Source organism: Rhamphochromis sp. 'chilingali' (assembly GCF_963969265.1).
Source record: "Rhamphochromis sp. 'chilingali' genome assembly, chromosome: 5".
Lineage (NCBI taxonomy): Eukaryota > Metazoa > Chordata > Actinopteri > Cichliformes > Cichlidae > Rhamphochromis > Rhamphochromis sp. 'chilingali'.
This window is the reverse complement of record NC_137932.1, coordinates 21506820-21650998: the sequence shown is the minus strand read 5'-3', so window position 1 is coordinate 21650998 and position 144179 is coordinate 21506820. Positions and strand designations below refer to the sequence as shown.

Sequence of the window (144179 nt, the reverse complement as noted above, 5' to 3'; positions counted from 1 at the left end):
CTTTAAGCTGACTGTCCAGAGATAAGCTATCAAACCTGTGATCGATCAATATGCCAGATCTACAAGTTTTTTAACTGAAGGAAAAAAGTGTGTGACTGAGGAAAGTTAGTTTTGCAAAACACCCCAAAAACACATTTTCAAGAAAATGATAAAAGGAATCTTGAGTCTATGTAAACCTGTTTAGAGCAGATGGTTTACTTTATTTTTACAAACATATAAACTTCATAGAAAAAGTAAGGAAACTTATATTTGGACAATCAGTTCTTTGCTGTCGCACTTCTTGGCAAAAAATCTTATGCTACTGGAAAGTGTTGGGTCTGCGCTTCCACAGGCCCCGCTGCTTTAGAGACTTATTCCCGTTAATGAAACAAGACGAACAGCTCAACCGGTTTTTCACATGCTAGCAAGGGAAGGATCTCAGAGCAGCCCCTCTGCCCTCGGTGTCAGACCACTACGAAGAACCATCACGCCACAGCAGCCTTTTATTTCTGTGACACACAGTTTACACAAACACCCATTATAAAAAAAAACCTGTGGTTATAAAAGATAAGGCACTTTCATGTATACTTTCAGTTATCTCCTAAAAGCAGGAAAAGTTGATTTCAATCAATAAGAGACCCTCTGACTGAACTGTGCTTTATTTTAGGTCCCCTTCAGATATGCGATAACATGCTAAATGAAATATAACTCTCCAAATGATGCTATAATTGACTCTTGCACACAGGATGTAGGGAAGAAAAGTATTTAAACTTCAGTTTCACGTGGTTATTGCTTCAAGAACGTAAAATATGATTTTGTGAGTTTGAAAACACATAACATTGTGTGCTAAAATCCTTCAATTCAGAGCCTGGAGACATGCTTACAGCTGAGTTTTACTAAAGACATTGCCCATATTAGGAAAGAGACATGTGTTTGGCTTCACTGATTATGTAATTTTCTGGCCCTCTTTCAATGTGACAAATCAAATACAGTCCACTCCGGAGCTGCAGACATTTCACAACTCAGAAACCACAACCGAAAAAAAATCTGCTTAATTTATTTATGCACTTTGTAAAAGACATGATCCACTTTGTCTGACTTTCATTATCTGTATCATTATTATATTATATGTAAACAAGGAAAGCTTTCCCCTCATAGACATAGAAGTACTCCTGATAATTTTATCACAGCTGTGGTAATGTAAGCCACAGCTGGCCAAACAACATGCTAACATGTGAAAAGGAGAATCCACGTCTTCATACACTGAACAAAAATATAAACGCAACACTTTTGTTTTTGCTCCTATTCCCCATGGGATGGACGTAGAGACCTAAAATTCATTCCAGATACACAATATAACCATCCCTCCCAAACAGTGGTCACAAATCAGTCCAAATGTGTGGTAGTGGGCACATCTGCTATATTGAGATAATCCATCCCACCTCACAGGTGTGCCACATCAGGATGCTGATCTGACATCATGAGTAGTGCACAGGTGTACCTCAGACTGCCCACAACAAAAGGCCACCCTGGAATGTGCAGTTTTGTCTCACAGCAAAATGCCACAGATGCCACAAGCAATGAGGGAGTGTGCAATTGGCATGCTGACAGCAGGAATGTCAACCAGATCTGTCGCCCGTGCATTGAATGTTCATTTCTCAACCATAAGCCGTCTCCACAGGCGTTTCAGAGAATATGGCAGCACATCCAACCGGCCTCACAACCGCAGACCTCGTGTAACCACACCAGCCCAGGACCTCCACATCCAGCAGGTTCACCTCCAAGATCGTCTGAGACCAGCCACCCAGACAGCTGCTGGAACAATTGGTTTGCACAACCAAACAATTTCTGCACAAACTGTCAGAAACCGTCTCAGGGACGCTCAACTGCATGCCCGTCGTCCTCATCGGGGTCTTGACCTGACTCCAGCTCGTCGCCGTAGCAGACTTGTGTGGGCAAATGCTCACATTCGATGGCGTCTGGCACGTTGGAGAGGTGTGCGCTTCACGGATGAATCATGGTTCACATTGTTCAGGGCAGATGGCAGCTGAGAATGTCCCAGTTCTTGCATGGCCAGCATACTCACCGGACATGTCACCCATTGAGCATGTTCGGGATGTGCTTGACCGGCGTATACGACAGCGTGTACCAGTTCCCACGAATATCCAACAACCTCGCACAGCCATTGAAGTGGAGTGGACCAACATTCCACAGGCCACAATTGACAATCTGATAGACTCCATGCGACGATGTGTTGCACTGCATGAGGCAAATGGTGGTCACACCAGATACTGACCGGTTCTGGGTCCCCAGACCCCCAATAGCGCAAAAAACTGCACATTCCAGGGTGGCCTTTTGTTGTGGGCAGTCTGAGGTACACCTGTGCACTACTCATGATGTCAGATCAGCATCCTGATGTGGCACACCTGCGAGGTGGGGTGGATTATCTCAATATAGCAGATGTGCCCACTACCACACATTTGGACTGATTTGTGACCACTGTTTGGGAGGGATGGTTATATTGTGTATCTGGAATGAATTTTAGGTCTCTACGTCCATCCCATGGGGAATGGGAGCAGTAACAAAGGTGTTGCGTTTATATTTTTGTTGAGTGTATATAAATTAAAGTTGAAAATAAAATAACTGTACAACAAAATACACAATACACAATATAGAACTATATAAGAATGTATGAAGAAATCTAAATATAAATAAATATATACACAATAACAGCAGCTGTACAAGTATTAACCGGAAATGAAGAATATAGTGACCAGTGTTGTGCAAAACCAAAGTCCAGAAAGTCCAGTGTGTGTGTAAGAACCACATGTGTGGGTCAGTACTGTGTGGTGGTGTGATTGAGAGACCGTATCGCCTGCGGGAAGAAGCTCCTCCTCAGTCTCTCTGTGTTGGTCTTCAGGGAGCGGAATCGCTTTCCTGACCTCAACAGAGAGAACAGTCTGTTGTTGGGATGGCTGAGGTCCTTCACCATCTTCCTGGCCTTGGTCCAGCACCGCCTGCTGTAGATTGAGTGCAGGTCAGGGAGCTCGGAGCGGATGGTGCGCTCAGCTGACCGCACAACCCTCTGTAGAGCTCGTCTGTCCTGCATGGTGCTGTTCCCGAACCAGGTTAAGATGTTTCCCGCCAGGATGCTCTCTATGGTGCACGAGTAAAAGTTCCTGAGCACCTTGGAGGGCAGTTGGAAGTCTCTCAAGCGTCTGAGGTGGTAGAGACGCTGTCGGGCCTTTTTCACCACGGTGTTGATGTGACAGGACCATGACAGGTCCTGCGTGATGTGAACTCCGAGGTATTTGAAGCTGTCCACTCTCTCCACTGGGCACTCGTTGATGACGGGGGTCTGGTAGTTCCTCTCCTGCTTAGTGCTGAAGTCCACTATCAGCTCCTTTGTCTTACTGACGTTTAGAAGGAGGTTGTTCCTCTGGCACCAGTTCTCCAGATTCCTAATCTCCTTCAGGTAGGCCGTCTCGTTGTTATCAGAGATCAGGCCCACCACGACGGTGTCGTCAGCAAACTTGATGATGGTGGTGGAGCTGGTAGTGGCCACACAGTCATATGTGTACAAAGAGTACAGCAGGGGGCTCAGAACACACCCCTGGGGGGCTCCAGTGCTGAGAGTGGTGGAGGCTGAGACATGTCCGCCCATCCTTACTGCCTGTGGTCTGCCAGTTAGGAAGTTGGAGATCCACTGACACATAGATGAGCTGAGTCCCAGATGCTCCAGCTTGGTGGTGAGTGTGGAGGGAATTATGGTGTTAAATGCAGAGCTGTAGTCTATGAAGAGCATTTTAACATAATTCCCCCTTCTAGTGTCCAAGTGAGTGAGTGATGTGTGGAGGAGATGAGAGATGGCATCGTCTGTGGAACGATTTGGATGGTAAGCGAACTGTAGTGGGTCCAGTGTGTCTGGTAGTGAAGAAATGATGAAGTCTCTGACCAGGCGTTCAAAGCACTTCATCACTACTGAGGTGAGGGCTACAGGGCGATAGTCATTGAGAGAAGCAGGGTGGGGTTTCTTCGGGACAGGAACAATGATGGACTCTTTGAAGCATGTGGGGATCACCGACTGAGATAAAGAAATGTTGAATATCTCAGTGAATATCTAATTTGTGCTTTGGACTGTCACCAGATTTCTTCTAGAAGTTTCTTGCCAGTCAGCAACTATCTTGGCAACACCACTTGAGTTTGTGTGTTGCATGCTAACATCCTTATCATATGTGTAATAATACTAAAGCGTCATCTTATGCACACACAAAAAACAAATATGGCTCCTTCGTGCAGGGTTTTCTGGTATGTTCATTTATGCTTCCCAATTAAAAAAAAAAAAGAAAAAAAAAAAAAGACAAAGCAAAGTTCTTGCTTCTCAGCCACTGCGGCCACATCCTCACCGTTTTTTTAGGCAGTTATATAAACATACTGTGAGTGAGTCATAAGCTTAAATACAATAGTTGAAGGAACAAAAACGTAATGTTTAAAAATACCAGTCAAATCTGATTAAAGTAAATAAATAATAAGTATACAATGTAGTTTTAAGACTTCTCAATGTTTCGTAACATTAATGTTCTATGAACTCGTGAGTCCAGAAATCTGAATGTCATGAAAAGTATTTATTATTCGTGTATTATTATTTTACAATACAAGGTTGTTTTTTTCCTGATACTTCATGCAAACCACATTTCTCCAGGCCTGTCCTAATCAGCTTACTCAGTATCACTAGATCCAATGCTGCTCCTCCAGCAGAGCACACAAAAGTAGGAGAGACCAGAGATGCCATGGCTTAGTTAGGAGACTGTTTGCTTCAAGGCCACTAGAGGGTGCTGCCATAAAACTACAATAAATGAATTGACCTTTTGACCTGCTCACACTCTTTTATGCAAAACCCTGCTGATGACACACACACACACACACACAGATTCTAGGTCTGACCAACCGTCTCCACCGTGGGCAAAAAGATGACAGTCAATAAAATTCTAAAATTTTATTTATAAACACAATGAATAGTAGTTAAAAGTCCAGTGTCCCATTTAGGTACAAAGTAAAAACACACAGTCCAAGGCCAGAGCCAGCTATGCCACAAAGCCAGTTGCACTCCACACGTTGTTCACTTCAACAGGGGTAGCAATTGTCCTCTGAGACCCACCACCCTGTAAGTAGAAAGCCTGCACAGAGCGACAAAATAAGACAATTCACTATATAATTCACAGCCCATCCATCCCAAACATATCAGATCATTAGAGGTTTTGTCACATTACATACCTGCACTGAGAGACAAAATAACACAGCAGTGTTTGTAATGTGGGCTATAAGTAGACTAGCATATCAGTGCAATCAATTACACCTGCCTCCAATTAGTCCAGCCCTTTTACAGTCATTGACTGGGTGAGAAAACACGAGCAAATCAACCCAAGAGACAAGCAGGAAGACTCTCTGAAGGCTCCTGTGGCTGCACAGGCAGTCTTACAATTACGAGGTTGGAGAGTTGTTGTTTCAAAATGTTCACACTGATTTCACATGCTCATTAACTCACAACCAGCTGACCATATATATTTCTGCTGCTGAGCTGCTTTTTGATGGAGATTTTCTGAATTTATTTTGCTACCATAAGAGCAGACTCCATGCTGAAAGCATGTGCACTGTCACTTGCAATGAGTGGCACTAATGACGCTAAATTTAATTACAGGTCATGGACAGCCTTCATAAATGCTCATATTACTCACCCACACTGAATTCCAGCACAGGTTCATCTGGGTCCTGACTATTTCCTGCAAAGTAACACAAACGTCATCAGAACATTAAGTCAGAGAAACAACATTTGGAGCTTTTGTACATGATAAATTATACTGCAGTAGTAAAACAAAGTCAAGCAGCAGTACATTTATTAAAATCACCTTCAGCTGTAATATTTAAACTGATTTAGTGTCAATTTAGATTATGTTTAGATTAAAATGAAACTAGTACCCTTGTAATGTCTTTTTAAATTAGAGGTAAATATTTGTATATTTTTTACATAATATAATTATATTTACTGGATTTTCTCTCTATTGTAGTTTAGTATTATAGTTATTACTTGTTTTTTATTGACTTGTCTTGTTTTTACAATGATTTGCTCTGAATGCAGCCTTTAAAGAAAAGACTATCTGTTCAGTAACTATCCATCAGACTGGGTCCATGTTACCAGCCAAATGGGTAATAATTAAAGTAAGTTTTGAATTACGTATATTTGGGTGTTTAGGTGACACTTTTGCAAAAAAAAATATATAATTAGGTTTAAAAGAACTAAACATGTATGTATTTAAAAACAATAAGTGTGTTAGAGTTATTACATCAACAGGTTGTAGCTCACTGTACTATTTTTGAGCACAACTTTGGTGCTTTTGCCTCATTTTTAAATCAGTGATCCCAGTAGCACAGTCTAAGCAGAGACCTCAGTGCTTGGCAAACAATCAATAGAATCAATATAATTATTAAAAAGAAACAAAATAAATGCCAACCATATAAAAAAAAACATAAACTTAAGGAAAAAACTAAACTTGATTTTGTGTCTTTAGGCTATTGTTAACAGCAAGCATGAGGTTAGTGCATATGTATTATTATTGGAAAGATTACTGCAAAGAAAAAAAGGTTGAACCAGGAGGGGGCGATATTGCTCTTCTTACCATGAGTTACATGCAGGCTATTACTTACCATGTCACTCACATTTATTTCACAAAACAGCTGAACCCACTTAATTCGATTTAATTGTATTTATGCAGAGCTGAATCACAACAACAGTCTCCTCGAGGTGGTATAGATTGTAAGGTAGAAAGTCTACAATTAAAAAGAAAAAACCTCAATACAGTGGGAAGGAACAACTCACTTTTAACAGGAAGCACCCTCTGGCAGAACCACGGTCAGGGAGGGGCGGCCCGCTGCGACCCTTTGGGGATGAGGAGACGAAAAAGGGGACAAAAGACACACTGTGGACGAGAGCCAGAGATGAACAAGAACTAATTATTGAATGCAGAGAGGTGTATAAACACATGGTGGGAATCCCCCAGCAGGGTAGTCCCAGGGTAACTAAGGGAGGATTCATGGTCACCTGATTCAGCCCTAGCTATATGCGTTGGCAAAAAGGTAACTTTGAAACTTAATCTTAAAAGTAGAGATAGTGTCCGTCTCCTGCATTCAAACTGGGAGCTGGTTCCACAGAAGGATGATCCCCTTCTACTTCTAAATATCCTAAAAACCACAAGGAAGCCCACAGTCTGAGAGCAAACTATCAAACTACGAGGTCTTTAAAATAAGATGATTATTCAAGACCTCATGTGTGATGGGAAGGATTCTGAATTTGATGCTGGACCCACAAATCATAAAGAGAAACACTAACTCACACACACCAGAAAGTGCCAAGAATTATAATTATATGTAATTTAGTTTTGCGTTCCTTTATAATGCTTTCAACTATACAAATAAGACACTTCATGGGGGCGCCTGAGCCTTGTAGACACAACAAATACTGAACAAACCTCATGCGCCCTGTTGTTGACAAAACGATAAAAATGAATGTGTACTTCTGTCTTATTTAGGTCATTTTTGTAGTTTTTGTAGACAGACTACTGTAATTTCTCAATAAAATGTCGCTTATTATCGCTCACTCTCAAGAACAAAAACGTGAGTAATTTCCCAGTAGCTCACCATATTTGGGATCTTCTAACATCCACACTTCATGTTTAAACGGTGGTGCGGAGGCGGTGTACCGTCGCAGGCCGGATGTAGCATTCAGCGCGGTGTGCCTTTTTTTCAGTTGCTAAGCAACAGATTTGTCCCGCCCCTTTCGTTATGACGGGGCGGGCCAGTCCTTTGACTGGTGACGTTTCTTTGTAACGTCACCTGACGTTACAAAGAAACGTCAGGTGACGTTACAAAGAAACCTTAAACCGACCTTATATATAGACCTGGCTGTTCAGTTGAAACGCATTCACACAGCGGGACAGCAGCGCTTTAAACGTTCAAACACGGAGTTTAACACAAAACAACATTTTAGACATAAAAAACAAAAAAGTGAAATGGCAAGCTCGAACTGTAACACAATGACAAATGATGAAACAGTTCAGACCAATGGGGATAATTCTACAGTACATGCTTTGGTATCCCTCTTGAATAACTTGTTCAGTAGTTTTTCGATCAAGCAGTGGGGAGAGCTTATCTCAGGCTATCCGGATTGCTTCACCGCTAAGCGGCTTGTAGGTTTTGTAGAGGACGTAATGGACCTGTGTGAACAGTCACTAGCAGTATCACCACTGAGGTCTTCCCAGAACTCCCCTGTACATGAAAACTGTTCTGTCCACACCACTACTGGCAAAACGGTTTTGTCACGTGTGAAATTTTTGGACGATTCTGCTGAGCAGGAGTTTGATACAGCACAGAATATAGATGCTAACAGCCAAGAAACAGCTAACACAGAAGAAAGCTGTCAAAATGCTGACCAACACAGTGCTGCAAAAGCAGAAAACAATCCAATTCCAGATCCCCAGCAGCAGAAATCCTGTGTTGAACATGAAGCCAGCATCCCACCGTTAACAAACGTAAGTCAAACGGAGTCATATAAAAAGATACAGCATCACAGATCTTCTGTAGACTGTGAGCCACCTGAAAAAACCTTAGACTTTGAAAGATGGTTAGAGACATTAATTCAGGCTGTGCTTTCAAAGCTTGGTAAACTTTTAAAGTGCCCTCATTCTCACCAAAAACGTTTGTTGGATCTACTCTTGGACAAATTCAAGGGGATGGATTTGCATTTAGACCGAAAAGTGCAGAATTATTTTGACTGCATTGCTAATGCGATTTTCACTGATATTTGTGACAAATTACATAAATTGTCACTAATATCATTGGAAATGGGGAGGAGTGGGGAGGAGGATTCAATGAATTTAATGGAACAACCAATATTTAATATCATAACTACTTCAGTATTCCAAGAACACCTGTTGGCAGTAACAGTTACTGATAGACTGGAATCATATGAAAAGAAAGAAAGATGCAGATTTTCAGTGGAAATCTTTGTGGAAGGACTGATTTCCCAGGTTGCAAAAAAATCAGGCACAGTCTTCAGCATTGAAAGTGCTGAAGCTATCTCCAACCGGCTTACCATGAAAATCTGGACTGAAATCAGGGCCAGATACGACAAAATCCCACCAGAGAAGTTCAAGAAACTCAGCGAGAGGGTTTTCAAATCCCTCTGTAAAAGATGGAAGCATGCATCTTTGGTGACATTCTGGCAATTAAACTTCCAAAATCTTGATGAAGATATTGTTAAAACTTTCAAAAGAAAGATATTCACAGAACCAAGTTGCATATCTAAGTGCTTCTCATCGGTGCGGGCATTTTTTGGGAGGTGTAAGGGAAGAAACAAAGTTTCCACTTTATAGTGACATCGTGATATCAACAGCAAAATATTTTCTAAAACTCACTGGACACTTTAAATGAGCTAGTTTTACATTTAGATCAGATCAAGTCATTTTTGAAATCCCCAGGAATGGTCGCGGCAGATGGCCACCCCGCCCTGAGCCTGGTTCTGTCGAAGGTTTCTTCCTCTTAAAAGGGAGTTTTTCCTTCCCACTGTCGCCTCGTGCTTGCTCAGAGGGGTTTGTTCTTTTGGGGTTTTCTTTTTAATACTGTAAGTTGTTACCTTACAGTGTGAAGCACCTTGAAAACACCATTGTTTCCTTTGGTGCTATACAGATTGAAGTGACTTGCACTGATAACATAACTAAGCTGGGACTTTAATTTAACATCAATAAAATTATAAAAATATTACATCTTGATTTCTGCTTGTTTTCATTGTCTGTGACTTAATGAATACAAATGTGTAATTTAACAGATTCTTTCTTTATGTTAGTCTGACCGGTGATTCCACGTTGGCCTTAGGTGTTGGCGCAGATACGCTGCAGCCCCTGAGCCATTAATGGCCCAGCACACTACAGTAAAAACAAAACAACAGCCATCTGTCCAACTAGGAAAGGAAAATAATAAACTGCCTCCTTGGAGGCAACCTGACTCAAAACAGTTGCAGTCCAACTCAGACCGACTGCAATCACTCTCAGGCAGATTGATGAAGATCTGCAAATAACTGTTGTCTAATTTATAAACGCAGACAGATTGCCAACACGTCTGTTCACAATAGAGGACTGTACTTACATGGTTGCAAACTGGTTATCTTGCTTATATGAAAACATTACTTTGGAGCAATGAAACTCAAACACATTCATTTTTAAAATGCTTCAAAATGAAATTTTGAAGCATTTGGCTTTATGCTTTGAAAGTGCCGTTGTGAGTGGGAGTGTGAAATCCTTACTTGATGTGTTCCCTTTGCCTTTACTGTTTTCAGTTTTATCAGTTTTCAGTTTTATTTGTCATATGCAAGTTAGCACAGGGTCAACATTGCAATGAAATGTGTTTGACGAGCAGCAGTCACTCAGCAGCATGGTACAGTAGAAGAAAATATAATAAAATATAATAAAATAAAATAAAAAATAGAAAAATAGTAAAGAGCAAAATATTAGAGAGACGTGGTAAAAGAGAAAAGATGACTAAATATATATATATATGTATCTATAAATATATGTACACTAGTGATTAAATAAGAAAATCTTGAAAAGAAATATGACGGGAGGTCAGATGGGATATTGCACAGGAATGAGCAGCAGAAAATTACAGTATTACTCAGACTTTTAATAGTCATATTGTCAGTTTTGGCCGACGGTCATGGGTCACTTCCACTAAAATAGCACGAGACTGGAGTAAAATGTACTTTATTAATGAGAATACATGGTGATACAGCAAAGAATCCAACCCTTCTGAAAAGCAAATGGCTTCCTGTTATACTCTACCTGATTCAGGTGAGCATCTGGAATAGACCAAGTCTGGGGGTCAGCAAACCAAAGGGAAACAAAACCCTCCCCATAAGAAAACCACTACAATATAACCAACACGTTCTCACTCCCAAAGCGTAACATTTTACGCTAGGTGACAAATCGTCACCATATTACGTTTTCGGCTACCCACCACGTTCCTAAATGACGACCTCGCAAAAAAGAGGAAATATGAGAACTGTCTGGACTGAATCTACACATGTTTGCTCTTTTTCTTCAAATCGCTTAGAAACACGCTATTTAACATCATTAAAGTCCTGGTTAAGGTCAGGAATAAGGTTATGGTCAGGGCTAGGGATAAGGTTAGGTTTAGGGCTGGAATACAGGGCTGGAACGTCTATTACCGCGGGAGCGTCATTGCACTGGATTCCAGCCATAGCCCGCCGCGTACCATAAGAACGCCGAAGGTCTCCTTTCACGTTCCTCAGGAACGCCGCGGGACGTGACAAAACGTCGACATGTTACGCCTCGGGAGTGAGAACGGGCTGATATAACACATCATAGACATATGAAGATTTGTAACAAGTCCTATAAATAACTCCATAACATATAAACTTCAGTCTCTTCTATATACATTAAAACAGCGGTCCCCAACCTTTTTTGCGCCACGGACCGGTTTATGCCCGACAATATTTTCACGGACCGGCCTTTAAGGTGTCACAGATAAATACAACAAAATAAAACTAGTACCGATACCGGAAAAAAAGAAGATTTATTCATAACACACGTGAAAGACCCAGGAAAACAGAGTTAACGATAAAAACGATAACAAAATAACGATAAAAAACGATAAAAACTCTGAAAACCATACATTTCACACCCGAGCCTCATCTCTCGACCAAACGACGGTCCGTGGCCCGGCGGTTGGGGACCGCTGCATTAAAACACCTTAACCACAGTTAGGTTTCAGCCCTCGCTGACTCAGAACAAAGTAAGACAATCAGAGTTCGATTGGTTTTTACTTGTGCAGGGGAAGCCTGGTCGGATTCTCAGAGTTGCAAGCTCTACACCCAAACTCAGACAACTCCAACTCCAGCCTCCACTCGCAGCCTTTTATTGAATGAAAACAGTTACACAACCGCCCATTGTAAACCCCATATGTTGTGGGGTGTCTGTATACGTGACTTCCTGCTTACAAACGTTTTAACCGCATCTCTAGTCATAAAAGGGTCATCTCCCCTCAACCTCGTATATGGCTTAACCTCTCTAACAGTCCACCATTTACATGGTGAGCCCATAAAGGGCAGGAAGTGAACATTCCTTACCAAATAAGGAAACCAGAATCTTACATAGATTGTGCCTGCAGTTGAAAACTATAGCTAGTAACATCCCCAACATCCTACATGTGGGGGAGGAACAGAAAATATCTGAACATACAGTTCAAGACAAGGTCCAAGCACAATAATGACAACTTTTAACAAAATCACTCCAACACACACTCCCCTAGCCTGGCACATTGGTTTTCTCCAGGAGCTCATAAGCAGGTGATTGAGCTGCTTTTACTCTTTACAAAGTGAGTACTGTTAACACTTCTCTTTTTACATATACAACTAATTTAGGTTACAGACAAATGATTAAATGTGAACAGCTCTAACACAGGTTCTTTTCCTGACACAGGTAGGATGGCCAGTCCCCCTGTCTCTTCACCTTTAACGAGTCACTTAAATAACAACCCAAAAAGCCTAATAAAGAATCACAATCAACCAGTGTGTGTTTTTCTTCATTACGGTTTTTAAATACAAATCAGTCAGTCAATTAATAAAAATACAAGTAAGGGTAATGGAACCCCTGGTCTCCATTACACACATAAATACCATAAAGACACTAAGTCGTAGAGCTCTGAACTCCTTGCTTCTATGATATTTACACTTCTTCTTGGCCTTCTCCTTCACTCTGAGTCACTCCAGGATAAACGCATCAGCTCAGACATACAATAATTAAAATATGTGTAGGTGACCGTTTGGCAGAAGACGATGTCGAGGCGGTACTGCAGTGACACGTCCGTGGCTATCGTCGGGGCGGTGTCCTGCATCAGAAGGAAGTCAATAGACTTCTTGGCTTTGTTGCTCATCATGGCGCTGTAGTCCGTGGGCGTGGCCTGCAAAAAGTGTAAATAAACCATCAGAGACCAAACACAAATATGCCTTCCAACCACTAGTTTAGACAACATCTTGCAAAGAGTGTGTATTTCAGAGTGCAGTTGTTTTTAAATTTGACAGAAACAGAAATAAAGACGGAAGAGAAGGACAACAGGGAAAGCAGAAGCACCGACACACTGAAATCTTTTAGGGTCAAGCTCCAGAACTAGCCACAAATCCTGCTGGAAAGAACCTAAAAATACTTAAAAATACTTGCAGAGATCGAATGGAGCCGTTAACTCAAAAGCCTGGTGTCAGGCATGTTCTTTAATAAATAAGAAACGAGCTGATATGTTACAGACCCCAGTCTTTACGTAAAGAAAAAGCTGACATTTAGAGAGAGAGGTCTGGGCTTCTCTGCTTGGGCTGCTGCCCCCGCGACCCGGCTCCGGATAAAGTGGAAGAAAATGGATGGATGAATGAATCTTGAAAATGAACAAGTCTTCCAGTACAGAGTAAAATGTGAGAGTGAAAATATTGCGTGTACTTAAAACCCCTGGAGGGTCTTGGGTCGATTTGTGGCTATTTTCAAATTTTGATTACATGCCATTTGCACAGTGTTGAATGGACTATAGCCAAATTCTCCAAAAAAAAAGTTTGATATGATTTTATTTCAAAATTCAAGTCTGACTTCCTTCAATTAGCTTCAGTGGCTAAGCTACAGACAAACTTACACTATTGTGCTTAGTGGTCGATTTGTGCCCCATTGAAACCCATTATAAACGCTATTTTTCACTGCAAATTAATTACGGTCAAAGGGATCGTTGATGTTTAGCGTTCATTTTCATTTTGCAGGACGGGCCTTAGAGTTGTAATTTTTTTATTTGTCCACCGGGTGGCGCCCTTGCTCCACATTTGACCCCGGGCTGGAAAACAGCGGGCTGCTTAGATAGACCTGCGGGAAATGAAGCCTCATTTCCGGCGTGCAGCAGCGGCTTCGCCCGCTGATCGGGCGGGACAATTTTTTGGTCCCTAGGACCGTGAGAGGGTGCTTTTTTTTTTTTTTTAGTCAACAGGAAATGACGTATTTGTTGTCACGTGGAATCGGGCGTGTGTGCTGGAAAAACGGGTCCCCGGTGATCGTGCCCCGGTAACAATGGCGTGTCCAGCGGGGTGGCCTGGGGGGGCACAGGCCACCCCCCAAACCAGACTGGCCACCCCAGGTGCCACCCCAAAGGCAAAACAATAAAATTCAATCAAATATCAAATGTCCGATTATGTTTTCACGGTGACGCTCAGATATCCGAGTGTAAGTGAATGCAGCATCGCTTCTGCGCTATGCGCATCACGTTAGCAAAGGTAGGAGAGCCAAGCGCGAAAGATGGCACTGCAGGAAACAATTTTTCGGTGAAAGAAAATGAGGACAGAATAAATGTCCCGGTAAGTAATATCAAGTTTGTTGAGTTTAGTAAACTTCGGTGAAATTAGAATACCAAGGAAAAAAATAACACTTAAAGAATTATTGCAGCTGTGGAATATTTCAGACAGTATGCTACTGAGGGCAGCTAACATAAGAGTTATGCGTTATAAGATATAATCTAAGTCGTAACATTGCTGTATGGAGCTGCAGATTTGGTTGCAGGTTAACATAGCTGGACTGGCCATCGGGCATACCGGGCATATCCCCAGTGACTTATTTTTTATTTTTTTTGTAATGGCATGAACAATGAGAGGTGGTGGATTGGCCAGATGCAGGTCGATGTGTAGAAATAACTCCGTTGTTTGGTGGTGGCTATGACGGGGCTTCCACAGAGGCAACAGGTGGATGAGGGAAGGGGAGGCAGGAGGAGAGACCCGAAGCAGCCACCAGTCCGAGTGTCAGGTGAACTGAACTTCAGGTAAGAAGTTATGACCTGCAGTCTATCTGGGTCAGATATAAACCAAGTTTAGGTGGAGTTTATTTTCATGTTGCTGACTTTTTACTGTCAGTTGCAATAACTCATACTGCGTTCTAGCCAGTTTGACGGAGTTTTTATACAGCTGGGTGGGTGCTATGATGTTACTGATAGTGAACTTTATTTTATTCATAAGGTTAGTTAGTAGAGTTGCCAACGGCTCCTTAAAAAAAATGGAATGGTCCCTCATTCAGAGAAAATATTACACGTTTCGTATTGAGCTGAGAAGAGACGCAGTTTGTCCCGGACTTTAGCTAGAATGGAAAAAAGACACAAAGCTGGATTTATTCTGTCTTTATGCTGCACAGCTGCCTCTTCTCTCATTCTCTCCCCCTCCCTCTCCTGTTGCTACTTCAATCATGAAACTGATCAATGATCAGCTGATCGGCTTTTCTCTCTTGTTTATCGCCCACTTTGCGCCAGAAAGAGGAAACCAGCAGATGTTGCGCTAAACAACAGCAGCACGTTTAAGCTTGATCGGCTGTTGTTAGAATGTATTTAATATTAATTTCTAGTATCAGCTGATGTTTGCTGGAGCCACAGCTGTAAAGCTGCTGGTCATGATGTCTGTTTAGATATGTGGTGAGAGGGAAACATGAAGATGAAACCAGGAGATGTCCTTACTGAACCATCAGAGCTGAACAGGTGATGGAGAAACAGGTTTACCTTTTAGGTGACATGAATGAGTTGAAGGGAAGTTATGAACTGTTTCTGAGAGACAAATAACACCAGGATCCTTTTTTATGTAGCAGACAGCTGGTAACTGTGCAGGGGCGGGTCTAGCAAAGTTTTGCCAGGGGGCCAGGTAGGGCATTAACAGGGAAAGGTGGGCACAAAGAAATACTTTTCTTTCTTATTCTCATTTAAAATACCTAGTTTTTATTAAATAATTATCTAAATCTTACAACCAAAGTTTTTATCTGACGTAAAATGTATAGAAATCATACATATACCAACAAGACTGTACATCACTGTCACAACAGGGTTTGTTTTCAGTCAAAGTCTTTATGGCTTTACTACCTGGTGGGTCGGTCTGTAGTAAAAATGCCCAATTTTTTTGTCCCAGTCCAGCCCTGCAGGTTAATACTGGCAGTGTCACCATGCCAGCTGACTGTATTTTATCATCAGCCAGTGTTGTTCTTTATCAATATTACCAAAGTTTACGATAAGGCAGCATAGAAAGTATTTACTTGCTTTCAGGTTTCATTCAAATGTTAGTCTTTTCAGTTGTTTCCCCACTTTTTTCCTGTTTCAAAATCAAACACCAGTTTGTGAGAAGATTATCTTCTTTTTTTAACAGGCAGATAAAGTTTTGCATTGGCATTGGCTAATTTGTCAATTGTTTGTTACAAATGTTCGTATTTTAATTTTCAAAAATGTTTTTGCCCAAAACATATGTGCACTATATGTCAGTAAAAATACTATGCAAATATTGTTGTCCTTGACTGCTGAGTAAACACTGACAAAGCACTGATTGTATCTCTTGTACTTTATCAACGCAGTATCTAAAAACTTTGCACCGTAGTGGTTAAAATCTCATTCTAATAAGAGTTAAAAGTGCATTTGGTTATTAGGTTTATAGGATTATTGAATTATGGTTAAGGGTTGGTAGAATTTTTTTTTAAAACATTATCTGCCAATTAAATCTGCCACCCTTCTCCAAATCTGTGCCCCTACCTGGCCCCCCCAACAAAAATTTTCTAGACACGCCACTGTACACAGATGGTCTGAATTTGTGAAGCGAGTGGTATCGCATTTATCGAAGTCGGCTCCTCGTTGTTTTTTCTAAGCCACGATTAGGCTCATTGAGAGCAGGCATGTGCATGCAGACAGTGTTTGTTTTTACATCTGGTGGGTAACGTCCCTCCCTATATTTTTGGAACAGTACCTCTGAAGCTTGATTTAGATTTCTGCAGGAAATTTACGTTCTAACTTCAGATGTAACACCTCTTAACACTAAACCGGTCCATCATGCTGTTGTTTCCAGTTACAGCGTATATTTCCTGCTGAAGCATATTTCAGGCATAAGACAGAAACATTACAAAAATATACACCTGCAGGCCACTCTATTGTCTTTATTTGACTAAATGCACTAAATTGCTGCCACAAGCTTTTGAACACATGTACCTAATAAAGTGGCTGGTGAGTGTCCTCAGTCCCAGCTCGGATACAGATGTGTCGGTGTGTCTTTGTTCCCTGCAGTAGTGCCCTCTCCAGCTCAGTCATCATCCACATACCCCAGGACACTGTCCGAGCCAAAGAGATCATCGCCTACGTCAACACGCTGAAGACTCAGGTCAGCTATTACGCAGAGAGGCTGTCTCAAGCTGCCAAAGACCAATCGGCCAGCGGACTGGAGTGGACGCTCGCCAGTCTGGTTGACAAGGTACTAAAAGTGTTTGACGTTACGTGGGGACGCTTCATATTTCATTCATACCCTCTTCCTTTCAGACCCGTCAGCTGGTGGCAGTGTGCGGCTGCAAGCTGCTAGCTTCAGCTATTTAGGCCCTGAACGCAGTACGAGTACATCGCAACCAAAGCTTCTCCTTCCGCTGAGTCTGAACAAGTAGTGCTCCGCAATGACCAGGATACGCTGAGAGCAAAGTACAGCGGTCACAACAGCCAGTCGTCACTGCACGTGGACTGGCACGAAGAGGAGTGGGTGAGTTGATCAGCAGTTATTGGCTGTTTTCTGATTCCAGATTTTTTATTTCTTTAGCATGACAACAGACAAGCTTAGTTTCTTGGCACACATTGTGGATACAGCTTGATATCTTAACTACACTCTGAACTCTGTTTTTCTTTTCTTGTTGCTTCTTCTTCTTCTTGAGTCATCCCTCTCATGTTGATTTCCAGCTCAGGTCACTCCTTACTTTTAAGAAGTTGGAGGATTCGTGAGCAGATTTTTCCTTCACCATATCAGCCGACTTTATTCTATGAGAAAATACTCTTAAATGACTCGTCTTTAAAAAGTGTTCAGTGTTTTATGTCTGGTCTGTGTGTCATCTTTGTCTTTACAATGTTGCAGCAATACTTTAGTAATGATATGATATGATATGATATGATATACCTTTATTAGTCCCACAAGGGGAAATTTAAATGTTGGTTTAGTGTAAGCTCAGCTTTTTAACTAATGTAAGAAGTGTTATGACTGACTCGTTTTTAATACCTAAATCTGGCCTCAGTGCACAAACCTAAATGAATCGGTACATATGAAAGCGCCCAAGTCACGAGCTGTGTTCAAGGACATGGATAAAACAAAAAGGTTCAAATTTGTGCCCAAAAACCCCACAAATCAGTGTCACTGTTTTAAAATCTGCTGCGAGACCGCTCTAAATGTCAGCTTTTTCTTTACGTAAAGACTGGGGTCTGTAACATATCAGCTCGTTTCTTATTTATTAAAGAACATGCCTGACACCAGGCTTTTGAGTTAACGGCTCCATTCGATCTCTGCAAGTATTTTTAAGTATTTTTAGGTTCTTTCCAGCAGGATTTGTGGCTAGTTCTGGAGCTTGACCCTAAAAGATTTCAGTGTGTCGGTGCTTCTGCTTTCCCTGTTGTCCTTCTCTTCCGTCTTTATTTCTGTTTCTGTCAAATTTAAAAACAACTGCACTCTGAAATACACACTCTTTGCAAGATGTTGTCTAAACTAGTGGTTGGAAGGCATATTTGTGTTTGGTCTCTGATGGTTTATTTACACTTTTTGCAGGCCACGCCCACGGACTACAGCGCCATGATGAGCAACAAAGCCAAGAAGTCTATTGACTTCCTTCTGATGCAGGACACCGCCCCGACGATAGCCACGGACGTGTCACTGCAGTACCGCCTCGACATCGTCTTCTGCCAAACGGTCACCTACACATATTTTAATTATTGTATGTCTGAGCTGATGCGTTTATCCTGGAGTGACTCAGAGTGAAGGAGAAGGCCAAGAAGAAGTGTAAATATCATAGAAGCAAGGAGTTCAGAGCTCTACGACTTAGTGTCTTTATGGTATTTATGTGTGTAATGGAGACCAGGGGTTCCATTACCCTTACTTGTATTTTTATTAATTGACTGACTGATTTGTATTTAAAAACCGTAATGAAGAAAAACACACACTGGTTGATTGTGATTCTTTATTAGGCTTTTTGGGTTGTTATTTAAGTGACTCGTTAAAGGTGAAGAGACAGGGGGACTGGCCATCCTACCTGTGTCAGGAAAAGAACCTGTGTTAGAGCTGTTCACATTTAATCATTTGTCTGTAACCTAAATTAGTTGTATATGTAAAAAGAGAAGTGTTAACAGTACTCACTTTGTAAAGAGTAAAAGCAGCTCAATCACCTGCTTATGAGCTCCTGGAGAAAACCAATGTGCCAGGCTAGGGGAGTGTGTGTTGGAGTGATTTTGTTAAAAGTTGTCATTATTGTGCTTGGACCTTGTCTTGAACTGTATGTTCAGATATTTTCTGTTCCTCCCCCACATGTAGGATGTTGGGGATGTTACTAGCTATAGTTTTCAACTGCAGGCACAATCTATGTAAGATTCTGGTTTCCTTATTTGGTAAGGAATGTTCACTTCCTGCCCTTTATGGGCTCACCATGTAAATGGTGGACTGTTAGAGAGGTTAAGCCATATACGAGGTTGAGGGGAGATGACCCTTTTATGACTAGAGATGCGGTTAAAACGTTTGTAAGCAGGAAGTCACGTATACAGACACCCCACAACATATGGGGTTTACAATGGGCGGTTGTGTAACTGTTTTCATTCAATAAAAGGCTGCGAGTGGAGGCTGGAGTTGGAGTTGTCTGAGTTTGGGTGTAGAGCTTGCAACTCTGAGAATCCGACCAGGCTTCCCCTGCACAAGTAAAAACCAATCGAACTCTGATTGTCTTACTTTGTTCTGAGTCAGCGAGGGCTGAAACCTAACTGTGGTTAAGGTGTTTTAATGCAGCGGTCCCCAACCGCTGGGCCACGGACCGTCGTTTGGTCGAGAGATGAGGCTCGGGTGTGAAATGTATGGTTTTCAGAGTTTTTATCGTTTTTTATCGTTATTTTGTTATCGTTTTTATCGTTAACTCTGTTTTCCTGGGTCTTTCACGTGTGTTATGAATAAATCTTCTTTTTTTCCGGTATCGGTACTAGTTTTATTTTGTTGTATTTATCTGTGACACCTTAAAGGCCGGTCCGTGAAAATATTGTCGGGCATAAACCGGTCCGTGGCGCAAAGAAGGTTGGGGACCGCTGTTTTAATGTATATAGAAGAGACTGAAGTTTATATGTTATGGAGTTATTTATAGGACTTGTTACAAATCTTCATATGTCTATGATGTGTTATATCGTGTTGGTTATATTGTAGTGGTTTCCTTATGGGGAGGGTTTTGTTTTCCTTTGGTTTGCTGACCCCCAGACTTGGTCTATTCCAGATGCTCACCTGAATCAGGTAGAGTATAACAGGAAGCCATTTGCTTTTCAGAAGGGTTGGATTCTTTGCTGTATCACCATGTGTTCTCATTAATAAAGTACATTTTACTCCAGTCTCGTGCTATTTTAGTGGAAGTGACCCATGACCGTCGGCCAAAACTGACAATATGACTATTAAAAGTCTGAGTAATACTGTAATTTTCTGCTGCTCATTCCTGTGCAATATCCCATCTGACCTCCCGTCATATTTCTTTTCAAGATTTTCTTATTTAATCACTAGTGTACATATATTTATAGATACATATATATATATATATATTTAGTCATCTTTTCTCTTTTACCACGTCTCTCTAATATTTTGCTCTTTATTATTTTTCTATTTTTTATTTTATTTTATTATATTTTATTATATTTTCTTCTACTGTACCATGCTGCTGAGTGACTGCTGCTCGTCAAACACATTTCATTGCAATGTTGACCCTGTGCTAACTTGCATATGACAAATAAAACTGAAAACTGATAAAACTGAAAACAGTAAAGGCAAAGGGAACACATCAAGTAAGGATTTCACACTCCCACTCACAACGGCACTTTCAAAGCATAAAGCCAAATATTTCAAAATTTCATTTTGAGGCATTTTAAAAATGAATGTGTTTGAGTTTCATTGCTCCAAAGTAATGTTTTCATATAAGCAAGATAACCAGTTTGCAACCATGTAAGTACAGTCCTCTATTGTGAACAGACGTGTTGGCAATCTGTCTGCGTTTATAAATTAGACAACAGTTATTTGCAGATCTTCATCAATCTGCCTGAGAGTGATTGCAGTCGGTCAGGTTGCCTCCAAGGAGGCAGTTTATTATTTTCCTTTCCTAGTTGGACAGATGGCTGTTGTTTTGTTTTTACTGTAGTGTGCTGGGCCATTAATGGCTCAGGGGCTGCAGCGTATCCGCGCCAACACCTAAGGCCAACGTGGAGTCACCGGTCAGACTAACATAAAGAAAAAATCTGTTAAATTACACATTTGTATTCATTAAGTCACAGACAATGAAAACAAGCAGAAATCAAGATGTAATATTTTTATAATTTTATTGATGTTAAATTAAAGTTCCAGCATAGTTATGTTATCAGTGCAAGTCACTTCAATCTGTATAGCACCAAAGGAAACAATGGTGTTTTCAAGGTGCTTCACACTGTAAGGTAACAACTTACAGTATTAAAAAGAAAACCCCAAAAGAACAAACCCCTCTGAGCAAGCACGAGGCGACAGTGGGAAGGAAAAACTCCCTTTTAAGAGGAAGAAACCTTCGACAGAACCAGGCTCAGGGCGGGGTGGCCATCTGCCGCGACCATTCCTGGGGATTTCAAAAATGACTTGATCTGATCTAAATGTAAAACTAGCTCATTTAAAGTGTCCAGTGAGTTTTAGAAAATATTTTGCTGTTGATATCACGATGTCACTATAAAGTGGAAACTTTGTTTCTTCCCTTACACCTCCCAAAAAATGCACGCACCGATGAGAAGCACTTAGATATGCAACTTGGTTCTGTGAATATCTTTCTTTTGAAAGTTTTAACAATATCTTCATCAAGATCTTGGAAGTTTAATTGCCAGAATGTCACCATAACCGCTGCATGCTTCCATCTTTTACAGAGGGATTTGAAAACCCTCTCGCTGAGTTTCTTGAACTTCTCTGGTGGGATTTTGTCGTATCCGGCCCTGATTTCAGTCCAGATTTTCATGGTAAGCCGGTTGGAGATAGCTTCAGCACTTTCAATGCTGAAGACTGTGCCTGATTTTTTTGCAACCTGGGAAATCAGTCCTTCCACAAAGATTTCCACTGAAAATCTGCATCTTTCTTTCTTTTCATATGATTCCAGTCTATCAGTAACTGTTACTGCCAACAGGTGTTCTTGGAATACTGAAGTAGTTATGATATTAAATATTGGTTGTTCCATTAAATTCATTGAATCCTCCTCCCCACTCCTCCCCATTTCCAATGATATTAGTGACAATTTATGTAATTTGTCACAAATATCAGTGAAAATCGCATTAGCAATGCAGTCAAAATAATTCTGCACTTTTCGGTCTAAATGCAAATCCATCCCCTTGAATTTGTCCAAGAGTAGATCCAACAAACGTTTTTGGTGAGAATGAGGGCACTTTAAAAGTTTACCAAGCTTTGAAAGCACAGCCTGAATTAATGTCTCTAACCATCTTTCAAAGTCTAAGGTTTTTTCAGGTGGCTCACAGTCTACAGAAGATCTGTGATGCTGTATCTTTTTATATGACTCCGTTTGACTTACGTTTGTTAACGGTGGGATGCTGGCTTCATGTTCAACACAGGATTTCTGCTGCTGGGGATCTGGAATTGGATTGTTTTCTGCTTTTGCAGCACTGTGTTGGTCAGCATTTTGACAGCTTTCTTCTGTGTTAGCTGTTTCTTGGCTGTTAGCATCTATATTCTGTGCTGTATCAAACTCCTGCTCAGCAGAATCGTCCAAAAATTTCACACGTGACAAAACCGTTTTGCCAGTAGTGGTGTGGACAGAACAGTTTTCATGTACAGGGGAGTTCTGGGAAGACCTCAGCGGTGATACTGCTAGTGACTGTTCACACAGGTCCATTACGTCCTCTACAAAACCTACAAGCCGCTTAGCGGTGACGCAATCCGGATAGCCTGAGGTAAGCGCTTCCAACTGCTTGTTCGAAAAACTACTGACCAAGTTATCCAAGAGGGATACCAAAGCATATACTGTAGAATTATCCCCATTGGTCTGAACTGTTTCATCATTTGTCATTGTGTTACAGTTCGAGCTTGCCATTTCACTTTTTTGTTTTTTATGTCTAAAATGTTGTTTTGTGTTAAACTCCGTGTTTGAACGTTTAAAGCGCTGCTGTCCCGCTGTGTGAATGCGTTTCAACTGAACAGCCAGGTCTATATATAAGGTCGGTTTAAGGTTTCTTTGTAACGTCAGGTGACGTTACAAAGAAACGTCACCAGTCAAAGGACTGGCCCGGCTCGTCATAACGAAAGGGGCGGGACAAATCTGTTGCTTAGCAACTGAAAAAAAAGGCACACCGCGCTGAATGCTACATCCGGCCTGCGACGGTACACCGCCTCCGCACCACCGTTTAAACATGAAGTGTGGATGTTAGAAGATCCCAAATATGGTGAGCTACTGGGAAATTACTCACGTTTTTGTTCTTGAGAGTGAGCGATAATAAGCGACATTTTATTGAGAAATTACAGTAGTCTGTCTACAAAAACTACAAAAATGACCTAAATAAGACAGAAGTACACATTCATTTTTATCGTTTTGTCAACAACAGGGCGCATGAGGTTTGTTCAGTATTTGTTGTGTCTACAAGGCTCAGGCGCCCCCATGAAGTGTCTTATTTGTATAGTTGAAAGCATTATAAAGGAACGCAAAACTAAATTACATATAATTATAATTCTTGGCACTTTCTGGTGTGTGTGAGTTAGTGTTTCTCTTTTATGATTTGTGGGTCCAGCATCAAATTCAGAATCCTTCCCATCACACATGAGGTCTTGAATAATCATCTTATTTTAAAGACCTCGTAGTTTGATAGTTTGCTCTCAGACTGTGGGCTTCCTTGTGGTTTTTAGGATATTTAGAAGTAGAAGGGGATCATCCTTCTGTGGAACCAGCTCCCAGTTTGAATGCAGGAGACGGACACTATCTCTACTTTTAAGATTAAGTTTCAAAGTTACCTTTTTGCCAACGCATATAGCTAGGGCTGAATCAGGTGACCATGAATCCTCTCTTAGTTACCCTGGGACTACCCTGCTGGGGGATTCCCACCATGTGTTTATACACCTCTCTGCATTCAATAATTAGTTCTTGTTCATCTCTGGCTCTCGTCCACAGTGTGTCTTTTGTCCCCTTTTTCGTCTCCTCATCCCCAAAGGGTCGCAGCGGGCCGCCCCTCCCTGACCGTGGTTCTGCCAGAGGGTGCTTCCTGTTAAAAGTGAGTTGTTCCTTCCCACTGTATTGAGGTTTTTTCTTTTTAATTGTAGACTTTCTACCTTACAATCTATACCACCTCGAGGAGACTGTTGTTGTGATTCAGCTCTGCATAAATACAATTAAATCGAATTAAGTGGGTTCAGCTGTTTTGTGAAATAAATGTGAGTGACATGGTAAGTAATAGCCTGCATGTAACTCATGGTAAGAAGAGCAATATCGCCCCCTCCTGGTTCAACCTTTTTTTCTTTGCAGTAATCTTTCCAATAATAATACATATGCACTAACCTCATGCTTGCTGTTAACAATAGCCTAAAGACACAAAATCAAGTTTAGTTTTTTCCTTAAGTTTATGTTTTTTTTTATATGGTTGGCATTTATTTTGTTTCTTTTTAATAATTATATTGATTCTATTGATTGTTTGCCAAGCACTGAGGTCTCTGCTTAGACTGTGCTACTGGGATCACTGATTTAAAAATGAGGCAAAAGCACCAAAGTTGTGCTCAAAAATAGTACAGTGAGCTACAAGCTGTTGCTGTAGTAATTCTAACACACTTATTGTTTTTAAATACATACATGTTTAGTTCTTTTAAACCTAATTATATTTTTTTTTTTTGCAAAAGTGTCACCTAAACACCCAAATATACGTAATTCAAAACTTACTTTAATTATTACCCATTTGGCTGGTAACATGGACCCAGTCTGATGGATAGTTACTGAACAGATAGTCTTTTCTTTAAAGGCTGCATTCAGAGCAAATCATTGTAAAAACAAGACAAGTCAATAAAAAACAAGTAATAACTATAATACTAAACTACAATAGAGAGAAAATCCAGTAAATATAATTATATTATGTAAAAAATATACAAATATTTACCTCTAATTTAAAAAGACATTACAAGGGTACTAGTTTCATTTTAATCTCAACATAATCTAAATTGACACTAAATCAGTTTAAATATTACAGCTGAAGGTGATTTTAATAAATGTACTGCTGCTTGACTTTGTTTTACTACTGCAGTATAATTTATCATGTACAAAAGCTCCAAATGTTGTTTCTCTGACTTAATGTTCTGATGACGTTTGTGTTACTTTGCAGGAAATAGTCAGGACCCAGATGAACCTGTGCTGGAATTCAGTGTGGGTGAGTAATATGAGCATTTATGAAGGCTGTCCATGACCTGTAATTAAATTTAGCGTCATTAGTGCCACTCATTGCAAGTGACAGTGCACATGCTTTCAGCATGGAGTCTGCTCTTATGGTAGCAAAATAAATTCAGAAAATCTCCATCAAAAAGCAGCTCAGCAGCAGAAATATATATGGTCAGCTGGTTGTGAGTTAATGAGCATGTGAAATCAGTGTGAACATTTTGAAACAACAACTCTCCAACCTCGTAATTGTAAGACTGCCTGTGCAGCCACAGGAGCCTTCAGAGAGTCTTCCTGCTTGTCTCTTGGGTTGATTTGCTCGTGTTTTCTCACCCAGTCAATGACTGTAAAAGGGCTGGACTAATTGGAGGCAGGTGTAATTGATTGCACTGATATGCTAGTCTACTTATAGCCCACATTACAAACACTGCTGTGTTATTTTGTCTCTCAGTGCAGGTATGTAATGTGACAAAACCTCTAATGATCTGATATGTTTGGGATGGATGGGCTGTGAATTATATAGTGAATTGTCTTATTTTGTCGCTCTGTGCAGGCTTTCTACTTACAGGGTGGTGGGTCTCAGAGGACAATTGCTACCCCTGTTGAAGTGAACAACGTGTGGAGTGCAACTGGCTTTGTGGCATAGCTGGCTCTGGCCTTGGACTGTGTGTTTTTACTTTGTACCTAAATGGGACACTGGACTTTTAACTACTATTCATTGTGTTTATAAATAAAATTTTAGAATTTTATTGACTGTCATCTTTTTGCCCACGGTGGAGACGGTTGGTCAGACCTAGAATCTGTGTGTGTGTGTGTGTGTGTGTGTGTGTCATCAGCAGGGTTTTGCATAAAAGAGTGTGAGCAGGTCAAAAGGTCAATTCATTTATTGTAGTTTTATGGCAGCACCCTCTAGTGGCCTTGAAGCAAACAGTCTCCTAACTAAGCCATGGCATCTCTGGTCTCTCCTACTTTTGTGTGCTCTGCTGGAGGAGCAGCATTGGATCTAGTGATACTGAGTAAGCTGATTAGGACAGGCCTGGAGAAATGTGGTTTGCATGAAGTATCAGGAAAAAAACAACCTTGTATTGTAAAATAATAATACACGAATAATAAATACTTTTCATGACATTCAGATTTCTGGACTCACGAGTTCATAGAACATTAATGTTACGAAACATTGAGAAGTCTTAAAACTACATTGTATACTTATTATTTATTTACTTTAATCAGATTTGACTGGTATTTTTAAACATTAAGTTTTTGTTCCTTCAACTATTGTATTTAAGCTTATGACTCACTCACAGTATGTTTATATAACTGCCTAAAAAACGGTGAGGATGTGGCCGCAGTGGCTGAGAAGCAAGAACTTTGCTTTTTCTTTTTTTTTTTTCTTTTTTTTTTTTAATTGGGAAGCATAAATGAACATACCAGAAAACCCTGCACGAAGGAGCCATATTTGTTTTTTGTGTGTGCATAAGATGACGCTTTAGTATTATTACACATATGATAAGGATGTTAGCATGCAACACACAAACTCAAGTGGTGTTGCCAAGATAGTTGCTGACTGGCAAGAAACTTCTAGAAGAAATCTGGTGACAGTCCAAAGCACAAATTAGATATTCACTGAGATATTCAACATCTCTTTATCTCAGTCGGTGATCCCCACATGCTTCAAAGAGTCCATCATTGTTCCTGTCCCGAAGAAACCCCACCCTGCTTCTCTCAATGACTATCGCCCTGTAGCCCTCACCTCAGTAGTGATGAAGTGCTTTGAACGCCTGGTCAGAGACTTCATCATTTCTTCACTACCAGACACACTGGACCCACTACAGTTCGCTTACCGTCCAAATCGTTCCACAGACGATGCCATCTCTCATCTCCTCCACACTCACTCACTCACTTGGACACTAGAAGGGGGAATTATGTTAAAATGCTCTTCATAGACTACAGCTCTGCATTTAACACCATAATTCCCTCCACACTCACCACCAAGCTGGAGCATCTGGGACTCAGCTCATCTATGTGTCAGTGGATCTCCAACTTCCTAACTGGCAGACCACAGGCAGTAAGGATGGGCGGACATGTCTCAGCCTCCACCACTCTCAGCACTGGAGCCCCCCAGGGGTGTGTTCTGAGCCCCCTGCTGTACTCTTTGTACACATATGACTGTGTGGCCACTACCAGCTCCACCACCATCATCAAGTTTGCTGACGACACCGTCGTGGTGGGCCTGATCTCTGATAACAACGAGACGGCCTACCTGAAGGAGATTAGGAATCTGGAGAACTGGTGCCAGAGGAACAACCTCCTTCTAAACGTCAGTAAGACAAAGGAGCTGATAGTGGACTTCAGCACTAAGCAGGAGAGGAACTACCAGACCCCCGTCATCAACGAGTGCCCAGTGGAGAGAGTGGACAGCTTCAAATACCTCGGAGTTCACATCACGCAGGACCTGTCATGGTCCTGTCACATCAACACCGTGGTGAAAAAGGCCCGACAGCGTCTCTACCACCTCAGACGCTTGAGAGACTTCCAACTGCCCTCCAAGGTGCTCAGGAACTTTTACTCGTGCACCATAGAGAGCATCCTGGCGGGAAACATCTTAACCTGGTTCGGGAACAGCACCATGCAGGACAGACGAGCTCTACAGAGGGTTGTGCGGTCAGCTGAGCGCACCATCCGCTCCGAGCTCCCTGACCTGCACTCAATCTACAGCAGGCGGTGCTGGACCAAGGCCAGGAAGATGGTGAAGGACCTCAGCCATCCCAACAACAGACTGTTCTCTCTGTTGAGGTCAGGAAAGCGATTCCGCTCCCTGAAGACCAACACAGAGAGACTGAGGAGGAGCTTCTTCCCGCAGGCGATACGGTCTCTCAATCACACCACCACACAGTACTGACCCACACATGTGGTTCTTACACACACACTGGACTTTCTGGACTTTGGTTTTGCACAACACTGGTCACTATATTCTTCATTTCCGGTTAATACTTGTACAGCTGCTGTTATTGTGTATATATTTATTTATATTTAGATTTCTTCATACATTCTTATATAGTTCTATATTGTGTATTGTGTATTTTGTTGTACAGTTATTTTATTTTCAACTTTAATTTATATACACTCAACAAAAATATAAACGCAACACCTTTGTTACTGCTCCCATTCCCCATGGGATGGACGTAGAGACCTAAAATTCATTCCAGATACACAATATAACCATCCCTCCCAAACAGTGGTCACAAATCAGTCCAAATGTGTGGTAGTGGGCACATCTGCTATATTGAGATAATCCACCCCACCTCGCAGGTGTGCCACATCAGGATGCTGATCTGACATCATGAGTAGTGCACAGGTGTACCTCAGACTGCCCACAACAAAAGGCCACCCTGGAATGTGCAGTTTTTTGCGCTATTGGGGGTCTGGGGACCCAGAACCGGTCAGTATCTGGTGTGACCACCATTTGCCTCATGCAGTGCAACACATCGTCGCATGGAGTCTATCAGATTGTCAATTGTGGCCTGTGGAATGTTGGTCCACTCCACTTCAATGGCTGTGCGAGGTTGTTGGATATTCGTGGGAACTGGTACATGCTGTCGTATACGCCGGTCAAGCACATCCCGAATAATGCTCAATGGGTGACATGTCCGGTGAGTATGCTGGCCATGCAAGAACTGGGACATTCTCAGCTGCCATCTGCCCTGAACAATGTGAACCATGATTCATCCGTGAAGCGCACACCTCTCCAACGTGCCAGACGCCATCGAATGTGAGCATTTGCCCACACAAGTCTGCTACGGCGACGAGCTGGAGTCAGGTCAAGACCCCGATGAGGACGACGGGCATGCAGTTGAGCGTCCCTGAGACGGTTTCTGACAGTTTGTGCAGAAATTGTTTGGTTGTGCAAACCAATTGTTCCAGCAGCTGTCTGGGTGGCTGGTCTCAGACGATCTTGGAGGTGAACCTGCTGGATGTGGAGGTCCTGGGCTGGTGTGGTTACACGAGGTCTGCGGTTGTGAGGCCGGTTGGATGTGCTGCCATATTCTCTGAAACGCCTGTGGAGACGGCTTATGGTTGAGAAATGAACATTCAATGCACGGGCGACAGATCTGGTTGACATTCCTGCTGTCAGCATGCCAATTGCACGCTCCCTCATTGCTTGTGGCATCTGTGGCATTTTGCTGTGAGACAAAACTGCACATTCCAGGGTGGCCTTTTGTTGTGGGCAGTCTGAGGTACACCTGTGCACTACTCATGATGTCAGATCAGCATCCTGATGTGGCACACCTGTGAGGTGGGATGGATTATCTCAATATAGCAGATGTGCCCACTACCACACATTTGGACTGATTTGTGACCACTGTTTGGGAGGGATGGTTATATTGTGTATCTGGAATGAATTTTAGGTCTCTACGTCCATCCCATGGGGAATAGGAGCAAAAACAAAAGTGTTGCGTTTATATTTTTGTTCAGTGTATGAAGACGTGGATTCTCCTTTTCACATGTTAGCATGTTGTTTGGCCAGCTGTGGCTTACATTACCACAGCTGTGATAAAATTATCAGGAGTACTTCTATGTCTATGAGGGGAAAGCTTTCCTTGTTTACATATAATATAATAATGATACAGATAATGAAAGTCAGACAAAGTGGATCATGTCTTTTACAAAGTGCATAAATAAATCAAGCAGATTTTTTTTCGGTTGTGGTTTCTGAGTTGTGAAATGTCTGCAGCTCCGGAGTGGACTGTATTTGATTTGTCACATTGAAAGAGGGCCAGAAAATTACATAATCAGTGAAGCCAAACACATGTCTCTTTCCTAATATGGGCAATGTCTTTAGTAAAACTCAGCTGTAAGCATGTCTCCAGGCTCTGAATTGAAGGATTTTAGCACACAATGTTATGTGTTTTCAAACTCACAAAATCATATTTTACGTTCTTGAAGCAATAACCACGTGAAACTGAAGTTTAAATACTTTTCTTCCCTACATCCTGTGTGCAAGAGTCAATTATAGCATCATTTGGAGAGTTATATTTCATTTAGCATGTTATCGCATATCTGAAGGGGACCTAAAATAAAGCACAGTTCAGTCAGAGGGTCTCTTATTGATTGAAATCAACTTTTCCTGCTTTTAGGAGATAACTGAAAGTATACATGAAAGTGCCTTATCTTTTATAACCACAGGTTTTTTTTTATAATGGGTGTTTGTGTAAACTGTGTGTCACAGAAATAAAAGGCTGCTGTGGCGTGATGGTTCTTCGTAGTGGTCTGACACCGAGGGCAGAGGGGCTGCTCTGAGATCCTTCCCTTGCTAGCATGTGAAAAACCGGTTGAGCTGTTCGTCTTGTTTCATTAACGGGAATAAGTCTCTAAAGCAGCGGGGCCTGTGGAAGCGCAGACCCAACACTTTCCAGTAGCATAAGATTTTTTGCCAAGAAGTGCGACAGCAAAGAACTGATTGTCCAAATATAAGTTTCCTTACTTTTTCTATGAAGTTTATATGTTTGTAAAAATAAAGTAAACCATCTGCTCTAAACAGGTTTACATAGACTCAAGATTCCTTTTATCATTTTCTTGAAAATGTGTTTTTGGGGTGTTTTGCAAAACTAACTTTCCTCAGTCACACACTTTTTTCCTTCAGTTAAAAAACTTGTAGATCTGGCATATTGATCGATCACAGGTTTGATAGCTTATCTCTGGACAGTCAGCTTAAAGAAGAATTTGCAAAGTTCATTGTATTTATTTAAGATCATTTTTGACAGCCACAGCTGTGACACATCAATGATTTTTATAAGATATTTATCACAGACTGACAGAACTACGAGAAACACCTTTTAGTTATCGTCCTTTTTAGTCGTCTGAAAAGTTCATATAAAAGCAGAGGTTTCTCTGTTTTAAAGACACAGAACATTTTTAAGACACAATCACACAAGTAGATATTTCAAGAAGACAGTGTAAACAAACATTTAGGGGCTGTGGTTTCACATGTTGCTCCACCTATCATGCGTTAGAGTCACCTTCCAGTAAGTTTCCAGGTCACTTACCCAGTATATGTACTCAGACTGGCACCAGTATGTTTGAGACTCATACAACCAGAAAACTGTCTCCTCTGTTTATTGTGTGAATTCACACTATTGAGATCCTGTTTCTCTTTAAACTTTATTCTACCTTATTCTAGTTGCTCCGACCTTTGCTGGTTAACTACTCCCTCCGTTTTCAGCCGATTTCCACCATTTAAACTTGAATCTGTTCTGCTCCCTGTGCTAATGCCAGCTATATCTTTTGGTGGTCATACCTTTCATACTTTTTGAGATATTACAGTTTTTGTCCGTTGCTTGAACACTACAAACCCATGCTTAGACTAAAGTAACACAACGTGAAGCTTTTGTTACCATACCTCAAACACATGTACCCCTACCTTAAACAAAAGCGCTGCTTTGCACCCTAGTTGCAATTATGCAACACACTTACTCCTTTATGCAACACACATGGTCCTGCATGCTACACTCTATTTCATACATAAGACACTTTGTTCACAAAATGAAATTTCAGGGTGCCATTTGGAAAACACATGTACCCAAAATACAAAACACATCGGGTAATTGCAACCACTCAAATACACACCTGAAGGCACTTACTTGTAAAACTGAACACCAATTAGCCAACTACAAAAAGCCCTCAGTTTAGCCAATTCAAGAACTTTGCAAGCATGGATGGAGGGAGAGCAAGAGGAGGAGGAGGAGGAGGAGGAGGAGGAGGTCGAGGTCGAGGTCGAGGTCGAAGAGGCCATGCACGGACCCATATTTCTGATGATATAAGAGCAACTTTGGTGGACCATGTCATCAACCATGGCCTGACTATGAGGGAAGCTGGGCAGAGAGTCCACCCACATCTAAGCCGCTTCACAGTGGCATCTGTAATAAGAACATTCCGACTAGAAAACAGGTCTGTCTTCACCTCTCTACCTTCTACTCCACTCAGATGGTTTTTATAGCACTGTTCTACAGTATATACCATTACCATATCAAGTGTACAGGGTATTGCAGGGTGCTAAGGCTCCTTTTGCAGCCAAAGTGGTAGTTTCTGTGAAACATAGCATGATTACTTATATTGAAGTACAGTGGATGACACAGTACATACAGTAAAGTACTGTAAGAAAAATAAGCAAAGCGATGACAATATGTGGTTGTATTTCTCTAGACTGACTCGAAGACCTTCTGGGGGAGGACGCCAACGCCTGTTCACACAACAGCAGGAACTTGCCGTTGTGGACCTAGTGAGGGCAGACAATGCCATCCGTCTCCACCAGCTACGAAAGCAAATACTTGCAGACAGGCAAGTGTTCAACAGCATAAACCATGTGAGCATCACCACCATCAGACGCATCTTGGGAAAACACAGCATCACCATGAAGCAGCTCTACAGAGTCCCATTTGAGAGGAACAGTGACAGGGTCAAAGGACTTTGAGCTGAATATGTACGGGTAAGTGTAACTGTCCTTTAAATGTACAATACAGTATTGGTGAAATCCAGTAGCAGCTGAATATGTACCATATCAGTACCACATGGATCCATTCTGAGAGCTACACAGGTACCTGTGTGATGGGGTTCTGTATGTGTAGCACTGTAGTACAGTAATATGTTCTCTTGGCCATGGATGGAGCTGCACAGCCTCATGAATTCATTTTCATTGATGAAGCTGGATTCGACCTGTGCAAAACAAGACGACGGGGTCGTAATGTCATTGGTCAAAGGCAATTGTGCACGTCCCAGGGCAGCGCAGGGGAAATGTCACATTGTGTGCCGCCATAAGCCTTCGAGGGCTTCTGCATCATCATGCAAAACTAGGTCCATACAACAGCCAACATATACTCACATTTCTAGATGCTCTCCATAACATAGTTGTACAGAACAGACCAGATCAGCCCAGGTTTGTTTCCATCAGGCTGCTCTGGTCCAGGCCTGGTTCTCCAACCACAACCAACTTGAAGTGGTATACTTGCCCCTTACTCACCATTTTTAAACCCTATACAGGAATTTTTTTCGGCTTGGAGATGGCGTGTATATGACCGCCAACCACATGCCCGCATGCCTCTTCTGCAGGCAATGGAACAGGCCTGCGGCGACATTCAGGTGACAGCAATCCATGGATGGTTTCGACATGCAAGAGGATATTTTCCCCGGTGCCTAGCGAGAGAAGACATTGCTTGCGATGTCGATGAGGTCCTGTGGCCAGACGCCAACAGACGGCGGGATCCATGAGCCCACGTATGCACAATTGTCATGATTTTTTGTGTTTACAGTATGGTGTTTTTTCTATTACTGTATTATGGTGTTTTTTTGTTTTTTTTGCTTTCTCTGAATTCATGGTAAATGGCCTGCATTTGTATAGCGCTTTACTCAGTCCCTAAAGACCCCAAAGTGCTTTACACTACATTCAGTCATTCACCCATTCTCATGGTACTGCAATGTACAATACTGAGTAGGCCTATTTGTTGTTTTGGTTGTTTGAAAATGTGTCTCCTGAAAATATGCCTTCTGAATAAACAATGAAAGACTGCAGTGTTTTATATAAAGTAGACTAGTGTGCTCCCCCTGATCTGTAAGTGTTTGCATATGATGCAAGTATGTGTCATTTTGTCAACAGTTACATTTTGACAAAGGAATGTTAGGTTTTGACAGCAGAGTTTAGGTTTTGAGAGTTTCAATTTGGCACAGATGTGAATGGTATATTTCCCAGTGTTGTGTCGTGTGTACCCAGAGGTTGCCCTTTGTTACAAATTAAAGTCTACAAATCAATGACATCACACTGGCCTATGTTTATTCAGTCTATGATTACATGTCAGTGAGATCTTGGAGCTGCCAGCATGCAAAGCTGCAGCTTTAGAATTTAGGCTCTAATCCTTTTTTCCACCATTTTTTTTATTTTTCTTCTTCCTTTGTTTCTCAGACATGTATGTTTTTTTTTTTTTTTCTCCCATCATTTCCTCTTATTGTCCCTTTACATACTCTTTGCCTCGCTCCAGTCTACTGCCAGAGTTTCAGTATTTTATTCACTTAATAGCAGGACAGAATCCCACGTGACTGTGGCCTTGTGTTATACCCTCTCTGCTGCAGTGATGCTGCAGACAAACACAAACATCGTGATCAGACATTTAAGAAAAGCCTCTTACAGATGAAGGTCTGTGTCTCTTGACCTAAACACATAATCAAGTTAAATCTAATTTATGTTCATCAGTGCCCCTCACACTGTAACTTAAAGTAATACATTTGTTACTGGTTAATTACAGAAGCACGTTTGTGAGCATAAAGATGTAAGCCTTGGACCATCGGGATGAAATGTGGTTGGGAAACTTAACAAGCATTGATAAAGCTTCATCAGTAGTTCGAACAATGCCTCAAAACCTTCGCTCACCACAGGTGGTTAGCAGACTATGGATGTACCATGCAGCCTAATAACATGCAGTAAATTGCAGGTTAAAGCAGTCTGCTTACACATTGTTAAACGAGGGAAGGGAACTAATGTGGCTGTCACATGACCCTTTTGTCCCATTTCATCCCAGCATTTGATTAAATTGCTGCTCACTACTTAAAACTGATCACATAAAACTATTTTTCTTCATCTTTTAATGATTACCAAAGTCTGTGAATCCCCAAATTGTTCAGTTGTTCTTTTTGCTCCCTATGAGGTCACTTTTACCATGTGACAAAAACAACACCCCACTGTACACACTTGAGCCACCAGCAACTTTATAAATCCCCAATAAAAAGCTGACAGGTTGCAATGATGTTCCAAATAACTTATTAAGAAAACAACTAAATACACAGAAAATATTATGAAAACTGGTTTATTTTATATCTCCTAGTTTGAAGTGAAGCAATAAAAACATGTATAAAACATCACAAACTGTAATATTATACAAATGCTTACGTCCTGCTGATGCAATGGAGACATCTTCCAGTGACAGTCTTCATCCGTGTGAGTGTGAGGAGGCTCCTAAACCCACCGACACAGAAGTGCATGTTCACAACTCCCTCTGTGCAGGTGGGGTCAGGGCCCTCCTCACCCTGGGTGAAGAGGGGTGGTGCTGTGGCCAGTCAGGTATGAAGTGCTGAGAGTGGATCTTTGGTCCTCTGTGCAGCTCTGTCCACTCTCAGCTGCCCTGCAAAGCAATAACACGAGAAAGACGTCATTTTAACACAAAACAGCATTTCCATTGTTGGTAGCTGCAGCATGTTGTTAAAATGCAATTTTAAACTCAACATATACACACAATAACTATAACTAAACTTAAACCTACAGTACTGTAGGACGATGATTTACACCAGCTATTGGAAGGATTTAGTCTTCAAGACAGTTTGTAGCCAATGTGAGGTGATAACTTACATAGCTGGAACACAGCACCACTCTCCAGTTTGTCATTTGGTCATCCATCCTTCTCATCGGGTTGGGGTAAGGCTGTCTTCTGGGTGGAGTATCTCTCTGTGTTAGCTCCGTCCTGGGCGTTGAGTGTCTGAAGTGCTGAATGCTGGGAGAGGACAAGTGTAAAGCACCTGAAGACAAAAAGACAAAGAGAAAAGCATGAATTCACAGATCACAGAGTTGTTCACTTTACTTTTCTTCTGTTATGTGTTTTTACCTTACCTCTGATCCCTGAGCCACAGGCTATACCTTATGTAAAAACAAGAGACTACAGTCAGTTCACGACATCATTTTAAACCTTTTCTACTTATTTGTGCTGACATTAAGTACGGACTTACCTTTGTCCTGCATGGTGAGCTAGAGCTTGAGAAAAAAATGTTAGTCATTTACAAACACTGCAAAGGCCAACTTAAACATTTAAAGCTTAAAAACAAGTTCTAACATAATCTAGTCAGAGTCGCTGTCATCAAGTGAAAGGTTAAAAGGCCTTTCCCAGAAGCGTCTGACACCAACAGAACCCGAGGATGTTGAAGGGCCATAAAACGTGTCATCACTTACCTTGCACCTCTTTGCACTTACCTCATCAGTGCAGGTGTCGTCTCCGCTTCTCTTTGCTGAGGAGGTGAGAGCTGAGGTTGAAGGAGAAGCTGAGAGAGTAGCGGAAGAAGGAGCAGGAGAGGAAGGAGCTGAGGGAGCAGGGGAGGAAGCAGCTAAGGGAGCAGGAGAGGAAGCAGCTGAGGGAGGAGCAGAGGAAGCAGGAGAAGCTAAAGGATCACCAACCGGGAAGAGTGGGGCGTTGGCCTGGCCGAAAGGCGGCATGGCGAATGGGGCAGCACCTGGAGCAATAGGATGTTGCCAATCGTGCCAAAACGGCTCTGGAGGGAGCTCCTGGATGAGAGGGGAATCAGCTCTCTCATCCATGGTGTCATACCCCGAGTCGTCACTAGGCCAATCGGCCCACTCTTCTGAGTTGTTCCAGTCAGAGGAATTGTCAGTGTCTTCACTCACCTCTTCGACGTCCTCAGGTATGTAGGGAGGGTACTCACCTTCCTCTTCACTGTCATCAGGATCCTGTGCTTCAGGAGAAGAGGGTGAGGATGGGAGAGGGATATACTCACCATACTCACCTTCACTGACACGCTCGGTATCAGAGTCATCCAGGATCCTGATGACCTCTGGAAGGCCTTCTTCTGCAGGACGCTCAACCACGTAGTCGAGACGACCTGTGAGGAAACAAGTTTAAAATAACATTAAGAATGTAATAAACATCAAGTGCTAAAGGAACAGAGCTACATCTGTTAGTTTGAGCAGACGATGAGAGAAAAGCATTTTAGGCTACATTTATGTCAGACTGAATGACACTTCTACTTGTTCATGCAAGCAAAAAACAGCTAAGTCAACTAAGTTCACATCATTAACTGCTATATAATAAGATATAGTAGTGGCATAACATAAGGATACCATTATTACTACTGTACTATGATTACTGTTTTCATATTCTTTTTTATATTCATTTATTTTTGTTATTTTTTATTATCATGTTTTGTAGCAGGGGAAAAGTTATAGTTTATTTCAATAAAGCCTTTGATCCAAGAAGAACAGGATGTTAGGAAGGGACCGGGATCTGGTGTGTTTACACCTGTGTGTTCTGACGTCATGACATGCTGAAGATGCTGTTACCACAGAGACTGATTTTGGGGCATTTTACAAATTTTAGTCCGTTAAGCTATTTTTAACCAAATCATTAAAAAAGTGTCAAATTTGAAGCCTTCAAATCAAAGTAACACCTTTTTTTTCAAATTCATACACCAGTCGTTAATAATTTCTACACCTCTCCCGGAAAATTTAAAGCATACAAACAATTTACGGGGAAAAATCTTGGAATAAGCATATTTTGATAACATTAAAACTTGATATTCACACTGGAACTTATTAAATTATTACAGTCATTTAGTAGCTCTTAAAATAACTGAAGAAATGTTAAAAGTACCTGCAGCGAAGTCCAGGGGGCTGTCGAGTCCACGACGAGCCATCTTCAGGCTTTGCTGTATGAAAAACAAGTACAAACAATCCAAAGATGAAGTACTTGTTGTGGCGAGCAAGTCAAATCCGCTTTCAGTAAATATTTTCCCGAAAACTTAACTTTCCACAGGCTGAGGTTGGAGCAGGTCAAAACAAGTCCAATAGCAAGTGTAAAGGGACGAATGGAACCTTGTGCAGCATTTATATACCCTCCGCAGGCCATGGTTACGGTTGCCAACATTTTTCTTTTAAAAGCTAACAATAACTTAGCGTTCTCGCTACTCACTATGCTGTTAAACAGCTATATGTTAGCAATGACAACATTTAACAATGCTAGCCGTGCTGATTAGCCTTAGGATTGCTTGAGGTTGTTTCCAGCTCTAGTGGTCATAAGCGAACTTAGTTCTGTGCCAGCTTTTAGCACGAAAATCAATCTTGTAAAGCTCACTATTAAACTGACAAAGCCTTAGAGCCTAGAAACTATGATACTTAAAACTGTGCTATGTTTGTCTCATAGCATATAGCAAGACACCATAACTGACCTTTGACCTCTTCTCAAGATTAGATAATGCTATATAGAGCTATTTTAACACTATGTTTCTTACTGCCATTGTTTGACAACATATAAGCATAAAGGAAATGATATATGGAGATTCTAAATATCAGGTTATTATGACTTTATTATAAACTTTACAGTAACAGTTCAGAACTATTAAGCAAGCTTAGTTTTGGAAAAATCCCATTTGTGATCAAAACTTTTTACTTCATATTTATTACTGGTTTAAATCTTACCTGTCCAGCCAAAGTTTTTCTGTTAGATTGGGGGAAACATCGTCCTCAGAAACCTCACTTTCTTGTGGGGTCCTCAAGGAGTCCAATCTTGGTCCAGTTCTCTTTTCTATTTATATGCTCCCCATGGGTTCAATTTTTTGAAAAACATGGGATCTCATTCCATTGCTATGCAGACGACTCACAGATTTACCTGCCACTGAAACGTGAATCTGTGAGTCGTCTGAAGGGTTTGCTAGATTGTTTGGAGGATGTTGAGGATGGCATGGATGGCTTTTAACTTCCTTAACCTAAATGAACAGAAAACAGAGGTGATTGTGTTTGGTCCCTGTGACCGCTGTGACTTTGGCCCTTTAGGAATTCATAATAATAATAATAAAAACCTTTGCAAGGAACCTAGGAGTGTTTTTTTTTACTCTAATCTAATGTTTGATAAACAGATTAATGCTGCCTTTGCTGTAACTGCTCCTAAGCTCCCTTCACGTCAGGACTTCCCCAACATTGGACACTTTTAACTGACCATTCATCCTCCTCTTTCTCTCATTTTTTACATTCATCAGGTCCTCAGAGTACTCGTTCCATCTTCCCAACACACTCTTTTCACTGTTTAGCACATTTCCATCTTTATCCATCTTACTCCACAAATAGTCTTTTCCTTCGGGGCCGACAAACTGACAACTTTCAACATAATCCATTTGATTTCCAGCTTCAAACTCGTGATAATGACGGACACTCTCTTCACCCTGAAACAGCATTCATGAAATCTTCCTTCAAGATTACAACTACTTGATTTACAGTGGAGTGAAAAAGTCTTTGGCTTCTTCCTTATTTCCTTTTTTTGTATGTTTTTCACATGTGAAAGTTTCAGATTAATAAACAAATTTAAATATGAGGCTATTTAAAAAAAAAAAAACATCAATCATCCAAACAATTTATTCAAAAAATGGAATTTTGAAACAAGTGAGCTGTAAATACAAAATTGCAGTTGCACTAAAACACATTTTTGCATTGTCCAACTTTCTTATCTCTCGTCTGCTCTCACAGTGAGTCACACACATTTGTATTTACAGAGCACACTTTGACAAGTAGTCTAAACTCTGGGTGAAGTGTGTGATCACACCGAGTCCCAGCTGGTTTGAGGAGCAGACTGAGTCTCTGCAGGGTTTAAACTCAGTCCCTGGAAAACAGACACAGTCCAGTTATATCTGGATGAAAACTGTCTCTGTGAAGGCAGTTTTGTTTTTGTTAACACTCCCTCAGAGAGGGACAGCTGGTTCATGTTTATTTAATCCCATTATCCAAAGACACTTCTACATCATCATCCACAGTTATGGGTCAGTTTTAATTTAATATTGGATTATTGAGATTTGTACTTACTGTGGTTTCATCCATCTGAGTTTTGTTCCCTAAAATGAGAGAAGAAAGTCAATTTCAGTTTCGTTTTAAAATTCAAAATCATTCAATCTTAAATGTACCTTTATGTCTTGTCCTTATATTGACTGTTGCAGCAGTTATTAAAAGCGCTGCTAATCCCACAGAGACAACAATGAACCTCAAAGAAACAAAAAAATCTGTCAAACACAAAAAATGTGATTATTAAAATTATTTGGTTGCAGTTTTCTGTTCCGTGTAAATTCCTTTCTTTTAAAAATGTAACAGCATTTTATTAATAAATGTGCAAATTTCTGTGATATGATTTGTATTTAAAAGTATTTATATACAAAGTTAAAGTGAGTTTTCATTTGCATATCATTTCAAAAGCTCAAATAAATTTAAAATAAACAGATATTTATGCAACCAGCTTAATCTTCAGTCCTGCTTTTGAAGGACTCTTCATTGTTGGGGTTGTTTCTGATTTTGTGCTTATTTCAGTTTTTCTGGCTGGATTCTTTGTTGTTTTTGTGTCACCTGAATAAATGAAAAAGTAAAAGCACAAAAGTTTTTCATGTTTCTCATCTGATGTAAACATGAGAAACAATATTCTACTTTCACACTTGAAATATTTAAGTAAATGTTTGATGTGATTTTACTTATATTACAGTTTTTGCCCACTGCTTGAACACATTTTGCAAAACTTTGCTCATTGTGCCAAAACCCTAAACACAAGTACACATGACACAACACTGGGAAATATACCATTCACATCTGTGCCAAATTGGAACTCTACTCCCAAAACCTAAACTCTGCTGTCAAAACCTAACATTCCTTTGTCAAAATGTAACTCTGTTGACAAAATGACACATACCTGCACCATATGCAAACACTCACAGATCAGGGGGAGCACACTAGTCTGCTGTACATAAAACACTGCAGTCCTTGATTCCCATTGTTTATTCAGAAGGCACATTTACAGGAGACACATTTCCAAACAACCATAAACGCAAATAGACCTACTCAATACTGTACATTGCAGTACCATGAATACAGGTACAGCAAATAAAACAACAACAACACAATAGTACTGCAATAGAAAAAACACTATACTGTAAACACAAAAAACCATGACAATTGTGCATAAGTGGGCTCATGGATCCCGCCGTCTGTTGGGGTCTGGCCACAGGACCTCATCAACATCGCAAGCAATGTCCTCTCCCGCTAGGCACCGGGGTAAATATCCTCTTGCTCTCCCTCCATCCATGCTTGCAAAGTTCTTGGAATGGCTACGCTGAGGGCTTTTTGTAGTTGGCTAATTGGTGTTCGGTTTTGCAAGTAGGTGCCTTCAGGTGTGTATTTGAGTGGTTGCAATTACCCGATGTGTTTTGTATTTTGGATACATGTGTTTTCCGAATGGCACCCTGAGATTTCATTTTGTGAGCGAAGTGTCTTATGTATGAAATAGAGTGTAGCATGCAGGACCATGTGTGTTGCATGAGGGAGTAGGTGTGTTGCATAATTGGTACTGGGGTGCAAAGCAGCGCTTTTGTTTAAGGTAGGGGTACATGTGTTTGAGGTATGGTAACACCAGCTTCACGTTGTGTTACTTTAGTCTAAGCATGGGTTTATAGTGTTCAAGCAACGGGCAAAAACTGTATTGTCTGTTTGTCTCTGTTTGTCTCTGTTTCCCCTGCGAAAGACTGGCGACCTCTCTGGGTTGTACCCCTCCTCTCGCCCTATGATAGCTGGGATAGGCTCCAGCTCCTCTGTGACCCTGGTAAAGATAAGCGGAAGATAATAAATATATGGAGTATGTTGATGTGGTGGAGGAGGTACAAGTATCTGGGCATCCACATCTGGCCATTTTCTCTAACAGGCTGATTCAGTTCCACTGTCACAAAGACTGAAACAAAAAGCATTTCATACCCCACATGTGATCACCTTCTATTATAAGCTACAACAACAATAATAATAATCATCATCATCATCATCATCATCATCTCATCATTGTTGTCCATGTATCTTCTCGTCTTCACTGCGTAGGCAGATCCTGAAGTTTCCTACGCTACCATCAGCTACACCAAAACCACGAATACAGTTTTTTTTAATTGGTTTGGCGCAGTTTTCACAAGCAACTGGTACATTTTCAAAACTCTTAGTACTTATATCACAACAGATCATCAAAAGTGCACCTTTTTCAAACATTTCAGCATATTTTCAATTGTGTTAGTACAATACACATAATGACAAAATATCATTTTCACTACACAAAATAAGTGTTTCATCTAAATAAATGTTTCGTTCACAGTTACTGCCTTTCATAATGTTGTCACTATAAAATTTTTGATTTGCATCTCTTATCATTCAGTTTACAGTTTTTTCTGAATGCTTAAACCCTAACTGTGATTCCTGTAGCACAATCTCTAAAACTATTCAGACTTATAGCAAAACCACTCACTGAGTGTGCAAAACTAAAAGCACAAAAACTGCTTTGCACTCAGTTTGCAATTTTGTAACACACACTTTGCAAAACTGTAGGCACAACTCACTGCACAACACTCAATTACCAAATTTCCAACACACTCCTAGCAAAGTATACACATGTATGGCTATCATTAACACTAATTTGCCAACTGTCTGGCACACTTTCACATGTCAAAACTTTCTTAGATAATTAGTTCACTTTGCAATCAGCCTAAGCACTATAATACAGGTAAGCTGTGTGTGCGGAGTACAATGGAGGGAGCAGAAAGAGTGAGAAGTAGAGGAGGCCGAGGAAGAGGACGTGGAGGTGAAGAAGTAGGATGAAGAGGACGACAAGGACAAGAAGGAGCAAGAGGAAGACGAGGAGGGGGGAGAGGAAGATGAGGGGGGGGGGGGGAGAGGAAGGGTAGGAAGAGTAAGAAATAGAATTGTAGAGCTACAATAGTGGACCATGTAATCAACTATGGAATGACCCTGAGGGTAGCTGGCCAACGGGTCCAGCCTAACTCGAGCCGCTACACTGTAGCAAGTACCATAAGGACATCTTGAAATGAGAATCGGTTAGTACAGTCACTTCGCACAAAGATTTGTAGCACTGCCATATGCCAATGAGAAACACACCAATACCATTGATGTAAAAATACTGAAATTGTTACTTTACAGAATTGCTAGATGACCAGATGCTGGGGCAGAGGAAGCATGTTCACTGCAGACCAAGTAACCCATATAGTCATTATGGCGATTGCAAATAATCCTATACTTGGAAATAAACACTTGTGTTTGTTTTGATGTGTTTGAATAAACACCAGTACTTGAAGTTTGGATTCCTCTATGCTTATGGATCTATGACAGAAGTATGAGCTCAAACTGACATAGCCTACCTTGTGCACAGAGAAAGCAAAAGCCAGATGTGTTTTGTATTCATACCATCAGTGTGCAGTTGGCGCATTGTGTGCTTAGTAGATGATGGCTTGTGTGTACTGTTTGATACGGAAACACCATTTTTACGAAGGTGTGAAGAGTTAATCTAGCTGTGTTTGCTTTTGCAAGAGAACTACAATTTTTGATTATTAGGTGACAGGTTTTCTTATTTGTGTGAAGAGTTTTGCAAAATTAGCCAATAGTTACAAAAAATGTGCTTAAGCAATCGGAAAAAACTGTAATACATTTTTCTGTCATTTAATTCAACCGATCTTAATGTTTAATCAATGAATCATTCATTATGTCCATGGATTTTCAACTTGACTGATTGTTGTCTGGTCATTTGTAAGTTCCTTTTAAGAGGAACAATGTCCAGGTGAAACAACTGCGTTCAGAATATATTCAGGTACAACACTAAACTGGCATGCAATTACTGTAACAGAGGGTGATGGAGCTGGACGCTGCTGTGAATCATCACAAGTATATTTTTGTTGATGAGGCCGCTTTCAATCTAGCAAAAACTAGACACAGAGGACGTAACCTTATTGGGCTACCATCCACGTCCCTGGACAACGTGGGGGGAACATCTCATGTGTGCAGCTATATCTGAAGATGGTGTGGTAGGCTGTAGACCAGTTCTAGGGTCATACAACACTGAACACCTGATTATTTTTTTTTTAAATGAACTGGAGCAGGCCTGTCAGGGAGAAGACATCGTCTATGTTGTTGTGTGGGACAATGTCAGCTTCCACCATGCACAGCTGGTTCAGGAATGGTTTCAAACACACCATATTCCCCTTTCCTCAACCCAATTGAGAAATTCTTCTCTACATGGTGGTGGAAGGTGTATGATCGCCATCCCCATGAGCATGTCTCCCTTCTTCAAGCCATGTGTGGAGCTTGTGGTGATATAACTGCTGAGCAATGTCAAGCCTGGATTCGTCTTGCCAGGAGATTTTTCCCACGGTGCCTGAACAACGAAGACATCCACTGGGATGTTGATGAAAACTTATGGCCCAATGTTAATGACCGGCTTGATTAATTGTATAAAAGTGATAAAAAATAAAATAAAAAATATATTGTGCTTATGTAAATGACTTGTTGTTTTTTCTCCCTTTTTCGTGTGTGTGTGTGTAAATGTGTATATATATATATATTTTTTATTTTTTTTATTTTTTATTTTTTTTGTTATGCCTGAACATAAGTGTAATACTTGCTGTGTAAAGTTTTACAGTTCAGTTACACTCATTCATCACCAAGGACAATTTGAAACGCTTACCTTGTATTATTTGCTCCTGAATGAAATGATTGGTAAAAGTACTACGTTGAAAAAAGATCTTACTGTTTTGTTTGGGTGAGTAAAGCAAATGTTCTCAGTATATATCACAATGATCATATGTTCTGCAACAATGATTAAGTGGAATGAAAATATGTGCAAATACAATGAACTCATGACATCAGATTTGAAAGAATGACTAGTGGTGTTACAAATGTGATCAAATGTGAGTTTTGTACTGAGAGATTTGAAAATGCACACTTTAGTTGTGAAAATAGTACCAAACCAATTAAAAAAAACTGTAAAGTTCAGGTAAGGTTTTGTCTTTGTGTATTATTTATTTATTTACTATATTTATATTTATGTATTTATTTACTCAGTAACATCAGTAACGAGAGCTCACAGAGAGCACAACCCTCTCTGAAGGTCAAGGGCTATACATCAGCTATTACACCATGCAGAGTTTTTATGGATTGTTTATGCTGATGTGAGCATAGTTAACTGAGTCCTCCTGCAGCAATCATGTGAGTAACTACAAAACATTTGATGGGCGACTTGTTAACTGCAAAACAGAACTTCATAGAAGTTGGTGGAGAGGCTGAGCATGGGCAAACAAAGAATATTTGATCCACAATTTCTTTGAAAGTAAAAATAATGTATTGAACACAGAAGCATGTGATCTCTAAGCGCCCTTCCACTACTTCCATCGAACCGCTTATCCACTTCAGGGTCACAGTGTTATGTCACTTTTCCAGGTTCGTGGTGATGATGAAGGTGATGCAGTGACCTACAGCACTGTGAAGGCTCATTCCTCTTCTGCTGCAGCCACTGCTGATCCCAGCAGCCTCTACTCTACTCTCAGTTTCCCAGTCACATAGTTCAAGTTGACAAAAAGGACTCGCATTTAAGTTAAAGACTAATTTTGTGTTTGCATGCAACAGATTGATAGCGACGTGCTAATTATCATAAACTATTAGATAGATACCATTATTATAACAAACATTTGGTTTCAAATCCAGAAGCACGTCTTTATATCCTCCATTAAAACTATATAAATAAATGTAAATAGAAACTTTATTTTCTTTATGAAATCAGACCAGTGTGTTTCCAGAATGTGATCACTGGAGGGCAACTTGCATGTGACAAATAAAGTTCTGATTGATTGATTGAAGTGTGAATATCTAAATGTACCCACATAAGCCTGGTATAGATATTAAAGATATAGTTATACATTTATATTTTACAAAAACATTTCTGCTAACATTTGTACATTATTAACATATTTGCAACTTAACAACAAAAAGTTGTTCCTGTCCAGCAGAAGACATGTGGAGGTTGAAATGTCATTTAAACCCTGCTTACACTTGCTGTTCACTTTAATTTAGCTTCAGTTTTTTATTTCCTGTTTTACTTTGAAGTTTACTTTTCTTTCATGTCTCGCATTAGTCCTACTTTTTATTCTGTTATTTCTCAATCTGCCCATATTGTCTTCATCTGTGTTTATCCTAAACCTCAACTAGTCCTCGATGTATATAAAGTCCTGTCCTCCTTTATCTTTCCCTGATCATTTGTTGGATCTTGTGATTCGGGTTTCTTCTTTAAGTTTTGTTTAGTTCCTTCCACATTCAGTTCTCAATTTTGTTTTCGTTACATTTTAATTTGAGCAATTTTTAAGTCTGCTGTTTTCCATTTTATTTCTGCACATAAATAAACATTCATATTTGTAAACCATTTCTTTATTAATATTATTTTTTATTACAAAGTTATACTACTAATCTCTTCTCACTATTACAACTAGCATGAAAACCACCTGACGTTCTGTAAGTCTCTGTTATCCCAATAGAAAAGCTCTGATACGTATAAGAATTTTCTCAAAGAACTTCTAAATACCCTCTTGGTTTTACAGCTTGACTTGATGAGCAATAACACTGTGATGGAAAATGTCTTTATTCTATGTATTCATAACATATTTTAACAATAGAAGAATATAAGGGGCACCTTTGGGGGTGGGAGGTATGCCCCCCACACCTCCACCAGTGACGGCCAGAAAGGGCACCTTTTGCACGTACGAGGACGCACACATGCACACTGATGCACGCGCGTTCGCTCATCTGAAAAAGTGGCACTTCCGGGCCACGCGGTCCCCACTGCGCACGCTCTATGGCCTCCATATTAATGATCAATGATAACTGAAGAGGAAGCTTGAACCCTGGCTCTGGACATTTTCATGACAGTGGCAGTGCAGACATCTGCATGTTTTTTTCCATCATAAAGACTGTGATATGAAGCATCATCAAAGTGTCACTTCAGTAATGCTGCTGAGAGAAAGAAGTGTTCACTCGTGTTTTTTAATAGGTGACTTAAAACACCAAACTCTAATTTCAGGGGTTTATTTTAAGTTTAAAGAATATAACAGCTGGTAAGACAGCTGGTTTAGTCACTGTGAATGTTAAAGGAGATTTGTTAAACCATTGCTTAATGGCCCGTTAAGCAATGGTTTAACAAATTTGCAGTGCAAGTCACTCTTTACTAACACATTGTAGATCAGTTTATCTACAATGACACATGATTTTTGAAGTTTTGTGAGGGTTTAGTCTCTCACACCTTACCCTTTCCTCCCCAGTATCACAACAGTATGACTCCAAAGTACGGTTCAGTAAACAAACAAGGACTCTAAAGTCAGAACAGAAAGATGCAGTTGGAAGATGATTGTGTTTTTATGACGTGTAGTAAACTATACCCCTCTTCTTCTTCTATGTTGTTGTTCTTGTGTGTGTGTGTGTGTGTGTGTGTGTGTGTATATACCTTAGAAGTCAAAGTATACTAATACTTTTGTAAGTATTAGTCATACTTACAAAAACATTAAGCGTCTTCCCCCACCCTCAAAGACAGACAAAAAAAGGTTTTTGCACGTACCACTTTTCCACGACACCACACAGCCAGCCTGAATGCATTTTAGATGCATCCTGAAGCGAAATCAGTTTAGTTGCAAAACTCATTGACAAACCAATGGCCATTTTTTTCAATTTCCATTAGTCTAACTACAATACTGAAGATATAAACCTTTGTGGATCCTTGAGCTGTTAAATGAGCTTTGAAGTATTAAAATAATTTACATAGTGAGAAACTTGTTCTTAATCAAGTGGCCAATTTAGACATGACCTTTGCCAGTACTGAGTCAGGATGAGCTCACAACCAATCATCCGTAACTACAACGACAAGATCCAAACAAGACATTAAATTATGTTACTAAAAATTCTGAAATAATTTGTGGGTATTACAGTTTTTTCTGAATGCTTAAACCCTAACTGTGATTCTTATAGCACAATTTCTAAAACTATTGATACTTATAGCAAAACCACTCACTGAGTTTGCAAAACTAAGAGCACAAACACTGCTTTGCACTCAGTTTGCAATTTTGTAACACACACTTTGCAAACCTGTAGCTACAATTCACTGCACAACACTCAATTACCAAATGATCAATGCACTCCTAGCAAAGTATACACATGTATGGCTATCATTAACACTATTTTGCCAACTGTCTGGCACACTTTCACATGTCAAAACTTTTTTAGATAATTAGTTCACTTTGCAATCAGCCTAAGCACTATAATACAGGTAAGCTGTGTGTGCGGAGTACAATGGAGGGAGCAGAAAGAGTGAGAAGTAGAGGAGGCCGAGGAAGAGGACGTGGAGGTGAAGAAGTAGGATGAAGAGGACGACAAGGACAAGGAGGACCAAGACGAAGACGAGGAGGAGGGAGAGGAGGATGAGGAGGGGGGATAGGAAGGGTAAGAAGAGTAAGAAATAGAATTGCTGATTACATCAGAGCTACAATAGTGGACCATGTAATCAACCGTGGAATGACCCTGAGGGTAGCTGGCCAACGGGTCCAGCCTAACTCGAGCCGCTACACTGTAGCAAGCACCATAAGGACATCTTGAAATGAGAATCGGTTAGTACAGTCACTTCGCACAAAGATTTGTAGCACTGCCATATGCCAATGAGAAACACAACAATACCATTGATGTAAAAATACTGAAATTGTTACTTTACAGAATTGCTAGATGACCAGATGCTGGGGGCAGAGGAAGCATGTTCACTGCAGACCAAGTAACCCATATAGTCATTATGGCGATTGCAAATAATCCTATACTTGGAAATAAACACTTGTGTTTGTTTTGATGTGTTTGAATAAACACCAGTACTTGAAGTTTGGATCCCTCTATGCTTATGGATCTATGACAGAAGTATGAGCGCAAACTGACATAGCCTACCTTGTGCACAGAGAAAGCAAAGGCCAGATGTGTTTTGTATTCATACCATCAGTGTGCAGTTGGCGCATTGTGTGCTTAGTAGATGATGGCCTGTGTGTACTGTTTGATACGGAAACACCATTTTTACGAAGGTGTGAAGAGTTAATCTAGCTGTGTTTGCTTTTGCAAGAGAACTACAATGTTTTGATTATTGGGTGACAGGTTTTCTTATTTGTGAGTTTTGCAAAGTTAGCCAATAGTTACAATAAATGTGCTTAAGCAATCAGAAAAAACTGTAAATGAAATCAACCACAAAGAGAAACATCCTTTTTCATTATTTATTTCTCCACATGACACAGAAGTCGTTTGACACTTTACAAACATCCGTTTGTATTTTGATTTTAAAAAAAAGTTTATGTCAACAGTGTAAGAAATTACTGATAGTTACAGAGATTACCCCAAAACCATCAAAGACTGTGCTCTGAGGATATTTGTGCGTTTCCACTTGCAGTTAATGCAACACATTTGAAGAAAGGGAAACAACCATTTCATACAACCAAGGATGTCACGACTCTGAAACAGACTGAAATCATGTGACAAACATGTGCAGTAAGTCGTATCGTACCATTATACTCATGTAGAGCTGGAATGATGAAGGTTTTCCGGTAACCTAGAAATATATTAGACACTTAGTTTTGCTTTTGCTCATTTTAAAACAAAATATCAATCGGATTGTTTGGTGTAGTAAAAATATTTTTTTCTCTGTATTTTGTTAGAAATTTTCTTTTGAAAAACCTCGAGGCGTAAACCACCATTGCTGGTTTTCAGAGGACTGTGCCAACCCAAACAAACATCTGATGAAGCTGGTCCAGTAAATTGGTCTAAACGTAAAAATGCATTCAGGATTTATCTTCTTTGACATCCTCATTGGTCCCTTTAAACATCATTAATCAGATGCAGCAGCTGCAAATTATATATATATGTAAAAGAGACATCGATAGCAGCACCCACTTCCTATTTCTTCCCTTTGCTCCTCGATTTGGCTCATCGATGCACAAACACTGATCATCTCTTAACCATTTCAAACAAGACAGATTCTGGTTCTATATGTTAATTATGTTAATGGTTTTAAGACATGTAAAAATAAAGGAATCTTGAAATACAGCAGGAAAGAAAACAAGTAAACATTTGTGTGACTGGAGAAAAAACAAAAGTTCTGTGTTACAGCAGCATGTTATAAACTTTAACTCCGTATTAAATCTAGTATTTAAACCTACTTGCACCCCTCGGGGGCAGGAAATGAGAAATGTATAGATTTCAGAAAAGATACATTTTTGTTTCTCTGACAGTTTGTAGGACAAAGAAGCAGCACACTGTCACAATCAGCAGGGCTGATTGTGTGTAGAGTGAAGGGTGGACCCAAATGCAGACGGAAACAAAAGGCAAAATGCAAGGCTAACAATAAACTAAACTGGGTGAGCTAAATTAACTTAAAAACCTACAACAGGAACATGGACTTGACGCGAGGAGACTTGACGCAACTTCTTGGCTTGCAAACAAAGCAGACGATCTGACAATGACACACTGAAAACACAGGACTTAAATACACAGGAGGTGATTAGGGGAAGTGGGAACACATGGAGGAACAGCTGACTGACATGAACCTAATGACAGGACGGGGGAAGTGAAACTAAATACAATGAACAAAGAACACACGACTCCTTCAAAATAAAACAGGAAACACTGAAACTAGACATGACAACACAAGCTTAACAGACCTAACACGTGATGAACGATACAAGAACTCAAACATAGAAACCAAGGAAACAATAATTAATAACTGCCTTTCCTTAACTAAAGCTAAATAGGAATGACACAAACTAATCACATATCTAAAATGAGACAAATACAAAATGAACTCAGAGCGCTGGGTCAGAGACCCAGCCTGTGACACACACTGAGTTATCGGCCCAGTACGGTGGCCAGCAGGGCCATTCGGATGTACATGCCATTCTCTGCCTGACGGAAATATGCCGCCCTCGGGTCTGTGTCCACCTCCACACTGAGAGAGAAATAACAAAGAGAAACAGATCATTAGTCCACTTAATCAACACAATAGCAAATAATGTAAGGTGGGTTAAAATAAAATTCAGTTCAAATTTAAGTTAGTTAAAAGAAATCGTACTGAAATTAGACATTGTACACAAAACGTTACATTTCTGCAGCCCATTTAAGGGCTCAAGCAACATTTAAACAACACAGCTGGAACTGATATTGTTGTCAGACATTTGACTGAGCGCGTCTCACCTGATTTCATTGACTCTGGGCAGCGGGTGCATCACCACCATCTTCTGTTTGGCTCCAGTCATGATGTGAGGAGTGAGGACGAACTGACCAAAACACTGAGAGAAACAACAGAGTCACAGTTAAAGATCAAAAATACTCCGGGATCATCCATTCACATGAGACCTGAGCTGATTGGTTCTGTCTGCACCTATGAATGCTTAGCTAAAGGGTTCCACTTCCATATTTCCCCACACATCTGTAGAGGGGTGAGGGAACGCCTTCTTTCTCGCATATCTTCTTGTTTTCTTAAGACAATTCTATTTAATAGTTTTGCCTCTAGAAATATTTCATTTGGAAAGAACTTTGTGACGAATAACTGAACAAATCAGCTGCTTTCCACTAAAGATGAACTCCAAATGCAGACAAACCCCAGCTTCACCAGATGGAGTCAGTGGAGTCTGCAGTCCAGAATAGTGGATTAGGGAAAATGTCACCATGAGACCAACTGAACGATATCAAAAACGATTACCGGGCCAGCATGAGGCAGGAAGCACCAGGCCTAACTACAGATGCGCTGTGAGTATATGCAAGTATCTGTGTCACAAAATAAAACCCGTCGGTGAAATGAAACTTACGGCTTTGTACTCCTCCTCAGATGCAAACCTCTCCTTCTGGATCCTCGTCATGTAGAGGACGTCGGTGTCAGGCAGAGCCTCCTCGATGCTGTCAAACTCCTCCTGCAAACAAACATGTTTTTTAAAATTAGCAGTTTTTAGTACATATTTGTGAAAACTCCTCTTTGCTGTGTAACCATGTTTAGTCCTCACCTGTTTGATGCCCTTTGAGGCCACGTAGCTGACGATCTCTGCTGGCATGTGGAGGTTTTTGGGAGCCACGTAACGCAGAGTGATGCGGTACTGGGTCAGCAGTTTGGCGAGGGAATGAACCGTTCGGCCATGTTTCAGATCTCCAACCATCGTTATCTGACAGACGCCACAGTTTTAACATGTTTTCATGTAAAGTTTTATTCTGGCTGAAGATTAAATTAAAAAGGAATCATGTCGCTCACCGTCATGCCGTTGACCGTTCCCAGCTCCTCTCTGATGGTGAAGACGTCCAACAGGGCCTGAGTGGGATGCTCCCCGACACCGTCGCCAGCATTGATCAGCGGCTTACGGCACTGACGGGATGCGCTCTGAGAAGGAGGAGTCACGTGCGTAAGATATTAAAAACTCATCTTCAAACTAAACAAGCATCAAAAAACACACAACAGGGTGCTGCTGCAGTTACTTTTATGACCAATTAGTCTTTATTTTCTGTTACGTAAAGAAAACTTTTAATAAAAAAAAGTATCCATCTAAAATCCACCTCTACTGCTCCAGGTGTTGGGTGACGCAGCACGAGGACGTCAGCATAGCCACTCATGATCTGGACAGAGTCCGCCAGCGATTCTCCCTTCAGCGAGGAGGAAGTGGCCTCGCTGGAATGGACGACGGAGCCGCCCAAACGCTGCATGGCCGCTGCGAAGGAACTGCTGGTGCGAGTGCTGACCTCATAGAATATGGAGGCCATTACTTTACCCTGAACAGGAAGGCATGAGGAATGAGGGATTACTTTAAGGTACCTCATCATTCTATAACTTTGGTCATGTTTGATACGAACATCCACCATTGTAACAGCACATAACTGAAATTAGTGAATAGTGCAGTAACATGAGGCACGTTTAGGAGATACCTTGAGTATTTCCAGGCTTCGTTCCTTCTGAACCATCAAACGTAAAGTGTGAGCAACATTGAACAGATGTGAGATCTGAAACAAATGAAGGACACAAAAATAAGCTTTTGTTCAGACCCGAGATCTTGTTTTAAACCTGTCAGCATTCCCAGAGTGTGTTTCATCTTCTTCGGCGTACCTGCTCCTTGCTGAACTGTCTGACAGACAAGATGTGCTGTCCCACCAGTGGGTGAAGCAGAGGAGACATCTGCAGGTGTGACACCTGACCAGGAGGCACCTGTCCTGACCCAGACTGTGGGGACAGCAGCCTGGACAGTGGGGGAGGATGGCTGTACCCGTCAACAGCAGCGGCTGGTGGGAGCATGACCATCTCTGTGGGGATAAGAGTCGCAGTGTATCAATGACTGGAACACAGCAAAGGTGTTTCACTGAGAATCAGCAGGAGAACATCAAACAACTTTAATTAAACTTGTTTTTATACGGCAATGAACAGTTTTGACATACTTGATTAATGGACATACCAGCTGAACATGTGAAATGATATGATAACATCTGCTTCATTTTTTAACCCCTCTTTCAACTTATTGATACCTTTTGCCTAAAGAAGGCTTTAAAAATCCCCTGTTAAGGCCAGTGTGGCGAGAATAAGGCACGGCGGGACCACGGAGTATCATTCGGCGCCATCTTTATTTACATCTCACCACAACCCACCCAAACCCCTGAGTCCCCGTGTTTTTAACTAGGTGGGCGTGATTAAGGATGCCGTGCAGGTGCGTCCGCCCTCCCTGTACGGCACCGCAGACCACGCCCCACCACAGCCAGGCAGGCTGATAATACACTGGTAGAAACATTGGGAGAAACCCTCGAGGTAAAACAAAAATCTGCTGTTCCAAAGCATTCTGGGAGCTGTAATACCTGGTGGCAGGCCGGGATCAGAGGCACGGTGGATGCGGGGCGGCAGCAGGTAGCGGCTTTCTCCACCAATGCGTCGTGGGCTCGCAGCTCGAGTCCGCACTCCATCCCGGGGTGGAGTTGGACGCCGACGCTCAGGAGTCTGATGGAGCAGAATTAATGTAAACAAAACACATGAAGTAATCCCCACATAGAGGAGTTCAAGAAACACTCAAAACAGTTCTAAGTACAGGCTTTAAATGTTTTTGTTTGTAATTAAACTCTGTTAGCTGTACGTTCACCAAATTCTGTGAACTTTTTAGATGTCATCTACGCTCATAAGAAAGAAGACCGAGGATATAAGCACCGGAAAAGAGCTTCCTCCAAACGGTGGCGTCTAAGACCTCTTTCTTAGGAATAAAGTGAGGAGCTGCTTTTCCTCCACATTTCAAAAGGAACAAGTTGATACCTGCTGTTTGCCTCCTACCAGACATTTCAGGCATGGAAGAAACACCAACTTTAATCACTGATCTGAACCTCTCGATTTTGCTTGCTGTGTCTTTTACAGCATTTTAAACTAATTACATCTAAGAAGTTCTTTTATTCAATTTGTTGAATGAAATTCTAGTGTTTTCTTTCAGTTACGTTTACTTAGCATCAACTAGCCGATATCTGCTGCTGTGTGCACGTTCTTCATGGCTATGGCTGCTAAAGAAGTGTGTTAGTGTTGGCAGATAACTTCACTCTCTTCTTAAATCTGGTCAATTTTGGCTCCAAAAATAATCATGGCGGTGGCCAAAACACCAATGTGATGTAATATTATTGTAGAGTCTTTATCTTACAACAGAAAGCATGAAAGGCAGCTGCATTATTACCGCATTCACTTTTATTACCATTGGAGTTTCTTTGACAGGTTCTGGAGGATGGGTGGAAGAAGTGGGCCAAGTCTTCACATCCTCACCGTAACCTGGAGGCACGAGCACCTGAAGGAGACAGGACACGTACTTTATTAGATCAACTACATTTATTCTCTTTGTTTTCTTGTTCAAAAGCAAAACGCACGAATGCTGACCTGGCCGTCGATGTAGGCCACCTCTCCTCGCAGGACCACGCGGCGGACTTTACCTTTCACCTTCATACCTTCGAAAGGAGTCCACTTAGACTTAGTGAACTGCATGGCCTGAGGAATAACCCACTCCTGCTCCAGGTCCACCTGAAAGACACGTAATTGATAAATAATTAGGAACATATTTCATCAGAGTATGGATAGGCTGCTAATTACTGCATCAAAATAATGTCTCCTTAAAATGAATTCCCTTTAATTGTGTTTGTCTGTGTACCTCCACGTAGGTGTTTTCCTGAACGGGCAGGTTGAAGATCCTGCGTGGATTGTCATAAAGACGTCTGGTAATATCATCCAGAGTCAGACGTCCATCACTGATGGCGGTGAGCAGCAGAGGCAGCATTGTTTCCAGACCGGGGTAACCAGGAGGAGGACGCTCACTGTTCTTCTCGTCTACAGAGTGAGGAGCTAGCAAAACAAAACAAAAACCGTACAGTTCAGGAAGGTCGAAGACAAGTCTGTCTGCATGATCGGTGACAGAAAATGAATGCTCTCTGACCGTGGTCTGTAGCAAAGCAGTCGATAATGTCCAGATTTTCCCAGAGTGTCTCCATGTCCTCGCGTGTTCCCAGCATGGGTCGAACCTGCGCTCGACCGTCGCCGATCTGCGCCACATTATCCTCACACAGGAAGAGGTGGTGAGGGGCGACCTCGCATGTGACCTGGATGCCCTTCTGCTTTGCAGCTCGGATTACCAGGATCTGAAAACCATTAAGAAGTATTAAAACTGTAGGAAAGAATCAAAAAAATTAAGATAAGATGCACTTTAACAGCCGAAGCAATCGATGATAAAACAGACTAAAAGTAAAATACCTCAATAATCCACTGAAATAGTTTAAAATAAAGTAAAAGTTGCATAAAATTAACAACAATAAGAAACAGCTCTTTACCTCCTCTTTCTTGGCCACGTGACAGATGTGGACTGGCCGCTGGTACAGCTGGGCCACCATGAGGATCGCCGCCACCGTCTGCTTCTCAGCGTGAGCCACGATGGGCATCTGCTTGGGCCATTTCTCAAAGTGCTTTAAACAGATCCACACGGTTAGGGCTGAAGCATCTCTAATGGCCTTCCAGCAACACTTAAAATCCAGCCTACCTCCATCCACAGGGAGACGTTGTCCATCTTGAGGGTGGAGTATGTGTCATTCAGGTACATCTTCAGACCGGCGGTCTGGCTGGCGATGGGCGGCAGGACAGCAGCGTTGTCCGTGGCAGCGCCCACATACAGGGCGTAGTCGCAGCGGCTGCCTGCTTTGGCTAACTGGTGACACAATATAACAGGAGTCAATGTCATATCGCTTCAAATTTTACTGAATACTGAAGTACTAATTTCTAATCTTGTCCTTTCTGGTCACTGCCAACAAAAATCTTAACATTTCTGCATTAACAAACAGGATCAGCCAACAGATTAAAAAGTGAATACAATTTAAAAACGTGGGTTTACCTTCTGCACCAGAGCCAGATTATTAGCATCAGTGATGGCGGGGGAAGTGTTGGGCATCGCACACACCAGGGTCACTCCTCCTGCCAGAGCAGCTGCTGTGCCTGAGGAGAAGTCCTCCTTATGGGTGGCGCCAGGCTCCCGTAGGTGAACGTGGACATCGATCAGACCTGTGATTCAATCAAAAACCAAAATACTTCACCCGGTATCTTTGTACTAGTTTGTCTGCATAGCTCGACTTCAAATATTTAGAAAAAAACAGTACTATGTGAAAAAGAATTAAAATGAGAAGCTGAACTATTAGTGCAAGTAATTAGTAAAGCTTTTAGTAGGATGAAGTATTTACTGTTTAAAGAACCTCAGTTTTTGAATAACTTTGCTTTAAAGACTCAAGAATTCCTGTTTCAGAAACAAACATCTAACATTACATTAGTGTTGTTGTTGCCGTTTACGACCACTCACCGGGCAGACGGACGAGTGTCTGGGATGCCATGCTGTCAACATGAGTTTTCACTGGTGGAGTCCTTCCAATCTGACGAAGAGCCTGCAAACGAGTCACCCTTTATTAATCATGTTCCCATAGAACCACATCACACAAACATCCTAACAAAACAAAAAACAAACAACAAAAAAAAAAAACAGATCGCGTACCTGAACAAAGAGCTTGGTGCACTTGATATCGATGATGAGCGGGACAGAGTAGTCGATAGCCATACGCCTGGTCCTGTAGCCTTTGGTGACAAAGGAGGAGAGCCTTCGACCTCCACTGTTCCTCATGGAGAGGTTAATGACAAGGTCGAAGTGGTTCTCCTCCAGGTAGTTCATGATGCTGCGCTGCTTCTCTTTGGTGGCACATTCATCGCTGTCGTACTCCTCAAACGGCCAATCGATTGCAGTCACCTGTACAAGGAGACAAAACAAACTTAAAGTTTCTATCCTGATTTCATCCTGTCATAGATTAATACTTAAAATATAGTGTTATTAAAGTACTTAAGTGAATGCCACAATTATGAACAATGACATTTCTAAATACATTTCTGCTGTTTTTCAAAAGCTCTAGCAAAATAAAACATTTTTACAGCTACATTGTATCCATGTATAAGTGCTGCTCATCTGGAATCTTTGGTTTAATGTGCAATTCAAGAGGAATGATAAAGATGTAAAGGGTTACCAGGATTAAAGCATTTAAAAACAAATACATATAAACACGACCATATTCATGAGTCACTCACAGATGTGCCACTGCAAAATAAGTCGATTTTGATTTAAATAAAGTTTGTTACTCCAAAAAAACGAAGCCTGTGTTAAAAGAATTACCTTGACTCCATGCTCTGTGTAGAAGTCAGCCGTGCCCATGCTGGCATACAGGTCATATCCCAAAGACTCCAGGGCCTGCACGGTGGGCAGCAGCTCACTCTTGTTCTGCAAACACAAGTCAATGCAAATAGTTTGGATAAACAATAAAATCATAACATCAGTGCTGAAAGCTGGAAAAATCTATTTCGTTTACTATGCTTCACACAACTGGAACACTCTGCAGCTGCTCCTTAAAATCAGATCACTCTTAAACTTCTTAAATCTATTGTGGTAGACAGACAGTTTCAGTTCATCTTATCTGACATCGATGGCCTTTTCATACAGTTCCATTTGCTGTTTTTTTAACCCAGCATTCATATCTTTAGACTTCCCTGAACCACGGTCGCCCCTTAATATAGTTTTTATATATTCAGGCAAACAGATCATAATATTTCAACGCCGCAGAAAAAAAATGTGGTTCGATGATTTTTATTCCATTTGTGTTGCTGAGATAGTTTTGATCGAGTTTAACTACATCTGGTCTCATGGTGATAATATTTACAGTTATCAGCTGTTGGTGGAATCATCAACAGCTGCTGCAAAAACAAATAATCAAGGTTTGTTGCTTTTCTCGTTAGGAAAGTAGCAGATGCATAAAATCTGTTGTTTATTCCCATGTGACTGATCAGCCACAAAAACATCTGCACCTTTAATGTGCCACTAAAATGCATCATTCGTACTTCCAGCTGCATCACTTGTGAGCTGAACTCACTGTTCACATCTGGATCCCTATCTGTTGTGTTTTTGTCAGTCGAAACCTTTAAGTACCTTATAGCTGCCGATGGAGAGCAGGATGTTCTTCTTGGGGATCTTGAAGCCTGTGGAGAGCATGGCTTTGAGGTAAGCCTCGTACCGGTTCTCCCCAAAACAGGCTACTTCTCCAGTGCTGGTCATCTCCACCCCGAGCACCACATCAGCTCCGGCCAGCCGAGAGAAAGAAAACTGAGGGACCTGGAGGACATTGAAGCAATCCGTGATGCTCAGTCAGATGAGAAGACAAAAGTGATTTAACATGAAGGGAAATATTTATGATTGCTTTCACACTGCTTACCTTGACTCCCACAATCCCTTTCCCTTTCATCAGGCCCACTGGCTCCACGTCCTCCCCCATAATGTACTGGGTAGCCAGAGCCACCAAGTCCACTCCCAGCGTCTTGGACACAAAGGGGAAGGAGCGAGAAACTCGGACGTTGCACTCGATCACTTTGAGCTGGTCATCCTGAGAGAAAAACACAGCGGTGAATGAATGCTCTGACCAGTGTTGATAGAAGACATAACTGTCCTTTGCATTATTGACACAGCTTAATTTTCACAACTTAATGAGGACTTTCAGGGTCTGTACTTTACAATGTAAACACCTTAAAGTAACGGACAAACAATGCCATCTGTGGTGGCTGTAAACGGGAAGAAACATATCTGTAGCTTGTTTTCCCAAATCTACAGCAAAAGCATCACATTTACTTTTATTTTTCATGGAGGTAACTTGTTAGTTTGCTTGCTCTGCATGAAGATGACATAACTCTTATATGAACGACTGGCACCAAGCTCAGCTTCTCTCAAAAACTAACACTGCATTAATCTTTGCTTTCCTGGTGTCCTTGGTACTCGCTCTAACGCAGCGGTCCCCAACCCCCGGGCCTCGGACCGGTACGCGAGTCGTTTGGTACCGGGCCGCGAGAGTTGAGGCTCAGGTGTGAAATGTATAGTTTTCAGGGTTTTTAATCAGTTTTCAGCGTTATTTTGTTATCGTTTTTATCGTTAACTCTGTTTTCCTGGGTCTTTTCATGTGTGTTATGAATAAATCTTTTTTTGGTACCGGTACTAGTTTTATTTTGTTGTATTTATCTGTGACACCTTAAAGGCCGGTCCGTGAAAATATTGTCGGTCATATTGCGTGGCGCAAAAAAGGTTGGGGACCGCTGCTCTGACGCATAGTTTGTTTTTTTAAATGACCCCAGCAGCCTTTTAAAAGCTTCAGGAGCACAACAATGAGGTCACCTGAAAAAAGAATCCATGTAGCACTTGTATATTTCTGTTACACCAGAAAATAACCCCCAAACATTTCTAGGTTTTTATTAAGTACACGCAATATTTTCACTCTCACATTTTACTCTGTACTGGAAGACTTGTTCATTTTCAAGATTCATTCATCCATCCATTTTCTTCCACTTTATCCGGAGCCGGGTCGCGGGGGCAGCAGCCCAAGCAGAGAAGCCCAGACCTCTCTCTCCCCAGCCACCTCCTCCAGCTTATCCGGGGGAACACCAAGGCGTTCCCAGGCCAGCCGAGAGATATAAACTCTCCAGCGTGTCCTGGGTCTGCCCGGAAAACCTCGCCCAGGAGGTATCCAGGGGGCATCCTTGTCAGTTGCCCGAACCACCTCATCTGGCTCCTTTCGATGTGGAGGAGCAGCAGCTCTTCAAGATTCTCTCAAATAATTTTTCACCATATAAACTAAGGTTTTTTTATTTAGGCGTCATAGTTCTGAAGAGAGATATGTGTTTTTTAATAGGTGGACATTTCTGCCAGCAGGTTGGGGATTAAAAAGGTCGATCATGCTTGGCTAATTTGAGCAACTGTGCCAACTTTACAAAACTATACGTTTTTATACCACAACTCCCCGTTCAGCCTTAAATGCCAGAAGAAGAAGACTAGTCTCCCTAAATCTGACTCTGTTTATTACCGGAATCTGGAAAATACTGTAAGAAAGCTACATAAAGTATCAGCATTGAGTAACAATTTAAATTCACGTCCTCAGCAACAGCATTTCCATGTACTTCTTACCTTTGCAATTAACTGCAGGTTAAACGGCCCGGTGACTTGCAGCTCCTGACCGATGGCGTGAACGATCTGCATGATCCTCTCTATGGTTTTCTGATTGAGGTCCTGAGGCGGTGTCACCAAGGTGGCGTCACCAGAGTGAACTCCAGCGTTCTCCACGTGTTCAGAAATCGCAATGCCCATCACTACACCGTCACATGCGACAGCGTCCACGTCTATCTCCTGCGAAATTTATAAACAGTACAGCCTCAACTCAACTTGATAATAATCAATAATTCTGCTGTAATTATCGGGTCTTTAACTACCTTAGCCTCCTGAATGAATTTAGAGATGACCACAGGGTGTTCCTTGGACACTGCTACAGCGTTACTCAGGTATTTCTCGAGGTCGCTGTCACTGTAGGCGACGTTCATGGCCGCTCCGCTCAGAACATACGAGGGGCGAACGAGGCAGGGATAACCGACCGTCTCGCAAAACTTCACAGCAGACTAGAGCAAAGAAGAAACGTAAACGTCATCGAAGCTGGCTTTGCAACTATTTTTCTTAGTGTTGTATGTACAATAGTAAATAACAGTAAATATAATTTACTAGCATATTAAGGCAACATTTGAGGGTTAAACATCTTTAACTTTACAGACCGAGACATCGGTGACATAAAACGAGCTCATCGTCAGTCTGCTGTACCTCAGTGTCTGAGAGCTCCTTCCACTGCGGCTGGCTGATGCCGATGGTGTCCAGCATTCGGGAGAACTTGAACCGGTTCTCAGCGCTGTCGATGAACTCGGGCGAAGTCCCCAAGATGTGGCACTGCTGGCGGTGCAACGACATGGCAATGTTGTTGGGAAGCTGGCCTCCCATAGACAGGATCACTCCCTCTGGGTTTTCCCTTTCATAGATGTCCATCACCACCTGAAAGATGCATAGAAATACTCATCTCTAACTACGAAACACTGCAGATTAATACGTGTACAAGGAAATTAATAACAGTGTTAGAAAGTTTGAGGGGATGACTTGCAACAAAGAGCCCAGAGGCTACTTTCACCCAAAATGTGAGACTTGAATCAAGTCACATTCACCACAATCACACTTTCCCGTATCAGCTAAAACTTACCTCAAAGGAGATCTCATCGAAGTAGAGGCGGTCGCACATGTCGTAGTCTGTGCTGACTGTCTCGGGGTTGTAGTTCACCATGATGGTCTTATAGCCCATCTGCAAATGGTTTGATGCTTATTTCGTAACATTTGGATTACTGGCTCTGGGGTGTAATAATACGTGTAATAATCAACACAATAAATGACAAAAAAAGATCTAAATTTGTATGTTTTTTCATAAATAAGTAAATTAACCCTCTCAAGCTAAAAAAAAAAAAAAAAGTTTAGTAAAGGAAATAAAGAGATGAACTGAACATGGAGGCGGTTCTTCCTGCTCCCTGGATTCAATTTCAGTGAGGTAAAAGACTAACTCAGTCATAAAGAGAGCATCCGGTATTAAAGTCTCACGTAGGCCTTACCTTCCTGAGCTCGGTGATGCACCCAACAGCGCACCAATCAAACTCCACGCTGCTGCCGATGCGGTACACGCCCGAGCCGATCACCATGACGTGCTGATCGTTGAAGCTCAGGTCGTCCTCTGTGCCGTGGTAGGTCAGGTACAGGTAGTTTGTGTAAGCCGGCCATTCAGCCGCCACTGTGTCAATCTGCTTCACCACTGGCAGGATGGACCAATCGTGACGCAGCTTTCTGACGGCCAGCTCTGTGCTGTTAGAGGGAAACGTGGATTCAGTGATAGAGGACAAACCAAGGAAGTTTGGATTCTTTAATAGCACTTTATCTAAAATAACATTTCATGCTGATAATACCCTAATCACAGAGAAAGTTACCATTAAGTTAAAATAAGACAGTGATTATTTCCTTTCCTACCCACCTCTGTACAGCCAGTGCTATCTGCTTGTCTGAGAAGCCCAGCTGCTTGGCCTTAAGCATCACCTCTGGAGGCATGGAGCTCTCATCCTGGACGGAAGGAAATTAATCCAGCATCTTAATCCATTTTGAACAGCTCTTAGTTTTTTCACGTTGTGTCTTATCGGCCTTACCTGATTGTAGGTCTCCAGCAGCAGCTCGTGGTCGGCGATGTTTTTCATCTTGTGCAGGAACCAGCGGTCGATTTTGGTCAGCTCATACAGCTTTTCCACAGTGTAGCCAGCTTTGAATGCTGCCGCCAGCACAAAGATACGCTTATCTGTAGGAGTCTGCAACTCCTGGTAAGCAGAGGGAGCACAACATACTAACTGTGAAGTAAAGTGCTGCTAGTTATTTGCCAGCCATGAGCATCAGCACAGACATTTGGGCTTATTTTCTCAAAATAAATAAATAAAAATAAATCAGCCACACACATAGTAGCAGAACATGATTAACAGCATGCAATGAAACATTCCTCAAAAAACCCAGAAGCAGGAAGCATTACAGTAGTAGATCGCTCAGGGGAGATCTGGCACCATCTACTGGTCCCGTTAAGACAGAACAATACAGTTTTGACCTTTTAAAATGTCCTTATCACAATCATTTATAGGGTCACCATCCTAATAGAGGCGTAGTAAAACAGATCAACATGCTTTAATGTGCAGCACCATCACTCATCCTTAAAAGTCGATGGCATTGCATAGCAAAAGCACTAATGTTGTGTTCTGACCAAATATGAAGCAAATCATTGCATGTTTGGCTGAAAATGGTTAAAAATCTTTCAACCTGGGATAAAGTATTTGCTGACACTGTGCACTGAACAGGTCGTGCAGCAGCAAGGCATTTTTTAACCAGTACAACCATTTAACCTGGACTTCAGCTATGGGAGGTTACCTTTTCAGAGACAGGCTTGATGGTGTGGTCAAAGCCAACACAGTTCTCATCCACCATCCTCAGAGCTTTCTGGAAGGCTTCCTCAAAGCTACGACCAATAGCCATCACCTCCCCTGTCGAGGAAAAGGTTCAAGCACTGAGCACAATATCCATAATAAGCACCTGACTTACTGGCTTCTCTGCCCGCACTGGTAAAGGTTAACTTTATAATCAAACTGTGAAATAAAGCAGTAGAGTAAAACTTTAATGCCCTCATGGAGAAATCTGCTGTGATAGCAGTGCAGAAAAAATGAATAAATAAGAATAAAAAAAGAAAGAAAAAACATAGTAGGTGCAAAAAATGACCATGTGAATTTATTGTTAGCTTTACTGAGACCAAACTAAGTATTTTTAAAATGTTCTGGAATACTAACAGTACTAAATCTACTACCTATTTACAATTTGTTACAACATATTTTTGTTCCAAGCTCGCTTTTGCCTCTTACCAACACTCTTCATGGAGCTGCCTATCTTGGTGGAAACCCTGAGGAACTTGCTGAGATCCCAGCGAGGCACCTTCACCACACAGTAATCCAAACTCGGCTCAAAGTTTGCCGTCGTTGAGTTTGTCACTGAGTTTCTGGACAAAAATACAGACGCAGTGCAAATATTTTTCATTGGTGAATCACTTAATTTAAAGGCGCTTTACAGTTAAGACATTTATGCCAAAAAATAAAAAAACTACAATGCTTATGCTGCAACTGCTCAAAGCAGCTTTGTCAAAACAATAACTTCAAATTAACCAAACTGCCAGCTGTGCAGGTGATGAATATCATCTTGTTTCCAAATTTCTTTGCTGATGAAAAATTGTGAGCACGTTTATACTAAAAAAAATGATTGAATTTCAATGATCAGATGTCTTTAAGTGTAATGATTGACTAGCTACATGTTTCCTGGGTCTGTGTGACACTGTGGGGTCCACATGCAGTGAAGGCAGAGAGTCTGTGCTGCCTTACTTTACAGGCATCTATGCATCACAATTATTTTTTGGTCGTTTAATATACAAAAATTGATTTTAAGCTTGAATACTTTAAACCCCACTTTTAAAAAATGTTCAGTTTGGCAGAATACTGGAACGTCTTTGTTGGATGTCATCATTCTGTAAAAGCAGCGATGCCCCTGTTAGTTCATTATCCGCCGTTCTTAAGCTGAGAGACGTACTTGAGCTGTGGCAGCGGGATCCCCAGACCAAGTTTAGCTGCTACGTAGGCCAAAGGATAACCAGTCGCTTTACTGGCCAGAGCAGAGCTCCGTGACAGGCGGGCATTCACCTCAATGATGTAGTACTGCAACACATTATACATAGAAGATACAATTCAATCACAGACATTACGGGAATTAGACCAGGAGCAGGAATACCAGCTCCCCATGCACACAAGACCTGTTTAAAGGCCTGTTCTGATACATAAAGCCTATTCATACAAATCTATTCCTGGTTTGTATGAAATGAACTTGGTCACATTGATACCTAAAACAATTTTCTTTTAAAACTTATTGAACTAGGATTTACATAGCAAAGACTTTTTACAACCTTGTTATGGAGCCAAAACAGTAAATGTAAGCCGTTGACATACCTGGCTGTTACATTATCTGCAGATCCAGCCGCACACTCTGTACATCCTATAGCCATATAAACTGTATATACTTCAAGTCATGTTACCACCCATGCTTATTTCAATATACCTACACTTTCTGTACTATTCATTACAGCATGTCACTGGCTTTAAAATAAGGAAATGCAAAACAGATCCACTTTATAGGTGAACACAGTCCTATTTGTGCTTTTCATCACCCAGGTCTTCACATATATGCTTACCTGTTCAGATTCGGGGTTAAGAGCGTACTGGATGTTACACTCTCCCACGATGCCGAGATGTCTGATGACTTTAATGGCCGTGTTTCTCAGCATGTTGTACTCGCGGTCATTAAGCGTCTGACTGGGAGCCACTACAATGGATTCCCCAGTGTGGATACCCAGTGGGTCGATGTTCTCCATATTACACACCTAAACAAGAGGAAACAACAGCCACTTTAAATCGCCCTCAGTTTTTTTTTAGTGAGTATAAACCGTTTGTTCTCTGGTCTCCTTTTACTCACAGTCACACAGTTGTCATAGGCGTCCCGGACCACCTCGTACTCAATCTCCTTCCAGCCTTTCAGGGATTTATCCACCAGCACCTGAGAGGTGTGAGCGAATGCTGCCGTTACCAGAGAGGTCAGCTCCTCTCTGTTGTTGGCAAAACCGGAGCCGAGGCCTCCGAGAGCGAACGCTGAACGAACCAAGACGGGGTAGCCAAGACGCTCAGCAGCTGCCACCGCCTACAGCAGAGTTAATCAGATAAATTTAGACTTCACTGGGGCAAAAAACAATCCAGAAGCTATTAATTTATAAGCGAACACATCTCAGGGGGGCAGGGATAGCTCAGTAGGTAAAGTGGTCGCCCCATGATCGGAAGGTCGGCGGTTCGAATCCACTTAACGGCTACCCTGAGGTACCCCTGAGCAAGGTACCGTCCCTACACACTGCTCCCCGGGCGCCTGCTTAGTGGGCTGCCCACTGCTTCACTGAGTGAATGGGTCAAATGCAGAGAAAAACAAGTAATTTCCCCATGGGGATCAATAAAGTATCCATTATTATTATTATTACGTCTCCTCACCTGTTCCACCGACAGAGCTGCTTCACTGGGAGCTACATGCTCATTGATCTCTTCCATTTTCTCCACAAAGATTTTTCTGTCTTCGGTCATCTCAATGGAGGAAACAGGAGTTCCCAGAACCTGCACTTTATATTTCTCCAGAACGCCCAGCTTGGTCAGCTCTACACCGCAGTTCAGAGCAGTCTGACCTCCAAAAGTCAGCAGGACGCCGTCCGGGCGCTCATTTTTTATCACCTGTAACAACAAGATGTAATGACACGAAGCACTCACAACACATGAAAATGAGACAAACAGCTCTGTGGATTTCACACTGGGAATTTCATCCCGTCCAAGACATTTGGAAGTCTGCAACTGAACTAAAAGCAGCTTAAGTGATCTTTGATTTTTTACTGTAAAAGCCTTTTAGCCTCTTCGTTTCCACTCTATACTGCCATATGATGGATGCAGGTAGAAAGCTGAGCAGGGATTTTTATATCTTTGAGCCAGCACATTTTTACAGAAACGTATTATGAACACTGAAATTTAAAAATAAAAATAATAACATAAACTACATTAAATAAACCTGGGCAAAGACGGTAAAAATCTGAGGGAATATTTGTCCTCAAACTTGTTTCTTTTTATTATCATTATTAATCCGCACTCTTATTTTTCCTCTCTTACTAATTACTGGCTGTTGTCTCTATATTGCATCTATATAAAAACCAGAGTGGAGCAACGAGCTCTCTTTAGTCCACCAGCACCACCCTTTATCTTACATGATGACTTCCATGGAGCCGCGGATTTAAGGGCTGCAACACAAAGCTCATGTTTTGCCTTTGCTTTTAAACACTTGTGCTGCATTCAAGTGTTCAACCAAACAAAGTGATGGACCACGTAAAAGTGTATCTTATCCACAGTAAAGAAATAAAAATAAAGGTTGTCCTAGAACCCACTGTCCCAATTCCTACAATACAGACACAAAAGAAGACTGAACTACCTTCAACAGTCACCAAAGCTACAAACACACCTGTACAGAACTGCTCTGTGTTCTTTGGTGGGCTGTGATTATGTGAGACCCCTCAGTCTTTTAGACAAACACAATCTGGGGTCAATACTGACTGATCCGAAAAAACAAACAAACAAAAAACAGTTGACCTACAAATTTCACTGTGTCCACAGTTTCTCTTCTTTCATCAGTCACAGAGTTGCAACAGAGAGAATCCATACCTGAGTGACGTACTCTGCTGTAATCGGCAGAAAGTAGACTTTGTCAGCCAGATCTTTGGAGGTCTGGACAGTGGCAATGTTGGGATTGATCAACACAGTCTGGATATTCTCTTCCTTCAGAGCCTTAATAGCCTGGAAAACAGAGCAGAGTAACATCAGGAGGCACAGAAAAAAGTCCTCTGCGTTCAAGTGTTCTTCTTTAAATCCTGAATTAACCCTCCGCTTTACACACAGCCCAAAATAAGACCAAATAGCTCCTGTTTCACAGACCTGCGAGCCGGAGTAATCAAACTCTCCAGCTTGGCCGATGGACAGTCCACCTGAGCCTAGGATGAGGACTTTTTTGGATCTGACATGCCCTTCAGCCTTTGGGGAACCAGTGAAAGTGAGGTGGTCCATCAGACGCTGCTTCACTGGAAAAATATCACACAAATTGCTACTTATTAGTTGTTACACAAGCCAGACTTACAAGGGTTTCTCTTCTTCACAGGCATAGTTACATTACTACTATTAAATACCAATTACTACTGAAAACTACAAAAGTACTTTAGACATAAATTAATATGCACCACAACATTTAAGATGATAAAAAATGAAAGTTAAATTGGAATACCAGATTTTCCAGTGTTGCCCTCTTTATGGTCTTTCACCGTTTCAATGAAGACATCAAACAGGCCGACCAGATCTGTAGGACCAGCCATGTGCTCTGGGTGGAACTGAACACTGGATGAAAGGGACCACAAATGATTTAATTGGGTTTTTTCCGGCCAGTACAGAGGCACTTAAGGCACCAGAACCAGTCACTTCTGGAGTGAATCACCACTGGACTCCATCTTTCACAGACTGTTACCTGAACAGAGGCTTTGTGTTGTGTACGATGCCCTCGTTGGTGTGGTCGTTAGCATTTGTGAAGAGCACGTCCCAGTCTTTGGGCAAAGTGTCAGGGTCGACAGCGAAGCCGTGATTCTGACTGGTGATGAAGCAGCGCTCTGTCCCATTATGGATGCACGGTTGGTTGTGTCCACGGTTACCGTACCTGAGAAACAAGAGGAAATAACACACTAATTAAAAGATGGATAAAAGACATTTCCCACGGTTAACAAAATCTATAATTATACATTTAGCTTAACCAAGGTGCCCTCTAATGAGGCATTATTATAGCAGAAGCTTTAATTAACTTGGCCTTTAGATTGTTCATCCAGGTACAGACAAAGCACATTTTAGGACGACTTGTTTGACACTTGTAGTCTTTCAGAAAGAATCTCCACAAACAACCTGTAATCTGTCTGATGGGATGCCAGCCACATTCCAGCAGGACACATGCTGCCCACTCCGACCTTCAGACTCTGCCGATGGCAGCTTTATTAGGCTGAGTCTCCCATAATAGATATGGCTACAGAATTTGGCAGACGTGTTTATTCAGCCTTTTTCATAACAACGACGCTCAATCCAACCCTCTAGTGATCATAAGGGAGACGCCAGAGTGCTGAGAACAGCAAAAATCTGCATTTCACAAAGAAAGTGAGAGCGTGAAAACCTGTGTATCTAGAGAGAGTAGAGGGTGCCCTCAGTCACCCGAGGGCTCAGCAAAAGACAGACGTCAGTGAACGCATCACTACAGATTCACTCAACTTTTTACAGCTCAACCTTTAAAAGGTGCGTTCAGGCTGGCTAATGTGTGTTGCGTAATCTTAGTTTGAAGGCAATATTAATACTTGCTTGAGTCATGCAATGACTGGAATGTCAGCGACAGGAACACAATGATCCTGCCAGGAAGGCTTGCAAAATATGAGGACGTCCTATTTCACAACTGTAAGACAAGTCCACATCTACACTAGAACATACAGTGAGTTCTTCATTCACATGTGCTCACCCTTTCCACCAAAGGTCATGAAATTCAGCTTCTGACCAGCTGTTCTCACAACAGTGCAGCTGTGGGGCCGGAGTAAAAAGATGGAGCAAAGGTAACTTAAACAAATTTAAATAAAATGTTTTCACACCATCCACCTTCACAAAAATTTCACTCTGGATCTTTTTTTGTTGTTGCTCATGAAGGATATTTTTTTCTTGTGCTTTTAAATCACTTGCTGTTTAGTCCAGCTCCAGCTAACAACACCAGAGCAAGCACTGGCTAACAAGCCTGCGGAAGGGTTTCGAATTTATTACAAAGAGAAAGAGGTGTGTTAAATTGAAGAAATTAGTAATCATGTTAAGTTTACAGGACTGAAAATAATTGAATACATTTTTCTTATAATGGAGCACCATTACTTTTTGATAGTAAACGTTGGTAAAAGTTTAAAATCACTTAAGAATCAAAGTTTAACAATTTATCTTTCAGGTTACGGAGGTGTTGAGTTTGAGGTACTCACTTCATCTTGTAGGTCTTGGCTCCAATGACCAGAGAGAGCAGCTGGTGTCCGAGACAGATGCCAAAAACTGGCTTTGGTTGGTCCACAGAGATCACCTTCCTCACGTTGTTGATGGTGGCCTGACAGAGCTGGGGATCCCCGGGACCATTACTGACGAACAAACCATCAAAATCTGGAAAAAGATGAGAAACAATTATTTATGTAACCACTGATAAAAGTGGTACGAGTTCCCCTGAAGAAAAATCCCCGACATAGCGCGTGTTCCTGACCGGCGGTGTCCAGCGGGTGGTCCCAGGGTACGACAGTAACACGGGCTCCTCTCTGAGCCAGGCAGCGGATCTGGTTGTACTTGATGCCACAGTCCACCACTGTGATACGAAAGCTGCCGCTATGATTGAACACTTTTGGCTCCTGGAGACAACCAAACAGAGAAACATCTAAATATCTGACAGGCACAAAACAAGCAGCAAGCTACCTGCTAAACAATATGTTTTGAGACAACTACAGACAAAAGCTTTTTATTTAGTTTAAAACCTCTTACTTGAGCTGAAGTGTGAGCGCTAAACTTTTCCTATGTTTTAGAGCTTTAAAAAAAACCTTCACAAAATTAGATCCACAGATCAAATCTCCAAGTTTCTAGTTTATCAGTAACATAAATAACGCCCTCCATTAGCACTCAAGAGCTGGCAGAGCTTCGATGGGACTGTAACAAAACTCCTGGTGGGTTACCTTCATGGAGACCTCTCGGACCAGGTTCCTCTTGTCGGGATTATCGAAGGGAATAATTTCCTCAGGAGTCCCGTCCACTATCAGCTTCCCCAACATGGTCCCCTTCTCTCGGATCTTTTTGGTCAAGCAGCGGGTGTCAACACCTGAAGAAAATGGAAACAGTTTGTAGCATTAAATTGAAAAGCTTGCATCTGATTATTTTATGCATTAATATATATTACAGATGCTGAGCAGTTTTCCAATTAAATTACGCCCATTTTTATTCTGGGTTTCTGACCTTGTAATCCAGGAATGCCTTGCTCTTTGAGCCACTGGTCCAGTGACTTGGCTGAACTCCAGTGACTGGGACTTTCAGACAGTTCTCCAATAATCAAAGCAGCAGCGTGGATCTTGTATGACTCAAACCACTGAACAAGACAACAACAGATGAGACAGTGTGTTTTATCAGAGTTAAGACTTCTTTCATTCAGATAAAACCGTCCCACAGAAGAAAAGAAGAAAAATCCTGACTCGCTTTTCCACTTTAAATATGTTAATAAGTTTGCAAATTAATTTTCACCTGGAGTTTAAATAACCGCTTACCTTGCTCAGCCCGAACTCTCCCTCTTCATCCATTGGCACACCATAGTTGCCAACCAGAGGGTAAGTGAGGGTCAGCAGCTGGCAGCGGTAGGATGGATCAGTAAGAGCCTCGGGGTATCCCACCATCCCCGTCTGAAACACTAAACACACAAAACATTCTTGAGTACATCATATCAACTACAAGAGCTTAAATCTGCCAGACAGTTAATAATAATTAGGTTTTTTCTTTAGAGTCAGAGAATATTAGCAAACTGAGTTCTTTTCTTTTTAATGCACACTGATGCACTTTCAATAACAATGAAACTCTTATGGTTTAGGACTTGGATGACTTTTTATCTCATAATTATGATTCTCTCATATTTAGTACAATTATATCTTTGTATCTCAAGTGTTGTATCTCATGAGACGATATCCAATTTTTTTCTTGTAGTTCATAATAAACAGTCTCATTATTAAGACATCCCATATTAACTGATATTAAAATTATTTCAGTCGTTGCTGTTGGAAAATACAGATAAATGTGGAGTCTCTTGTAGTCTGAGTGATCACTCAGACTAGAAAGTGCATTAATTACCAGTATTTCCCATTTGATTAAATGAACTCATGCGGCATCTTTAACTGTCTACATATGACTGTTTATTGAGAACGAAATGTGTTTTTCGATCTCTATATTTTATTGTGTTCTACCTACTTGTGTTTCTGTAATAAACGTTTGAAGGGATTATAACACCTGGCTGGAATACAGTCGCATTCCACCCGGGTATACGTCCTCCATCCAGCATACGCTTACATTTTTATTTATCATTTTAACGTTGCGTGACTCATCTCTGCAGTCACGCATACTGAATGTCAAAATCTGACCTGATCCAAAATCACTATTATCTTATCTTTAATTCGGCATGCTTATTACGACACAGCAAGCAGTTTCCTAGTCACATCTGCCTGCCAAAATACACACAGGTGGGCGCTGAAGGTAGAGGTGGGCGCATGGCTGTGATGGCGTCACTAAATTCCACTCTTTTTCAATGGAGTTTGGCACTGGGGGGGGAACGTTAGGAGGATTTGGCGCTTTACAACTCTGAACCATGAGCGTCTTGGAACAAAGGGGCAAACCACACCACACATCCAGATTACACAATGTACCAAAGCAAATGTTTAACCCATGCTGAGTTATATTATACACAGGTGGATTATGCACAATAATAAACTGAGAGTCTGAGGTAAATTAAAACAGTATAAAACACGTACCAACTTCTCCGGATACCGACACGCTTGCACCAAATTGGCGGCCTTTGAACGTCGTCCCGTCCTCCAGGATCAGGGTTGCCATATTTGCCATTTTTTTGTAGTGATTACAGCTGAAGCTAACTGCAGATACCGATAACTGAAGGATTTGTGACGAGTCCCAGTTTCCACGTGAACGTTCTGCCGCGCGGAAGCAAGAGATGTAGATGAGACTGAGTCACAAAATACTTCAAAAAACACCAATAAACATGAGATCTGGTGGCCAAAAACAAACCTTTGAATGTTGAAACGAATCCAATTTCAATCCGGGAGAAGCAAAACAAAGGAAATATGTTTAGGTTGACAGTCTAGAGTTTGTTCGGACGGGACGATGAGACCAATGTGTTCCACACGCGCCGCCAGCAGCGTGGAAGTCGGGCAGCAGGCCGCGACGGTAAGTTTGACGAACTGAGGCTTCACGTTTCCGCTAGGGATTTTCAACATAAAATACAAGCGTTACAACGAGATTCGGAAATTTTTTATGGTTCAAAAACAGATGTCATGAGTCCAGCTGAAGCCAGATGTGTCTACAGAAAAAGTTTTTTTAAAATCATATTTGGTATTAAAATAAATAAATAAAAAATGTAGAAATAGACTTTTCCATAGGAATATAAAAGCAAATTTTAGCTAAATAGCTAAATGTCAGGTTAGGAAAATTACATTAAAATAACATCTTGATGCATTCTCAATCATCCAGGAAAGTAAATCTTCAAAAGTTGATTCTGTTCATCTGGACGTAGCGTTTTGTGGGAGAAACGTTTCGTCACTCATCCAAGTGACTTCTTCAGTCTCAGCTGACTGCAGGTTTCCCCAAATCTTATAAACAGTAAATTTGTATAATGACTGAAACAGTCACAGAAGCGTCCGTAAGAGATTACAGGACCTCAGCAACAGGACCACTCTCAGCAACGACCAAGTGTGTTTGCTTTTGGAGCTGTGTCTTCATTCCACCTACTTCACATACAAGGGTCAGTTCTACAGGCAGAAACACAGGTGTGCCATGGGCTCCCCAGTTTCACCCATCATTGCTAATTTGTACATGGAAGAAGTGGAAAAGATGGCTTTGCTATCCTACCCTGGAACACCACCAAGCCATTGGTTCAGATATGTGGATGACACCTGGGTGAAAATCAAATCTCAGGACGTACTACATTTCATGGATCACATTAACTCGGTGGACCGACACATCAAATTCACCAGGGAGGATATGAAAAGGGGCAGGTTAGCCTTCTTAGACTGTGAGATTTCCATTAGTAATGGGGGACATCTAAAAGCTGACGTGTACCGTAAACCTACACATACGGATCAGTATCTAAGGTTTGCCTCTCATCATCCACTGGAGCACAAACTGGGTGTCATTAGGAGGCTACAACACAGAGCAAACACCATCCCCACAGACACAGCGGCCAGGGAGGCAGAAGAACGGCACATCAAGAAGGCCCTGAGTAAATGTGGTTATCCCAGCTGGACTTCTGTCAAAGCGGGAAAGGCACCTAAAGAAAGCTCCAGCTAATCCAGGAGAGAAGGACAACCACTGCCCAAGCAAAAACCTGTAGTGATCCCATATGTGTCAGGAGTATCAGAGCAATTGAGACGCATTTTTTCTAAACACCAGGTCTCTGTGGCTTTTAAACCCCAAAACACGCTGCGCCAAAAATTGGTCCACCCCAAGGATCAGGTCCCCCGACACAAACAGAGTAACATAGTGTACGCTGTTAAGTACCAGAAGGATTGCCAGGATTTATACATCGGGGAAACCAAACAACCTCTGGCGAAGCGGACGGCACAACACAGAAGAGCTACCTCGTCAGGCCAGGACTCTGCAGTCTATTTACACCTACAGGCCAGTGGACACTCTTTCAATGATGAGGATGTGCACATCCTGGACAGAGAGGAACGCTGGTTTGAGCGCGGAGTCAAGGAGGCCATTTACGTGAAAAGGGAAAGACCATCTCTGAATCAAGGAGGGGGCCTAAGGGTACATCTTTCGCCATCTTACAATGCTGTGATTGCAGCCATTCCCCAACTCTCTGTGAATGGTAGTCATGGCCATTGATCAGTGGTCTTTGATCAATGGGTTTTGGTCAGTGGTTGTTGATCAACGGTCATGAGAATTTGCATAATTATGATTAAGGAACTGACCTCCCAGCCCATTGTTCCCTCGGTGGGCTGGTTTCAGTCATTATGCAAATTTACTGTTTATAAGATTTGGAGAACCCTGCAGTCAGCTGAGACTGAAGAAGTCACTTGGATGAGTGACGAAACGTTTCTCCCACAAAACGCTACGTCCAGATGAACAGAATCAACTTTTAGTAGAATTTGAGACTAGGCTGTTTGCAATATTTTTCCCAAGTTAGATTTATTAAATAATAATTTAAATAAATAAACCCCATAAATTACACTAACACTTATCATTACTGACATACCCACATTGTCCAACATTCGTTCGTGCCCTGTTTAGTTTGCTGGGATCTGATCGCCCAAACACCAGAGAACTCTCAACTTTAAAAAATGTTACAAAAAATATTAATGAAAAAAATTATATCTCTATGCCTTAAAAAGAACATGATTTAGGAAAATGTAGGCGCTATTATTGTACGGTATTTACCTTACAATATAAGTGTTAGTGTTTCTATTAACCTAATGAAAGGTTTTTGCCTCAATACAAAATTGACACAATTACTGTGGAATTTGGAGAAGTATGGGATAAGAAGAAGGTGTTTGAAAAGTTTTTATACTTTAACTTAATAATTTCAATAGTTGGTTCCAATGCCAAGTATTCAGAGTATATAAATTCTTATCTTTAGAAGTCAACAAAATGCATATTGTCATGAAAATAAGTAAATTGTTTACATGAATCAAAAATTTAGAGTAACTTTGTTTTAGAGCCAATATGCATCCTAAATTTTAGTAAACAATTTACATGTGTTTGTCTCTGATTTTGTGCGACATAAAAATTGGCAACATCTCGTCATACACTTGAGGGTTTCGCTGATTTCCGGTACACCTTGGTACACTTTGGAAAATTAACACTTCCACGTGACCTCTACGTCACCACGCTAGAGGGGCGTATCTGCAGCGGCAATTTAACATTTTGTTCTGTGCACAGGAAAAAACGTTCTTATAACTCTTACAATTTTGATATTGACGTAAAATGTGTGATGTGTATTCACCATTTAAATGGCTAATAATATATAGAGATTATGAAAAGTAAAAGATAAATCTTAAGTGATGTTAACAGCAAATTTCACAAGTGCGCAATCTGGCAGGCTGAGTTTGTGGAGGCTACAATCCAGACTTATTCATAAATTTACATTTATTTAACTTTAATATTTTTATTCAACGGTTTGGTATGCCTGAAGAAAGTTTAAGCAATGTACATAATATATGAGGAATTGAAATTGTCTTTTAAACAAGTATGATATAGCGAAGAAACAGTTAGCAAGTGTGGGTATAGTGCAGATGTATGCGAATAAATATACTACATTCGCGGCTCCCATACGGAAGGGGATGTAGCTCAGTGGTAGAGCGCATGCTTTGCATGTATGAGGCCCCGGGTTCAATCCCCGGCATCTCCATATTTTTTCTTTTCTTTTTTGGGGGAAATTTCCTCAAAACTTTTTAATCTTAGTCTAAAATGTGACTATTTAAATATCACATCTAAACTGAACTCTTCCCTTACTAAACGTGGACATGTTTTAGCTCCGGGAATTCTGTCATTTGACGGCTGATATATAATGACGGAAATCGTAGCATCTTTAGAGAGTAAACAGAATAAACGGATAGAAATCACATAATCGAAGCAGTTCTGTTCACGGCCTGTGGCGTAACCTGGAACGACTCTACCGGGTTAAAATTGTTTTAATTATTTAATGGCATCCTTTTGCAGAAACAAAAGCGCGAGAGCTGGCAAACTGTCCGAGAACATTCACATTTCCTATTGTTATGAACGCACCGCAAGTCCCGCCCCAGCGGTAACTAAGGAGATCACAGTTAGTTTACTTCCAACCTCCTCTGCGCTAGCCCTGGCTCGCTAGCAAAATGACCAAAATCTGAGGAATATTCCAGCAGTAATAATACCATTCTGTGTACGAGCTTCCCTCAGAATGCAACTGAAGTATATCAAGACACTTTTAACCTCCCGGGTAAGTTGACGAGTGAGCTAACGGTAAGTAGTGCTAGGAAGCCAGCGCGAGTTAGCTAACAATAACTGGTTCTGGAAGCCAGATAATAATGTTTATACTAGAAAGCTGAAACTGCGCACCAGTTTCGTGATATATTTATTTATTTATTGCATGAATTTGATTTTACTGACCCACGCTGAACTGTCATTGAAAGCGGATTTTTGCACTAGCCAGGCTTGCTAGCACATAAACGCTGCGTTTATGATTAATACATGGCCAAAAGTCTGCACGTGCTAAATGGATTTTAAAACACCTAAATCTATCGTGTCTGATCAAATTTAACATCTATCTGTCGCTCATAAGGAAGAGTATCTCTACTGGCAAAAATAGACAACAATTAGGCAGACAGTTAAAGCATGATTTTATAGAAAGACTGAAATCAGGGCCAAACACAAGATAAAACAGAGAGAAACACTGATTTTCATTTAGAGTAGAAGCATAAAGACACGTGTAACAGATACACAATCATTAGAAGGATTTTAAAAGAGGACATCATATAAGAGCAAGTCTATAAAACAAGTGCTTTAGGACTGATTTGTTTACCTGCTTTGACAGGAGTTTGCTGCCAAAGTTACCTGCATGGCATGGGCACCAAACAACATCAAGTTCGCTGTTTGCACTGTGGACAGGGTGGTGTTGCTGTATGATGAGCATGGAGAGAGCAGGGACAAGTTCTCCACAAAACCTGTGGACGCCAAGGTGAGACAAATCCCGTTGTCCTTTGAGCTGCATGTGTGTATGAAAGGAGGTGCTGTATATAATGTAAAGAAATTATGATGAATTACTTGCCATTAACCAAATGTGTCGCTGGAATCATAGACTGTATATAAAAGATGGGTGTAGCCATTGTGACAACACCCATTTATTTTGAACTCTGTGCTTGTATTTGTAGCCTACACCAAGTGGCTTTGTAAAATCTATATTAAATGCAACTGGGTATCTATCCAGCAAACATATCCTCTTGGGGCCCATGTGAGGCCACTGTGGAGAAACCCACACTGTTGACAGCCCACTGTGGGCTGAAATGTAGGGCACATCTTGGCCCTACACTGTGGGGCCTCCCTGTGTGTTTGCCCAAGCAGGTCCTACAGTTTTACCACGCGGGGCCCCCATGACAGATTTCTATAGGCCAGGAGCATTGTGGGTTTGTTGGTGTGTTATTATGTTATAGTGCTTTTCTATAATAATAATTACTGATATGTATTATTTTCTCAGTATGGAAAGCAGAGCTATGTTGTAAATGACATGGCCTTCTCACCAGATTCCACGAAAATTGCCATCGGCCAATCCGACAATATCATCTTTGTCTACAGAATCGGAGAGGACTGGTAATTACCTCTGCTTAGTTCCATTTTTCTCAATAGTTTACATTTTGGTACAATTCGAAGCAGAAGTTTTAATCGGTTTTCTCGTCTCTCCTAGGGGGGACAAGAAAGTCATCTGCAATAAATTTATTCAGACGGTAAGAAAACGTGATTTAATGCATTGTTATTGCCTTGAGGAGCACGCTAAAAGTGGCAGTGACTATGCTTTTTGTCAAAACTTTTTGTCAAAACTTGAAACTTTTCTTTCCATAAAAGGAATCTATTAAACTCATTTTCAGCATATGGTTTTATACTTTTGCACAGTGTAGCTTTGCTTAGTTTAAAGTTCAGACTAATCATCATTTAGTCCACCTGTCTCAGATAATCTCACCTCTGAAGCAAGTAGTTTTAGTTCCTCTCTTTATGCCAGCTGTGTTTAATTGGCTGCTGCATGCAAACAAAAGGTTTGAAGGGCATGTCGATGGAGTCTCTGTGCTGTTGAATCTGAGAGTTAATAGTAATCTAAAGCCTGAGTTTTTGGCTCACAGGGATTATTTGCACACACACTGTGGTCATTTTATTTTTTCAAACTTTGAACATGTTTAATATGAGCACCTACTACGATCTACTACTACATAAAACAAAGACATGGATAACAAATGAGGACTGATTAAAATATTTTATTATAAATCATTTAGACATATAAAATTAAAAAATGATCAGATATGTTCTGTTTTCTACGCATGTGTATAATTGTAGTAGACTAATAGTTGTGTTCTTTAAATTTTTGTGATATTTTAGTTCCACGTGGTCTGATTCGGTTGTCAAACCTTTTTGTTTGTAGAGTTCAAAGTGAATACACTTTGCAGGGCTTAGCTGTTGATGAATCTATTCTGGTATTAGTTTTTAATTGGGTTATAAGTTTTGTTTTCCTTATAAACATGACATTACATTTTTCAGCTGTCTTTCAACTTTGTGTCATCACCTGCAACAACATGGTTGTGTTATTTTCTTATCTTTATTGCAGAGTGCTGTGACATGCCTTCTTTGGCCTGCAGAGAATGCTATTGTCTACGGATTAGTTGAAGGCAAGGTATGTCTTGGATATTTCACGTTTTTTTTTAATATTAAGTAAAAGTATCAGGAATTATATATGGGTGTAGTAGAATAACAGTTGTATCCTTTAGATTTTTGTAGACATTTTAGTTCCACATGGTCTGATTTCTTTGTCAAAGCTTTTTTCTGTAGAGTTCAAAAACTGTCAGAATCATAAATAATTCATTTAGAAATGTACCCATACATACAAATACAAAGATGTTAGTAAAAAGAAATATATGCATCAGTGAATTTATAGAACATAATTTAGATGCATTAAAACCTCTTGGGAAAAATCTGTATTACTTCATCTTTATGCAGTAAATGTGAAATATTTTCACAGCCTTTTCCAGTTGGGATGTTAAGTCTTTGTATTCCTCTCTAAATCCAACCGCAGTGTACTTGGATATTTTAAGGATATTTTAAGTTCTCTGATGTTTTTTTACAGATTCGGCTTGCCAACACTCAGACAAACAAATCTTCAACCATCTACGCCACAGAATCCTGGGTTGTCTCACTGGCATCAAAGTGAGTGCTTAAAATATCTTTACACACACACACACACACACACACACACACACACACACACACACACACACACACACACACACACACACACACACACACACACATATATGTATTGAGTCTGAAGATGAGCTGATAAACTTGAAAATAGGAACTACTGTGCAGAAACTGCTTTTATGATTAGGATTTCTTTGTATAAATACCATAAAATCAAAATCAAAAAGATTTTTTTTCTTTTTACCAAAAAGTTGTACAAGGGTCCCAGCGTGAAGTGTGGGCTGACCTTATTAAAGTTATGAGCTATTTCCCATGTGTATAGCTTGTGAAATAATTGTCTGCTTTGCTGCATTTGTTCTGCGGGCACTGCGTGTCATTTTTAAGATCTCTGCTCTGTGTCAGTGTCTCTGGTAAAGGGATCATATCGGGCCATGCTGATGGGACAGTTGTGCGGTACTTCTTTGATGATGAAGGCTCAGGGGAATCACAGGTACAATTCACCTACAGGAGCTGTTTTTTCACACATGAAATCCAGAAAATGTTGGGAAATCAGGTTAAGACATTGTACAAAGTTGTTCTTTTCACTGATGGAAATGATCATTTTCAGACGCATTCTCACTATAGGAAAAATTCTGCTTTGTCATGAGCAGAAGCAGGAGTCACACAGAATGAATTAAAAAACAGGCCTTTAAGGAGTGGTTAAAAAAAAAGAACAGAAAACAAAAAACAAGAACATCAAGTCTTTAAGTGAATGAAACAGAAAAAACACAGAGCATAATGAGGCAAACTGGGAAACACCCAAGAAAAGGAGAAATACAGGATAATCTATGCACACGCATCAACCCTAGGCACAAGTGGAAACAGTCAAACACGTGAACTAATGAGCGTGGGGCAAATAATTCCCCTTTCTCATTTCCCAAATTGCACATCATCAACACCTCTGCTCACGTCTTAGTCCCATCTAAGATGCGTGCAACAAGCATTTAAATAATCTTGGTCCGTATATTCCAGCTGTGTGTCACACCTCTTTTATACACTTAAGATGAAAACACTTCCCTGAAGGATACACCTGTGTATCCTTCAGCAATTCCAACAAGCCTCCTCTGTTATCCTCTGTTCTCTAGATGCATTTTGGGAATTGAGAGATTTTGCAGCATGGTAAACATCAGACTGAATTTCAGGTCACCGACTGGTGGAAGCAGAAGAAGAGGAGGCACAAATAAGAGACTCCTGATGATGAAGGAGGGAAAGAAGCAAAAGAAGAAAGAAAAAAACTAAAACTAAGTAAAACAGGAAGTAACTAAAAGAAAAAAACAAACAGAGAAAGTACCAGGAAGACTTAAAAGAATAAACCTGCTGACAGACACAGATATAACAAGAACCATGGCACGTTTAGTCTAGTATTGCCTGCATACAGCACACAGGAGGCAGGAAACAGGATGACCACTTACATGCTTTAAATTTACCAGACTATTACCTGCACTGTTCTCGTATTGATGCAATCAGACGTCACACAGAGTGTGTATTAATGAGCTGGAGGGTTAGAAAAGATTTAATTTTTAATGTGACTGCACCTCCAGCATGTCTGGAAAAGTTCAGGTCTTCAGTGCATGAGTGAACACAGCTACAGATTGTTTGCCTTCATGCATTTTTTATTCCTATTTTAAAAGTTCTACACCATTCAACACATATCTTCTCACACATTTGTTTACTTGCCACAGGGTAAGCTTCTGACACACTCGTGCCCACCCTACGCTCTAGCCTGGGGTGCAAACAGCATCATGGTGGGGGGCTGTGACAAGAAGGTGGTGGCCTACAGCAGAGAGGGACACATCCTGCAGACCTTCGACTACAGCCGCGACCGAACAGAGAAGGAGTTCACCGTGGCTGTCGCCAGCCCCAGTGGGGAATCTGTGGTGTTTGGCAGCTTTGACCGGTCGGTGTGTGGCAGCTTTACAGTTAAAGTGAAAGTTTATCATGATGTTTCTGCTAAGTTTGTTTTTCCTTTGTGATGTTTGTCCAGGTTGCGGGTGTTTAATTGGGCTCCGAGGAGAGGAATGTGGGATGAAGCCAAACCTAAAGAAATTTCCAACCTCTACACAATCACCAGCTTGGCCTGGAAGAAAGACGGATCACGCCTCTGCGCTGTAAATACTTGATCTAACGCATTCTGTGACTGTCTGCTTAAATAAAGGTTAAAAAAACGTTATTTTAACCTGCAGTGTGACTTTAAGTTCAACATTGTGTTAAGATGCCTTTTGGTGTCCATTTTTTTCACCAACTCTTGACTCCAACAGCCTATGATGACTCTGAAAGCATGTATGTTCTACAATAACTATTATTTCTGTGCTGCTACCATCTGAAAATGACCAAAAAAAAAACAGATTAGAAAATGTAAATTGCGTTTTTTAGGTGTTTAATTGTTGATTGTGTCTCAACAGGGAACACTGTGTGGGGGAGTGGAGCTGTTTGACTGCTGCCTGCGAAGAACCATCTACAAGAACAAGTATGAAGTGACCTACGTTGGCCTGAGCCAGGTAGGAACAGCCAGGCAACAAGAAAATCATCAGTGCTGAACCACAGTGTTTGTAATTTCACTAAATTAGACAAACAGACAACCAAATAGGCAATTTCAGACGTCTCTTTGCTCTCCTTCTTCTGCTAATTAACAGACGATGTGAAAACAGCCCCGTTGATTTTGTGAGAGCAGTAATGCAGACTTAATGAATTCAGGTGCAACAAGCAGCCCTGTATGATTAAGAAAGAGATGAGCTCCGAAAACAATCATCCAGCCTTTTTGTTTATCTGATTTTCTTCTTAATTGACAAATTAAATGTAGCAGAAAATTATGTTTACAGTAGTCTGGAAAAAAAGCCATGCTGGAAATACACATCTTGTTTGTTTTTCATTATTTTTAAGCCATCAAACATTAATATATCTGCCTTTTTTTATTATTTCCCATAGATAATTTGTTGTTGTTTATAATGTTACCCTTAGAAAATAGGGAAAAACAACACTAATTGCTAATTCTAAGAAAATATCTTTAAAAAAAAAAAGCCATGTTTTTAATTTAATATTTTTATTTTTATAGGAATAAGCATGAGTCTGTGCCGCACACCACATTACTTGTAGGCCACACTAATTTGCAAAAGCAAAGTAGTAATTAAAACTATACAATAAATACACACATTATGAACACACACAAGAAGGAGTCTCTTGCGATTAACTTTGCTGCTTGGAATGACCACCACACTGAACTGACTGTCGTTTTAACAGGATTAACAGGTTGAAAGTATCAAATATCAGTGTGTGTGAATCGATTGTTACTGGATTTCAAAACCGTAAGTAAAGATGGAATATGTTTTGTTTTGTTTCTTTTAATTCTAGGTGATAGTAAAGAACCTCTCCACAGGAACTCGGGTTGTCCTGAAGTCCTATTACGGTTATGAGATAGAAGAAGTGAAGATCATGGGGAAAGATCGCTACCTGATGGCTCACACATCAGATACTCTCCTGCTGGGAGATCTCCTGACAAATAAATTAAGCGAGGTTGGACCTCAAGTATTATACCATAAAAGAATATACCATAAAACAAAGAAGTAACAGGAGTGGTACTCTTGGAAGGGAATAATATAGGAGAAGGGAAACATTGTGACCAAAAATTCAGGTGAAGGCTTTGAAGTTAGGTCTCTGCATTTAATAAAAGGTCTTTTAGTTCAATGGGCTAGAGAGACCCAACATTTATAGGCGTGCAACCCCATGCTAGAGAATATGCAAGCTGACATGCTGTTACATTTTTTTGGTCATAAACTGTCAATTTTTGTTCTCTGTCACATATACTTAACAACTAAACATGAGTAATCAGTTAATCACATCATTATGGCGCAATAAGAGTGTGTGGTTCACAAACATTAATGTCAGATTCTCACAGTAAATGCGTTCTTCACACTGTGTAATTGTGTTATGTTCGCAGTATTGTTGTAATATTTGTATTACAGTTAATTTTGCTTTCTCTGTCCTCTCCCAGGTGCCTTGGACTGGCTCTGGGGGAAATGAAAAGTTCTTCTTTGAAAATGAAACAGTGAGTACACACTAACCATTTAGACAGTGTGCAAATTGTTTTTGTTTTCTTATTAAAAAAAAACCCCAAACCACATTTAGAGGCTTGCCAAGGAGCACAAAGGCCTAGTGTTTAGTAAATATAATTATCTCGGCGAAGGAGGTTATATATCAGGTCCTGTCATGTTGTCCATAAAAGTACATTCTTCACTCTGCTGTATTCACAGCCCTGTTCTTGTTTCTGTTTTCAGGTGTGCATGATATTTAATGCCGGGGAGTTGAGCTTGGTGGAGTACAGCAGCAACGAGATTCTGGGATCAGTTCGCACGGAATTTATGAACCCCCACCTCATCAGGTTGGCTCCGTTCCTCATAATTATGCAGAAGCAGTCTGTTGAGTAACACTCGAGCACCTCAACCGGTTTGTTTGGTTCTAAGGAACAGATGTGAAACAGTCCCACGCATGCAGTATTAGTGATCTGCTGATGGGGGTTGCAACTGTATAATTCTGATTAAAAGTCACACTAGGAGAAATTTCAGGCGATTACAAACATTTATGTCACCGTGCCCTGCAACAAAAACGATTCAGCAGCAGTGTCACGAGCACATCTTTCATCATCCATTTACAAAATTGTCCAAAAATTGATTTATGGTAATAGCCTGAACCTGCAATGAATGATAGTTTTGCATATTGGCAATGAAATCAATATCTCACTTCCAAACAGGAATATTTTGGATTATTCAAACATGCATTATCTTTTTGAATACAGCATTTGTAATATACTGAAAAACTAAAGAGAAATCCAAATTTTTTTCCTGTCTTGAACAATTAAAAAAATGACAAATTTATATACATAAGGTACAAACAGAGACACAAACATTAACCCTGATGCGTTCTCATAAGTGCTTTCAGCCATGACCATTAGATGGCGGTATTGAGTTTTGGAGAAATCCTCTGCATCATTACAGTAAGGAGTCCGCAGGAGTCAGTGAGGCTAAACCAACTAGTCAGCACACATCTATGTTAATGTATTCAGAGCTGTCAGAAGTGTCAGCGCTGTCAGCCTTTCTGTGACTGATGGCTGTCGGATACTCTGGCTGCTGCTCGCCTCCAGCTGGACACTGCAGCATGACAAATTCATGACCAGGTTCATCCTGGGATTTAACATAATGAAGAGCAGCTGAAGCCAGTTACGCTGCACTAATGCTGGGTTATTACTTGATAAAACCATATCTCGCTGAATGCAGTCATGTCATTTAAACCAAGTGTGTGTGTGTGTGTGTGTGTGTGTCTAGTGTCCGACTAAATGAGAGGAAGCAGAAAGGAGTTGAAGACAACAAGAAGCTCGCTTATCTGATTGACATAAAGACTATTGCTATTGGTAAGAAAAAAACTCTGTGTGTGTGTGTGTGTGTGTGTGTGTGTGTGTGTGTGTGTGTGTGTGTGTGTGTGTGTGTGTGTGTGTGTGTGTGTGTGTGTGAGAGAGAGAGAGAAAGTGAGACTGTAATTGTGTCTATTCAAAATGTGACTGTCCAGGTTCAGAAAAGGATTTAACACTCAGGGTGCTTTTGCAGTAGGCATAGTCCCTCCCCACTCCCCCGATGACCTGAGCTCACGCTGCGCTCAGTGACTGAACACACCCCAGTTAGTCTCAGCATGTTAGCTCCTCCCCCTTGTGCTCGCTGTCTGTCTCTTTCAAAAGCACACACGGCTTCATGCGTTTGTGGCTTAATTGGACCATTTTTGTGAGCTATGGCAGGCTGTTCTCTCACATTCCCTTTATATTTATTAATTATTTACCACAGAGATTTTAATGGAGGCTGTCGTTGAGGAAGTATTGGAATACTGTGCTTGAGTCTTTCAGTGGCCAGGTCGCAGTTAAAGAAACTTTGGGTGTCAGATGTGCTCAGCATGGTACAGATTGCATATTGTGAGTACACCCTTAGTTGTAATAGTTAAACATAAAGGTAATTCATGTTCTCATAAATTAATTACATTTTCCCATGAAATAATCATTATTTGTCTTTGGCCCACACCTTGAAGGCTTTTGGTTTGTACTGAAAACATAAAACATCCTCAAGAAAGTTTTATCTTATAAATGTGCTTATAAAAGTGTTTTAGGCTAATATTATGTAAACAGGACGAAACAGTAGATTTTTCGGGGACTATTCTAAGCAGCGGGTGAATATATTATGGAGGCCTACTAGACAGCATGGTGTATGATGGGCTGACTAAAAATGAAGTTATAAGGCCATGTTCTTCATAATGAAAGTCTGCCTCTGGTCATTGAGGGGAGCATATAACATATATTAATAGCATTTATAAATAAGACATTAAAGTCATACTTGTTAATTGGATCTAGATTGTTGCTTTTGACATTTTCAGTCATATTGTACATATATTATGCGCAAAAGTAAATGTCTCCCCAGAGCTACGCAGAGGAGGGTGTTACGGGTAACAGCAGGTTGCAGAGACTCTTCACAAGAGGAAAGCAAACAGGCATAAATGAAATCATTATGTAACTGAACTTCACTTTACTGAGGCCCATACACAGGTACCTGTGCCTCAAAGAGGATAATTCCACCTTTTTGTTCCAAATACAACTCAGTGAAAACTGGTAGTATTTGACCAAGTCATAGCATATAGGAACTCAGCCAGCCCATATGATTACTTACCATAATATTAAACTCCTAAAGTAATATACCTACAATAACTGCAGTATAAAGTCAGTTAGCTCAGTGTGGACAATAACCCCCATTTTAATTAAAAAGACTGTATAGGCCTCACATCAGCACACTAATATCAGCTGGATCCCAAAGCAGGTACATTTTGAGAGCAGAGAAACAGCTCAGGCTCTGCCTGATAGAATTATGGAAAATTATAAAAGAACTAGCTGATTTGTGATCTTGAATAAAAGGCCAGCGTTAGCTAGACACTGGCAGTCTGACTCAGTTAATCTGTCGGTTTATTTCTCCCCTCAGTGGACTTGGCCGGAGGCTACAATCTGGGAACCATCAGCCACGACTCCAAGATTGACTGGCTGGAGCTCAATGAAACCGGGTGCAAACTGCTGTTCAGGGACAAGAAGCTGCGGGTAAGAATAAAACCTCGGCACAATGAGATAGAGACCCAGAGGCAAAAAGAGAGCGAGGGGGCAAATGATAGACAGTGTGATGAGGAAAGTAGAAAAGGCTGTCAATGCTAGGGGCATTTCTTTAGTTATGGCCATGTCCATCATCCAAAACAGGCGCTGTGGCTCTGTTTTGAACCATTTTGGTCATCCAGCCTTTCTGACTGACAGTCAAGATAAATGTGAAACCGTCTTTGCCACCAGGGGGTGCCATAAATTAACCATGAAAGGCATGAAATGTTAGCTATAGGGTTTAAATCAGAGGTTACCAACTTTTCTTTTTTTGGCTTTTGATCCCTTTAAATGACACGGTTCCCACTTGTCCCGCTGTTTTTTGAGTCCCAAAGGAGTAAGATTAATCAACAAAAGAATAAAACAATAAGACTAGAGGAAAATTGGAAAGTGCTTTCTGGTGTAGCGTGAACATTTAATCTGCTTTTATAACGATGTTTAATGTCTGGGAAAGATTATATTGTATTAAGAAATTCACAAGTTGAGCTCTAATTGGTACAGATATGTTCCAGGGAAGGCAGACATCTCTATATAGATCGTACTGTATATAATGATCTGGATGGAGTAAAAGCAAACTAGGCCTTTAAATGTTAATTCTTCATGACGTTGAACTGTCCCTATTTAAAAGCCTTTTTTTTTTTTGCACAAAACTAATTTTTTTTCCCTTTAGTTACGTCTTATGTCATATAAGTGGGAAAACATTAATTTTGCTGTCATAGACCCCATTTAAAAAACAGTATTCATTTTCCTCTGGTTATATGTAAGAGGTTGCTGAGATTCACAGAGGCCTTGTGTGGAGGATGAGAGCAGCAGCGAGATGCTGTCAGTTGTTGCCTCGGGGTAAAAAAAAAGTTTGATGTTTAAGCCTTGGGGCAAAGACAAGGAGAACTCAGGTAATTGAGAATCCCTCTGTGGAGTCTAACTTTTTCCTCCAGTGTGACTTGCTGTGACACATAATTCAGTTTTACAAATCTAGTGTACAAGTTTCCTTTTAGTATATGCAAAATCAACTTTAGCGAAAGAGATTGTAAAATATTTATGACCATCAATGACTTGAAGAAGAAGTAGAAGAATAGAAAAGTTTGACGGTAATTAGTGCCAGAAAAAAATCTCTGCAATCACTGAAAAACTTTGTGGCTCGTGTGCAGATTTTTTTTTCAGTGAAATGTTTTTTATGCCCAGGTTTACTGTAAATGTTAATTCATCTGATCTGCAGTGGTTATTAACTTTTACCTTTATTACAGCACTAATGGTGGTTTCCCAACTGCAATTCCGTATACTCCACAATCTGGGAGAAATTTCATTTTCCCATTTTTTTTTTTCAACAGTAAAGAGTCATAAAATGTTTCTTTAATTGCTCCTTGCTTTCAGATGACCTTATCAACAGGCTGCTTGTCCTCATTGCATTTTAAAGTTGGCAAGCTGAGCACCCGGGTGAGACTATAGACAAAGCATTATTAAAATTAGTGATGGTGGGTGTGGGGAGGGCATTAAGGAAGCTGATTACATCAGCGGGCGGTCTGACATACTCACACATGCACATTAAGTGCTGCGGGAGTCTCTGTAGCTTATAGAATCTACATTCTCATCAAGTGCACAGTGGAACAGATTATTGCAGTGGGAGTTTTCACGTGGAGCTGCTGGATGTTAATCAACTTTGTTCAAGCCAAATGAGTTTAACTATGCTAATGTAAACCTCAACCTACAAGAACAGGTTGCTAGCAAAATGTTTCCTATCGAATCTTTACTTTAAGTGTTCTGCTGTCATATATCGAAAACCTAAAATGTTAATCCAGAGATGGTACAGCGGCAACAAATTATACTATAAAGGATGTAAGTAATAATAAAGCCATAAAGTGTATGTGGAATGTCAAACATGGTTACATTTTCAAAGAAAGAAGGGAGTGGGCCAAGTGTTTAGGCTTTAGGCTAGACTGCTCTAAATGCAGGCACACAGAGCTGGGGTACCCTTCTACCTGCTTTTCAAACATTTTGGTTTCCAGTAGCAGCCAATTAGAACAAGGGTGGTCTAAAAGGAAGATGAAAAGGAAAATGCAATCTAATCTATCACATTTTCTCATGCATAGCATGATATTTTAGGTAGTATATTTCAAAAGAAAGAATTAAAAAGCATGGTGGCATGGTAGATAGCGCTGTTGCCTCACAGCAAGGTCCTGAGTTCAGCTCCACCATCAGGCTTGGGTCTTGCTGTCAGTAGTTGGCATGTTCCCCCCATGTTTGCTTGGGTTTTCTGTACTCTGTACTCTGGCTTCCTCCCACAGTCCAAAGACATGCAGTTAGTGGGGTTACATTAATTGGTAACTCTAATTTGCCCATAGGTGTAAATGGTTGTTTGTCTCTGTGTGTTAGCCCTGTGGCACATTGGCGACCTGTCCAGGGTGTACCCTGCCTCTCGCCCTAGACAAGAATAAGTGGGAGAGAACAGATGGATGGAATAAAAAGAAGTAAAACCTGTTGTGTAAACCAGTGGGTTTTAAACAAGACTATTAAGATGCGTTTGAAGTGCATACTTTCAGCTTTAATTTAAGGAGTTTTTACAAACATTTTTAGGACGGTTGACAATGACCTAATGTGCCAAAAGGTCCAACAAATTATGGACCTAACACTAGAAGATGCATAAGGCCTATTTTTGTACTGTGGACAAGGAGAAACAACTCTTTCACTTTTAAGGTCTCCTACCTAAAGGTAACAAACTTCACCAACCAGGTTTTCTATAGATCGAAGAATAACCACATTATATCTTCAAATGCACCCCAAAATCCAAGTACTAGTTACATATTTTTGCCACAACAAAGAAAACATAAAGGCTTGGCTTATTCCAGAGACTGGCTATAAAGAGGATGTCACAACCAAGAGTCAGTGTACCTACAGAAGTTCAAGAATTAAAATAAAATAAGGTATGGAGACATGGCCAAAGGAAACAAACAGGTGGAAGGAGTGTGGGTCTGCTGTGTAGTGGGCCTGGAACTTACATTCCTGAGCTAATGAGGTTATAAGTAAACTAAACCAACAAATGCAGGTGCAAAAAATAAATCAATGATTCAAATAAAATAAATCTAAATAAATTCAACTTAGCCTGACTTTAAGTGGTGATCCATGATGGTAAAATGCTAAATGCTAAATGGCCTGTATTTGTATAGCGCTTTACTTAGTCCCTTTACACTACATTCAGTCATTCACCCATTCACACACTGATGATGATGCTCTGAATACTCTTGAAATGACTATTTTAAAGATAGCAAAAGATAATCTGGTGCAAAGTACTGTCGGCATAAACTTCCTATGAAACATTTAAATTATACAGTATATAATAAAAATATAATATTATTGTGGATACAAATGAGCTTTGATGGACTGTAAAGTGGTTTTGTTACCTTTGTATAGAACCTATTTTTTTATTTTATGCGAAGATAAACCAGATTAACTCTCTGGACTCTATATTTACGAACTTTAAATTTAATGGTCACAGCTGGAATTGGAGAAATCCATTCTTATGTACAGTGACACTTGCTGGACTTTGCCTTTACTGTTGGACTTGAAACCATTTCCTGATGATGAAAATAGGAATTTCTATATCTTTCTATCTTTCTCTGTCCTCTGCAGCTCCATCTGTACGACATACAGTCTGGCGTGAAGACCACATTGCTGAGTTTCTGCTCTTACGTCCAGTGGGTGCCTGGCAGCGATGTGGTGGTCTCCCAAAACCGGGGAAACCTCTGCATCTGGTACAGCATTGACAGCCCAGAGACCGTCACCATGTTCCCCGTCAAGGTGAGCTTTTGTTTTCTTTGTAAGTGTGATTTAAGTATGGTCGGCATCGTTTACTGGAGGCTCTGCATCTGCCCTGGTCGGCTTGTTTTGATAAACCTTTTTATTTTTAATATCTCCACAGTGTTTATACTGAAGCTGCATGTTTTTGTATTTTTACTGTTCTCAAGCCTTTTTGTGTTGCTGGCAAAGCCTTAACAGAGAACCAGCTTTTTGTGCCGCTGTCCTGAGGCAGTTAGTCGCCCCTGGTGTGCGCAGGGTTTTGAAAGTTGCTTGCGTTAACACTTGCTGCTGTTCTCATTAATAATAAAAACCATCGCAGCAGCCTCTTGTGTGGCTGATTTATGTTTTTGCAAAGTGCACTGAGCTTTGTGCAAGACATTTTTATTTTGTAGACAATAGCAGAGGGTAGTAATGGACAAAGAATTGCTGCTGTTATGAGCTGGTCATAATTCCTTTAAAAGTATTTGATTTCATAGTGTTTAGTGGAAATCCTCATTAATAATCACCATATTATTGGGTACCAAAGTGCCTTGAGATGACTGTAGTTGTGAAGGGGTGCAGTATAACTAAAACTGGCTTAAAATAAATTGAATTTTGAAATTTAATATTTCTGATATACTTTGCTACTCAGCAGCTATTTTGGTGATACATCCAGCCATATATGTGGAACGTTATTTTGATGCCTTTATCTAATAATATGTGAAAAACAAAAGCGTAAAACTTCTGAAGAGCCAAACTGGGAAACATACGCCCATCATGTTTGTTCCAAGGCCAATCTGTGTGCACTTCTGTTCTCCACGTACTTGTGAAACTTTTCTTTACGCACTCTGGTTTCTAGAAAAAAACCCTGCTTTGCTAATGCTGCATATATTGGCTGAGAACACTCTCCAAAAAGAAAGACATTCTTATCTTGTTAAATAAAGGTTTAACAAAAACTTTCATTATAATTATGCAAGTATATTTAAGTGTACTCATTGTTTTTCTTGGCTAAAAGCATCCATAATGTGAATTTGGAGGGTGCAAGTTGATTATGGTGGTCGCCTGGACTGACCCACTAATGAAGCTGTGATGTTGTAAACCTGTGTCCATGCATACTGCAGAATTGCAGAATATAAAAACCTGACAAAATGTATTTTTATAAGTAAAAGCTTCATCGATTAAGCATTTTCTGGCTTAAACTGTCTAATAAATGCAGTAGCACGAAAAACACGTTTTCCACTTTATTAACACAGCGCGGAGGTTTCATACCTATGCATAATATGTATCTCCTTTCGTTGTCAGGGAGACATTGTGGATCTCAAAAGAGCCGATGGCAAGACGGATGTGATTGTGACAGAGGGCGTCAACATGGTGACATACACACTCGACGAAGGCCTCATTGAGTTTGGTACGGCTGTTGATGATGGAGATTATAACAGGTGAGTACAGCCCACTAAATAAAACCATACAGCCTATCAAAATGACGATGCAGCGTGAACATCCGTCCGTCCTTCCTTGCACCCGTCACTTTTCTGGGTCAGAGGCGCAGTGACAGTAGGCTGAGCAGAACAGGCCAGATGTCCTTTTATCCAGCAGCTTCCTCCAGCTCTTCTCGAGTATTTCCTCAGCACTTCCAGGCCAGCTGGGAGATATAATCCTTCCCTTCAGTGTGTTGTGATTTGATCACCTCCGAAAGGATGCTCGTGTGAAGCCACCTCATCAGATGGAGTAAATAATTATAACTGACCTCTCTTATTCAGAGGAGCATCAACTCAGCTCCTTCCTCTAGCACTTTGAGAGTCTTTAGGAGGAATTTGGTTGCTTATATGTTTAATGGTCTTCTTTCATAGGAAGAAATTGTCATACAAAGTTTGGAATTAAAAATTTTAAGCTCAAACTACCAAATAAGGAATTGAAAAATCATGACTATATTTTTGAAACTCATATATTTTGAGAAACAGTTTACAACTTTTAACTAATATAGTATTGTTTTGACATGGAACTGTGTGTGGAGGAGGTCATTTGGTCCTCCGCTGAGCACCGTCAGGCCTTTGCTGACAATGTCACTAAAGTCAGCTACAGTAGAAAAGCTTCTGGAAGAGGCATAATGTAAATAAATTTAGGGAATCAATTGTTTTATTTTGATTATTCCAGTCAAGGTTACATTATCAGGTTTTTCAGCACAATGCTGTGAAGTTTAGGTTGGCATAATTTTGGGTAATAAGAGACAGAAAAGTTTAATTGCACTCTCTGTGGTCTTATGGGAATCTTCTTGGTTCTTTTAAATACTCTGTTATCTTCAGTTATAGTGGTGAATGTCCATATTAGCAGGTCCATAATGTACCAGTAATCGCCATTAGCCAATAAGTTTAGGTTTCATACTGTTTTAAGTCCTTTCTTCCTGACATTTTATATACACTTGTCTCTGTGTTAAATCAGTGAGAGAAGATAGCTTTCTGTTTGTGCGGGGTAGCCAATAAGTAGAAGGTTGTCTTAAAGAGGGGGGAGCTTAAACCTCTGTTTTTCAGACATTAGATGAACATAGGGTGAGCTAATAGATATGATAAGTACAGATTTTATTTTTAAGCTATGAATCACGTAAAGCAAAAATTATACTTTACAATGGGACAAGTACCACTGAATGTGGAAATCAGGCATTTTATTTCATCCACTCATGATCTGAGTTAAAAGATCACTGTGTTATTGCAATTATTTTGTAAAGTAATGTTACAGCTTTGTGCCTTCTGGGGAGCTATTTGTTATTCCTCTCATTATTCTTATAAATCATGATCTTTCTAATCTGCTAATCTGTCAAATAAGTCTTCTAAATTCTATTTTACTAATGTTGGTGAATGTGATTGAATTAGATTAAGAAGATAGCCCTGGCCCCTCTTTAGCAGCTGTCACATTGAAGAAGTTCAGCATCTTTTCAGGTCATACCAGTAATAATCTTTCTAACATGTCCACTGATCTCCTCAGCAGACTTTATTAGATCAGAACATCTCACGGTCCATTGTGACTTGCTTTATGTTTTTGTAGAGCATGCTATAGTGAAACACTGGACCATGAATAGGTTTTATTCATTGATTTACTTCATACAGTAATACAAAACATCTTCTTTATGGCTCTATATGTGGGGCTATTATTGTGATTGTCTTGCTGAAGAATGAATTTGGGACATTCAGGAACCAACTTGATCCAGATTTATGAAAAGACGTTTTTTTTGGGTCACCTGTGTCTAATCACCAGTCCCCCTCGTGTGTATCTATAATGCCATCTTCCTGCTTCAGTTTAATGTTCTTGGTATCATGTTCACTAACCTTCTCTTCATCCTTACTTTGGAGTTCCTTGTTTTTTCCATTTGGACATTTGCATCAGCCAAATTAGGCTAATTTATTTTTATTTTTTTACTTTATCTGTCTTACGGTCCAGTATCCAACAAGTCTGACTAAAAAACAAGATAAAAACTTAGACTAAACTGAATTAAAGCATATTTAAAAGTGATGAAAAGGCCGTAGAAGATTTTCCAATTCAGACTTAAATTTGGGAGTGGCTGCTGTAACACAGTTTCCTCGATATTTGCAGCTCTTCTGCCGCTCCTTATCTTTACACACCATTTGTGGTCGGTATCTGCAGCACAGAATACTTGCTTTATGTTCTGTCTTGCCACCTGGCTCAGCTCTACTTGTGCATGTGCGTGTATTTTCCAGAGCCACAGCCTTCCTCGAGACTCTGGAGATGTCACCAGAGACTGAAGCCATGTGGAAGACACTCAGCAAGCTGGCTCTAGAGGCTTGCCAGCTGCACATCGCAGAAAGGTCAGCACGACACAAACACGCACGCACACACAGCCACACACAAAGCCCTTTCAAAGTAATGTTCTTGTCTCCGGAATAATTACATTCAGTATCAGTCGTCATTGCAAGTGAGACTTATCTCTGGGGCTGGAGAGAAAAAAAGAGGAAAGAGGCAACAAGGGCACCTTCATCACCTGGAATGAAGAAATACACTCTTGGACACACTTGCGCACTCCCGGGCAGTTGTTTTTCATCACTTCAGAGGACATTACATTGACTTACATTCATTTCCTGGACATTTACTATAACCTGTACTCCTCTGACCGATTCTTTTATCTAAAATATACAGATTCAGCTTATACAGCTTGATTTTTGTACCTTAAAGATAATCAGATAGTTCCTTGAAATATTATTTTATAACCAGATAAATGTCCCCACAACATAATAGAAGTATACCCTCTGCACACGCACGGCCGATGGCTGTGTTTCTGCCAGAGGCCCCCCCCCCCCCCCCCCCCCCAACTTCATTTATCATCAAAGACAGTTTTTAATTTTCTATCATTTTATTCCTCTCTCTCCATCTTTAGTTCTCTCTGTTTTGAGAAACCTTTCAAATTTGAATTCCCTGTCATTAATAATGCATATGCTGTTCGTTAGGCATCGTCTTGAATTGCATAAATCATGAAATCGGGGAAAGAAACAGTTTTGTCTGGAGTGGATAATGTTAATGAGAGAGGGAAGCAGAAAAAAAAGAGTCAGACAGTAGGAGTTTTTAAACTTTTTTTCTTTCATGACTTGTTCATTAATCTGATGCAACTGTTCACAGAGAGTTGGTAATAAAGTGGCCAAATGCTAAGATGTGCCTGTGTATTTCTCAGCTTCTCACACTGAATCTAAAGGCTAATTAGAGAAAGAGCTTTAATTTATCTCAGTTCATTAAGTGAACAAGTTTTCACTGACCAGAAATGCATTCTTCCTCCACTAAACTGAATATATTTCTCTTTATTTCTGTTTCTGTTTGACTTTCTCTGTCACCATCTGCTGCTTAATTGCTTAGTTCCTCTATGGTTTTCTCTCCCTTTTATTTTGTAGGTGCTTTGCTGCGCTGGGTGATGTCTCAACCCTCCACTTCCTGCGGCAAACAAACGAGATCGTAGACAAAGTTTCACAGGAAATGGTGAGGAAAGGCCCAACGCACTGATCACAAATGTAGCAGATAAAGAGCTTTAAGGGTGGCAATAATATTTCTGACTAATTGGCTAATTATTAGTATTCTCCAATGAAATGCAATACGGTATTTGACATTTTTATGCAATGACACCTGAATAATTCAACACTTCTCTTAAAAATGTGTCTTATGATGGAACTGGAAATCCAGCATTCATTGTACAGCAAGTCTCTGCTGGAGTTGATATTAATGAAATTCCTTTTAGCTGAATCTCTGTGAGTGGTCCTTATAAAAAAATGCAGCTTTGCAATTCTTGAAAAGTTTTTTCTCTCTGCAAAGCTCAAAAGTGCTCCCTGGCTTTTGTATGTTTTAATCTCTTTGTCTCTTTATTAGGGAGAAGATGGGACATCATTTTATCAAGTCCAAGCACGCGTGGCCATGCTGGACAAGAATTTTAAACTGGCTGAGATGCACTACACAGAGCAGGTGGGCTGTAAAAAAAAAAAAGAGCGTTAGAAATAAGATTGAATATGTAATATGTAGAATGAATTCCTTTTCAGATTTTACAACAAACAGAACACCCCAAAATTCACAGAGCTGTTAAGCTTTTAAATGTGTATTTATGCTTGATTTATATTACTGCATCATGTCTACAGCACAGCCTGATGTGCACCATCACAGAAATTTAAGTAAACAGCACCACAGTAACGTCTTGTATTAATATTTGTGGTTAAGCACAACATATTAGTAACAGAGGAGTAATACCTTAAAGAAAAGGAACTATTGCTCCATATTATGAGGAACTCTATCTGCAGGTAAACTGGCATTTTTAGTCAAATATGTTCATTCTACAGATTAGCAAAAAATAGACCACTTTAATATAAAGCTCAAAATATTAACAGACTAACTGTTTCTAGCTTGCTATATAATGTTAATTTAGTCAGTAATACGGTGTCCCTTTATACACACACACGTTTTCTTGCTTTCATAGCTCTGATGATACTTGTATAGACTCAGTGTGTTCTGAAGTCTCCTCTCCTTCAGTTAAAGTAACCCTTCACAATTTATTAGCTCCAACTCGAACATAAACAGCTCAGTTTCACTTGTGATGACAGTGAACAATGCAGATACACAAGCACACATAAATGCTGTCACCTGCTATAAGAGGGATTCAACACAGTAAAATATGGCTTAGGAGCAACAAGCAGCCACAAACTAGAGATTAATAATTTCTTCCCCATGTAAGAATGGGAAGGACAAGCAACACAGAGATGCTTTCACTGCTAAAAGTATTGTTTACCTTATAAGATGGTAACCAACAAATCCCTGTGAGGGCTGCAGTGGCAAGTCATTGTAGTCTTTTACCAAACACTTGAGATTGGTAAAGTCTTGGAATAAAATGAACTGAATAAATAAACCCAGCTCTGCATCCTTAATACTAGATTTTTGGAGAATAAAGTCCAACGTTTGGCTTTTGTTTGTTTTGTTTTTGCTGTGCAGAATGCCATCGAAGAAGCCATAGAGATGTACCAAGAGCTCCACATGTGGGATGACTGCATTGCTGTAGCCGAAGCCAAGGTAAAAAAAGGGAATTGAATCACACGCAATTACTGATAATATTTGATCAAGTCATTTTACGTGGTCGCAAATCAGCTCGAGGTAGCGTATTTATATTGATTACTTTGATTTCAGCACATTTTAAATATTTATTTATCATATTTATATTACAGAATAAAAGCCAAAAGCTAGTTTTTTACTGCCTCTTTATTCGGGAAAGGTCAGCACAGTGGGTAGCTCCACATATTATATTTATATATTTATTACATTTTATATTATGGGGGATTTTAAGGGTTGATGCCCTATCTAATGCATTCCCCAAGAGACAGAAAAAAAGGGAAATTATTTATTGCTTAATAAAGTATATAAAGCTACAGTAAGTTTAAATTGGAAAAGACAGAGGAAAACCCAAAATGTGTAAACAGACAGCCTTCTCATATGACAAGCACAGGCTTCTTAATTGCCTAAAATAGCATTTCTAAAAACAAAATAATTTAGCCCATTTATGCCTTTGTCTTGCTTAGATCTATTCCCTGCATACACTATTTTATAATACTCACTTTATCAAATCTGAAAAGGCCTGTGGGTGAACAGCGAGTGTCCTTATGAGCTTCATTTTCTGAAAACAGAACCCACAGCAGAGGCAGGAGTCTCGTTACCTCTCAGAGAATTTGGATTACCAAATTACAATGTACACCTGCTGTCAACCACAAGAGTGTTGTTGGTTAGTTATCTGTGGACAGGATAACTGTTTGGTTGAACTCTAAATGCAAAATAACTGCAGGGCTACCCAGAGCTCGACACCTTGCGTGAAAACCGTTACCGGTGGCTGATGGAGACGGGTCAGGAAGACAGGGCCGGCGAGGTGAGGGAGAGCGAGGGAGACTTCCAGGGTGCCATAAACCTCTACCTGAAAGCAGGGCTGCCAGCTAAGGCCGCTCGCCTCGCCATGAGCCAGTCGGAGATCACCAACAGCAGCGAGACCGTCGACCGCATTGCTGCCAGTCTCATCAAGGGAGAGTTTTACGAGAGAGTGAGTGGATCATTTCTTCCTCCTGTGTTTCCCGCTTCTCTGAGCCCATCTCTCCTCGCCTCAGCTTCAATGCCGGAACAAGTGTTCTTTGTTATTTTCAGTTTTGAACTCTGTCTCCCTCCATCTGCCTGTTTTTCTCTGTGTGCTTTTTCTTTTTCTTTTTTTGTCTAAAAGCTCACTTCTTTTCCTCTAGCCATCTGTGTTTATGTAACAGGTGGGAAAGAGGCTTGGAAAAGGAGACTGGATCCTCAAAGCAAATTTTGTAACCTGATATTTTGTGTTCTAATCAGTTTCGGTGTCTGGAATTAGATATGGAAGTTGGTGATTACAATTTAACTTGCAGTAGCTAAAATAAAACTTCTCTGTATTTTACAAAGTGCCACTATTCTTCATTGCATTTTATTGTTAGAAAACCCACTGAGTTAGCATTTGAATTGTGTGTATCCTTTTAAAAGTAAGAATAATTATAGGTTGAAAGAGTTGAACATGTTTAATTGAGGGTAGTCACAGATGGAGAAACGCAAGAAAATATTTAGCTGGAACAAATATCTGATTCAGGTATCATGTTGTTTGAATCATGAAATACCTAGCAGCAGAGAAATACAGGGACAAAATGTTCCCACTCAGTCCATTAAAACAAACAAAAAACTGAGGTAACTAATTAAAATGTAGCACGGTGTAATTGGCAGCTTTAGTTCACACAGCCTCAGCCAAATTCACAGTTAGTGGCCAGGAGTATATCGATACCTGTGTTTAAATCCACAATAAGAAAACAAACTTTCTAAAGACATTTAAAAGTGATAGTAGTCACTGTTCCAAGAACATCGGAACATCTTTCTTCTAATTACACCAACAAACATTATTCTCATTTGACATTCCATGTTTTCATTACTAAACTATACTAAAGTAACTTTACAATTCATCTTGTAATGGGCCGTGATATAGCCCCACACAGCTCTCTTTCTTTTAGACAGCTGTCTTCTGATTGGCTGCACACCATTGTTTCAATATGTTACTGGCTATAAGGTCAAATTTTGAAACAATTATAAATATCTGATATAAATATTTGAAATATTTGATTTCCATAGTGGTGTGTGGCAGTTAACAGAGTCACAGAGTTCAAACCTCCTGATTATAAGTAGCAAATTCTGTGCCTTCCTGGGTCCTTTCCAGGTGCTCTGGCTTCACAGTCCAGTGACATGAATGTCAGCTTAACTGATAATTGGCTGCTGGAGTTGATGGCCTTGTCCAGATCTCTCGTCGATTGACAGCTGGGATATGCTTCAGCCCCATATGACCCTAAGTTGAAAGACAATTGACAGCAAAATGTATGTCATCTCTTCTGACCAGGCAGGAGATCTGTATGAGAAGATCAGGAACAACCAGAGAGCGCTGGAGTGCTACTGTAAAGGAGGTGCCTTCAGGAAAGGTAAAACAGTTAGATAGCTTAGACTGCATATACCATTTGATAACTTCTACAATGTTTTGTACAATTTTAGATGGTAGGTTTAAGCTAAATCAAGTCAATTGTAACTTTTCTGGTAAGAAAGTTTCTCCTTCCTGTTTCCTGTAGCGGTAGAGCTGGCTCGCATAACCTTCCCCGCTGAGGTGGTGAAACTGGAGGAGTCCTGGGGAGACTACCTCGTCCAGCAGAAACAGATGGACGCTGCCATCAACCACTTCATTGAAGCAGGGTATGTAGAGTAGAGGAGGGATGGATGGAGGGAGAGGACTGGAGAGACAAAGATAAGGACAGATGGAGAGGCAGAAAGATGACACTTGAAAAACAGTCCAACAGTGATGGCCAACAATTCTTTAAAATCATCACCAGGATAATGGAGAGATGAGATTTAAAAAAATCGCTATACCAATGCCCCAAAATCCCAAATAAGACAGGTAGTCAGAGCTCAGAAAGAACTTAGAGACGCGTCTAAAACTGAATTTTGACTTGGCTACAAGTCTCTACAGAAACAAAGACGTTAAAAATACTACTTTTAAATATAGTTAGTAAAGTTTCAGGCACTATTTCAGATAGCTATAAGCTAACTATAAGTTCTCTCTCTGCAGAATAGTTAAAAAATGCAACTAGTATTACCAACACAATCTGCATTTTAATGCTGACTCTTGCTATCTGAACAATTAACGTGTTCATATGGTCTTCCATGCAGCTGTTCTCTTAAAGCGATCGAGGCAGCCATCGCAGCTCGCCAGTGGAAGAAAGCAGTCCACATCCTGGAGTTACAGGAGGATTCGTCATCAGCAAAATACTATGTGAAGATAGCTCAACACTACGCCTCCATGCAGGACTATGAGGTGAGAGACAGGAGGACTGAGGTAGGAGGTAAAGAGGAAAACCTAAATGAAAAACAAAAACAGGTGAAGGTATAGCCACAACATGTTTTCTTTCAGATCAGTGAAAAGGAAGGCATCAAAAAGTACAAGTTTTTGTCTTTATTGTATAATAGATTATATGTTGGACTTTTATTAAATTGTGGGAATGTTTAAGGGTAAGATGAAAATAAGCTACAGATGTAAATATAACTTTTTAAAAATGTCTGATATAAACTATTCTTTTCGTGATATAAATGATGAACTGAGGTTTAAATGTATTTTTTATACATAATATGAGACGGTAGCACTTACATGCTTGTCTGCTTTCACACATCCCATTCCATCCATAGGGTTCAATAAGATGTCAGCCCACCCTTTGCAGCTATAACAACTCCACCTCCTCTGGGAAGACTTTTCATTAAGTTTAGAAGTGTGTTTAAGGGACTTTTTGACCTTTCTTCCATAAATACATTTGTGAGGTCACTTACTGGTGTTTTGGAAAGAAGTCCCGGTTTACAGTCTTGTGTCTAATTCATCCCAAAGGTGTTTCTCTTGGGTTGAGGACAGGAAACCATGCAGGCCAGTCAAGTTCTTCCATGACAAACACGTTCGTCCATATCTTTAGGTACCTTGATTTGTGCAGTGGTGCACAGTCATGTTGAAACAGGAAGTGGGCATCCCCAAACTGTTTACCAAAATCTGGGAGCATGAAATTTTCCAAATATCTTGGTATGCTGAAACATTGAGTTCCATTCACTGGAACTAAAAGACAGTTCAGCAAAACTCGCCCATTTGATTTTCCAAAAATCTCACATTCTCCGCAATGATAGCTGAACACATAGTTCATATTTCCTCCTCACAGCTCTCCATTAAGCTCCAGCTCTGAAACCCCGGCATCTCCTCCAGAGCACCTCTAGGATAACAGCAGAACTGCCAGGAAAAGTTGGCTAAAACGTGAAACATGTTCACCTTTCACTTTACAACCAAATATCAACATTGTTCAGACGTCCGGAAAAGTCATCTTTTCAATGTCATTTTAACAAGGTTTTGCTCAGGGGATAGCACTGGCAAGGTGTTTTAACTGAAAAAGATAAATCTGCTCTACACAGCAGTAGACAGATGGCAAAGTAAGAAACTGGTGAACAGTGGAACAAAAAGAAAGCAAAACACGACTACAGATCGTTTCAAATGCGTGTAAACGAGAAACTGCATTTTTAAATATTTGTGCTGGTTACATACTTTGAACTGAGTCAGTGTTACACTTTCACTTGTGTTATATATGTACCTCATAAAAATACTGTACAGGCTTGGCTAAATGAAGGAGGCTGTGACATTTTGCCACTGGCAGTTAATTTCCACTCATCTCATGTGGACACGTACACACACCCACACACATGCACGGTGGCCAGTTTTCACTTTACTGCAGTCTCTGTGGACACTGTAACCCATGTTTGCTCCAGGGTGCTTTGGCAATAAGGACAAGTTTGGTAGTTGTAACAATACTTTTAAAAGTTGCCCCAATACCACAAAAAACACGACTGTTGAAAAGAAAACGATAACGAGAGCAATCTGGTACGAATACAAAGAAAAGGAAGCGAGATGATGGTGGCGAAGCGCAGTGTGCTGTGCTTATTCTGATGAGCTCAGCTGAGCCAAACGGCCTCCACAGACTGCCAGGCTCTGAAAATAGCAGCCTATTTCAGTCAGATTGCTCCATGGGCATATTCACAGAAAGTAATTAAGATAACAAGCTCTTTGCTCTCCAAGTTGGGGGGTAGTTGTTGCAGGAAAGTGAATTTCAGTGCAAGCTATAAACAATGAAGCGCACGCACCTGCTGTAGCTATAGAGAAAGTATCCTGGAAAAACAGTGACTAAACACTTTTTAATCAGAATGGCAAACAACCAGCTCATCTGTTTGTTGTACTGAAGCGACTTTTATTACAGACTGATTCTATGAGTATCTGGCTTTATGTAGCAAAAGTCTGTTCACTGTAAAGTAGCGGGATTTTTTTTCATTATATTATACTTTTTAAAATGCGATAAAATTTTAATTGCTTCATTCACTCTCTTAGTCTCTACTGTGTGTTAAGAGTCAGATCACTGGTCACAACATAAACTGGCAACCAGCAGCAGAGTTTACAACAACAACAACAAAAAAAACAGTGTTATTCAGTAGGTCTGATATTACACTGTTGTAATTACATGTTTCATGTAATGGCACAGTCCTACACGAGCCTTTCTAGATCAGTATTTGTTTACAACCAAACTCACGAGTTGCAACATTGAAAAAGTCTACCACCAGAATAAGTATAATTAGAATTTGGTTTCACAAATTGCATATCCTTAGCTAGTGCAGATAAAAAAGCAGCCTTTGGAGTGTGGTGAACTCTGTGCAAGTCTCTGCATATATCACTTCTATTCTCAACTCCTCAGGTATGAACAACGAGAGTAAGGCCTCTGCAATCTGAATTAAAATTAAGTTGAGTTTTTTCATAGTTTGATGTATTCATTCAAAGTTTCCAGTCTTGTCTTTATTTAACAGGGGCAGTGCACATTAATGGACAGCAGTGTAAGAAAATATGAGATGTAAACACGGCAGATTTTATCTATACTCCTAATTCACATCCTCAGTCCCTAGGCAGATCACATAAAACTATATAATAAACAAAAACATGCAGAGATGCAACAAAACAAATAAATACAAACATGTCATATACCATCTGTCCCAGTCTGGTTCCGACTTGGTGGTCTTATTGCAGAGAACCTAAACAAAGTGCGCTGCTAAGTTTTAGTTCATTTAGATGAGAGTTTCACATATTTTGGCTACATGGTTTCTCTGTTACTAGTGTTCCCCCGACATTTTTTTAAATGCAATTCAATTTTATTTATATAGCACCAAATCACAACAACAGTTGCCTCAAGGTGCTTTATACTGTAAGGTAAAGACCCCAGAATAATACAGAGAAAACCACAACAATCATATGACTCCCTATGAGCAAGCTCATCTGCCGCTTTGGAGGTGAGGGGAGATAGACGGGACAAAGACACACTGTGGAAGAGAGCCGGTGATTAATAATAACTAATAATTAAATACAGAGAAGAATATAAACATTTGTAGTAACTGCTGCCTGATCCACTCTGTGTGTAGGGGGAGGGGACTCACACACACAGGTTTCTTTGTGATTGACATTAATGCACTCCAAAGCCTCTTATCCCGAAAATAAGCCAACATCAGTAAGCTCCATACCCTAATCTTAAAGGTGCATCCACTCTGGAAGTGATCTACTCTGCGCCCATTGCTTTTTCTCCGACAGGCTCTGGATGGCTAGTTAACACTCTAATATAATCACCTAAAATCAAGTTTTATCCTTAAACATGTCTTTGAAGAGGTTTGGAGAATAAAAAAAGAGCCAGCCAAAAAGTTCTAACTTAGAACATATAATTACTGTGTTTCGCTAAACCTCAAACAGTTTCTTATCAAGATAGCTGGGCAAGATTTTATTATTGCCTTTGTGACAGATGACTTTAATATATCACTCATGTTGTTTAGCTGAACCCACAATCTGCTTGTTTTGCACTGGCAGGCATGCCCACACACATATATTCAATGAGAGTATCCTTAAAGCTGTCCCATTTTGAAAATGGTAACTTTGTGATTAGGTTAGGGGGGGAATATGCAGATTTCAGCTGCAAAAATAATCTGGATTAAACTCTCAGAATGGGCTCTGTATAAGTAATGTAATATATAATTTTTTTTAATGTGACATTCTGTATTTTCTATGTGTTTTGTTATTTTTTTATTGACCTGTAGATGGCAGAACATCTGTTTGTGAAAGGAGGTCACATTAAAGATGCTGTAGAGATGTACACCGCAGCAGGGCATTGGGAGGAGGCTCACAAGGTCAGCACGGACACATTACAGCATAGTTTTAAATATTCTGTGTTTTCCAGAGTCCTTTTAAAGAAAATCTCCCTGGAATAGATATTTAAGAATCTAATGTGGGATTAATTAAGAAATGTAATATTTAAGGCCGTGTTTTTAATATTCTTTTTCTTATAAAGCTGGCAGTGAAGTGTATGACGGAGGAGGAGGTTATGGCTCTGTACATCAGCAGAGCTCAGGAGCTGGAGAGAGATGGGAAGTTCAAGGAGGCTGAGAGGTAAATACAAATCTCCATATTTACACGAATTTGTCACGTCATTGTCTGCTGGAGTCGAGCTGGTGGGAGACAAACTACCATGACACCATTTGAGTTAATCTCTGACCTTGAAAACAGCAGGAGAAAAAGTCTGGGCGTAGTATTTTAGACCTGAAGTGTTTTAAAAAGCCCTCTTTCCCCTTTTACACATGCAGGCTGTTTGCTACAGTGAAGCAGCCTGACCTTGCCATCACCATGTACAAGAAGAACCGGATGTTTGACGATGTCATTCGTTTGGTAGCCAAACATCACCCTGACCTGCTGACTGAGACCCATGTCCACCTAGCCAAGGTACACACCACACTGCAGTGACAATCTAACGACAGTGTTTTTACTCCTAGAGTTAAGCCCTACAGATTTAACATGTTACAATCAAATAAATCTAACTGTGACCCGAACCGAGCCTGAGTTCGGGTGATGGGCATGCTAACTGTGTAAAACAACTCTCTTCACACATATTTGCAAATTGCCTCATGCATCTATAGATTTGCAAATGGATGCATGCTAAAACCTTTGTTTTGTACCAGACTGTAAACATGCTTATTTCCTCTTTAAGCTTTTCGAGCCAGCTTCAAGTGGCTGCTAGAGGAACTACAATGTTGGTATTCTTCTATATGAGCATCCACCTTTGTCACCATATGAATAAATGACAGAAATAAGGAATAGTTTAATAAGATAACATAAAATAATGTTGAACAGACTGAATAATATGAGCACACTAAATAGAAATGAATCAAATAAAAGTAGTAAATAAAGTAAACAAAAATCTTTGTTTATGTAATAAAACAGTCAAATAAAATAAAATAATGCAACAGAATAACTAAATACAGTCACATAAACACTGTCTATAAACCTTGCTTATTTAAAATACTGGGTGAAGTGGTAGCTTTACTTCTAGCTGCTCTCAGTTACTCCAACAGTTAGAGCACAGAAACTAAAAGCTGCCTTTTTTCTGCTTATTGTACTGGTTCATACACTGAAAGTACCAGAGCACTAATGCAGGACTTTAAGACAGGTATAATTTGTTCTCTCTTTCCGTGCTATGAAAGATAAATAGGATTAAACTGCAGTGACAGTGTTTATACTGTAAAGCAAAGTTTTTTTTGTGGCAGTTCATCTGCTTATTTTTCTTGTTTAATTACTTGGAGATGAGGAACATAACTCCAAGAATGTGAGCAACAAAAACAATGTCTTCAGATCCTTCCTGCTCATCTGAAACCAGTTTAAAAGTGAGAGAAGGGTTGCGTTTTGGTTCATGTCATTACTTCACAGCTCAGCATTTACGCAGGCACGACTGGTTGGGGCTTCTCATCAGAAGAGCTCTCACGGGCTCAGAAACTGCTGCAGTTCTAGAGCCGTGTGAGGTTTTTATTGGGAGGTCTGTGTCTGAGACCACTCTCTGTTTCTAATGTTTGTAGCTGTCCAGCTGTCTTGGGAGAAATGCCTTGCAGCAGTTTAAACTCAAACAATAATTTATTCAACATTTTCCTGAATTGTGAAGTTCAACAGATCACTGTACAGACAAATTTTAAAGTCTTTTAATCATGTCCCGACATAATCGCTTTCAAACTGAGTCTCTGAGCTCTAGATTTCTTTTTCATTACTGAATCTGTTCATTTTTGGGACCAATTTTCTAACTTTTTTTTTCACAGTGTCGCAAACTTTGGGGCATTAATTCTTCCTCTACATTCTATTCTAGCTCTAATTCAACGACCCTTAATGGGCTGTGTGGTTTGGTTGAGCCTGCCGGTATGTGATACATAAGTTATGGTAAGTGACGGTGATGATAAATGTGCTGTTTGCAGGAGCTGGAGGCTGAATCGAGGTTCTCGGAGGCGGAATACCACTTCATGGAGGCTGAAGAGTGGAAGGCTGCGGTCCACATGTACAGTGTCAATGATATGTGGGAGGATGCGTACAGGGTACAAACGCCACATTTGTTTTGTTTTGTTCACTTGTGTTTAATCTCATTACATTTATAAGATATGGCAGAGAGCAGTAAAGTCTAGAACCTCGTCCCACGCAGCAAATGTTTACATCTCACACTCTGCTTATATCAGCTGTTATCTGTTGTTGTAATTGTTTTAGGTTAAAGCATATACTGTAGATTGCATATATTATAATGTTTATTCCTGATGCTAAATGCAGAATAGGACGGCTTGACTTGTTGTTACTGGGTTTCATGTCCACAGCATTGTTACAGGTGTGTGGCTCTCTGTTTATTGCTGTAGTTTCGTTGGGAATGCACCACAGCTTTATAGCTTCTTTCAAATGTTTCTCCCCGGGATTATGTGTTGTAAGGGGGTTAGGGAGCCACAGGAGTGAAGGCCTGGTGTAATGATTTTTTTTAATGTGTTTGTGTGTTCGTCAGGTGGCAAAAAGCCACGGAGGTGCTGATGCGCAGAAGCAGGTGGCCTACCTGTGGGCCCGGAGTCTGGGAGGAGAGGCAGCTGTTAAGCTGCTAAACAAGTTTGGCCTGCTGGAGTACGCCATCAAGTCTGCTTCAAATAAATCGTGAGCATTATCACAACACAAAGACCCAAATAATTATCTAAGTTCAATTTACTCACATACTGAGTTTCATTTTATTTGCTTAAAATATGATAAACCTTTTGCAGAGCTTTAAAACAAGTTTGACACTCATTCAGAATCTTTTATCTGTTGTACTGTCTGAAAGGAAATCCTAACGGTAAAACGTGATCAATTGTTTCCTTCCTAAAAAGGAAATGAGCAAGGTCACTTAGTAACCATCTTATAAAGTTATTTGTGCTTTTAATTCCCAGACCGTGTATAAATTAATGGGGAGAAAGCTATATATTTGACTTTTGTGGTCACAGGGACAAAACGTGCATGTATCCTCAGTCAAATCCACATTTCTAATTACTTACTATGATATCAATTAGAGGTTTACACATGCATACACACTTATCTCATAGATTTCTACTAAAAATCCTTTGAGTGCCAGATCTCTTATATGTGACATAAACAGAGACTGTCCTCATGTTCTCTCCAGCTCATTTGACTTTGCCTTTGACTTGGCCCGCCTTGCATGTAAGGAGAAGATTCCTGAGATCCACCTCAAGCATGCACTGTACCTGGAAGATGAGGTAAATCCATCACAGTTTTACCACACAGTCAGTTTTCTGCTCTTTCTATACACTTTCAAAAAAGTTGCTACAACTACCCACATGAAGACTTTTCAGTTTTCCTCCTACAAAACTGCTTCATGCCAAATTTATTCTCTGTCTTCTTTATTCAACCAGACCAAGCACATCAATATGTGATTTTTTTTTCTTTTTATTGCCCAGCATAGTCAGCTCATATGAGAATAACAATAAACCTGCTGCTGCTGTTTCTGTGAACTAACTCACTGAGTTATTGTTCGTAATTTCTGTTACTGAGAATCTTGAACTCACTGCATGCTGCACACATTAAGTCGTGTTAATCCTGAATTTTTTCATGGTTTCATCTTACAGGGGAAGTTCACTGAAGCCGAGGCAGAGTTCATCAAAGCAGGAAAACCCAAAGAAGCTGTGTTGATGTGAGTACTGGAGGTGATGATGTTGTGCTCACACTTTGAGCCCATCATTACTGCCAGCTGATCAGCATCAGTGAGGAGCAGATTTATATCAGTTTCAGGCTCAGTTTGAAGCTTAATGTTTAAGGACAATTTTGGTTAATATAATTATTGGAATACTTCAATTTTTAAACTTTCTCATGTCATTAAAAAAAGTCCAAATGTGATTAGTTTCACTAATCACATATCTCTTTTAAGGGGTTCTTTCTTCCATAATTGAACTAAACAACCAAGCCTCATCAAAATCATTTGATAAGTTGGTAATACTTTAAATTACGCTACATATATTAACCATTAATTAGCTCTTAATTAAATGTCTGATAAGGGTATAATAGGACCATGCAGCCCAAGTCATTAGTAAGTGGTTTGCAATGACTAATAAAGAGTAAACAGGCTACTAATAAGCATGTTTATAGCAAGATAATTAAAGCCTAATCTAAAGTGTTAGCAGAAAGTTAACTGAGGAAACAGCCTGCATAGCAATCAGCAGTAGAAATACTAATTATGTATAGCTTTCTAAAAATAGACATAGTGAAGTTACACCACAGCCAGCCACACAGCACTGCGCAGCAATGATTCTTGTACGCACATGCTTAAGTCATTTTAGGTAATATTCAAATTGGGGAGTGTGTGAGTATTCATGAATGATGGAGAGTAACCCATGATCAGTGACAACCCCAATGCTAACACTAATGTTAACACTAACCCTGGGCAAAGAAAATATCGTCTTTGTTTTTAATTTCTCTTTCAAGGATAGCAGGCAAGGAAGAAGGAGAATAGTGATTCTAACAGACACATCAAAAATAATTAACTTTTTTCATTTTTTCCCCCAAGATATAGGATTGAGGTAGGGTTATGACTTCGTCGTCAGAGAGGTAAAAGCAGTTTTAACGGTTCACAAAAGTATGTAGAGATTTGAGGTTTAAGTTTGAGAAGTGCCATTACTTCCCTAAGCCACTGAAAGCAGATATGTCTTGAAATTAATGTCCAGCCCCCCAGATAGCCACAGCTTTAAGTAAGTAAATTTCTATGAACCTGAAGTTATTCAAAGTCCCCTTTCTGGTACTTGATGAAAAACATTTAAAAAATCGTTTCCGTTAATCTTAAAACAGATTATTTTTGGATTTTATTTCCTGTGTGTATTTGTGTGTGAACTGTTCCAGGTATGTCCACAACCAGGACTGGGCCAATGCACAGCAGGTGGCTGAGGGCCACGATCCAGAGAGCCTGTCTGAGGTTCTGGTTGGCCAAGCCAAGTTCTGCTTTAAAGAGAATGATTTCAAGAAGGCTGAGGCCTTCCTGCTCCAAGCACAGAGACCTGAACTAGCTGTTAAATACTACAAGGTAACTCCACCTCAAATTTATTTATAAAGCACATTTTTTAAAAAAAACACTACCCAAAGTTCTGTGCAAAAGATAGAGTGGATAAAAAGACAAGGGAATAGAAATAAATAAAGAAATAAGAAAAAAATAGATATTAGTGGGTGATAAACAGAATCATGGCCGAAAACAGCACAGGAAATACAAAGACCAATGACACACTCAAATGTCAGTGAGTAAAAAGTCTAGTTTTAAAGGATCAAATGGAGGGAGCAGATTTGAATGTGAGGGAAAAGTTGTTCCACAGTTTGCTGGCAAACACACAGAAGGCCCAGTCTCCTCTGAGGTTAAATCTAGCGCTAGGGACAGTCAGAAGCATTCCAATCACCTGACTGGAGGGACATGGGAGATTAATAGGGGTGTAAGAGGTCATAGATGTATTAAGGAGACAAACCATGAATGGCTTGTATACAAACAGGAGTATCTTGAAACTGATTCCGACCCTCACTGGCATCCAGTGGAGAGATGCTAAAACATGTGTAATATGACCTCTCTTTTAGGCTACGTTCACACTGCAGGCGAAAGCGCATCAAATCCGATTTTTTTGACCCTATGCGACCCATATCCGATCATGCTATGACAGTGTGAACGGCGCAAATCCGATATTTTCAAATCCCATCTGGGTCACTTTCGTATGTGGTACTGAATCCGATACATATCCGATGTTTTAGAAAGCGACTGCTGTTTGAACGGTCATGTCGCATTAAATCCGTCTTTTACGTCACCGACACAAGACTGAAGCCAATTATCAGCGCCAGAGAAGACATCGCGAACGCTTCCTGGCCATCCAGTGTAGATGTCAGTGAAACTGTTGGGAAGACAACGTAAACATTTTATTTGTACTGTATAATCTGCAGATTCTGACAGAAATCTGCAGCTATCCTTTGAAGCACCGCTCCTCTCTTAAACAGCAATAAGGATCATTATTAGGTTATTTACATTATTATGTAAATAACAAAATAACTTAAAGCAAAAATTGGGAAACGTGAAGTCCAAAGTCTTTATATTAAGGGCCATCAGTCAAACAATACTGTTGCTCTGGGTCTAAACAGAGCGCGTTGTGTGTGACATCTTCTTTTGCGCATGCGGGCCGCTTTGAGCGTTCACACTAGAGCGCGTTTGCTGACGCATTTTATTTGTAGTGTGAACGAGCAGACAAAAAAATCGGATTTGATCAAAAAATCGGAATTGAGCATTAAGACCTGCAGTGTGAACATAGCCTAAGATACCTGTGGACAGCCTACCAGCACCAGACAACAGAAAATGCGAGCATGAACACAATTTTGCAATCTCTCACAGAAAGGAAAACCTAACTTTTGAAATGGAACAGAAATGAAAAAAGCTGTTTTAACCACTGAGTTAATTTGCTTGTTAAACCTAAAGCCAGAGTCATATATCACACTAAGAGTTTTGGCCTAAGGGTTTACATAAGTGGACAGATTTCCAAGTTGATCAGAAAAACTTACAAAGGAATTGGCAGAGCCAAAACAGAAAATTTCTGTTTTGTCCTCATTCAGCTGAAGGAAGTTTTGTGCCATCCAGTTCTTAATGTCCACAAGGCATTTGATGATGCTATTCAGCCTGGACTTGTTGGCATTGAGGGGGAGATATAATTCCATGTTGTCAGCTTAGGAGCAAAAAATTATATTATGTTTACTGATTATTTGACCCCAAGTAAGCATGTGTAGAGAGAATGGGACGGGACCTAAAATGGAGCCCTGAGGTACCCCACAGGAAATTGTTACTGTTGAAGAAGAATAGTTTCCAGTAATGTAGGAGAAGATCTATTTTTTTAGGTATAAGGTGAACCAGTGTAGTCAATCTGCCGCTGATACAGAAAAAAGACAAGAAAGTATTTGTAGAATTTTTTGCAATTTAGTGAAAAATGTCTAAAGTTGCAGGATTCCTTTTTCATTTTTCAGATGTTGACAATCTGCCTGATAGTCAGTTATTTAATTGATTTCGTGTCTGTTTTAAATTCAGGATGCAGACATGTGGAGTGATGCCATACGTATCTGTAAAGAGTATATCCCCAATAAACTCTCCATGCTCCAAGAGGAGTATGAGAGGGAGGCCTCCAAGAAAGGACTCAGGTGAGATTAAGCCCATAAAATAAGTAACCACTGACCTTCATTTCTTGTGGTGTTCAAATATTTTTGGTCTAACATGGCAGAGTAAAAGATGAAGCACAGTCCTACTAAAGAAAACCCAAATCCGTCACTGAAGCTATATCTAGTTACAACATTTGAAGTCAAAAGCCTTTCAACTTGACTCGTGATTATTTGTGGGACATTTTTTAACATATTTTGAACATTACCAGAAATGCATCTATGCACAACGAATCAGTTTGATGCTTTTTTCCTCATTTTTTTAAAAAACACCTCACGTGTACTCCCAAATTTCAACTCCCGATGAGGAACAGCTCATTAGACAGCAAACCAGCAGAATGCAGCTCATACCCTCCTCCCATCGTTTCTCCCGCTTTAATGACTTGTGGGAGGAAACATCAAAAGTTACCAATGGAAACGGATGAAAAAGAGGGTTTGAAGAGAGAAAACAATGAATTATTCTTGCAGACTTTACAGCTCAGGCTTCAGATAAGTGCAAAGCTTCTCATCTCCCACTGCATCCATCTGCAAAGCTGTGATGGAACTGCAGCTTGTAGAGGATGAACACAGTTCTAATCTCTAATTTCTAATGAAATGGAAGCTAATGACAAAGACCGATTATTAACAGGACAAGTAAATATATTAAGTGATTGAGATGAAAAGGCTGTGGATAATACGAAAATGTAGAGTACATTCCAGACAGAGAAAAACATGGATTCACTGAAGACTAACAGGGCAGAGGAGGGCAAAGGAACTAATACTGCACGATAGAGAGGGAAGAAAAGAAAATTAAAGAAAAAAAACCTAAACTTAATACTACAGAAAACTCATTACAGGAATGATAAAGAAATCCAAACAGGAACCAGACTCGGTCGTTTATCAAGCACTGAAACTTGCAATATACTGTAAAAAAAACAAAAACAACTAAAGATAAACCAAAACTCTGATATATTAACCCAAAAATCCAAAATTCTAAAACAACACAAAATGAACATTTATGTGTATAATTTATGCTCCATGAAGTTGAGGAATAAGGCACACACACATATAGAATGGGATATTGCTTTCCAGCATGTCCTGACTGAAGAAACCTCTATTCACGCCTTTAAGGCTGATTATTTGTGATGATATGTGTATGGCCCCGCCTGCACATATACCCCCTTCTCTCAGCCTCTTCTCTCAGTTCGATAGCCACTCTTCATCGAGCCAAGCTGCGCAGAGACAACCTTGTGTTGTAACTCGTTCCTCTCCTTCAGAGAACAAAAGTTATACACATAACTGTTCGTTCCCTTTCAGTCGATTCACATGGTACAACACATATAGTATGGGACATATATACACGCCCTGCAGAGTATCCATCAAACTGGAGTTGGACCACCACCACCTTAGTGTGTGGTAGACCCAGCTGAAAGGACAGTATGAGCCACCGAAGGGGCTGTAATGTACAAACGAGTGAACCGGAAAAAAAAAAAGTGTGCGGTGATGCCCAACTAGCTGCACAGACAAAGCATGAAGGTCACCCACTTACTTTGCAGAAGCCAAAGTGAAAAACAATGCAGTTTTATATGAAATACATTTTATATCCACAGACTCAAGGGAGGCACAAATGGCCTCAAGCACCAAACACAAGTCCCATGAAAAGACACTGGACCGCCAGTATCTAGCATCTCCTGCAGGAATGTCAAAACATCCACAATAGAGCACTGGACTGGGGGAATGTGCCCGTCCTGGCACCATTGCTCAAAGGCTTGCCATTTGTACTCATAAAAGCCTCTACAGGACCACGCATGGGGGCAGACCCTTAGCTATCAAATTTGATCTCTCAGTAGGTAACCATAAAGGCACCATAGATCCGGGCAGATGAATCACTTCTCCTCTTGCCTGAGAGAGGAGGTCCCCACAGAGAAGAAGCTGCCAAGGACTTGCTGCTAGTAGACTGATTATCTCTGCATTCCACGACCTTGTTGGCCACCAGGGGGGCAACAAAAATCAGTGAGATGTGCTGCCGATGCACTCTATCAAGAACTGGAGATATCACTTCAACTGGGAAAATGCATAGAGGAGCACGTCTGGCCATTGGTGTGCTAGTGCATCTATGCCCACGGGTGAATCACTGTCGATTATGGAGAAGAACATGAGGTAGTGAGTGTTCACCCTGGAGGCAAAAAGATCTACTTGCCTCGCCAAATAGATCCCGTATCTGGGCCAATATCAAAGGGGTGCAACCTCCATTCCCTCACTGGAATGGAGAGAAGGTCTGGAGAGAAGGTCTGGCCCCAGGTTGAGATGGCCTGGAACATGGGTTGCTCTTAGAGACAGACATCGAACACTGCACCATAATAGCAGAGAGCGAGACCACTTTAACAGGGGAAGGGAGCGTTTCCCTCCTTGCCTGTTTATGTAAGAGACCACTGTTGAATTGTCCATCCTGACTAGGAAATGTTGGCCCCTCAGAACTGGACAAAAATGCCTGAGCTAAGAACACAGCTAGCAGCCTTACATCATTGTGAAGCTCTGTGTCCAGACCCCTCTCTCTGATGCGCCATCGGACAGAACTCCCCACCCTCTTAGGGAAGCATCTGTGGACACCACCTTGTAAAACGGCACTCTCCCAATCCAAGATCCCTGGTGCAACAGCCCAGGCTCCCACCGGTAGCTAGCATGCAAGATGCGGTTACTGTTAACCTCCTCTGGAATTTTCTCCGCAAAGTCACCCATCGTTCCAGGGTGTGAAGAAGCACACAGACTTCAGGTCAGTCAGCGTTCTCCTAACTTGGACAATTCCCAGGCAAATGGGGCACGCGTCATTGCTGGTCACTATCATGCAAAGAGAAACTGCACCACTGAAGACAGTGGCAAACAGAAAATTTCAGTTTTGTTCTCTTTGGTTTGATATCCATACCAAAACGCAAAGCAAAGTGCTGCACAGGAAGATTTGAAATTAGCACTTCGTGGGCAGCCTACACACCAGCTGTGGAGTGAAGGCTAACACCAACAAGGCAGTTGGGTTAACTTATGCCAGCAGACAATGGCGCTAACTAGCAGTAGCTAGCTAGCCCAACCCAGTAGATATGCTCTTAGCGAGGTGAAGAGCGTTAGAACTGAGGGCTGATTGTGATGGCAGGGGGTATATGTGTAGACAGGGCCCTATACATGTTGTCTGAGGCCATCCGCCTTAAAGGTGTGAATAGAGATTTCTTCAGCCAGGACAAACAGGGGCGGGATATCCCATACTTTATGTGTTGTACGGAGTAAATCGACTGTAAGGGAACCCTAGCATTGACACAATTAACTGTCAATTTACCATTTAGTAATGGTGGTTATTATTATTATAGCATTAACTATTTTATGCCATGATTGTTATGAACTGGTAAAATAACATAGAAAATAAATAAAGCTATTGTGAAATGTTTAATATTTTTTTAATTAAAAAAAAAAAGAGTTTATTGCCTGTTGGTTTCAGGGGTGTGGAGGGCTTCTTGGAGCAGGCGAGAGAGTGGGAGCAGTCGGGTGAATATTCCCGGGCCGTGGAGTATTACTTGAAGGTTAAGGATGACTCAAACACAGCGCTGATGGAAAAGTGTTGGATGAAGGTAAAAAGGAAAAACAACTGCATAGAACTGTTAATTCACATGATCATTAGTTCTTTTTAACAATATGAAATTAATAGTAAGTCTTTTACACGTGTAGTTGCTACTGAATAAAGAAGAGCTTTTAAGTCTGTTATGGGTTTATTAGAGAGGCAGGTTTGAAAAAAACGTTAGCCTTTAACCTAGGCATATTTAAAAAGATCTTACCCTGAATATAGATTAAAATGTCTTATAGAATTAAAAACATATATATACATTGTGAGGAGACCCTGGGGCAGATTCAGTACAAGCTGGAAACACTATCTCACGGCTAGCCTGGGAACGCCTTAGTGTTCCCCTGGAGAAGCTAGAGAAGGTGGCTAGAGAGAGGGAGGTCTGGGCTTCTCTACTTACGCTGCTGCCCCCGCGACCTGTCGCCAGATAAGCGGAAGAAAATCGATGGATGGATGGATGGATGGATGGATGGATGGATGGATGTATTGTGCAATTTATTTCGGTTTTATCGGGGGGGGGAATCCCACTGCTGATGTAGAAGTCTCGAAAACTCACAAAAAAAACTACACAAATATGATAGACTAGACATAAGGGGTTAAGATAGTGAGTGGGAGGTTTAACCTTCTAGTACAACAGTCATCACAAGCTTTTGCAGTTAAATATTATTCACAAAATTTATTTTTACACCACAAACACTCAAAAAGGTCGAAACCATCTAAAGGATAAATGAATTATTTTCAGATCTTTGTCCTAGATGCATACAGAAACCTTATTCATATTTTGAAATGCCATAAATGAAAACATTACTGCAGCTCAGAATGTGAGAATCCCCTTTTCAGATAGATTAACAGTATTAACTCGATTTGTCAACCTGCCGAAAATATCTACTTACATTGTGTCAAATCTTAAAAGGCGGTCTGAATTAAAATAAATCACAATCTGTAGTAAGTTGACAGTTTGGCTTCAAGGCTGCGGCCGAGGGTTGAGGTCTCTGCAAAGGTCTGTCCACTCTTCATAGTTTTCTCTGTCTTCCTTTGAGCCGCTTTCCCTGGAGTGTTCGTTTTATCTTTGGCATCGCTGTACTGTTTGAACTTTCATGACATAAAACTACAGACAGTGATTTATAACCATTTCAAACAGTGTTTATTTCCCTAAAGAAGGAAATTATTCAGTAACTTATTCTCTGGTTCTGCAAAAATAATCCAGAAATAAAAGAAAACTTCCCACCATGACCTTTAATGGCCGTACTGTAGATCTTATATTTAGACAGCATCAGTAATTACTTTTCACTTTTACTTTAAGCTCTGTAGTGGGTGAAGGACAGAATAGATGTTTAATTGTAGTCAAGAGTACCACTAAAGGTGGAGGAGGGCGAAAGGTCACCATGTCACCAACATCAATAGGTGATTTCTGCTGTGAGTATGAAGATACGCAGCACATACTGCATGTTATTGATTAAAGTACAGAGGTCAGATTATTTGAAATGGGAATGGTCAATCTCCGTGATTGTAAAGAAGCGGTCTTGAAGAGATCACAGAGATCAATAGGTAGTTTTTTTCCCCAAGTGAGTTTCATTAGGTCAGAAAATGCTGCATCTGCATTACAGATGAGTCAGGCGATACACTGATTTAAGTTTTGAATTTTTGATTCCTTCCTGTAGTGCGCTTCATAATGACCTTTATTCCAATTATCTGTTTTTTTAAGACACATTATATTTAATAGGTGAAAGTGAGTGCTATCAAACATGCCAAATGACTCACAGAAGTAGCTGATTCTAGTCTATTTAAATGTAGAAGTGCTAAATCAGAGATTACACAGATGTGGTTTAAAAGGGACACGTTTCCTGCTTTATGGTGTTTTGTTTCTTTTTAAATTAGATTACTGTGGACTCTCTGTTTAAACCTGTGAAAATGAAATGTGGACATTTATTTTGTGCTATTTATATAATATATTTATAAATTAACTAGTTAACTATGAATGAAAATAGATAGAAATACAAGGTACAGCCGTATTGGAAATATTGCATTAGAAGAATTAAAGACTTTTTCTTCAAGACACAAACAGCAAAGTCAGTTCATGTATCACCAACTATCCCCACAATCAGAATCAAATGGATTATATAATGATTACGGTGACATTATATTGCTTTTTGAGATAGTAAGTAAGTAAGTAAAATTTATTTATATAGCACTTTTTAAGACGAAAACGCTGTTACAAAGTGCTTCACATGAAGACATGTCAAACAAACAATATAGCAACATAGAGGAAATATAAAAGCATATCAAACAAGCAATAGTACAATATAAATATAAAATAAAACAACATATTACGCATTAACATTACCCAAATGCCTGTCTAAACAGATGAGTTTTAAGCTGTCTGTGAAGGTTCTCAGTCATCCAGGTCATCGTAGTCAAAGGAGCTTGCAAAGAAAAGCGTCTGGACTTCTTTAAGTTGCTTGAAGACGTTTCACCTCTCATCCGAGAAGCTTCTTCAGTTCTAAGGTCAAATGGTGGAGAGTCCCAGATATAAACCTAGTGGGAGTGACCCCCCACAGAGGGACAAAAGGACCCCTGATGATCCTCTAATCGCCTGAGCCAAGGTGTGAAACTGGGTGTGGGTCCCAATCAGCCAGAGTTTCGGGTGCGTTCATTGTGAAACCTGGCCCCACCTTATCATGCGAATTCCTGAGATCAGATGGCCCAGGATGTGAGTGGGCGTTAAGGCGTCTGGGAAGGGAACTCAAAACTGGATTATAGATGGCAGAGAGTTGGTGTCGTAAACCCCCGCCTCTGTTCAAAGATGGTCGCTCACAGTGGACATAGATGGCTTCTTTCACTCCTCTTTCAAACCATCTGTCCTCTCTGTCCAAAATGTGAACATTGGCATCCTCGAAAGAGTGTCCTTTATCCTTAAGATGCAGATGGACTGCTGAGTCTTGTCCTGTGGAGGTGGCTCTTCTGTGTTGTGCCATGCGCTTGTGAAGTGGCACCTCGGTTGTGGAGACAATAGTCCTGAGTTTGGCAATATTTCTTAAGTGAAAAAAGCAGGAGCGGGTCACGGATTTAATATGAGATGACAGATCATGACAATTTTATATTATCATCATTGCAAAGATCTCTGTTAATAGCTTTTTAATGTCATCAGCTAAACAGTTGAAGAAGTTGAACTCTTTCTCCCTCGAAGTATGACATCATCAGTGTCAGTACTGGTAGGGCAAAACAGCAGTGGTAATAAGAGGCAGTTTTTAAATATATGCCATTTCTTACACTGCGGTGGCTCAGAAACTGGTGGAATAACATCAATTTGGGGGCGGCCGTGGTTAAGGGGGTTGGGAAACTCATCTTGTAACTGGAAGGTTGCCGGTTCGATCCCCAGCTCTGTCTGTCTTGGCCGTTGTGTCCTTGGGCAAGACACTTCACCTACCACCTACTGGTGATGGCCAGAGGGGCCGATGGCACGATATGGCAGCCTCGCCTCTGTCAGTCTGCCCCAGGGCAGCTGTGACTACAACTGTAGCTTGCCTCCACCAGTGTGTGAATGTGAGAGTGAATGAATAGTGGAATTGTAAAGCGCTTTGAGGGTCTTGAAAAGCGCTATATAAATGCAATTCATTATTATTAATAGCCCCACCTACTTTCTTAACTTTGTCCTGAAAAGGTTATGAAAGAACTGCTACTTTGTTAAAATTTGGTTTTATAATATTTTTGCTGTATAGAATATCAAAAATGCCAAAGACACATATTGTAAGGAGAGAAAAAATTTTGTACATTATATGTCTCGGTGTACACACATACTAAACGTATGTGTGACTGAGAATAAAATGCAAAAAATTAGAATAAAATACACTTGAAGTAGGAAAAATAAGACACAATAAATATTTTTTATCGAAAAAGTTGGGAAAATATTGTGCTACGGCACCCACAACATTTAAAAAAATGTAGTTCATTAAAATCAATATCACAGAACAGATTCAAAACAACAGAAAACTATAGTAGTTAAATAGGAAATAGCTTAAGTCCATAATGAATATTGTGGAAGTGGTAAAGCTTTTCTGTGTCTATCCTCATGGCAGTGGAGCAGAAACAGACGTTCAGCTGCATGTCCAGTCAGTGGTTCGATCCCGGGCTTCTCCAATCTGCATGATGACATGTGTAAATGTGTTCATGACCAGGATGTGTGTATATGTGTGAGTGGGAGTCGGGTGCCTTGAGTGCTCAGTAAGTGCAGAAAAGTGCTATATAAATACCACTAATACCGAGTCCATATGAAGAAGATAAAATAAATCAGTACTGGCTTTATCTTCATATGGTACCCACTCTTTCTGTCTTCCTATCCAGAATAAACTCTCTTGTCCCAAGCTACATTTTCTCAAACCAGAAAACAGAAAGGTTGCTGAAAAGGAAATGCAGAATCTATCAAAAGGGTTTCATGGATTTGTTGCCCATTATTACCAAAAACACGTTGCCTACCTCGATTCTATTTCATGAAATAATTGCAAAAATAAACCCTAAAAGGAAAAAAAAAAGAAAACGTCTTGAGCAGACTTGAATAACAAAATAATGACAAAGCTAAATGTTATATTTCTATATATGGTTTGAATTGATTTTTCCTTTTTGTGTCTTTTTGGGTGTCCTGTACTGTTTGGCGTGTGCACTCGCTGTGTGCATATGTCCAGGCGGCAGAGCTGTCCATCAAGTTCCTGACAGCAGATGTAGCAGTGGAGGTGATCCAGGTGGTCGGACCACGACTCGCACAGCTGAGGAAGTTCAACGCCGTGAGTGAAAACACACGTAGATTCAGTTAATAAAACAATACACACACACACAATCCAAATATATATGCTCTTATAATAAGGTTGCCTCTTTCCTGTGTCCTGTTTGTATTTGATTGTTGAAGGCTGCTGAGCTCTACTTAAACATGGACCTCATCAAAGAGGCAATCGATGTCTTTATTGAGGGTGAGGAGTGGAACAAAGCCAAGAGAGTCGCCAAGGAGCTGGAGCCGAGGTTTGAGAGCACACAAACACACACAAACACTCAAGTGTATCATAGTTATTACGGGCAGAACAGCAACAAAGACAAGGGCCGACACTGAATTAAAACTCAGAATAGAAGAAGTGAACAGAAAGGCTAAGACATGCTGGTTATTTTTTCAATGTCATATCAGTTTTATTAAGCATGCGTGCCTCTCTGCCCTGTTTCTTATGAATCTGATATTTGACAGGTATGAGGACTACGTGGACCAGAAGTACAAGGAGCACCTTAAAAACCAGGGCAGAGTGGAGTCTGTAAGTACAAGTATACACTCTATGACACCCTGAACCAAACAAATAAAAAAAAAAGAAAAGCTGACATGTTATCAAGCTAATATTGACCCAATTATGACAAAATTCAGCTTCCAAAATCACTCCAAGCAGTTTGGTCCAGAAAAATAACTTTTTGTAACGTTTATATAAAGCAAAAAGAGATAAATATCTCTCATTTGATCCATTTCTGTAGTAAACAGCAGCATGTTCCTCCCAGAATAAGAATTTGTTAAGTTTCACTGAGATGATTTTACAGTGATTGCTGTATTTCCTGCACCATTTCACTGCTCTGTGGAGCCCTACATGTCCTCCGAGTTGTTTACTTTGCCAGTGCCATTTGATAAATATGAGCAGAGAAAGACAGAAAATGTAATGGTCTAATTTCAAGCTTCATGCTGTGTTTCTTAGAGCTGAAAAAACTGTTTGTTTTTATTTTTGATGACTGTGTTCGTTCAGCTGGTGGGAGTGGATGTCATGGCAGCCCTGGACATCTACGCAGAAAGAGGCCAGTGGGAGAAGTGCCTGGAGACAGCATCCAAACAGGTATGTCTTGTTTGATGTCATTAAGAGTTCATATTATATTGTCACCTCTTTTGTTTTTCGGGTTGTTAAGCAAACAGCTTTTGCTCAAATCAGGGTTTTAAAGTTCTAAAACAAGTGAACTCTAAAGCAGGGCACAGGGGAAAGAGTCATTCATCGTTACTTCAAACAACCAGGAACTTTGTGCGAATTTGTTGGGAAGTAGGGATGGAGCGATGATGCTGGGAAATCTACAGGGAATCCGGTGATTCTGATAAGGTATTACACATATAGGCAGCGGGCTAAAATCCCAGGCAATTTTAGAGCAAAAGCAGATAACCAGGTGAGGTCAAGGTGTTAGAGTTTTAGACAAAGCAGTGAGCAATTGATAAACTAGAGGTTAAATGATGCCAGTACTACACTAGGGGATGAAACAATCACTGAGCAGAGTTCAGGTCTGGAGCTTTATGATGCAGGTAGGTGATAATGATGAGCAGGTGCCCCAGCTGTAAAAGCATGGACAAAAACAACATGTACAGTCAGACCGGTGACCGGTGGTTGTAACTTTTCTTAGAGTGGGAGAGGGTCAAGGATGAGCCGGACTGAAGGTATAGGAATATATGATCTGATGTGAAGTGTTCTTTGTTTGAGAGTGTTTGAGAAGGTATAAAAGAGTTCAAGGGGGCGTCCTTCCACAGAAAACTGTTTTGGTGTTTGACTTGAATGTTTTCTCCACTGCAGTGTTTTTTGTTCTTTTTCCTTAATAAACCTCACTTCAAAGAAACGCTCACCTGGTGGTTGCAATTTTATTTAAGATTTTCCACAACAGAAACAAAGAGGACTAACCATGTCCTAGCTGCAGCTAAGGGTAATTTGTTGTTACCTCCAGTAAAAATGTGCTGCAAGGCTCCAGGAAAGCACTTCCAATCCTTCTTAGAGCCGAATCCAAAGTGTCCATGTCTGGAAATGAGATGATCCACTTTGGAGCTTTCTGAAATTGTATTACAAGTTAATTTGAGACATTAATCGAACACTTTTCGGCACTGAGGGGGTGGTTCTTGTTTTGGGTGGGGGTTCTGTCCCATCCGAAGTCCCCCCTGATTCAACCTTGGTGATATCAGACAGAAAAGCAACTTTGCAGCAGCTAAGTAGTTTATGTTGATTTATGTTTCCCTCCAGTGGGCCTTAATGTGCAGTTTTTTTTATGAACTAGCTAAACTCATCCCCGCACTGTGGCAATATTCAGACAAATAAGGCCTGCATGGGCATTTCTGTCACACAAGATGAAGCATATTCGGGCGCTCATGGACAATTATTTCTGCTGAGGCAACACTTTTTTTTTTCTCTCGTGCTTTTTGGTCTTGTTTGCTCGTTAACAGGCCTCATTGACCTCATTTTTTCTGTCAGGCTTCATAATTTTTGTGTTGTGTTTTGTCAGACCTTTCAGATCCTCCATAAGTACATTGCTCTGTACGCAACACATCTCATCAAGGATAAGGAAGCTCCAAAGGCTGTTCAGCTCTACATACAGCACGGAGTACCACCAAACCCTCAGGTACACACACACTTCTTATAGCTAATTCCATTCCCCCCTAGTGGGTACCCTAAAGGTACATTATCCTTCTTTCACTGCGTGATAACCCAAGTTTCCCTCTTTAATGTAGAATATCTACTCTTAGTTTTGTAGTCTTCATAGAAGGTGAAATTATATGAATATTCCAACCAAGTATCACAGCAAAATGTGTTATAGACATGCCAGTCCACCATGTCCATTTCACGCTTTGCCTCTCTGCTGTGGCCAGTTAGGCAAAGAAAAGATAAAGTAAGCATAGAGAGACCACAAACAGATTGGGGTGTGGTGTATTTTGTGCAAGATTTTGGCATGATGGGAATGTTTGCATAGTTTCAAACAACCTACATGTTTTTATGCAGTTCAGTGTTGACAAGATTGCATTGATTGCCAAGATTGTCGACTTTGTTGTTATGTACAGTGTGAGTCTCAGTTAGCACCACAAAAGCCAAATAGCTAGTGTTCTTAAGCATAATAAACCAATTTCTTCTCCAGTTTTTACCCACGCCACCTGCCTGCATAGCAGCATGCAGGCAGGCAGCTGCTGCAAAGTGAGCATGTTGACACCTAAGTTTGTGAATGCAATAGCTTGAGAATGAGACGATATAGGATTTTCAAATTGACAGCATAGGTGCAAATTCTCAGACGAGTTTGAAAGTAAAGGTCAGACAGCAGGTTTTCTGAAAATTACCCAAGATTTTCTAATTAAACCATAGGTGTATCTATTAGAAGGCTGAGGGGTAGCAGGTGGCACTGCCAGTATTTTTGTTTGCTATAAAGCGGTATTTACAACAAAACTCTATGTTACCTTAAGAGCTTGGAGCCCTGGTTTACAGATTTTTATGGTTCTTGAGTCAGTCAGTTCCAGATTATTTCAATAGACAATAATATCAGTGACTTTCGGAAATTATATTTACACAAATAAAAAGCAAACTGACTGTGAAAAGGCAGCTGTATTTTATTTAAAAAAAAAAAAGATATTTTGATTTCTATTACAGCCTTAACAACATGATTAAAAAGAGACATCTCTTGTTTATTATTTTTTACAAGCTTTGCCATTTTTTACAATCAGAACTTTAACATCTACAAACGCCTGTTCCTGGACCTGATTAACCTTCCCGACACCGATGGACCAGAGTCCTACCGCATGTTCGCCGACCTCCGCAATTTCTTCTTCCAACTGGTAAATCAAAATTAGTAAATGCCTTTATCGATCCATTTTAAAAAACATGAAAATAAGTTTGTCCTCATAAAATGCATCAATTTTTAATTTTTTAATTTCTGTTTGCTGTGATTTCAGTGTGAGAACATGTCCAAATCAACCGAGGCAAACACTCCGGCTCATGAAGATTTTGAACAGATGCTGCTAATCTCTCACTACTACGCCACAAGATCTGCTGCTAAAGGAGTCGAGCAGCTGGTATGAAAACGCAAACAGCACCTGCCTAAATACAGAATATTTAAGAATGAGGACATCTTTGAAAATGACTTTGTAAAAGTTGCTCATAATTGGTGAGAATTCAACAATAGAACAAAGCACTGTGAAGCCTGGAGTCTTGTGGTAACAGCATAGATGATGTTGGGCTAGAGAATTGACGGATGTGAAAACACCTTGTATTGTGGGTAGATCAACCATGTGAACTGCAGAAAATGTGACCAGCAAGGCAACATTTGCCCGCCAAAAGTTCTGTGTCTTTGCTCAGAAAAATAAAAACGTGACCAGATTTCATTTTGGTCCCAAGGTCATCTCCTGGTACACCTTGGATGCTACCAGTACTGCTTCTTCTATTTTTAGATGTCCTCCTGTAAGCTTCTTTCTGACCACCTGCACATTACCATCTGTGATGTATACTCGATCTCTGCCTTTCATTTTGGGAAAGAAGACAACGTCACCAGGAACCAGACACCACAGGACATTATAGAAGACTTCAGTGATGATAGTCTGACCTAAGCTAAACAGGAATCCATGAGGGGAGTTACCAAGTAGACAAACAAAAAGAAACTAAAAATACACAGAGCTCAATTTGCACAGGTGAACATAGTTGAGACTTGGCCAGGCAGTCTTAAAAAAGCACAGGAAGGATGCACAAAGAGGTAATTACCAAAATAAAACAGGAAGTGAAAACAGTGGAAGACAAACAAACAGATAGACGAAACAGGAGGAGACTCTAGAAAAATGTGAACACCTAGAAACACGAGTATGAATATCAGTTAAATTATAACAGGGAACAAGACAAAAAAGAAGACCATGTCATGGTACAAATCTAAACCTCTGCTAGGTAACTGATGATGATATGTAGGAAGCTTTACTTTGGGGTTTTTTAAGTGTTCTCTTCTTCTGCTGTGCATTTTCAGATCAGTATAGCAACCAAGCTCTCCGTGTCTCTGCTGCGTCACACTGAGCTTGTTGCTGCGGACAAGGCTTTCTATGAGGCGGGCCTGGCCTGCAAGGTGAGTCCACCAATTAGAGAGGATGAGGTGCAGCTGTTCTGCTTTGGTAGTGCTGATGTTTTGTTCTTTTTTTAGTTCCAGGTGCATGTTCATAGTCTAAAATGTTCCTCCTAGACCACAAAATTCAATGAGTTTTCTCCACAAAGTTGGTAATATTCCCAGATATTCAATGATTGAAGTACATTTAAAAATGCATTGTACACTTCAGGTAGTCCATGACTACTTACAAGCCTTTAACTCTGCTCTATTGGTGATTGGCCATTAGAGGATAATCTTTTTGAAGGAGCAGATACTCTCTCTCTGGTGTTGATTCTACGTGCTATGTTTTCAATTCTGGCAGGCTATTGGCTGGGAAAACATGGCCTTCATCTTTCTCAACCACTTCCTGGATCTGTGCGATGTATGTATTGTAGAAATCTTTATTTGTGACCTTTCCGTTATGTATTCCGTGAATACCAGCAAAATCCTATTATAACACCATTACACCATCTGAACTTCTAATGTGTAAAACAGGTGTAAAATTGAATCTTTTCATTTGTGATTGGCTAATTTTGTTGTCCAGGGCATTGACGAGGGGACTCTGGACACTCTGGACCACACCGATTTCCTAGACACCGACATTCCCTTTGAGGTTCCAGTTCCCACCAAACTCTGCGTCACAGTAAGACATCATCACCGCCCACCAAACACATATCCCACCGGATGCTGCGGTCAGACTGATAGATGAAGACAATATTGGTGATGTGCTACAAATCAGATCTGGTGCAGTTAGTGTCACATTCCTCTGTGATATTCTTTACAAATGAGCACAGATGACAGATCGCTCCATTTAAGCACCCAGTCTTAAGCTGCAGGGTCGCTGTAGCTGCAAATTAGAAAGTATCGGCAGGCAAACAGGTGGCCTGTGGGCTAAATCAGGCCCTCTTAACAAAAATCATACTTCACATTTTCCTGTTTATAGGTCACATTAAAGCTTGTTTTTATTAGTTATTTTTATTACCTTGGTTATAGCTTCTTAAATATGATGACCAAAATTTGGGGTGGTTTAGGAGTTGGGGTTAGAGAAATTGAAAAGAATAATAGTAACTATATAACAGCCCATTTAAGATTACTTTGTCCAAAAGTCTTCTTTTGTCTGAACAAGCTCAACCTATTCCTGTTTATGACACAGTCACTGAGTTTCTGTGTAGGAAACTCTTATCACTGCAGGCTGACATCACACAAACTGTATTTTTTTTATGTAAAAAATCAAACTCAACCTGACATGCAGCTCAGTTGCAATGAGCAATGTTTAGAAAAGCTGTCTGAAAACAGCGTGTGTGTTACAGGTTGCCCAGCGAGACCAGATGCGCGACTGGGTGCTTATGGTGTCCATGGACCATCGACTCGAGCAGGTTCTGCCACGTGACGAGAGGAACACATACGAAGCCTCGCTGGTGGCCGCCAACACCGGCCTTCGCTCGATGCCCTGTGTCCTCACCGGTTAGACACACACACACAGAAACACTCAAGCATGTCCAAGACTTATCAAAGTTTTGTTAATTTCAAAGATTGAAAAGAGATCAGAGGGGAAAAAAATTGCAAACTGATGTGATGCAACAGAGAAAAGCAAAAAGCAAGAAGAAACGTTTCATCATTTATTTTGTGGAAAACATGAAATAATTAAATGAAATAAAAAATAATAATAATTTAATAAAAAATTGTGTAATTACCATAAAGTTGCAACATGTTCTCTGTTATTTGGAGCTTTTATAGTTTACCTGTTGTTAAACTTTCTTCTCACACCCATGATGTTTGCATACAGTGCTGACATTTACACTTAATCCACTTTGCAATGCACGAGATTTCACACACGCTTTAACGTGAGCAGGTTGATGTAATGAAATCTAATTTCAGGAAAGTGTAGAGCTGTTGTTTGAGGTGTTTTGGAGATTTAAGATGGATTTGTTCTCAAATAAATGTTTAATTTTCACCTCTGTGTTATTTGAAGAAGGTAATCTGTATTTAAGGGAGACCTATTTTGCTCATTTCTATCTTCATGTTTTTACTCTTGGTCTCTACTAGCGAAGCTTTTTGTTATTCTCTTATATATCTTATACTGAACCTTAGTGCAGCCACTCAATTCACCTTTTTTCTAGTTCCACAACCATAAAGCCAACGTTCTTTTGATTGGCTACCTGTCACAAAACAGAAGGTTTGATCAGCATATCCTCTCTCACTGTGAACAGCACTGACATGAAACTGTGGCCTTGTGTAATATTAATCCAGCAATAAAACAGTATATATGTGACAGAGAAAGAAATGTATAACAGGTCCACTTCAAGAACCTTCATTTAAAACCTAATGGACCATTCAACGATTTTCTTTCTTAAATTTTAATATGAAATGATAGCTACTGTATAATAGAATGCTATCATACACAAAACATGCTGTGGCCTTGCTGTAAGTGTTGATTCTCCAGTTTGCTGCGTGACTGTGAAGTCATACACAGCATGTAGTCTCGCTCTGTGGTGTTCCTGCTTTCAGGCTACCCCGTGCTGAGGAATAAAATCGAGTTCTCTGCTGCGGGGAAAGCAGCCAACAAGGAAGACTGGAACAAATTCCTCATGGCCACGAAGGTGAGATCAAACAGAGAAACTGGGTTTTTGTAAGCTGAGAAATTTCCGTGCATATAAAAACAACACAAACGGATCTCTCCTTCTTTCTGAATGAAAAACCTCAGGAGTAGGGCTGGGCCATATCATACTGTTCATGGTAATACCGGTATAATGTTGGGCAACGATAAGAAAATGAAATATCACGATACCCATAGAATATGGGTAAAACGTGCATGCGCAGTGCCTTTGTTCTCATACACACGTGGCGGGAAAAGCATTTCGGCGACGGAGAATGAGAAGGGCGAAAGAGGATCGTTGAATGAAACTGATGAACCAGAATGTAAAAAAGCTGCAACTTCAGTGGTGTGGAACTGGTTTGGCTTTCATCCATCAGATACACAACAAAGCACTATTTTTGGTAGAGCATGCTAGCGGGCCGTCGTTATTACCGTGTTTTTTGTAAAATACGGCACACTTAAAATCAATCCTTTGATTCTTCTGAAAATCGACAGTGCCCCTTATAATCCCGTGTGCCTTATGTATGAATTCTGGTTGTGTTTACTGACCTCGAAACGATTTTATGTCGTACACGCCGCTCAAAAATCTGTCCAATGTTTTAGTACGACTTTGCTAAGCTATGAAGCCGCACCGCTTGATGGATTGTCGGAGCATTATGGCTACTGTAGGCAGGAGATACATACTGTGCATCAACATAATATTACTGTATTGTGTGTATAACCTCTTAAGTTTTGTGGATATTATACATGGTTATGCTGAGGATATGTCGGCCAGTTTCCACTGGAAATTCCTTTTGGTTAAATTTTCAGCAAGGAATTTGCATTTGCACTGTTACATTTTTATATAACTTTATTGCACATAAAAAACAGCTGCTAGTTTAAGCAAAAATACATTGATGGGTTTTTTAGGTTTGTTTAACATTAATAAAGTTGTGGAGTCGTAAAGTAGTTTATCTAGTGTCAATTATACCATCAGTTATATCGTTATCGCAAATTTTCAAATGTATATCGTGATAAATATTTTTGGTCGTATCGCCCTGCTCTACTCAGGAGTGTATTTGACTCCACAGGGACTGTAATTAAATGCAGTGTCATTCAAGGTTTTGAAGAGTTTTGATTAGTTTTGAGGAACTCAAAACTAATCAAAACTCCTAAAACTTACCCAGATCGTCTGTCCTCAACTTAAAATTGGTTGAGAGAGAAAGGAACTCCCATCATGGAGCAGTACTCAAAGCTTTTCTTTTCTTTCTTTTTTTTTTTTTCAAAGCAAAGGCATGAAGAAAATGTTTCTTTCAGGTTCAACTCTCTTTGAAACAGCGCTGATCTTTAGTGAAAATGCTAATGTTGGATTGTAATTTATTGGATTCATTATAACTAGGAAAAAAAAACATAATGGTGCATGAGTTAGAGCTCAACACTTCTTGGCTTCTTATAACTCTAAATTGTATTTTACTGTTGATTATAGCATGTTTGTGTTACTTCAAGATGTTCTGCAAAAAATAAGATTGGCTGGGCACCACCACCAGTCATTAGGCAGTTGCTGGAGGCTGCTGGCTAGTTGCTAGGTAAAATCGGTCACTAAGAAGGCGCTAAACCAGAGACCTATTTGACATTGGTATGGTCTGCCAATTGGTCGCAGAATACATATTTTATCATAGCAATCAGTGGTTACTTGGGGCCACTGGCCACCAGCTAGAGACCAGGTCTGGGTGAATGGGGCTTTAGCGTTTGAGTTCACTTAGCAACTTCTAGCAGCTACTCATTAACTGACTTGGGAATACAAATTTTTCCCCTGCGACTGGTGGTTCACAACTGGCAAAGCATGAAACTGAGGCCTAACCTTTCTGAGTCTTACAATACTGAATTAGTTCATCACATTGAGAGAAATGAAAACAGTGGTGCTTATTTGAGTTTGAATCAGCAGATGAATATACATAGCATCCTTACCTCCCTTCTCACTAGGGCTGCCACGATTAGTCGACTAGTCACGATTACGTCGACTACCAAAATCGTCGACGACTGATTTAATAGTCGACGCGTCGTTTGAAGCTTTGTAAGATCCCAAAAGACGCAGGAATAAGTAGCAGGATTTAAGAGTGTAATAACGGACTGAAACAGAAGATGGCAGCACTGCACGTACAAGGATGCCAGCTGCCGTTAAACCCCGAAGAAGAAGCTGTGTCCCAGAATTCATAGCGCGGCCCTGCTCAGTTTCCAACAATGGCGGCAGCTAGTTAGTTTTAATATTACTCTTATTATTCTTTCTGGGTCACAAAATAAACGTTTAACATATTTTCAGGCGAGAATGTAGCTGTGTAAACCTCAAATATCGGCTCAGTTTATCAGGACACCACATATTTTCAAAAGCGCTCCGACGTTTTCGGAGACGTCTGTTACCCACTAGCTCGATAGCTAGCCGGGGGCTAGGCTAACTAGAGCCGTGAGAGCACCGGACTCCCGGCAGATCGTTTTCAAACCCACCGCCGTCTTTCGCTACTCAGGTTAAACATGATATATAAGTCACTTAGATAACTTACAAATGTTATTGTTTGGCATTTTTCAGTATTTTATTTGTTCCTGAGTAAATCGGTTTGGCTGAGATTAAAGTTATAGTTTTTACACAGCTGAATAAATGTCAAGCAGACAGCTGATTATCAGAAGTGTGAGATGCTGGAGAATATACTCCGGTGTCCTGTTATATTTTAGATAGCAAGGAGTTTATTAAACCTCACCGAAACAATCTGCAAATTTCATTAAAATGTAATAAACTATCATCTTGTCTTTATTTTTAGTTAGCAAAGACCTTAAACACTTAAAGTTGTAAGCTAATGATAGTTATATAAGAGCAGATGCTGCTGGTGCAATAAGCTGTACGTTTTAAGTTCAATGGATGATGATCTGATTAGTCGACTAATCGCAAAAGTAATCGGTGACTAGTCGACTATCAAAATAATCGTTTGTGGCAGCCCTACTTCTCACGTGTGTTTCCTGATGGGCTGTTGTTTGTGTTTCTCTCCTCCACCTCCCCACAGACCACTCACAGTCCAGAGTGTCAGGACGTCCTCGAGTTCATCAGGCAGTGGTGTGGCGGCCTGCCGGCGTCCGGATTCTCCTTCCACTGATAGAACGACCTGCAGCTCTGCCCTGTGCCTTTTCTTTTTATTACTCTGTTACACACTTTGAAACACCTGCTCTTCCTTCTATTCTTCCTCATCTTTTCTTTCCGAAAATTCAAACATTTCACAGGAAACCAACTCTTTTATTGTCCCCAGAACTTTATCATTTTTTTACTTTAAAAGTAGTTTCTAAGCCCAGAGGAGAATACACAATCCCTTCATTTCAGTTTAAACCAGTTCATGATTTTCTTCTTTAAAAGGCACCTTAAAAGTATAGTTAAACTGTTAAATGTTATGTGTTACATGTTATATGTTAAACCGTTGTATGTTAAACTGTAAATTGGTAACATGATAATAAAAGTACATATAAATGACTTTGAACCTTAACAGTTGACAATTTAAGAATTCAAGAAATATATTTAGTGCTTTTTTCTGATTCATTTTTCTGATTTCATTTCTCATTCATCAGCTAGCAGCCTGTTAGAAAATTGAAATGACTGAGAAATGTAGCACTTTGAGCCGATTTAGCAGTTTCTGCTCGTTTCTGGTCATTAGAGTAAGATACCAGGCTGACAAGAGTCAATAAGCATTTTTCTAACATTACTAGTCTTAGAATTTGACCACTGTCAGAGCAAAAGCACAAGATAAAAACTCGTAAGTATTTATTAGAATTCAGGTTCACATATTTCTGAAGCAACCTCAGAAAATCAGTAAGGAGCTCGAAAATGTTTCATAAAACAGCTAACAACAAAAAAAATAGACAGTGCTGAAAACACAGAAGAAAAAACAAAAACCTGTTCATATGCTCAGTGTGTGTTGGCCCCAACCACAAGCCCTTTTAGTTCCTGAGCAAAAACACACAAAAAAGTGATTTCCTGAAGCAGCTCTTGTGCTGTAGTTTAAGTTAAAAATGAATAAACTTTGTTGGGGAATAATTTCAGCGGCGGATTAATCCTTGTTTGGTGCTCTACTGAGAGCGGTGCAGAATCAGAACAAACTCAACATCAGAGCTCTAAAGCACCAAGGAATCCGATGCATCGGGATGAAGTGATGCTGTTTGCTTTTGTTTTTTCCACGATGTTTCATTTTTGTTATTTATTTTATCCTCTGACTGGTCAGTTTATCCCAAGGTGCAGTCACCATGGAAACACATATCATCCATCTAGTTGTTTCTATGTATTTTCTTATCATCAGAAGGACTTTGTCTCAGGTTTCCATCTGTGAAGGCTTTCTCCTGCAGCAGATATTACAATACTTAATAACCTGACACTATAATGCTGTGGCGGCGGTTTAGGACTGTTTAATGTCTGCGGACTAAATTGAGTTATTTTCTCTGTGAATGTTTTTCAGAGGCCAGTAATGTTTGGCAAAGCTTTTACTGAGTGTTCAATATGGAATATACTTTGTTTAATAAAGTTGCAATATAAAAATGTTCAGTGGTTTTCTAAGCATTCATCATATCCTGCTTCATGCTTCTTTGTGACTGTAATGAGTGGAACCACATTCAGCTTTATGTTAAGCCATTAAGATGTAGATTTAGCAATTTTAGCATTTTAGAAAGATAAAAACAGCTCATCATCTGAAGCATAGTTGATGTTGATTTATTTAGATGTAAAAGCCACTGTGGTGGTGTGCAGAGGCAAAACTAGAAAATATATGTCATTGTCCAAAGCCTAACCAAGCTAACTAGCTTTAGCTGATAACTTGGTACTCCACCATCATCCAAATATGGATATTTTGACCGTATCTGAGCGCAATACTAAAGGCTTTAAAATACTAGTCCACAAACCAATAGGTCATTATCCTCTCTGTTGGAATCTAACAGGTATTATTTAGTAATATTGTTTCAGGTAGTATCTTTAATAGGCGTTTATCACTTGTGCCTATAACTGGGAACAGGGCCTCGGTGGAGGTACATGAGTTGGAGTATATGAGACTGTCGAGATCAGAGAAACTCAGCACCCCTGTGTCACAGTCCAAACAAACTCTGATCCTCTTGATCCTATTCCTCACTGAAAGAACAGAGACTGAATTTGATGGTGAGGATGCTTTGTATTTACCTTTACAAAACTCCATTGTCCATAACCCAGAGTGCGAGCCTAAATGTCCTTTCCTTTTGACTGACTGGTGCCACGCCCAGGATCCAGTGTGAACTGTGTCCAAGTTCAACTTCCCAGCTGTGAAGTCCTGAGTTAAATCCCTGAGAGCCGAGGGTGATGCAGAAGCTGTCAAATCTCTCCGGGTTGTTGGGACACTCTACTGTCCGTCCCCGTTTAACACCACTCAGATCTTCAGACAGGTTGAGTCTTGGGTGGGCAGTGTTTGGATCCAGAATCACAGGAGTATACGAGCTGGCCTCAGCCATCTTGTTCAAGATGTTGAAGGTCAGATTGCCCAGGTGTTTGGCCTGGTCCAGCAAAACTCCTAGAAGAAGCTCTGGATCACCCATCAGGGGCTGCTCCTGGACCTGTTCTGCTGTAGCCTTTGTTAGATTATTCTGTTATTATATGTTACCTTATATATGTAATCAAAGTAGTTGGATTAGAATACTGCTGTAGATCACATTATACCCTTTAATATAGAGTGTGTGAGCTGTATGTAGTTTAGTTCTCATTATACTTTTGAGTTAACAGAACATATTCACATATTAGTTCATTAGATAAATGTGCATCACTCTGTATCCTTGATCTGCTGGGAATGTGTTACACTGTTTTCTTGACATGCTTAATTGTTGAATCATGAAGAGAAGGTTGTAAGCAGGAGACTCTGTGTCTAAAGACAGGGGAGATAGATAGACCACATTCCACACCCCCACCTTACAGAAAGCAGAGAAACAACTGCCGAGGTCATAACTTAGGCGCTGTAACAGAGAAAGAATGTGATGTTTTGGCTTTTACGACTAGCTGGGGGCCACTAGAGACTATAAAAAGCTGAGCAACCCGTCACCATTTTGAGACATGTGCCTGACCCTCTGGTAGCATCTCTCCCGTCCGGACGTTGTAATGCTCTGACTGTTGAATTGTATGGAAATAAATGATTGTTGATTGAGCATTTATACACCGAGTATTGTCCTTCCTTCAGCCCAAAGATTCAAAGAATTGGGAGATTTCAACACCTTGTAGTTGTTTAAGAAGAAGGTGTCTTCAGCTCTCAGCTCCTCCTCTGTTGCTCTGATAATTTGCGAAAGAGCTGCTATCTCTCTTCTCAGAACGTCCATCTTCTCCTTCAGCACCTCACGCTTCCACCTTTCTTCTGCACTCACAGCAGCAATCCTGGCCTTCTCTTCCTCTTCTAGAAACTTGTGAAGCCTCTTGAACTGATCACTCTCCAGTAAAAAGGCCTCACACAGATTCTTCAGTGCCAAGTTGCAAGGTGGGTGTTTCTTCCCAGATATGCGCTTACAAACAGGACACTCGAGTGCTTCTTTCCTTCTCCACCATCTCCGGAGGCAGACTTTACAGAAGTTGTGGCTACAGGAAAGAAGAACTGGATCTTTAAAGATATCACAGCACACAGGACAGTGGAGTTTGGCCTCTGATCCGGAGGCCATTTTCTTTCTGAGTGAAGCCAAAAACACAACGAGCAGGTTGCCAAAAGTGTTTCGCTTAATTCTATAGCAATACTTCCCGTCGTGATTTCACTCGGGCTGCAGTATTCCAGTTTGGCTCCCTGTACCACCACCCCGCTCAGGTGCAGGTTATGTCTGGTGCGTCTCCTTCCAGTGGAAACATAATAACTTGAGTGAGTCAGAGAATGGGAGGTGCTTTCTCAGTGGTTTTCCTCTAAATGCTCAGCTGTAATAAACCAGGGGTGTATTTCATTCCTCTGTGTTAACGTAATTGGTTTGATGGATACTGCCATTTTCCTTCAGGGCACGCTGACTCATGCTGGCAGACTGATCTTGGATCTCTTTGCCAGTCAGAAACTAAATACATTAAGCTCAAGAGTGTGTTTTTAGTGTTTTAAAGGTTAACGCCACCAGTTACAGATCATGAGGAGTAGGAAAGGTTTTTTGAAACCAGGGGTTTGGTTTAGTTTAAGAATAAATAAAATATAATTTTATTTCTTTTAAATGCTCAGTGTAGCACTATCCACTAACTATAATGCTAAATGCTAATTCTGTAGTACAAAATTTATATGTGCAGACATAGTTGGGAAATTTATTCAATTTTTAATTCCATTTTAATGCACTTCAGTTTAAAACCACAACAAAACCACAGCAAATGTAACCGTCAGATGGTCAGAATTTAGTGTGAACAGCATGAAAGCATGGATCCATCCTACCTACCTCGGATTAAAGGTTCAGGATGCTGGTGGTGGTGTGAGGATGTGTGGAATATTTTCTTGGGGCTTGTTACCAATAAAGCATTATTTAAATGTGACAGCTTATTGCCGTATGTTATTGCTGACCATGCCCATCCTTTTATAACCATAGTGTGAAGCAGGCCTACAGGACTGTGGTGCACTGACAGGAATAGTAAAATATTCATAGAAGTTGCACAAAAATTTGAAGACTACAGTTTTGAAAATACAACCGTGAGCATTTTATCCTGCACTTATTGCAATACATTATCAGCTAACTGTCAGGCTTAATTAGCAAGCTGTCTTCATATACCATATGGATGCACAGACACACATATCTGCTAATTAGCGCCAAGTAACAGTCTAATAAAGCACTCGAATTTCATTTTTTTTATAAGCTTCTAAACATGTTTTTTGATGCTGTAAAGTTAACCATTTTAACACAGGAGTCTGTGGAGACTGCCTTATTTTTGGAGCCAACCTTAAGTGGCCGCTAGACAAATTGCAAGGAAGGCAACTGAGACTAAGAGAACAAAAACTAGAAACAGTGGCAACACAAAGAGTACTGAACAGAGACCACTGCAGTCAGACAGGGAGCAAAAAGAAACTGTGGAGTACATACAAACAGTTGAGCACCTGGATGATTGACACCAGTTGGGAAAGGTTCAGGGATTACAAAACAGACGAGGAAATGACAGAAACGGTGGCACATACTGTTGGTTTTAGACCTTCTCTTTTACTGCACTCTTCTTCTGAAGTTAGTTATTTCTTATATAAACACTCTTTTTCATAATTTTGAAACATTGCAGCAGAAATATGAATTTCCTTATGTTTGAGCATGCACCAAGAAATCCCAAATCCAAGTGACTTCTTCAGCCTCAGTGTCTGCAGGTTTGCCCAACCTTACAAACAGTACACGTGTATAATGACTGAAACTAGCACCATTGATGAACAATGGGCTGTGAGGTCAGTTTTTTGATCATTAATATTCAAACTGTCATTACCATTGATCAACAACCACTGATCAATCACAATTGATCAATGAGTACCATTCACAGAGAGTAGGGGAATGGCTGCAATCACAGCATTTTAAGATGGTGAAAGATGTACCCTTAGGCCCCCTCCTCGATTCAGAGACGGTCTTCCCCTTTTCACGTAAATGGCCTCCCTTGACCTCCCGCTCAAAAAAGCGTTCCTCCTGTCCAGGATCAGCAGAATCAACTTTCTGGGACTTCAAATTTAGGTTTCATGAGTTCCAGCTGAGTTCAGTCTGGAAATCCAAGCTTGGTGTTAAACCTTTAACAACAAACAAATAAATCCTAGCACAATATGCAAATACAGATGTGCAGTATACAGATGTTTTTTTTTACCATGTTCATACCATAATTACCAAGCCCTTATATAGTGGGATGAAAAAGTTTGGGCAACCTTGTTAATACTCATTATTTTCCTGTATAAATCGTTGGTTGTTACAATAAAAAATGTCAGTTAAATATATCATATAGGAGACACACACAGTGATATTTGAGAAGTGAAATGAAGTTTATTGGATTTACAGAAAGTGTGCAATAATTGTTTAAACAAAATCACGCAGGTGCATAAATTTGGGCACCACAAAAAAATACGGTAAATGAAATCAATATTTAGTAGATCCGCCTTTTGCAGAAATTACAGACTCTAAGCGCTTCCTGTAGGTTCCAATGAGAGTCTGGATTGTGGTTGAAGGTATTTTGGACCATTCCTCTTTACAAAACATCTCTAGTTCATTCAGGTTTGATGGCTTCCGAGCATGGACAGCTCTCTTTAACTCACACCACAGTTTTTCAATAATATTCAGGTCTGGGCTGAGATGGCGGTTCCAGAACGTTGTACTTGTTCCTCTGCATGAATGCCTTAGTGGATTTTGAGCAGTGTTTCAGGTCGTTGTCTTGTTGAAAGATCCAGCCCCGGCGCAGCTTCAGCTTTGTCACTGATTCCTGGACATTGGTCTCCAGAATCTGCTGATGCTGAGCGGAATCCATGTGTCCCTCAACTTTGACGAGATTCCCAGTCCCTGCACTGGCCACACAGCCCCACAGCTGATGGAACCACCACCATATTTTACTGTAGGTAGCAGGTGTTTTTCTTGGAATGCTGTGTTCTTTTTCCTCCATGCATGACGCCCCTTGTTATGCCCAAATAACTCAATTTTAGTTTCATCAGTCCACAGCACCTTATTCCAGAATGAAGCTGGCTTGTCCAAATGTGCTTTGGCGGCTCTGTTTGTGCTGTGGGTGGAGAAAAGGCTTCCTCTGCATCACTCTCGCATACAGCATCTCCTTGTGTAAAGTGCGCCGAATGGTTGAACGATGCACAGCGACTCCATCTGCTGCAAGATGATGTTGTAAGTCTTTGGTGCTGGTCTGTGGTTTGAGATTTTGGTATCAATAAAATGACAACAGTGCCCAAATTTATGCACCTGCCTGATTTTGTTTAAACAATTATTGCAAACTTTCTGTAAATTCAAAAAACTTCATTTCACTTCTCAAATATCACTGTGTGTGTCTCCTATATGATATATTTAACTGACGATTTTTATTGTAACAACCAACGATTTATACAGGAAAATAATGGCTATTAACAAGGTTGCCCAAACTTTTTCATCCCACTGTACATTCAACACCTTATACACCTTATACATTCAACTATTATCAACTACAGTCAGTGACATTTCATTATGGGGAGTCTTGACTTAAACCAGCTGCTTGTCTCCCTCTTTTAAAGGATCTTTAGAGAGATCTTCGGCTCTTCAGGAAACAGGATTATTCTGGTTCGGCTTATTAGGATCACACTCGAGAAAGGGTTTTAACAATGAGTCCTGTGTTTCTCAGCCTCTTTTATTCGTTTTTATTGTGAGAAGACTGAAAAGCAGCTCAGAGCTGTAAAAGCAGAAAGATTTGTTCATCTTTCTGACGTTACGTTTCTGATTAGTTCTCTGGTTGGTGATTACAAAAACACCAGTTTGTTTCTGCTGTTCTCTGTAAACATTGTATAAATCAGTAGTTAGACCTCAACATGAGTCTTTAGTTTAATTTAGTTTAGTTCATACGCATGATACAATAAATATCAGCTCAAAACTGGAAAAAACAGTCTATTGCTAAGATTCTTTCACAAAGGTTTACTGTGAATATGTTAAAATCAGCTTTATGTGGTTTTGTGTGTTTGTGTGTGTGTGTAGGTGTGTGTGTTTTCTTTTTTAATGTAGCTCAAATCAACCTACTGAGCTCCATATTTTTTGTTTTGGAGTAGCTTTGGTTCAAACTTATTCATCCTTTACTGGGTCTTGGTATTTGGATTGGTACTTATAAATGTTTCTACTTTGAGCATTCAAAGTGCTTTATTCTACACACCATTAAGAGCTTTCTATTACTGCATGTTCACTCTATGATGGATGTACTGGGACCCATTTGGACTTCAGTATCTTGCCAAAGGACACTTGGACATGGATTGGAGGAGAAGAAGCGAGCCCTCAGTTCTTTTTAGCTCCTCTCCCTTTAAGACCACCTTCTTCACAAACACAAGATTTAGCCTGCAGGTGGGTGGGGCTTCTATGCTATATAACTAGCTAATATGACCATATTAGGGCGTCTCACTGTTCTCAAATAATAAAATAAAATCAACAGAGCATTTAGAGGAGTTTGAAGCCTGAGCTTTTGGCTCACAGGAAGTCCCTACATCATTATATGAAGATTTTGCCATTTAATATGGAGATCCACAACTAAAACTGTGTGACAGAAGTTAAGGTAGGTTCTCATTAAATATATAAAAAATGAAACAAAAAGAATAAAGACAAAAACAAGGTCATTTTTTAAATTGTATTTTATTGTTTAGCATCTTCATAAGACACTCTTGGGTATCATTATGTCCCTGAGAACATACAATAGACAAACAGCACGCACAGACACATAACACTGACTGCTTTGAGATTATTTAACCACAGTGCTTGAACAGTTGATCCGAGTATATAAATCTTGCAAAATTATACCGCAGCCAACAAATAAAACACGTCTATAGCAGAAAAGTGCAAAAGCTGTGAATAAGGGTGGAGGGAAACTGCATCACATTGATTTGGTTACTTTTATTTAATCAAATGCGGAAAAAAAATACTGGGATAAAAAGAATTCAGCCAGAGGATAAACTATAATGCAATCGTGGTGTCTTTTTCTGCAGTGCGTGTACATTAATCATCTGTTTCATCTTTCAGCTGTCAAACCCAAGATCTAATATGTGCTCATATAACACTCACAATCCATGCGTCCGTATTTTCCCACGTACATGGCAGTTTCTGAAGAAGGAGAAGGTTTTGTTTGTTTGTTTGTTTGTTTTTTACAGATATTTTAGCTCATCTAAGAAAAGCCCAGAGTTAAGCAAATTTCCAGTATAAGTAAAGTAGCTGTATGGGACAGAAAAAAACAAAAACGTGGTTCTTTAAATAATTTAACAAGCTGAAATCAATTTATTTGCAAAATTCACAGTCTGAAGAAAATACATTAAGATGCACCAGAGTGATTAAATTCACTCTCTGTGCATGTTCAGAACAGCATACAGTAAATATCCAGTGTACGACCTCCGTTCCCAGCAGAGGAACTATACATCCTTGATCGATACACTCTGTGTTTGGGGACAATGCATTAGTAAGTGATAACTCGGGAGACTTCCTGTCCTGCTGCTATCCTTGTCTCTACCGTGAATCAGAAAATCTTCACCTACATCCATGTAATGTATTCTCTTATTTCACACAGAGCAAAAAGTGCTTATTGGACAGCAATAATTATACAAGCAAGCATTAATTATACTGGGAACAAAGCCTGGAGGTGCTGGGAGTCCGTTTTTTTGTGCTGAAGTCCAAAAATATCCTTTTTCTATGAAAGATTTTAAGCCTAAAAATCTCTTCCTATTTGCATTACTTGCAGTTGCTCTGCTGCTGTTTTCCATCCAATATCAGAAGGCTTTATCCTCTTGTATAGTATTTATTGGCCTTGTCTGCATGTCAGAACCATAACAAATGAGACCCATGTGAAACACAGTTACTTTAATCACAATCCTGCAGCACTGAAGCAAAGCATGCCAGGGTGGATTCATACAGGCTGACAGGAAATTAACAGGAAGCACAGGAACACCGTAGCTGCACTTGGTTCTTATTAATATTACATGCTACATGTTATAGACATGCATGTGAGTGAAGCATACATTATTAAAGCCTCCAGCAGACCCGCTTTGTCCATACTTTTAATTCCATTTCGAATTTTAATCTGTAAACACAGGGCATTAATTAGTGGTGGGTATTAACCCGGCCGCTCACACCCTTTTCCATTTTTTTCAAATCAGTGCTTCCAATCTCATTTAAATCTAATCTCATTTTAGAACATAATTAATCAGATCTTTCAGTGAGGACATTAACTAGACCTGCATGTCAGACAGCTTTCAAAGTCTCAAAGACTACAAATTATAGTGGATTTCTTAGGATTTAGGAGGCTGATGTAAGCGAGACGCAACAGAGCAGCGATGGTAATGAAAGCAGAATGAACTGATGTGTTCTGCTGATGTTAACGAGACATTTTAAGTGTTTATCTCGCGTCTTTCAGCGTTATCTCGTTCATTTAATTAGTTTTTGAGGATTTTTCCTTTACCTGAAGTTGAGGATAGAAATGATCTGGTTGGATTTAGGCCTTTGTAAATAAAACTACTGACTAGTTTGATCTTGAAGTTCATTATTAGTGAGCATTTAATTGGGCACAATCTCTGGACCAATCTCTGTATATACTGATTCTTTGAATGCTCACTGGTGGTTGGCATTCAGTTACAAAATATTAGTCCCTTCCTGCAGCTCCCCATGGTTGAAATGGTCCTAATTCTGCCAGCCAGTAGAAATAAATGTCATTTCTCAGTCTAAACTGGGCCAAATCTGCACATATAATACTACTCCAAATTTGGCACATGTGAGTATGCTGATATTTAACCCCAATTGGCACAACTCAGCTAGCTACAAATATGACTTTTGAAAACAGTTGCAATATGTGGCATTAGACACTTACAAGAGCCTGGAAATGATAGCACTTTATGATAAACTGTATTTAATCATTTAATTTGATAGGAAAATCAATTAATATTACTCTCTACTTATTTCTACTCCAGTTTCTCTGATTTCCAATTGAGATTAAAGGCAAAAAGCACTTATTTCAAATCTTTTGATTCAGGTTTCGGAGAACAAAAGCAGAACCGTAGACCTATCCATCCACCCCAACCTCCTCCTAATACTGGTGCTATAATACTACACACAGACTAAATATAAGCTCATGTAATTCAGACACTAGAAGGCGCTGTCATAGTTAACTCTTAAATATGGATAGGGTTGTAACGGCATGAAAGAAAAATATGAGGACAATCTTATATCTAATAATTTTTAATAAAAAATAATAAAGGAACAAAAAAGTCATTTATATATATATATATATATATATATATATATATATATATATATATATATATATATATGTGCACTAGTGGTCCGTGGTGGTACTGCCGCGTCTTACCCAGTCTACCGTCAAGACAGCCATGTTAGAGAAACTGGAAATGCATCTTTACATCTTTGCATGACATGAACAGTCAAATAAGTGTTTGTAATGGCTGATATTTGGTTGCTCTCTTGGCATTCACCGCGTGCCTTAATTGTATGGACATTTAAATCAAGGTCCGCTGTGAACACGAGGAGTGACAACCCATATTTCTCTTATTCCCCTTTGTTCTCATCTGACTCACAACATCGTGATTTTGTACAGTTTTCATACATTTATTGCTTTTTTTTCAATGCAGCTGTGGTCTTGTGCACCTCGCTTTAACGTTTCCAGTGAGTCCATTTTTACCACTGTTTTTCTTTTCTTTTTTTCCCCAGCACTGCTCTGTCCTACTAGAGCTTTCTCTGTCCAGCTTGACTGAATCACTTCCACTTTATTCCCGTCCTTATCTGTCTCAGTAGTTTTTCTGCAACAGCAGCACTCCAGAAAATAAAATTGCTGCCAAGTTATCAAGCGCTGAGGGGGTTCCTCTTTAATGTATTTCTATAAACAGATAAACAAATTTCAATATATTGAGCTTGTAAATCTCCCATGACACTCAGTGGGCTATAAATGTATTAAATATCAATATAGTGAACGCTTTATTGTCACCGTTGGGTTATATTGACTATGACTGCACTGATTATTTATCATGCCTCCGCATGCTGCTAAAACTGCCTTACAAATTGAATACAGCTGATCAAATTACACTGACAGCAACATTTATGATGATATTGGTGCTGATTGTACTAGATATTGTGAATGCAATCTATTGACAGCGTTATAATACATTATTGTTAAAGCAAAAGAGTGGTTCGTTACAATAACGGCAAGGTTTTTTTACTCAGCTCTGCTCCTCTGCAGTGCTTTGTCTCCTCCTGCAGTCCACACACAGAGAGGCAGCTCAGGAGGACCCTGTAGTGGTCCATGCATAGGCGTAAATGTGACTGTGTGTGCATATCTTTCTTTTCCCTGAGATGTAAATGGGTGCAGTGTTAGAAGTGGTTCAGTGACAATCAGTTTATCCGCTGTGTATATGGACAGTTTGCAGATTTTAGCCCTGTGACTAAAAATTATGTCAAAATCCATCCAAATCATTTGAATATTAATCGCTTCAATCTCCTCCTTTGGCTTCTAGCATACTTGAAATAATGTCATCTCTACTGGTATTGTCATTTCATTGGCTTAATTTGGCAGAAGTTCCACAAAAAGTGTCATCTGAAGGATTTCTGGAGGCCTGAAAAAAAAAAAGATTAACATTTGTTCAATGTAAAATGATTTTTTTTAACATCATGTGACCTCCCTCTGTTTTTTTTCTTCACCCTTTTTTTGCTTTTTAGTTGCGCTGCATGCAACAGTAATGCATCTTCAGCTGCATTAAACGCAGACATGATGCTCACTGAAATTGATTGACCGCATGGAGCAAGTGTAAAAATCTCTGCAAATTGATTTTCATACCCCCGGATGAGTGGAAACCAATAATGGCTTACTGGAAGACTGGAGGGGAAAATGCATTTGGAAGAGGCCAAAAAATAAAAAATAAAAAATCTAAAATAATACAGTATATGTGTAAAAAGTATTGCAGAGATGTGCAGTTTTAAATCATTAAAAACACGGCAGCACTGCGGACCATTAAAGCATCATCCTCCATTATCTGGCAGCAGCAGCAGCCATAATGTACGTTCTTATACAGCACTGCATTAGTGACACAGCTGCAGGGGAGGAAGCTGCTGCTGCAATTTTACTTCTCATCCCACATGAGTACACCATCCTGTCAGCTAAACAGAAAAAAAGAGGAGGGGGGCAGGGGGGCATCAGGACATGTAGCCTCTTCTTTTGATTTGTGCAGATGAAAAGCAGCAGCATCAGCATCATCTGTGCTGCTCGGCGGCTCTCCGGCAGAGAGGAGGACCCATCTGCAGCCTCATTAACCGCTGAAATGCTAATGACCCAGATAGCTCATGTAGGCTAAAACTGCAGAGAGGAGGGAGGGGGTGGATGGTTGCCTTTGTGGGGGTCGGGCGTGTGTGCGTGCGTGTGTGTGTGTGTGTGCTAGAGCTTATATTGAACATTTTTAACCAATACACGACTGCAGGCACCGAATAAGTCAAATTACAGTCTGTAAAAACTGGTCTAACAGACAGTAAAACACAATAAAGATTTCCGTTTTTGCGTTTTTCCAATTATAACATCAAATTTACCAGAAAACACCACGGCCTGCCAGAGTTAAATATTACATCTGGTGCAGTATTTGTGGATGGATTTGGGCGTGAATGCAGAATTTGGCTCTTTTTTTCGCAACAGAAACAGAAAAAAAGAGAAGTTCCGCAGAGCACGACAGCACACTGCGGCGTTCGCAGGAGCAAAACGCAGATGAAAGGGTTTTTAACACACACACACACACACACACACACACACACACACACACACACACACACACACACACACACACACACACACACACACACACACACACACACACAACGCCTATAATACCTTAGCTTTAAAACGAACAAATGTGCTGTAAAAGTGTGTAA

At 40.4% G+C, this 144179-nt stretch overlaps 3 protein-coding genes, 1 long non-coding RNA gene and 1 pseudogene across 6 annotated transcripts; 2 read left to right on the top strand and 3 right to left on the bottom strand.

Annotated features, from left to right (window-relative positions):
• Nucleotides 1-4499: 4499 nt before the first annotated feature.
• On the bottom strand, nucleotides 4500-7823 carry LOC308397369. The gene is made up of 3 exons (XR_013971733.1): nucleotides 6854-7823; nucleotides 5715-5759; nucleotides 4500-5156 (listed from the first exon to the last, which is right to left on the bottom strand). It is a non-coding gene; the product is annotated as an uncharacterized lncRNA (long non-coding RNA).
• A 9258-nt stretch (nucleotides 7824-17081) lies between these two features.
• On the top strand, nucleotides 17082-20456 carry LOC308396877 (inositol polyphosphate-4-phosphatase type I A-like). Its single transcript, XM_080882510.1, has 3 exons — nucleotides 17082-17326; nucleotides 17392-17602; nucleotides 18650-20456. Exons 1-2 carry the CDS (start codon nucleotides 17114-17116, stop codon nucleotides 17443-17445), a joined length of 267 nt encoding a protein of 88 aa, XP_080738636.1. The 5' UTR covers nucleotides 17082-17113; the 3' UTR covers nucleotides 17446-17602; nucleotides 18650-20456.
• A 28976-nt stretch (nucleotides 20457-49432) lies between these two features.
• On the bottom strand, nucleotides 49433-72731 carry LOC308396535 (multifunctional protein CAD-like). 2 transcript variants are annotated; one of them, XM_080881919.1, is made up of 45 exons: nucleotides 72593-72731; nucleotides 72322-72498; nucleotides 71074-71213; nucleotides 70769-70898; nucleotides 70492-70634; nucleotides 70032-70173; nucleotides 69763-69934; nucleotides 68244-68429; nucleotides 68007-68116; nucleotides 67664-67806; nucleotides 67394-67525; nucleotides 66188-66421; nucleotides 65628-65849; nucleotides 65347-65535; nucleotides 64692-64816; nucleotides 63977-64110; nucleotides 63492-63604; nucleotides 62732-62896; nucleotides 62563-62648; nucleotides 62150-62396; nucleotides 61750-61848; nucleotides 61323-61547; nucleotides 60944-61126; nucleotides 60642-60860; nucleotides 58909-59076; nucleotides 58626-58808; nucleotides 57819-57923; nucleotides 57153-57401; nucleotides 56964-57045; nucleotides 56505-56671; nucleotides 56157-56321; nucleotides 55951-56082; nucleotides 55560-55761; nucleotides 55278-55468; nucleotides 55010-55150; nucleotides 54831-54920; nucleotides 53962-54100; nucleotides 53225-53418; nucleotides 53047-53121; nucleotides 52681-52893; nucleotides 52382-52507; nucleotides 52140-52295; nucleotides 51948-52049; nucleotides 51334-51428; nucleotides 49433-51088 (listed from the first exon to the last, which is right to left on the bottom strand). In XM_080881919.1, exons 2-45 carry the CDS (start codon nucleotides 72410-72412, stop codon nucleotides 50989-50991), a joined length of 6705 nt encoding a protein of 2234 aa, XP_080738045.1. In that variant the 5' UTR covers nucleotides 72413-72498; nucleotides 72593-72731; the 3' UTR covers nucleotides 49433-50988. The 2 variants fall into 2 exon arrangements, with proteins under 2 accessions (XP_080738045.1, XP_080738044.1); XM_080881918.1 differs by lacking the exons at nucleotides 49433-51088; nucleotides 51334-51428; nucleotides 51948-52049; ... (3 more) ...; nucleotides 53047-53121; nucleotides 61750-61848 and having other exon boundaries at nucleotides 53192-53418.
• Nucleotides 72732-76334: 3603 nt separating this feature from the next.
• Nucleotides 76335-132141, top strand: ift172 (intraflagellar transport 172). Its single transcript, XM_080881920.1, has 48 exons — nucleotides 76335-76502; nucleotides 77097-77240; nucleotides 77757-77869; nucleotides 77964-78003; nucleotides 78873-78938; nucleotides 79389-79468; nucleotides 79865-79952; nucleotides 81184-81398; nucleotides 81486-81609; nucleotides 81904-81999; nucleotides 82850-83011; nucleotides 83490-83543; nucleotides 83773-83876; nucleotides 84817-84902; nucleotides 86503-86615; nucleotides 90288-90455; nucleotides 91737-91873; nucleotides 94145-94252; nucleotides 95324-95408; nucleotides 95793-95885; nucleotides 96900-96977; nucleotides 97741-97989; nucleotides 99340-99418; nucleotides 99563-99683; nucleotides 100158-100302; nucleotides 104133-104222; nucleotides 104384-104481; nucleotides 104676-104811; nucleotides 106326-106442; nucleotides 106892-107034; nucleotides 107534-107627; nucleotides 107997-108061; nucleotides 109261-109441; nucleotides 111461-111570; nucleotides 115049-115178; nucleotides 119848-119946; nucleotides 120069-120178; nucleotides 120396-120459; nucleotides 120934-121020; nucleotides 122435-122551; nucleotides 123639-123749; nucleotides 123867-123986; nucleotides 124922-125017; nucleotides 125358-125417; nucleotides 125580-125678; nucleotides 126346-126499; nucleotides 127544-127635; nucleotides 130664-132141. Exons 1-48 carry the CDS (start codon nucleotides 76464-76466, stop codon nucleotides 130751-130753), a joined length of 5250 nt encoding a protein of 1749 aa, XP_080738046.1. The 5' UTR covers nucleotides 76335-76463; the 3' UTR covers nucleotides 130754-132141.
• LOC308396537 (nuclear factor 7, ovary-like) lies at nucleotides 131809-134612 on the bottom strand (annotated as a pseudogene). Its single transcript has 2 exons — nucleotides 133863-134612; nucleotides 131809-133229 (listed from the first exon to the last, which is right to left on the bottom strand). The product of its transcript is annotated as a nuclear factor 7, ovary-like (transcript).
• Between the last annotated feature and the right edge of the window lie 9567 nt (nucleotides 134613-144179).

Coding starts and splice junctions, on each gene's coding strand:
- LOC308396535 (XM_080881919.1), bottom strand. CDS start 72,412: ATGGCAAATATGGCAACCCTGATCCTGGAGGACGGGACGACGTTCAAA. Junction 61,849..62,149: donor GCATCACCGAGCTCAGGAAG/GTAAGGCCTACG, acceptor AACCATTTGCAG/ATGGGCTATAAGACCATCAT. Junction 60,861..60,943: donor AATTCATTCAGGAGGCTAAG/GTAGTTAAAGAC, acceptor TAAATTTCGCAG/GAGATAGACGTGGACGCTGT.
- LOC308396877 (XM_080882510.1), top strand. CDS start 17,114: ATGTGTCGGTGTGTCTTTGTTCCCTGCAGTAGTGCCCTCTCCAGCTCA. Junction 17,327..17,391: donor TCGCCAGTCTGGTTGACAAG/GTACTAAAAGTG, acceptor TCTTCCTTTCAG/ACCCGTCAGCTGGTGGCAGT.
- ift172 (XM_080881920.1), top strand. CDS start 76,464: ATGCAACTGAAGTATATCAAGACACTTTTAACCTCCCGG. Junction 76,503..77,096: donor AGACACTTTTAACCTCCCGG/GTAAGTTGACGA, acceptor CTGCTTTGACAG/GAGTTTGCTGCCAAAGTTAC. Junction 99,684..100,157: donor AACCACTTCATTGAAGCAGG/GTATGTAGAGTA, acceptor TCTTCCATGCAG/CTGTTCTCTTAAAGCGATCG.